General features: G+C 43.0%; 2 protein-coding genes across 2 annotated transcripts in view; both read left to right on the forward strand.

The window, feature by feature from the left end:
- Nucleotides 1–234, forward strand: part of LOC310791945 (uncharacterized protein) — a 72124-nt gene extending 71890 nt beyond the window's left edge. The window contains exon 17 of the mRNA XM_083653625.1: nucleotides 1–234. This exon is cut by the window's left edge and continues 1364 nt beyond it. The gene's annotated coding sequence lies outside the window, so the exon portion shown is untranslated.
- Nucleotides 235–20479: 20245 nt separating this feature from the next.
- LOC310792269 (protein NLRC3-like) lies at nucleotides 20480–67190 on the forward strand (the record flags this gene model as incomplete). Its single annotated transcript, XM_083653991.1, has 13 exons — nucleotides 20480–20640; nucleotides 25961–26071; nucleotides 36831–36944; nucleotides 37597–37682; nucleotides 39064–39073; nucleotides 41457–41535; nucleotides 54417–54645; nucleotides 54970–56749; nucleotides 56863–57036; nucleotides 57265–57438; nucleotides 57534–57707; nucleotides 61699–61869; nucleotides 67124–67190. 13 exons carry the CDS (start codon nucleotides 20480–20482, stop codon nucleotides 67188–67190), a joined length of 3330 nt encoding a protein of 1109 aa, XP_083510117.1.
- Nucleotides 67191–140000: the final 72810 nt, after the last annotated feature.

Consider the following 140000-nt stretch of genomic DNA (forward strand, 5'->3'; position numbering starts at 1 on the left):
GTAAACAATTTGCCATGACAATTTGCAGGGATGCAATCTCAGGAGTGAACACAGTATATCTGCAGCCACATTCAGACACTGTTTCACAAAGTCACCACATGAAAAAGCTGTCCACCCTTTGCAATCAGTGCAGATATCTGATAACTTGCCCGAGTTGCATTCTGGATTAAAAAAAATCAGGACCAAAAAAAAGAAAAAAAAAAAAAAAAAAAAAAGTTTGCGCTGTGAGGGGGGGCCCGTGAGGGGGGCATGCCCAGGGGCCCGTGAAGTCATAATCCGTCTATGATTCTAATAGATAAAGGAGTGATGATGATAATACAGTACAGGCTTTAAAGTTCTTAGTTTGAGCTGCAGTGTTCTAAGCAGAGCAGATGTTATTAAATGATTAGATTATAGTATTTAAGTCTGTCCATTTTATTTGTAAGAGCTGGAATAGAAGACAAATCTAATCTTTTTAAGTCAGATGTGACAGACTGTCCTGACATCCCACATGTTCCCAGGTGACTCTGTAGAGTATTTATTTTTCTGACACCTTTTGACTTTCCCTCCCTACATTTAAACACAAATATCTACTCTCTAGGGCCTACTCAACTTTTCAAAGCAGGCTCGTTACTTCAGTTTTAGAGCACAACAGACAAAAACATGTAACGTTTGTTTGTTTGTCTCACTCACTCTGTCTCGCGCTCTCCCAGCTTTCCCGCTAGTGCCCAAAACATCCGCGTGCGTCCCCGTTCTGTATCAAGCCAAAGAGGGTGGAAGGAAAGAGTGTGTTGCACAGAGCTGTGATGCATTATTAGAAACAGCCACTAGAGGCGCCGCCGCCACCTTGGCCCCTAAAATAACAGCAGCAGCACAATGCATTTTGACCGGGAAGGATCATTTAAAGTTGAAAAATAAGCTATATTATGGAATTTGTATGCGGTGGTTTTTAGCCTACTGGTTGCTGTTTTTACCATAGACAGCCAAGCAGGTTTCACTAGTTTCCTTAGGGGCCAAAATGGCAGAGGCTGCTGCTGCGTGCTGATGTCATGTTCTTTGGTTAAGCTATAACCAACGTGAACAACACCACTTCCTGTTATGACTTTCAAAGTAAAACACATTTTACGTTTGATTGAATTATATAAACTGCCAAAGTGAAAATAATGTAGGTTTAAAGTGACAGGCTAAACCTGTAACATGTCACATCATCATCATCAACGATGCAATGTAATGAGGGAGACGGAGTAGATGTTATTTTAAGGATTTATTTTAAATTATCGTCTAATTGAACTTTTTTGTGGACAATTATATCAGACACAAATTATTAATCAAAGTAAAGTTTTTTTATAGGCCTACATCCAGTGTTGGGGAACTAAATAGTTTAACTACATTTTGCAGTAGCTTGCTGGTAGTTCAACTATATTTGCATAGTGAGTCAGTCAAATAGCCTAATTAAACTACTTTTTGGTCATTTTTGTGTAGTTTAACTACTCAAACTACCAACTATAAATTTTGGGCAATAAAATGAAAGGAATGTATAGCCTATACATTTATTTTATTTTACCATTACTGATGAACCAGAACCCCCTTTGACAGGACTGCCCCTTTTTCTTTCGTCCTGATCGCTTTGAAGGCACCTAGACCGTGAAGTCAGCCAGGATCCTAACGTTACTGTATTTCTTGACAAGATACACACCCCGAGCCTACACTGCCTCTGATTGGCTTGCCCTGAGATTCTTACCCTAACCTTAACTGATCCTAGTCAAGTCTTTATTGTTTGTCTGATAAAACAAAACCCAGAAGAACCCACATTTGTTTACAACAACAAAAACATAACTTTGGATGTATTGGGTGTCAACTATTGCAATAGTTGAATTGAGAGGCACATTTTTGCTGGAATTATGCTTTTTTGTACGTTGTTATATTTTATTACATATAGCACACATGTAGGCTACATTGTCAATTTAATGATGTTGTTTTTTTACAAAGTAGTTTGAACTACTTTATAGCTTGTAGTTTGTTAAACTACATTTCTGCCAGGGTAGCTTTGCTGTAGTTTCAACTATGTCCATGGTGAAGTAGTTGGTAGCTTCCTAAGCTATGCTTTCAAAGTAGCTTCCCCAACACTGCTTACATCTTCACATGTGTTTGGAGGGGATATTCAAATAGTCTCAGAATTATATTAATATGATGACTACCTGTTCACGTAGCCGAGCTTTGCAGAAACAGCTTGTCAAAATACTTCTTACTTTTATACTTTGAGTAGGCTACATTTCAGAGCCTGTAGGTTACTTTCTTTTTGTACTTGAGTAAACAAGTTGAATCAGTACTTTTTTTACACACAAGTAACTGTACTTCTACTTAAGGAATGTGTGTACTTTTCCATCGCTGGCTATTTGTATTGTTGCTGTGTTGTTTCTCTTCACTGCATGGGTCTTAATGAAGCCAGCAAAACGTCTTGACTGTCGTGTAATCGTTGTTAATATGTTGATTTTGTTCCTTTGTAACTTTGTTAAGAAAAGTGAACCACAAATGTACCGCACATTGTTTTCCTCCACAGTATCTGACATGCTGGTTTAACAAATTGATTACGTGACTACTGTTAATGCATAGAAAGATTGAACCAGTGTCTTTTAGCAGGTAATAATAGCATGTGATGTGTAGCCAAAGTGAATGTTTGTAGATTAAAAAAACACAGGATAATAAGATGTAAATATCCCTTGTGCAAGCACTTACTAGAGAGTCTTTTGATAGTATCTGCAACACTGAAGTGGCTAATGATGGAATTTGACACAGAGGGGCGAGGGTTAAAAGAGTCATTGGAGTCATCAGGTGGTAACCCCCCTTCACCGGCGTTTCGACGACAAAACCACTACACCTCTAGAGGGCTCGTCGGCAACACCTGGCGTCCCAGGTGTGCCCTCCTCTGCTTTCAACCCTCCCCTCTGTGTCGTCTCCCACAGTTTATCAGCAGCACCGGGCAACAGCTTCCGTGCCAACTCCAACTCCTCCATGACAGTGGTATTGATGCACTGCAAACTTTGGTTTACATCCCGTTGCTGTGCTTCACTCGACTGATTTGACCTTGCCTTCGCAGATGTATGATAGTCAGAAGGGTATAGTCAACGCGAGGCCTCTGTCCCTCCTCCCTCCAACATGGAAGCCTGTGGGCAACAGCCTCCGCGCCCGAGTCAGACTCCTGCATGACACCATTCTCCCTCAAACACCGAAGCTTGTGGCCCGCCGCTGCGATTCCTGTGGTGCTCTCTTGCACTGTGCTCGTGTTGCTCATAGTCGTTTCCGGTCCAAAGTCTATTACCGCGATATCAGCCGATGAGTCCTCTTCCGCCCCCACTCTCGCAGACTCCGGGGGTATTCTCTTATATTTACTTTTCGTAGCTAAAGCGGGTGTTTCCAACGTGCTGAAAAGCCTGGGAAACTACAGCCATGGGAAGCTAACCCATGCCTGTCCCGGTGGGGTCTGTTCCCTCCTGTCAGCTGTCTCTCCATGCCGCCACAAGGACTTTCCCCTGTCGTCAGCTGACCTTTCTCAGCAGTCACTGGACAAATCCAGAACATCAACATATAAAGATCAATAAAGTTTTTCATTCCAAGAATCAATCAAGTATTTCTTCTATATTAATTCCAGGAAGTGTACTGCTTGAAAAAAATTGAAATAAATGACATAACTGAGACAGGTGTGTAGAGTAAAAAGCCTACAGAGGTGGGTAAACTATCCAACGTGAGTATCCACCTTGTTGTGATCACCCCATTGAGTTATACAGTTTATGTGAAAATAGCTGAGTAAACTGCATCATTTCAAAGTGGTGGGTAAACTACTTGTGTTTACCATCTATTATGCCCCATGGCCCGTATTGACAAAGCATTTTATCTTACCACTAGGGGGACTCCTAAATATCACTAAAAGTTCCTAGCTTTCCTCTAACCTATTCACAAAGCTGCTGAGAGCAACTTTGACTAAGGATCGAGGAGAACTCTTAAGCTAACAGAAAGGGCGGGGTTGACCGTGTTGATATGGATGATGTCATGATTCATGAAACTGTCATTGGCGGTCTTGGACTGTCTTGGATCTCTGTCAGTGAAGTCATATAAATACTGTAGGAGGCAATAAGGTTATATAGTTAACTTAAACTAATACCTAAAACTAGGGGGGGGGATAGTTAACTGACATCAAAACAAAAACTAGACATTAGAAAAACTAACTGAAATGATACTGTGTACGTATAAACAAACTAAAATTAAAATATGCTGTTTCAGTTTTAGTTAATTTTGTCAAATTTGTCAAAAAACAAGCATGAGGCATTGGTGCATATGTTTATTGAGACAGTGATGTCTACATGACTGAGAGTCAACTGCCTTCACAAAGTGTGTTTGTTGTAATAGCCAACTTTTTAAATCTCAGGCTATTGGGATCACAGGAAGCAGCCTGCACCAAGCCAGCATAGTCTCTGTCCACCTGCTGCAGGACATCATTTGATCCTTGGTGGATTAATAGAAGGCTGTCTATGACTTCCTTCATAGTCTCTGTCCAAGACATACAGAAGCCCTCCTGCCTTGATGGACTTTGTATGAGTGGCAGGTGGAGAGGCTGTGACGGGCAGTCCAGGTGTCACTGGCAGATCTGAAAACAAGCATAAATCACAAATAATAAAGATTAAATATGACTATCCAGCATAAGTAACATTACAGAGCATAAGTAACATTACAGAGTGAGGTGAATACCCCAGTGGTTCCCAACCTGGAAGTCGCAACCCCCACTAGGGGTCACCAGAGCTCCCCAGTGGGTCACAAACCCTCTTGATTTTAAGTTTTTAAGTCTTTATTTTTTCACGTCTCAGCATTTAAATCATTTCCGTGCATCTGCAGCAGCTCGGACAATAACTCGAATCCATCTGTGTGTGTGTGTGCGTGTGTGTGTGTGTGTGTGTGTGTGTGTGTGTGTGTGTGTGTGAGAGAGAGAGAGAGAGAGAGAGTGTGAGTGAGTGAGTGAGTGAGTGAGTGAGTGAGAGGGAGGTTTGGAAGTGTTTGTGTGTGTGAGAGAGAGAGAGAGAGAGAGAGAGAGAGAGAGAGAGAGCGAGAGAATGAATGAGAACGATGAAAGGTGACATAAATCACACCTGACATCCCATCATTGTCTCCAGAAATACAGGCTCAGAACTGTCATTAAAAGCTGCTGGACTATAAATGTATGTATGACAGTGACATTTAGAGACAATCACTATACAGACAGAATGGACTGCATTCATATGGTAAATGGACTGCATATAGCGCTTTTATCCAAAGCGCTTTACAATGTGCCTACATTCACCCATTCACACACCGAATGCGGCAAGCTGCCACGCAGGGTGCTGGCACAACCATCGGGAGCAATTTGGGGTTCAGGGTCTTGCCCAAGGACACTTCGACATGCGGACTGGAGGAGCCGGGGATCGAACCACCAACCTTCTGATTAGTGGACGACCCGCTCTACCTCCTGAGCCACAGAGTCGCCCCATGACCAAACTGTAAGGGGAAAATTGTCTGATACTTCCTGCAGGTACTCTTATGTGGTGGGTGGGGGCTGGTGGGCGTCGCCAGTGATATACAATGGTAATATATGGGACCTCTAAGAAAAAGGTTGGGAACCACTGTGCATATTTAATACAGTAAGCAATATTGCATAGGACCCAATAATGCAATCATTTCCTGACATTGTTCTATTGGGTTACAGCACATGTGTAGAAACTCAGGGACATGCAACTACATTCTACATTCAAACTAACCAATCCTAGCACAAGACACACACCCTATGCTGCCTCTGATTGGCATGCCCTGAGATTCTTACCCTAACTTTAACCAATCCTAGCACTTGAATGCTACGCAGGGTGGGTCTTGCCATGAAAATAGGTAGTGACTGCGTGATCCATAAACACGACCACATGTGACAGCGTCACCATGGACAAACCTCCCAATGACTCATCACCATGGCCATATTTAAGTAAGTACATGACATTGAGATTTTTGCTGTCATGTGACTTTTTTGTAGGCTATTCTTATATTTTATTGTCAATTTAATGCTTTTTTTTTTACAAAGTAGTTTGAACTAATAGCTTCCTAAGCTATGCTTTCCAAGTAGCTTCCCCAACACTGCCCATGACATCATCTCCGTGACATCACAATTGCTCGAGTGACATCACTGATGACATCATCCCCAATGACATCACAATTGCACTGTGCGTAAGTGATTTGTGGGATAACATGGTGCCATGTGAAGTGTTGCCAGTAACTAACGCTTTGAAACAAATTGTTACGAAGGCATCAGAAGTTTGGTTGCTACAAAGTTGCCACTGCCACAATGGCTAAGTTATCATCGTCTTCTGGTGGTCTGTCCAGCTCAGCATGTGCACAGTATGTTCAGGAGGTGGTGTCACATAACTGTGTGCTGATATTCTCCAAGACCACCTGCCCTTATTGTCAAATGGTCAAGAGTGTGTTCAATGAGATGGGTGTGTAACGGCGTTGTGTAGGTGGTACTTGCAGCAACCCATGTTAAGGGCTTGTCCAGGGGTGGGATACGAACCGCGGACCTTCGGCTTGGGAGTCCGACATGTTTTTGTTTTTTTTGTATTTATATTTATTGAAGCACATGTACACACATTACATTGTTTTTTCACCATGTGTCAACCCAGCATGTGATTGCTGTTTCTATTTTACAGATACCAATCAATAGTTAAAAAAAAAACATTGACATTGAAAACTAGCAAAGTGATATTTTCTGAAACAAAAACAAATTGCTTATGTATCTGGGGATAATTTGACATGATAGCCACACATACATTCTTGCGCATAAAGGATTGAGTGTCATGATGCTTTTATTTTATTTTTTTATACACATACCGTACACCCCAAAGCAAAGACTAAACAAGAAAAAACAAAAAACAAAAATACTAAAAGAACCCAAGTAAATGAGGGGAAAAGAAAAAGTGCATTGGGGGGGAGAAGGACTGAGGGGGGTGGAAGAGAGGATCCTGGGGTGACAATACTTAAAATAAGGCGTACTAGTCTCTATTAGAGGCGCCCTGCAGGTGTTGAATGAGAGGCTGCCATATTAAATCAAACCTATCTGTCTGGTCCAACCTGAGATATCTGATCCTTTCCACTTCCAGAGTGTTTACGAGGTCAGCGAGCCACATTTTTACATTGGGAAACTCTTTCCCTTCCAAAGTCTTAGTATACATTTCTTAGCAGACATAAGACAAAAATTAAGAAAATGTTGATGGGCTGGGAAAATGTTGATGGGAGTCCGACATGTTAACCGCAACACCAAGAGAGCTAGCTCCCTTGGCGGAGCTGATTAACATGCCTTTATACTGGGGAGTGAGTTTAACCAATCCACTCGCTACCACTCGGGACTCACGAGGAATCCGCGCTGATTCACCTCGGTTACAGGTGCAACCTATACAGTGATTGAACTGGATGAGCACAACGATGGGAGGAGACTGCAAGAGGCCTTAGCTCAGATGACTGGTGGCAGAACAGTGCCAAGAGTCTTCATCAAGGGGAAATGCACCGGGGGGCGGCTCTGACACCAAGCAGCTCCACCAGCAGGGCAAGCTGCTGCCCCTAATCCAACAGTGCGCCCCCCCTGCTGTGCGGGTGCGGGCTCCAAGGGGAGCTCGTTCCACCATTGCGGTGCCAGGGACAAGAAGAGTCGTGATCGGGATGAGCAACTTTTGAGGCCCCGTAGCGAAGGAGGGGCGAGGCGACCTGCACTGGTGGAGGAGCGGAGGGAGCGCTGAGGTTTGGAACCTGACCATAGATTGTAGGTACAGAGGCGCTGTCTGGTGGACTGCCCTGTTGGCCAGAACCAGTGTCTTGAATTTGATGCGTGCTGAGATGGGGGAAGCCAGTGAAGGTGCTAGAAGAGGGGAGTGACATGAGAGAATTTGGGTTGGTTAAACACCAGACGGGCTGCAGCGTTCTGAATGAGCTGAAGTGAGCTGATGTCAGAGGCAGGAAGGCCGGCCAGAAGCACGTTAATACATAAATCACTGATGATGTCACTGTTTAATCAATGATGTCACACAGTGTCTGTCACTGAACACTAATGCACAGACTGAGCCATTATGAAATGTCACACTTTGTTGTAATACCAATACATGGTGGGAGCATCTAGTGTGCAGAGTGTAATTTGCTATTTTCGGTTACACTTTAGTCCTGCACCTAGTTTCAATGCTTGGATGTTTGTTTTTTTACTTTTACAATGTTAATATCGGTTATTGGTATTGTGAAGATTTTTCATATTGAGGAAACAACGTGGTAAATCAAAATAAAACGAAGTGGTAATTTGTGGGCTTTTCCAAATGTTTTGGAAATAAAGAAAGACACTTGATTTTATACAGATCATATCGTCATCAGTAAATATGGGTTATCGGCCATAACAGCGATGCGGTTATCGGTATCGGCCAAAATATTCATATCGGTGCATCATACATACCACATACATACATACATACATATCCATATGTATGCATGTATGTATGTATGTAAGTACAAAGCTGAGACATTTTACTCAATAAAAATAAAAATAAAACAAATCTGTCAGCTCAGCACAGCTTGGCCTTAATTAGATTTTAAAATAACCATCCTAGCTAGTTCCACTTATGGCCACTAGAGGGAGACATACATGGTACTGTAGGTCCTGACTCCTGATACACTGCACACTTTCATTCATCTACTTAATATTGAAATTGTCAAATGAATATGTTTACATATAGGCTAACATCTTTTTCTATTATTATTTATTTTGCCTTTCTTTGCTGATTACTAGTCAAGTCAAGTCAAGTTTATTTGTATAGCACATTTCATACACAGAGGCAATTCAAAGTGCTTCACATAAAACGGTTGACAGGAAAATAAAAGAAAAGAAGAGAGTAAGATGGACATTTAAAAGCATCACAACAAAACTTTAAAAAAAAGAGTATAAAAAGTGCATTAGAATAAACGAAAAGAAGAAATAAAATGGACATTTAACAAAACTTAAAAAAAGAGTATAAAAAGTGCAATAAGCAACAGGCGCAGCAGTTGCAGAAAGAGGACTCATTGGGTTTGCATAGTAGCTGTCAGCAGTTAACACGTTCACTGCCAATGACGTATTAATCCGTCAAAAAAAATCCAACCGTTCACTGCCAACGACGTATTAATACGTCAAAAAAATGATTATTCTTTTTTGGACCGTGGGATGTGCATCTAACCCTTTTACATCTCTTATATAAGTATTGGACGTGTACAACGTGTACAACCCATTCCACCGACCCACTAAGTGGCGACAAGGAAGGAGGAAGGCAAGCAAAAAGCAGTGTGACGAAGCCATTCTCATGAAAATGGATTGGCGAAAACGCTTTCGTTTTCGCGCTGATTGCTGGCAGTGCGGGATTGCAAATTTGCATAATAGATTACGGATGGAACACACTTTGAAACACGCAGCATAAATATGACCAGAATCGCAAAAGCTTCATCAAAGCTCTCAACCAAAACTCCAAGAAGCGAGCGAGTCCAACCAGACTTCCTCAAAGAGCGGCCGCGCAGACAGGCACAGCCGCACAGCAGCAGCAAAGCAGTGAGACTGGTGACAAGCTTGTGACACGGCCGCTGCAGCCAAGAAGAACGCCCACGGAGGGAGGAGTTGGAAGCAGAGGGGAGTTTCCTGCTGTTATGGAGGAAATTACTGTTCAAAACTATTGTTTAGGTCTTACTGATGCCAAAAATGAATGGTTAAAGTGACTGTTCTATCGAATTTCACAAAAAGCCGTTTATCTCTGAATAATTTTTCTGACGCTGAAACCATGCTCTATTCAACTGCTAATGCTTACATAACTACTAACTCTACAAACTAACTCTTTTAGACAGAGAAAGCACACATTCTATTAGTTCTTTTGAGATATTGTGTGTTCACAAAATCTTAGCAGAAAAGAATCCTTGGGTCTTGAAAGATGAGCCAGAATCCTCAAAAAAACCCTCTGGCAGAACCTACCTACAGTAAAAAAAAAATGGCTGGCAGTGAATGTGTTAAAAGCGACGGTAAACATAAAAGTCTTTAGTCTATTTTTAAAAGTAAGTAAGGTTGGGCAGATCTGAGGTCTTCAGGCAATTTGTTCCAGCTAGCAGAAGCATAGTGGGTAAATGCAGCCTTCCCGTGATTTGATTTGATCCTAGGGACAGTTAATAAGCTGGACCCTGTTGACCTAAGAGTTCTAGACGGTTCGTATCGTGGGAGCAATTCAGCTATGTATTTTGGGCCTAGGCCATTAAGTGATTTATAGACTAATAACAGTATTTTAAAATCTATTCTCTGACACACTGGCAACCAGTGTAAGGACTTAAGAACTGGAGTGATATGATCAGATTTCTTAGTCTTCGTTAGAACTCTAGCAGCAGCATTCTGAATGAGTTGAAGTTGCCTAAGTTCTTTTTTTGGAGAGACCAGAAAAAAGGCTATTGCAGTAGTCTAACTAACCTACTATAAATGAAGGCGTGAATTAGTTTTTCTAGATCCTGTCTGGACATGTATCCCCTAATTCTTGCTATATTTTTAAGATGATAAAAAGCAGATTTTCTAATTGACTTAATGTGGGAGTTAAAGTTGAGATCGGAATCAATAATAACTCCAAGATTTTTGACTTGGTCCTTAGGCTTCAGGGATAGAGACTCAAGGCGTACAGTGATTTTAAGCCTTTGTTCTTTGGGGCCAAACACGATCACCTCAGTTTTGTCTTTGTTTAGCTGTAGGAAATTCTGGCACATCCAGTTATTTATTTGATCAATGCACTGGCACAATGATTCTATGGGGGCATAGTCAGCTGAGGAAAGAGTTATATACAACTGAGTGTCGTCTGCATAGTTATGATAGGCTACTTTGTTTTTTTGCATAATTAGGCCTAGAGGGAGCATATAAGGCTGGGTTCACACCGACGACCCAAGCCTTGCCTATGCCTTGCCTTTACCCACGCTTTTTAATAGGCGTCCGTTTTAGTCAACAAGGCTGTGTACACCGGCCGCCTGAGCGTGAACCCTGCGTGTACCCACGCCTTGCCTGTGCCTTGTCGATTTTATCGAATAGGCGTGAGTTCTATTTTGAAGCCGACAAGGCGCGTGCAGGCAGGCTTCTTCTGTCAAGCCATGAAAGAAAAACGCACAATATCCGTCGGAAATTGCAAAGTCAACTGAATTTCAAAATAAAATGGAGTTACTACAACATGTTGAGCAGAGAGACAGAGAGATTGACGGGTGGCTATCACGTGGGGCTTTCTCCCCGTCGGCAAACAAATCTTCATGAGAGAGAATAGCGACCGAAGAAGCAAGATGGACAATGTTGTTGTGCCAGGCTGCCAGCACATATTCTTGCAAGATCACCTCTCTAAAATGTCCGACTATAGTCAGACCTGGTTATACATATCCAGCATCAATAGAACATTAAATATATCCGATTTATTTTACCTAGAGGCTACCCATGACAATTCTGGACAACACGTGAAAAAATACAGTCGGGAGAGAGGAGAGGCGCTTGTGACTCGGCTCCAGGTTCGGCGTGCAAAAGGCGTGCGGTGTGATCGCAAAAGCGTGTACAGGTTCACGCCCAGCTCGGCGTAGGCGTGGGTTGAGGCAAGGCAAGGCGTAGGTTGTCTGTGTGAACGAAGCGTAAAGGTTGAAGAGAACGGGCCCCATAATGGTTGTAGTAACAACAATGGTTGTTACTACAGTACTTTAATCTCATAGCTCATATCATATCACATATATCATCATATAATAAGCATTAAGGCTCACAAATGAGTTTTCATTCCAAGATATTATATACATATGTATTTCATAACTCATTATTCCACTCTTTAAAATGTTACTTTATATATTTCTTAGCTTGTATGGTTGTATTATTTTTTAACTGCATTTTAGAATGTATGTACAGGGGGGGGGGGGAAATGCAGAGGACATTATTTCACTGGCCACCGTCAGCATGAGTGTGTGTTGTGGCCGCATGCATGTGTTGTAGTGTTCGTGTGACAATAAAGACGGGCTTCCGTCTGAAATCGTGTTTATGTCTGTATGTTACTGACTAATCATTGTGTTGTGCATTTTCTTTGTCATTTTTATCAATGTGTTTTGTTCTCAGGTCTCTTGAAAAAGAGAGATCTCCATTTCAGTGAGAATACCTGATTGATAAACAGAGATGGGAAGTAACTAAGTACAAATACTTTGTTACTGTACTTAAGTAGGATTGTGAGGTATCTGTACTTTACTGAGTATTTATTTTTCGGACAACTTTTTTCTTTTAATCCCTACATTTTAACAGATATTTCTGTACTTTTTACTCCTTACATTTTCAAAACAGGCTAGTTACTTTTGTTTTAATACAGGACAGACAAAAACAATGTAAGGTTGTTTGTCTGTCTCTCTCTTGTCGCACATCCAAAACAAGACATGGAGTCTAAATCAGATGTGACCGATGATGTCGCAAATAAATCAAAGATGATGTCAATCGAGCAATTGTGATGTCTTCAGTGAGTGATGTCCTCAGTGATGTCACTTGAGCAATAGATACAGTCTGTCTGTGTGGGAACGCCCACAAAATGTTACTATGGCCAGCGCACGGGTAGGGTAAAAAAAAAACATATCTCAATGGGCTGACTCACCAAAGGACAGTGCTGCGGCTCTACACTACAGGATTGGCGATTCTAGAGCAGGTACATACATGTCTGTTCAGATGTGTGTTTACTGCGGTGGTTGAATCCTTAATCGTGTCTGCCTGGGCTGCACTAGTAGCTAAATGCTAACTATGCTGAATGGGGAGAACGGGGGGATTTACCCCACCCTGGCCACGCCCCCAGCCAGCTACCCCAGAGACCTGGACAAACTGAGCAGCCTGCTGCAGGAAGACCGCTTCAGAAAGTGGATCAATGAGGACGAGCACTGTTCGTTTAGTGTGAGCGGGTGATTGGGTTGAGTGGGTGGTGGATGGATGGACCCCTCTGGAGCTCGCAGCCTGGAGAGGTCATGCTGCCTGTGTGGACTACCTGATCACCCAGAGCCCAGGCAGGTAGAGCTAACTGGTGATGTAGACTACATGCCTCTCTACTGGGCCGTGTTCAACGGTCACCTGGACTGTGTCCGGATCCTCCTGGAAGCCGGGGCCGACCCCAAAAGAAGCATACATGGCATATACACCCTGGTCTGCTGGGCTGCCTGGCATGGAAGGCTGGACATACTGCAGGAACTCATCAGGTTCTGTGCTGCTGTTCCTGTTGACATAGACAGCGATCACACCCTCAAGAGGTCTCCTCTCTACATCAGTGCTGAACACAACCACCTGGACTCAGTAGCGGCTGGTGCATTTTTGTCCAGGGAGGGATACACCAAATATAGGCCTGGACAATGGGGTTGAAATCAATATTATAATCATAAGGATTATTCTCAATATCAATATCATATGTTTCACGTATGCAAAATCAGTGTTCATCTCATTGAACTGAATGGTGATGTCAAACAAACCTTATATTTTCAAATAGTATTCCTGCCATACCTCATTTGATCAGTTTTTAAGTAACATTTGCTTGTCATCATCAATTTAGACAGCAGAAATGTCACTATTAAAATAACTTCATATCATCACGATGATTCTACTGAAAGACAACAAACAATAATAGGCTATTGAATTATCATCCACTCCAGCCCTAAATCAAGCAAGTAGTAACGGACGTTAGCCTACTAGTACCTTCTGAATCATATGGGCAACAGATTAGTAGGCATATCAATCACGGAGCAGATTACAGAAATATACACAGTAACCTGGTCAGCAGCCCTCTGATCTCTACATCAAACTTCCCTTTAGCATCCATATTTACTTGAAAAGCACATGGCATAAACACTTTGGAAGAAGGACTTCCCACAGCATGTGAATGAGTTACATTACATTACCTATGAGGAAAGCACGTTCGTGCATGCAAATAGAGAGTCCGTCAAGAATGCATTGCCGTCGCTCTACCTGGCCCCACCTCCACCTGGTCTCTAGATACCAGCGCCCAGAATCCCTTTGTTTTGAGAGCGAACAGCGCATGTGCAATTTACACAGATCCTGGCTTAGCACTGGTGGAAGCAGGAAGTGCCCGGACGGCGTCCATGGCAGAAAGTAGTTGACCCAAAACAGTACACATGTAGATCATTATGAATCTACATTGCAGATTATATACTCACTATCTAATATTCACCTCGCTCATAAAAAATATATATAGGATATATATATAGGCCTATATATACATTTTATTTCCCCCTGCTTCATGTGGGTATAGGTGGGGCGGCGCCCTGGCGCCCTCTAGTGGCCGGCCGCCACTGCCTGGACTGCTTCCGCCTGTTGCTCCAGGCCGCTGGCATTCTGACCCGTGACGTGGCTTCTCCCCTGCTGGAGGTGTTGCTGGGGTGCAGTGCCACATGTAGTTCTCAACGTAAGTTCAAGCCAGGAAGACTATAATATCTTTTACACTTCCTTAATTCACTTTATATCTCCACTCTTCAATCTACTCACAAGATCATAATAAGCTGTCAATTTCCGGGTTTCAATGAACAATCAGCTGGTTGCCGCCCAGTCTTTGTTAACCAATAGCATAGTGTCACATCACTGCTCTCATCACCTCTCACCCCACACACCTCCAGTGTAAGCCAATCACATTGCTCCTCAACCCTGTCGTAAGCCAATTGCTTGGAGACGGGTTCCTTAAATATGCTTTTTTTTCTGTCTCATTCAGCCTCTCAAACACCGCTGCTGTCAGGATCGCACCCTCCTCCTCCCCTTCTCCTCCCGGTCATCGCAGATCTATCCGATTTCAGTCGGAAGATCTCATCATGATGAGTCTCAGAAGGAAGATCACCAGCACCACCAGTATCTAGACACTGCAGGGGATATATCTGGATGCTGATCTGGGCTGATGCAGCTCTCTCAAGATCTCCCTGCGGTGTCTAACTGCCACAGACTAATAACAATACTTTATTCTCATCATTCTTTCTGTAGTAAATTATTCACTTTATTGTAATAAATATCACTTTATTCATCCTTTGGTCTCTAGTCTCTCCTGATTGAAATGGCCTTCGGCTCTTTTTGCCTCTTCCTGCACTGTATATTATTTTCCTTACTGTACAAGTTGTCATTATTGTGTTTTTATCTGGTTTCTGTGCAAATAAACACAACTCACTTTGTGACTGTACTCACCACGTGATGAAATAATAATCCAAATTTATGTTAAACATATTTATTTATTATTTTCGTAGTAAATCCACACACCGAGACCTAAACAAAGAATAACCGAACTAACAGGAGTATAACCGAAGTTACTTCCTTGTTTGCCATGTGACACATGCGCTGTGTGCACTCATCAGTAGGCTACAGCGCATGTGCACTGCACACAGTGCATGTGCTGTACTGATGACTGCTGCTTAATAAGCGGTTAATGCTTACTATCTCAACCTTAGGCTTAGTTAAGCTAACCCTAACTTAACCTTAGGCTAACCCTAACTTAACCCCTGGGACAAATGACCCTGTCGTCCACTGTCGACACCCCTGGGTTAGGATGCACTCTACATGTCGCTACACACTTGCAGTTGTAAATAAGCGACACATTTAGGCACAATCTGAAGGTAGGCGCTGCTGCTGTGTGTTTCAACGGAAGGCTGACATTTGATTCACTTAAGCAGGGCTGGCCAAACTACAGCCTGCAGGACAACTGCACTTCATTGCCCACTTTTAAGTGGCCAGTCATGAATTTTGGAGGGGAAAACATGCGCATGCACGCACCTGTGTGTGTATGTGTGTGTGTGTGTGTGTGTGCGTGTGCGTGTGCCTGTGTGTGTGTGTGTGTGTGTGTGTGTGTGTGTGTGTGTGTGTGTGTGTGTGTGTGTGTGTGTGTGTACTTTGTGGCTAGCGTATACAGTACTAGGGCCCTTCGAATGTGCTTCCACTGGAGCTTGTTGTGACTGCCTTACACCACTGGTCTGCATCCATGTCTCTCCTCTCTCTGTCTACATCTCTCTTTCCCTCCCTCTCTCTGTCTGTATCTATCTATCTATCTATCTATGTATCTCTCTCTCTCTCTGTCTGTATGCCTCTCTCTCTCTCTCCCCCCTCTCTCTCTCTCTCTCTCTCTCTCTCTCTCTCTCTCTCTCTCTCTCATTGTTCCTGGTCACACATGGTCTATTGTTCTCGGCCGGTGTGATCTGAACGCATCTGAACCCTGACAACTTGGCTCTTCCACAACAACAACATCATCAACATGTATTCAAAACACATCATGTTGCAGAGGAACATTATGCTCATATCAGTGTTGGGGAAGAGTTTTGAGCTCAACTTTTTGGCTATGACAAAGATGGCATTTTCATCCCTTTAGTGTTTTAGTGTTATTTTTAATCACTGCTTTTTCATCTGGATTCAGCCTCCTTTGACCCACCTTCTCTTGTTGTGTCCATCCTGCTGACTGCTGTGATGCAACACAGACACACACACTGCAGGCTGCATTCAAATGCTCTTGTCTGGTTTAGTTAGGTGTTGGAGTACTTGAGACCGGTCTCAAGACCACATTTTGATGGTCTCGGTCTCGTCTCTGACTCGCCCTCCATCGGTCTCGGTCTTGTCTCGGTCTTGGGCAAGCTGGACTCGGGATTTCAAGACCAGCCGAGACCACAACTGCAGTGACATCATTCCTTGCCTGTGTGTATATATATATATATATATTTTACTGTGATTGGGTGTAAAAATCCCTCCTTCAATCGCAACCAATAACCTTGCAGTTTGAAAGTTTTAAACGCTGTAGCCACTCCCCTTCACATTCATGCACAAAGGAAGACAACACAGGTCAACAAGGTGGCTAGAGACAAACCACAAAGGGGGCGGAGTCATAGGTCATAAGGTGTTTTCATTCTGTCCACTGTGTTGATCCTTTCTGAAGGTCAGTGATATGAAAGTGTTTCAGATCAAAGGATTACATTCTGTTACTGAGTATATACTGTACAGCCATTTATATTTTATGATAGTTCCTAAATACATGTAATGATTTATTTTGTTGTTAGCAGAGCAATAGTCTAAAGGTTAAATGGTCGCGTATAAATGCTCTTGAAAATGGTCTCGCATTTGTCTGGTCTTGGTCTTGGTCTCGGTCTCGCCCGCCCTCGGTCTTGGTCTTGTCTCGGTCTCGGGTTAGGTGGTCTCGACTCTAACGCTAAGGAAGGTTCCTAACTGGGGGAAATTACATGGAAGTACCTATTCCCCTTATGTTGCCACGCCCACTTTTTCTCTTCCTTGTCAGACGCAATTGTATTTCTTCTTCCGGTTCAGCGTGCCGGCTAGACGGTTGCATTGTGAACATCGATAAACTGGAAACTATGAATGAAGTTTGGAAACATTGAGCAGCTACACTGCAGCGAGTGTGGCCAACTTTAGTTACATGCTCATAGCGTTACTGCTGCGAGGAGCCGATGGCGTAACACATATTTAATATTCAGGGAACACTCCTCCACTTATGTACATATTGTATATTTGATTTAACTTGATTTGATTGCAGCTGCAATGTTGTGTTTGTCTTTTTGTTATCTTCCTACTTCTTTATCTCTGTATATTGACCAGACCGCTACGCTGCATACATGTACAGACACTAAGACACATTCCTCGTATGTCACTTGCGTACTGTGGCAATAAAAGTGATTGTGATTGTGATTCTGGAAAGCGTAGATAGGACCTTTGAGGAGAACAGTCTCTCTCACACACACACACACACACACACACACACACACACACACACACACACACACACACACACACACACACACACACACAATCATCTGAGACCTGTCTGTTAACTGTCTCTGGTAACTGGAGTAACCGAGTCATGGTTAACTGACCCAGTGCTATAAAGCAGAAAACCCTGACCTTCTCTTGCTCTTCCTCTCTCAGTATCTTTTGTATCGTACTGAAGTGTTTGCATCATCTTTCCTCCACAGCTCTGCTTCCTCTCACCATCATCTCCCCCTCTTCTTCCTCTGATCTCATCTCCTCACCTAAATGTTCTCCTCTCCTTTCCTCCCCTCTTCTGTGTCTCCTCTCACACAGACTGTATAAATCACAGCCAGGTGTTTGAGGTGCAGGTTTAGTACACTAGGCTATGTAAACTACGTGCTCAATACGCCACTGAGCGTTGCTTGGTTGTGGAGATGGAGGTTTGATTGCGTTTAGCAAGCTTACCTGTTTGTGTGTGTGTGTGTGTGTGTGTGTGTGTGTGTGTGTGTGTGTGTGTGTTTGTGTGTGTGTGTGTGTCAGAGCCGCCCCCCTCTCCGTGTGCGCGCACGTGTGTGCGTGCTTCACCGGCTTTGAGCTACTCTCTTTCCATTCACTCTCGACCTCGCTCGACCACTGAACCACACGCTCTCTCTCTCATTGACTGGCTTGTGGAGCTGGAGGGAGGGGCCTATATGCTTAGAATTGAGGTAAAGCGCACAACTCCTTGTATGAACAACAGACCGGGTGCCTGGATAATAGATAACAATAAAAGAGGAGAGCCGGCACTCACGGTAGGCTAATTTGAACAAAGCCTTTTATTGGGCAGATAAAAATAGAACGTTTCGGCGTAAAGCCTTTGTCAACCAGGTTGACAAAGGCTTTACGCCGAAACGTCCAGCAATAATAATCAAATCAGCCTAACGTGAGTCTCCTCTTTTATTGGGGCCTATATGCTACATCCTCTCATGCTAGGCACCGTGACGTCACCCATTGGTTTGGTTTGTGGCATGAGGGTCGGTTTAGGCATGAGGAGTGACGATTGGTTGGGGTAAATATCAGGGTAAGCCAATCAGAGGCAGAGTGGGGCATTCAGAGGCAGAGGAGGACGGGGCTAGTATTTAAATTGAGTGGGATTCATAATAAGCAGCAGCGCCGCCTACTATTGGTCTGTGATGTGATCGGCAAGCTGCACGATTAGTGGACAGGCGACCTGTCAATCACGCCCCAAAACATAGTCTGTTGTATTGTCTATTTGTGTTTCTACAACAGCATGAGTGAATACTGGATTCTGATTGGCTAGCAACAGTAGTAAATAGGCCAACAATCTACAGTTCGGCTCCAACCGCAGTATCACTCCGCTCCCTGATGCTGACTCCGCTCCCTGTGCTGACTCCGCCCACTGTTAGCCTGTCAGTCTGCAAATCTCTAACAAGGAAATGGCCGATCTCTAACAAGGAAATGTCCGATTTCGTAGTAACGTTTGATTTACTGGGTGGATTGAGTTTTGAGCAGTGGTTAGATGAAGATGAAGGTGAAGTGAACAAAGAACGACATGGTGAAATTGGGGAGAGAGAACTGGCTGAGCTTGAGTTGTCACGAGTTCGGACTAGCGGGAGGTCGGACTAGCTGGAGGTCGGACTAGCGCCCGGACCCCGAACCTGGGACTGTCAAACAAACAAACGCCCTCTGCCGTCACCAGATATCAACACACCACCACCAAAACGGGCTGCTTTAGATAACTGTTTAAATAACTGTACTTTTACAGGCAATGTATCAATAACTGTGAATCCCGTTAAGGAATAGGTTAGTTGTTTTTTGGCTCAAAGGCAACTAAATGTTTAGTGCAATCATTGATCTTGTGTATGGAACTATATTCTGTGGCGGAAGGATAAATGTATTCTGAAACCAGTAATGATTGTAAATAAATGAATTGGATGTTACAATTGTGTATTTTTTATATTATTTGGTAGCTGTTGTAGAAAACAAATTTACCACTCGAGGTCGGGATTGTGGCCACATTTACCACTGGTACAGGGTTTATAGCACTCGGCTTCGCCTCGTGCCACAACCCTGTACCAGTGGTAAATGTGGCCACAACCCCCTCCCTCTCGTGGTAAATTTGTTAACTAATTGGGAGCATAATTGACCAAATGAACATCATGGTGTATTGAAGAAGACTTGAAACTAGTGATTCAGACCATCAACTCATTAGCAAATCAAGTGAGCAGTAGGGTCGTTTTCCCCATAGACTTCTATACAATCTGACTTCTGTTTGCAGGCATGAACAGGTGAGTTATCTAACCTCAACTGGCCATTCAAGGAACTGACGTTTTTGGTATTTCCACATTGGCTTCATTTTTCAGACCTGCAGGTCGCATAATCTCTGTGTTATCTATAAATATCATGTGAGCACATGGAGACTGTGTGTGTGTGTGTGTGTGTGTGTGTGTGTGTGTGTGTGTGTGTGTGTGTGTGTGTGTGTGTGTGTGTGTGTGTGTGTGTGTGTGTGTGTGTGTGTGTGTGTGTGTGTGTGTGTGTGTGTGTGTGTGTGTGTGTTTCTTCCTGGGCTTCAGGAGAAAAGAGTCTGGGAAACTGGACTCACAGGACAAGGGCTTTGGGGTCTGGTCTGATTGGCCAGACCTCAATGACCTTTGCAACCGGTCCGGAGTCCAGCTGAAATGGACAAAAATCACCATGCAGACTGAAGTCCCTGTCTCCGATGAACTGGTCACAGACCCCTGTGTAGCTGTTGAGGCCACCATCACCACACAACAGGGAGAAACCAGCAGACTGACCACAGAGTCAGCTAGGAGAGTCCTGATTAATGCAAAGCAGGCTGAGGTCAGGCAGCACTGGTGTGGACTTAGACTGCAGGGGAAACTAGCGTGTCTATTGCTGACCATTCAGTCTCACACTCAGTTTTTAAGAACGCTGCAGTTGGTGAGGACATTTTAAAGTTTGCCATCAAAGCGAGACTGCAAGTGCTACCCACGAAATATAATCTGTCTACCTGGTACCCCCACACTCACAATCCATTTTGTTTGAACCATCCAGATTCACAGCACCATCTAGAATCCACAGCACACATAACGAATGGATGTCATGCCCGTATTGTAAATATTGTGTCTGATGCAGTCCATAACATCATGCCTGCTAGTGCAGTACTGTATAAGCACAGTAGAGTGGTACCAGAGTGGTTTGGGTCTGCCTGTGATGTCTTTGCTAATATCCCCAATACACCCGACGCTGTTTTTGTTGACACCAGCCATAAGCAGGTGCTGATGCTAGAGGTAGGCTGTGTCTTTGACCTGTACATGGACCAGGCATTCCAAGACAAATATATAAAATACCAACCACTACTCGAGACCATCACGACCCTAGGTTATACCTGTAGATACAGTGTGCTTATATTTGGAAGCCTGGGACATGTACAAAAATGCACCATGAGAGGCCTGCAGCTTGCTGGCCTGACAAGGGCAAGAGCCAAACAAACTGTCAAATATTGCTCTGTCTCAGCAATTATTGGCAGTCTAGCAGTGTGGAGAAGGAGGTGCTATGTGTATCCATAAGTACTCAGTATTAATTGACCCTGATATATTTGTTTCCCTGCTTATGAAATGTAATTTGTGGAACCAAATAAAGTATTTAAAATGTGTGTGTGCGCGCGGGTGTGAATCTATTTCTCGTGATACTGAACATAATTTCCCCTCTACGTTAGGAGGACTGGGTGGCCCTGACCCTGGCCCAGAGAAGAAAGAGAGAGAGAGAGAGAGAGAGAGAGAGAGAGAGAGAGAGAGAGAGAGAGAGAGAGAGAGAGAGATCCAGTTGTATGTCATTTTAAGGGGGAATTGGACCTGGCTGTATGTGAACAGCATGAATCAGTGAATCAGTGAATTTTAATAACTGGAAGAATGAATAACTACTAACCAGAGGAGTGAATATTAATCACCCCCCCCCCCCGCAACCACAACCTAACCGTTAAGTGCCTGTGATTGCACAACACCTGCCAGCTACAACCATTTATTACAACATGAGAGAAGAGCATGTGAATACTATATTGGAATATTACAAATAATTTTTTCATTTTATAATTCATCTCAGAACTCCACAAAATCTATCAGACAACCAACAGGTTAATGATTATGGCTCTCAAAAAAGTTGCCCGCATTTTGGCGAAAGGCGCGGGAGCTAAATTTGTTTATGAACCTTCATAGATGACAAATCCACTGAGAAACGAACCTTTGCTCTAGTCTACACGGTCACGGAAGCACCGGAAATCACCCAACTATAAGGTTGCCCTTACATTTTCATCTAAGTATCCCTTAGGAAAAAAATATAGTTGCATAAATCACCTTAGGATATTGTAAGAGAAACCCCTTAGATCTCTCTGAGCATTTGCCCTTATCTATTTAAGCATTCCCTTATGTGTTATAGAATGTCCTTAAAACAGCAAACTTGTGTTGAGTTTGGGCCTTCTGTTTCCATGACAACGGAGTTATTGTGGCCTGAAAATGCAAAAAAGTGAAACCAGGTTCCAGAGTGGAATTCTGTGATAACGCTCCCCATAATTGGTAGGCTATTCACCTTAGGTAGCCCCGCCCACTTGACCCAGTTTTGTTATGACTTCCTGTTCAAAACACCATCTGTTTTACCTGCTCACTGTACTGTACTGTCGCAGGAAGTGTAAACACTATAGGAAGTAACTGGCTGACCCTGTGTTGGAACATAAGGTGAATAGCATTGGTTCACAAACTGTGGTCTGGTCTGCGGGGCTCCACCTGGTGGTCCACCTATCTTAATTCAAAGTGCAGGTCTATTTTATCCAGATTTTATGAATTTGTAATGGTTGTCTAATATGAATTTAATAGCAAAACCTTTATAGACTTTTTTTTTTTTTTTTTTTTACTTGGAACTCTTCAAAACAATCCTAATTCAAATACAGTTTGACAATACAAACAGTACAATACAAAACAGTACAAGTTTCCTCCAGAAATGCATAATTTTAATTGGTAAAGTGTTTGGAACAAAAGCCCAAACAACAACTTTCAGATTAAAGAAACAACAACAACAACAACAACAACAAAACAAGACTAGACTCTAGTGTGTTTTTGTTTTTTTCAAACTAGCAGGATGACAGTGGATGAGTTAACATGCACAGAGTTGTTTTTGTGTGGAGTGAGGGCACCCTCTGTTGGATTGTAGCCTACTTGCTTGTGTGGAAGTTGAATGGCTGGTTTCTCTCTCTCTGCCTGCTCTCTGTCTCTGCCCCTCCCACTCTCTCTCTCTCCCTCTCCCACTCGCTCTCTCCCACTCGCTCTCCCCCTCCCCTCTCTCCCTCCCAATTCAATTCAATTCAATTCAAAGGGCTTTATTGGCATGATAAGGTGCATCTTATATTGCCAAAGCATACTTAGCACTTACATCCATTAACACTTAGCAATTACAAAGAATCAAAAACAGAAAACAAGACATTTTGTTACCCAGTAACATAAATCACAAAATCTGAAGATATTCAAAGAGGAAGATTGAAGATCCCCTCCCCCTTCCTCTCTCTTTGCCCCTCCCCCTTCCTTCCTCTCTCAGAAGAGTTTCACTTCAACATATCAGTGTGACGCAGAACATTTGCAGCATGAAAAGGTATTGTTTTATTGTACAGTAACAATGTGTTCTGTCATATTGTACAGTAATGATGTACTCTGTTATTGTACGGTAACATTGTATGATATTTTATTATTGTAGAATAATATTGTATTGTGTTTTATTCTAGGGTTAGGTGAGGGTGACTAGACTGAGGCCTAGTTTACACGACAACGCTCCCTGCATAAACTTGCAGGCAAACTTTTGTTGGCTTTGGGCCTTCTGTTTACATGACAATAGAGTTATTGGTCAGTTATAGGATGGCACGGTGGCTCAGTGGTTAGCACTGTTGCCTCCCAGCAAGAAGGCCCCGGGTTCAAACCCTGGTCCATCCCAGGTTCTTTCTGTGTGGAGTTTGCATGTTAAAGCAGGCTGCTTTTTACTTCACTGAAGAAGACATGTAAAATGTCATCATAAAAACTAGGCGTAGGCTACTTGCTGTTTTCTCTGCCACAGACATGAGACAACATTGATACAAGTTATGCTGTTTCTTCAGGTCAAGACATCTATTTATCAACATCATAGTTTATCTTTTGATCTTTATGTCTTGTTTTAGATTTTAGATTCATTCACTATGATTGACGTTAGGGCATTTGTATATTTTTATTGTTTCTTAATTTGCCTCTGAGCGCCCCCTGGTAGTAATTTGGAGCTGTATGAAGTCAAGTTTCAAACACCACACATTTTGAAACCACTATTAGGCCATGTTTAGACGACGGACTCTGCATAAAACGACAATCTGTTGTGTTCTTGCCTTTGATTTCACGTTTATACACAGTGTTACTGATAATGATTCACGTGCAGACGGCAGACTGGAACCACAAATGTCATCACCAGTGTAACCAGGGTTACTCATTACAAAAGAAACATATTATGTAATATATTACTTTTAACAGTAACTCAGTAATATAACTGATTACTAATAGGATTTCAGTAATATTATACCAGTTACTTTGTCAAGTAACTCAAGTTACAAATTGAGTTACATTTTATTAAATCAAAGCACATATTTCAAAAAGATACAATCATTTCCTAAACAAACTGTGTTTTTATGCAAATAACCACTATAGATGACAAAAACAAAGGAAAAGAATAACATTTAGAATTTTGGATTGTTTACACTGACGTCAAGGCGGCTGAAATTATTTTTCGGGATGTTCCGGGGCGGCGATGTCATTCTCTTGCTGCTGTTGTTTTGGTAAAAGTACTGTAATAAGTAACGAGTTACTCTACACAGAAAGTAATAATGTAAAGTAACTTATTACTTTCAAATGAAAGTAACTAGTAATATGTAGTATATTACATTTTGAAAGTAACTTGCCCTACACTGGTCATCACCAACCAACTCCAAGCAGGGTCAAGTCAGTCAGTATAAAACTGAAACTTCCTGTTACAACCTTCACAATAATGAAGCGCTACTTAAAGAACTACTTCAACACATTTTTACTTGGACTTCACTAAAGCATTCATACATACATCTAGTCCTAAAACGTAAAAGGTGTACTGCACTGAAACACCATTTCAATTAAACATCATTCTTTTAAGGTAAATTCTGCTAGAACACTGCCATTGTTTTTAAAACATGAAATCTGGTTGTCCAATTAAAAACAACTTGTGGTTGTTGTTGTTGTTGTTGTTGTTGTTGTTGTTGTTGTTGTTGTTGTTGTTGTTGTTGTTGTTGTTGTTGTTGTTGTTGTTGTTGTTGTTGTTGTTGTTGTTGTTGTTGTTGCTGTTGTTGTTGTTGTTGTCGTCGTCGTCGTCATCATCATCACTGTCATTGTTTCTGGTTATCCACTTTCTGCTGTGGCTTAGTGTTGGGAACCAAACCAAATTAGAACCAAATCCAATACCGGTAAAAAAAAAAAAAAAAGATGAATTTCAGTTCTACTTCTATCGGTTCCTAAACACATTTCAGGTGCACTTTTGATTTATAGTCTGCCAGTAAAAAGGAGTCTGCCCGGCTGCTGTGGCTGTTTGCCAGTTGAATGTATATGCATGTCTTCCTGTCTCCTAAAGCTACACGCTAGTGCTCTTTCTGGACTGTAAAACTTACTGTGATTCACTTCCATAGATGACTTCCATCACCAGCATGTCCCTTGACAGTATTGAATCATATAATAACAGCAACCAAAAACATATGTTCCATAAACTCTATGAAGTCAATTGAGAATAATGAATGACTTGGCTTGTGTTGAGGTTCTTAAAAGTAAACGTTTATCTGTGAAATCAGCATGTGACCTGTTTTGACCCCGTCCCTCAAAGAATCACAATCGCCAATCATCAATAATTGGAATCGATAGGCAGAATCTGAATCATTAAAATCCAAAGGATACCCAACCCTGCTGTGTCTGTCTGTCCTGCCTCCTCTCTGTGTACCATGGTTTTATTTTATTTTTAATTATTTATTTTTATTATTCTTATTATTAATATTATTCTTATTATTATTATTGTTGTTATTATTGTTGTTGTCATCATTGTCATTGTCTCTGGTTGTCCACTTGCTGTATCTGTCTGACTTGCCTCCTCTCTGTGTACCAGGGTCCAGCAGGAGAGTCCAGGCTCTCCTCAGCCCAACTCTAAGTCCACGAGGCGTAAGCGCACAGAGCATGGCTCTACTGATGTTACACACCAGCCTTCTTCTGGAAAGCGGTAGGTTCTTCTCACTATTACAATCTGTCTGTTGTCTGAGTCATTGCATAGCCTCCCTCAGTGTGTCATCCAGGTCCTTTCCAGATATTACCACAATGTGTAGTGTGAACGAGCAGAATTGTGTTCGGCCACAGCTATGCCATTTTACCTGAATCTTTCAGGAAGTGTAAAGAGCACCCTGTGAGTGACCTAACGGCTAACAGAGTCAGATTTCTGAATTCGGTAATTAGGGACGACTAAATGAGCAAAAATGGCAAATTAGTGGCCAAAATGACTCAACACAAGTACAGTCCCATGGATAGCTCCAGAGTGGAGGACCTCACAGGTGCTTCAGGATGGAGGAGCACACACACACACACACACACACACACACACACACACACACACACACACACACACACACACACACACACACACACACACACGTATGTATATATATATATATATATATATATATATATATATATATATATATATATATATATATTCTGTATGAGTCTAAAAGACTGCTCTACAAAACAACCTAAATCGATGTTTATTTGGATTATGTTAGCCAGAAACAAACGATTATTTGATTATCTATCTACTAATTCCAAGAATGTGTGTGTGTGTGTGTGTGTGTGTGTGTGTGTGTTTGTGTTTGTGTGTGTGTGTGTGTGTGTGTGTGTGTGTGTGTGTGTGTGTGTGTGTGTGTGTGTGTGTGTGTGTGTGTGTGTGTGTCTGTGTGACTAATTATGATATGTATAAAACTGTGTTTCCAGAGATCATGACAGGCAGAGAGCAGAGTCACCCAGCTGTCTGTCTATGAAGAGTGACCGCTCTAAAGACAGACCTCCATACTTCAGTAATGAACCTGGACCTTCAGACACAAAGTAAGAGGACTGGTTATACTGGAATGAGGAAATGTTATTTGATAATGTATTGAAAACTACGGAGTCCAGAGGGCTGTACCACGAAGCAAGATTAGTGGCTTAGCGAGGTAACTTCAGGTTTAACCCTAGGTTTGCCGTACCATGACGCTAGTTAACTTCTTACCGAGATAGATCACCATAGCAACTTATGCTCTACGGCTAACCTGCTTTGTAGCAGGTTAAGTTCAGAGGATAAGATCAAAACCCATGAAAGACCCACCTGCTTACCAATCAGCTCTCTGGAAACAGCGAGTCGCCATTCATATGGTCCCGATATGAAAAATACATTGCATTCAAATGAAAAGAAAAAAGGAAAAAGAAAAAGAAAACATGGCTCCTGTTGAATTAATCGAGGACTGATTAGCCTTGCACACGATTTCAGACGGCAGCCAGTCTTTATTGTCACACGAACACACTACAACACATGCATGCGCCACTACACACACTCATGCTGACGGTGGCCGGTGAAATATGTCCTCTGCATTCAAGGGCGCGCTGGGTGCGGTGGGTGCTGCAGCACCCCCTGGTGGCAAGAGATGGAATATATATATATATTTTTTTTTTACAGTGCACCTGAACGCAACATGCAAAATACCCGCTGAATAAGTGTCCAAATGTTCATGTAATTCTGGCCAATACTCCACTTCTGTTATAACATTTCAGTCTGGAAGATATCATCTTTATGACTAAAAGGCTAAATGAATAGCTTAGAAAATGAATAGCCCCGGGGCCCATGGTACTATTAATCCGGCCCTGGATCTATGGGAGGAATAGCAGGTAGGCTATCAATGTCCCTGATTCCTGAGGGTAAATTGAGTAATGCTGCAGAGAAGAGGAGAAGACACTGAATAATGACATCACAACAGTATAATCCTAATGTTAATTTAAAATTAAATATTCCTCTAAATATGGCTAAAAGTCCAAAAAACGTCAGATTTTCGGCGGTGCTGCGCTTACGGGCAGCACCAAGAGTCCCTTCCTTACAGCACCCCCTACCTAAAAGTACTTCCAGTGCCACTGTCTGCGTTTGACCCATCCAGGCTTGTCCTTTCCTCCAGGGGGCAGGCCGGAAGCAGTGGTCGCTATTTCTTTCCAGCGCCCGGGGACCTTCATTGGACCATCATTGGACCAACTTCAGATGTTGTCGTCACTGGTCGGATGACGATCTTCTGCATGTTTTTAGTGGGGGGTTATGTACGGAGGAACCCCCTGGGGGGTACGGGGAGAACATGCAAATTCCACACAGAAAGGCCCTTTCGACGAGATAGCCCACCTGGGCAGTAGGCACTGAAGATATGGGGGGGTCACAACTCCAGCGCCCACAGCGTCCCAGGTGGGAATCGAACCCAGGACCTTCGAGCTATGAGGCAACAGCGCTTACCACTGCACCACCATACCCCCTTGCACTTGTTGCAGGGTACATTTAACTGAAGCCCTACTTACCACTTTGGAATATGTTTTTACATATTAATTTCTGTGCTCTCAAGTAGGCTAGATACATTGTTTGAGCCCGCCGATCGATTGCAGCTGAATGGTGAGTGGAGAAATATCACTAAACCGGCATAAAAAGGTTACATAAACGTCTCCAAAGCGCACGGTGCCGTGTGCGCAACGGAGCTGAGGCTGACGTTGGGTTGGACATGGTCATACATGCCAGAATAGCCTACGCAATTTAATATGGGATCGCCTACACACAGATTATTCATATCTAGGCTATTCCTGCATTTTGCACCTGCAACTGTGTTGCTTTTGGCCTGTATGATGTGATTGAACTTAATATTATTTCCAGCATAGTCATTGTATGAAATATGGAGATATGCGACTCTGCTGCCAATAGCCAAAAAATTGCCTATTTTGTGGTCACATACTACTGTATGTGACCACAAAATAGGCAATTTTTTATAAATGAAATCTATGCCCGCACGTACCATGTCAATTCAGTTCAGCAGCCTTTCTAAATTTTATTATCATTATTTTTTTATTGATAGCCTATTAGCCTATAATAATTATTCCATCAGTGCAACCAAACACATCATGAGATCATTATTATTCATTGATCCTAAATGGTCTAAAAACGCCTATGGATTTTGGAAATAGACATGCAGGTTATATTGAGTTTATTGAGAGGGTGAATTGAGCTGCTGTAGATAGCCTACGTGGAGGCAGAAACCACTCTTCAAAGAAGTTACTGATACTATACTAATAATATCCAACGCGGTTTTTGATTCTGACATACATAGTAAAGCTTCACGATTTGCGCTTTGAATGAATGACGAAATAGGCCTGGTGCTGTAGAAGCTGCATGGAGCAGTCCATATTGCATTGGGATTGGCTAGTTGTTAAAAACCACACCTCTTTTGTGGGCACGAGCTCCTGTGCACGGGCATTTTCATGTGCACGCGCTCTCAACTTGATTAGAAAAACCTGGATCCACTTAACGAGTTGATAACTACATTCGTGGTATGACTTAACTAGAATCCAGCTAGATGGCAATTATCTGGTTTAGCGCTTAGCTTCCCAAGGAAAGCCAGTAATGTAATGCAGGAGCCACTGCTGCTGCCGCTGGTGCTGAGGTTATTCTCACCATTTTCCCCTCCCCTATTTCTGGAGACTGTAGCTAAACATGAATGATAATAATAACAGAAGACAGCAGCATAACACATATTTAGTCAGTTTATTCTTTCTAGTTTTTGTCATGTTTCTCCTCCCACCTCTCATTTGGGTAAGTGGTCCTTGGAAATGCTGCTTCTCTACCTCCCAACTCCCCTGTGAGAATCTAACCAGTGTGCATAAATCTCCATCCAGCAACACCTGTCACCTCAGTGAAAGTTCCTATATACCTACAGTATATATTAGTGACACCATGGCAACACATTTGGTGGCCTTATTACACTTAGCCTACAACTCTGGAAATGGTTCCTACAGACTGCTTCAAATGGTTCTTTATAGAATAGAATAGAATAACCTTCTGACGGATCCGATCGTCACACTATCACATCACATGCAATGTTGTCTGTCTTGACTAGAACTAATGATGATACTGTATATGTATCCAAATTTTGTGTTTCCAGAGGTCAGTACGACAGGCAGAGAGCAGAGTCACCCAGCTGTCTGTCTATGAAGAGTGACTGGTCTAAAGACAGACCTCCATACTTCAGTAATGAACCTGGACCTTCAGACACAAAGTAAGAGGACTGGTTATACTGGAAACCTACCTGATGGAATATCATTCAATGAGATTGTATTCATGAAAGCAAGCTAGTAGTAAAGATATTAAAGTCACTGGAAAGAGAAAAATAACTCCTCACTGCTCTACAAAACAACCTAAATGGATGTTTATTTGGATTATGTTAGCCAGAAACAAACGATTATTTAATTATCTATCTACTAATTCCAAGAATGTGTGTGTGCGTGTGTGTGTGTGTGTGTGTGTGTGTGTGTGTGTGTGTGTGTGTGTGTGTGTGTGTGTGCCTGTGTCTGTGTGACTAATGATGATATGTATAAAACTGTGTTTCCAGAGATCATGACAGGCAGAGAGCAGAGTCACCCAGCTGTCTGTCTATGAAGAGTGACGGCTCTAAAGACAGACCTCCATACTTCAGTAATGAACCTGGACCTTCAGACACAAAGTAAGAGGACTGGTTATACTGGAATGAGGAAATGTTATTTGATAATGTATTGAAAACTACGGAGTCCAGAGCCAGAGGGCTGTACCACGAAGCAAGATTAGTGGCTTAGCGAGGTAACTTCAGGTTTAACCCTAGGTTTGCCGTACCACAACGCTAGTTAACTTCTTACCGAGATAGATCACCATAGCAACCTGCTTTGTAGCAGGTTAAGTTCAGAGGATAAGATCAAAACCCATGAAAGACCCACCTGCTTACCAATCAGCTCTCTGGAAACAGCGAGTCACCATTCGTATGGTCCCCATATGATAAATACATTGTATTCAAATGAAAAAGAAAAAGAAAAAAGAGAAAAAAAAGGCTCCTGTTGAATTAATCAAGGACCAAAGCCTTGCACTTTGTTGCAGGCTACATTTAAATTAAGCCCTACTTACCACTTTGGAATATGTTTTTATATATTCATTTTTGTGCTCTCAAGTAGCCTAGATACGTTGTTTGACCCCGCCGATCGATTGCAGCTGAATGGTGAGTGGAGAAATATCACTAAACCGGCATAAAAAGGTTACATAAACGTCTCCAAAGCGCACGGTGCCGTGTGCGCAACGGAGCTGAGGCTGACGTTGGGTTGGAAATGGTCATACATGCTAGAATAGCCTACTACATCTAAGCAATTTAATATGGGATTGCCTGCACACAGATTATTCATATCTAGGCTACTCCTGCATTTTGCAGCTGCAACTATGTTGCTTTTGGCCTGTATGATGTGATTGAACTTCATATTTCCAGCATCAGTGTATGAAATATGGAGATATGCGACTCTGCTGCCAATAGCCTACGTGACCACAAAATAGGCTATTTTTATAAATGAAATCTATGCCCGCACGTACCGTGTCGATTCAGTTCAGCACCCTTTTTTAATTTTATTATCTTTTTTTTTTAATTGATAGCCTATAGGAATTATTCAATCAGTGCGACTAAACACATCATGAGATCATTATTATTCATTGAGCCTAAATGGTCTATACATACGGATTTTGGACTTAGATAGATTACACATTGCTTCCACTCGCAAAGAAGACATGCCGGTTTTATTGAGTTTATTGAGAGGGTGAATTGAGCTGCTGTAGATACGTGGAGGCAGAAACCGCTCTTCAAATAAATGACTGATGTGAATAAAAGTGGTAACTTTAGACAGTCATTCGGGAACAGACTAATAATATCCAATGCGGATTTTGATTCTGACATAGTAGTAAAGCTTCACGATTTGCGTTTTGAATGAATGAGGAAATAGGCGTCTGGCGCTGTAAAAGCTATGGCTCTGAGCTGGAGCAGTCCATATTGCATTGTGATTGGCTAGTTGTTAAAAACCACGTCTCTTTTACGGGCACGAGCTCCTGTGCACGCGCTCTCAACTTGATTAGAAAAACCTGGTTCCACTTAACGAGTGGCGATCTACGTTCGTAGTACGAGTTAACTACAATCGAGCTCCGTGGCAATTATCTGGTTTAGCCAAACCAGATCAAGGGACAGATCCTGGTTCTTCTTATACAACATTCGTGGTACAGCCTACTGCTTTGCCCCTTTTGGAACTGCTAACATAGCTTACGCTACTACGCAGTCCCTTGTTAGTACACCGCCAATGTAGCCACCACAGGTCGCTCCGTCTGCTAAATTTTGGCACTTTTGTAGTTTTTTGCAACTCCAAAAGTTACAAAAACTACAAAAGTGCCACTTCCGGCCGCCAGGGGCCGGAAGTGATAGCGAGCGCTATGGTTGCTATCGCGCACCACCCATGACAGCAGCGCAGAAGAAGACGAGTGTTTCTCGCCGATTCATTTTGAAGAAATGAGACCCGGGTTTCAGTGAGGGATTAAACATGTTTATTAGTGGCGCTATTGTTTCTACATCATGCGCCGAGGTTCACACAACCCTTTTCGCTCCGTAAGTACATTTGAAATTTCATTTGCGAAACTTTATCGAGTAGTTTGAAAAATTTAGCAGACGGAGCGACCTGTGGTGGCTACATTGGCGGTGTACTAACAAGGGACTGCGTAGTAGCGTAAGCTATGTTAGCAGTTCCGAAAGCGGCAAACCTACTGCTTAGCTTCCCAATGAAAGCCAGTAATGTAATGCAGGAGCCACTGGTGCTGAGGTTATTCTCACCCTTTTCCCTCCCCTATTTCTTCACACTGTAGTAGCTAAACATGAATGATGATGATAATAATATAATAATAATAATAATAATAATAATAATAATAATAATAATAATAATAATAATAATAATAATAATAATAATAAATCAAAAAATAACAATAAATAATAATTAATAATAATAATACTATGGACAAAAGCTGACCGCAGCATAACACATATTTACCCAGTTTATTTTTTCTAGTTGTTGTCATGTCACCCCCCCCCCCCCCCTCTCTCATTTGGGTAAGTGGTCCTTGGAGATGCTGCTTCTCTACCTCCCAACTCCCCTGTGTACAGTGATAATCTAACCAGTGTGCATAAATCTCCATCCAGCAACACCTGTCACCTGAGTGAAAGTTCCTATATACCTACAGTATATATTAGTGACACCATGGTAACACATTTGTTGGCCTCATGACACTTAGGTCGCTTTCACATATAAGCTGTTTGGTCCCCTTTAACCGCGCCAGAGTTCGTTTCCTCGGATAGTGCGCTTCGTTTGGGGTGGTGTGAAAGCGCAAACGAACTCTGTTGCGGAACAAACAAGCAAACTCTGGTCCGTTTGAAAATGTGGGTCTCCGTTCGTTTGCAAGTGAACTCTAGCACGGTTTGTTTGTGGTGTGAAAGCAAACCGAACCAAACACAAGAGCAAATATAGGAAAGGCAGTGCATCATGAGTAGAAAGCGGTCTGTTATACAGACAGTCCAGCTTGCTGTGTTTCACAGAGAGCTGGCTCTCGGATTCGATCCCCGATTCCCATGTGAATATGGATGACTTCTCTCTACAGCGGATGGACAGAGACCCCAAACGGAGTGGCAAGTCAAAAGGTGGGGGCGTCTGTCTGTACACTAACAACCGGTGGTGTCACCCCGAACATGTCACCATAAAGGAGAGGATCTGTGACCCGAACATCGAGCTGCTCGCGGCGAGTTGCCGTCCATATCATCTCCCGCGGGAGCTCAGCCACGTTATCGTTTTGGTGGTATATATTCCCCCTTCTGCAAATGCGAAGCTGGCTGCGGAGACAATATCTCGGGTCACTCACGACCTGCTGCGCGTCTCGCCAGACGCGTTAGTGATCGTGAATGGAGATTTTAATAATTGTACATTATCTGCCACTCTGCCGTCATTCAGGCAGTTCGTAAAGTGCCCCACACGAGGGGACCGAACTCTCGATCTGTTCTACAGTAACGTTAAGAGGAGCTACGTGGTGAAATCGCTTCCACCGCTTGGAAAATCTGACCACAACCTGCTATCAGTGACTTCGTGCTATACTCCTGTCATTCAGAGGCAGCCTATTAAGTCCAAAACTGTGCGTGTGTGGTCAGAAGATGCTTGTGACAAACTACAAGGAAGCTTTGAATGTACAGACTGGTCCATATTTCTTGATGATGATGAACTCGACCTAAACTGTAAAGCTGATAGAGTCACAGATTATATTAATTTCTGTGTTGACGATGCCATCCCCTGTAAAACAGTTAAAATCTTCCCTAATGACAAACCCTGGATGTCTAGGGAGGTGAAAGCAGCTATTAATCAAAAGAGGAGAGCGTTTTACAGTGGTGATGTTAACTTGATTAAAACTGCTCAGAAGGATTTGAAAGCCAAGATAAAACAGGCAAAACTCAGGTATAAAGACAGGGTTGAAAGACAGATGTCTAACACCAATAGCAGGGGCCTTTGGAAAGGCATGAAAACAATCACGGATTGGACTAATGACTCCAGTTCGTTGGGATCTGGTATTGATGTTAACCAGGCAAACAAATACTTTGCTAGATTTGATAATCAAGACTTCTCTGCCGAGCATGAGAGTATCCTCTCTTCTCTGGCTCAGCCTAGTCCTGAGGACAGCTGTCCCCCTATTGTTATCTGTTTAGATGAGGTTCGTCGTGAGTTAAAACGCATAAAGGTGAACAAGGGCCCTGGGCCTGATGGTGTTTTCCCACGCACCCTCAAGGTCTGTGCTGACCAGCTGTGCTATGTATTTTATTCTCTTTTTTCTTACTCCTTGTCTTCATCTTCTATTCTTACATTATGGTTAAAATCATGTATTGTCCCTATTCCCAAAAAGAATAGGGTGTGTACTAGCCTCACTGACTTGAGACCTATTGCCTTGACATGTCACATAATGAAGTGTTTCGAGAGGGTTGTGCTGGGCCATCTCAAGGAGCAGGTTGCACCTTATTTAGACCCCTTCCAGTTTGCTTACAGGAAACGTGTAGGTGTTGACGACGCACTAATTCTTATGATGCACAAAATCTATAGCCATCTTGAATCACCTGCTAGTTCTGTCAGGATGATGTTCTTTGATTTTTCTAGTGCATTCAACACGATCCAGCCACACATACTAGCAAACAAACTGACACAGTTCAAACTTAATAATAATACGATCATCTGGTGCTTTAAGTACCTTGTACCCAGACCCCAGTTTGTTAAACTGGATGATACAGTTTCTAATGTGATCTGGACCAAAACTGGAGTCCCCCAGGGAACAGTATTAGCTCCTTTTTTCTTTACTCTCTATACTGCAGATTGCAGACACAGTGAGTCCTCCTGTCATATGCAGAAATTTTCTGATGACACTGTTCTTATTGGTCTCATTAACAAAGGTGACGACCTTGCCTATAAAAAGGAGATTGACACCTTCACTCAGTGGTGTGACACCAGGTTCTTGGAGCTTAATGTTGATAAGACCAAAGAGTTAGCTATTAACTTTAGTAGGAGGATAGTGAGTGTCTCGCCTGTCACTATTAAGGAGCAGGAGGTAGAAATAGTCCAGTCTTATAAATATCTTGGTGTTTACCTAGACAGTAAACTTGACTGGAAGAAAAACTCTGATTCTGTGCTTAAAAAAGCACAGTCACGTCTTTTCCACCTAAGAAAGCTTAGATCCTTTGACATCAGCAGGTCACTCCTAAATGTATTTTACCAGGGTATTCTTGCTAGTGTCCTCTTTTACGCTGTGCTCTGCTGGGGGGGCAGCATCACGGCTATAGACAAAAGCAGGATAAATAAAACCATCAAGAAGGCTGGATCAGTGGTTGGCCTTCCTCTTGATTCCCTGGAGACTACTATTGCCAGGCGAATAAGGACTAAACTAAATTCCATTCTCTCTTGTGTAGACCATCCCCTCTATAATATATTCCACGCTCTGCGAAGTTCGTTTAGCAACAGACTTCGTATGCCTCCTTGCTCTACTGAGCGATTTAGAAAGTCCTTTGTGCCTGCTGCGGTTAAATTCTTTAACGAGCACTGTTAGTTCTGTTCATGAGGCTTCTTACTTTGTCATTTGTGTGTGTAACCTTGTATTGTATGTTTTTGCTATTTGTTTGTGTTAATTAATTCGCTCTGGTGGCAAAACATGTTTCCCCTCGGGGATTAAGTAAATAAACCATACCATACCATACCAAGGAAGCAAAACACTGCGGCGCGCACACGGGTCGGTGCTCACCGCTGCCTCGCTCGTCTCATCTCATCTGCAGAATGATGTTGGACCCAACAGCTCGCTGCCTCGTCATCTGCTGCTCATATTGGACGCATTCTTGTCAAATATTTATTTGATAGTAACACCAAAGTAAAACCAGAAATCCCAAGATTGCATAAAGGTTGTTTCTCTATGTCACTTGTGTTGTTCAGTCAGCCCTCAGCAGGCAAAGCGGCAGAAGAGGAGAGATGTCCCCTCTATATTCTGTCCAATAGACGAGTGACTGTGTCGACCACGTGACATTGTTCAGAAAGTTTGGTGCGCTTGGCAAATTGCATGTGTGAAAGCGAACCGGACCAAATGAAAAATATAATGTTGCAACTTCACCCCCCCGAATCGAATCGCACCGAGTCCACCAGCTTATATGTGAAAGCGACCTGAAATGGCTCCTACAGCCTGCTTCAAATGGTTCTTTATAGAATAGAATAGAATAGAATAGAATAACCTTCTGACGGATCCGATCGTCACACTATCACATCACATGCAATGTTGTCTGTCTTGACTAGAACTAATGATGATATGTATCAAACATTTGTGTTTCCAGAGGTCAGTACCACAGGCAGAGTGCAGAGTCACCCAGCTGTCTGTCTATGAAGAGTGACTGGTCTAAAGACACACCTCCATACTTCAATAATGAACCTGGACCTTCAGACACAAAGTAAGAGGACTGGTGATACTGGAAACCTACCTAATGGAATATCATTCAATGAGATTGTATTTATAAAAGCAAGCTGTAAAGATATCAAATAAAGTCCCTGGAAAGAGAAAAATAACTCCTCACTGCTCTACAAAACAACCAAAATGGATGTTTATTTGGATTATGTTAGCCAGAAACAAACGATTATTTCATTCATATCTATCTACTAATTTCAAGAATCTGTATGTGTGTTTGTGTAAGGTAAAAGATAAAGTCCCACTGATTGTCACACACCTGAGAAATTTGTTCTCCGCATTTGACCCATCCCCTGGGGGAGCGGTGAGCGGCAGCAGTGCCGCGCTCGGGAATCATATGGTGATCTAACCCCCCAATTCCAGCTTTGATGCTGAGTGCCAAGCAGGGAGGCAATGGGTCCCATTGTTATAGTCTTTGGTATGACTTGGCCGGGGATCGAGCTCACAACCTCCCAGTCTCAGGGCGGACACTCAAACCACAAGGCCTGTGTGTGTGTGTGTGTGTGTGTGTGTGTGTGTGTGTGTGTGTGTGTGTGTGTGTGTGTGTGTGTGTGTGTGTGTGTGTGTGTGTGTGTGTGTGCTTGCGTATGCGTGTGCGTGTGCGTGTAATGATGATATGTGTAAAATTGTGTTTCCAGAGGTCAGTACCACAGGCAGAGAGCAGAGTCACCCAGCTGCCTGACTATGAAGAGTGACTGGTCTCAAGACACACCTCCATACTTCAGTAATGAACCTGGACCTTCAGACACAAAGTAAGAGGACTGGTTATACTGGAATGAGGAAATGTTATTTGATAACGTACTGAAACCTATGGAGGCCAGGAGGGGCCATAGGGAGAGAAAACTGTTTTATGAAGGCCAAGATCTAGAACAACATGAGATGTGGGTCAGACCTGCCCTCAGTTTGGCTGAATTCATGCACACAGAAGACATTTTGTTCCCTCAATTTACTGTTTTTCATTCCTACTAATTCTAAACTGAGGGAGGGGGTCAGAGGAATGAAGGAGGATGTGACACATACCATGTCCAGTAGATCAGATTCCTTTTTGCATATGGATGCTTTGGGAATTGTCCTGCTGGTATGAAGGCAATGATGTTTGACAAGCCGGATGTTGGGGGAGGGATGGCGTTGGTGGTAGTTCTCCTTCCTTCCAGGATAATTGTCAGTTGCTGGAGGACCTGGTTGTGCCTCCAGGTATAACGGCCTTGGGACAGACTTGTTTTGCAGCCAGTGAGGATGTGCCTTTAGTCAGTGTTGGGCAGTAGCTTGCTACAAGTAGCGAAGCTACTTTGCTTTCAGTAGCTTGGTGGGAGCTTCACTACTTTTGAACCAAGTAGCTTTTTCAGTAGCTAAGCTATTTAGAGACCCAAGTAGCTTGTAACTTCCCGCAAAAGCTACAAGCTACTCGCCAGAGAAAATCCATGAGCAAAGCACGCAGTGGAGATTTGTGCTGCGGTTTGGATTAAACAGGAGGAGACATTGCATATGTCAAGTGTGCCTGTGTAGCCAATAAAGCACTTCGTTCCATTATGATGATGAGTTTCATCCTTGCTTTTTAGCATCCTTGCCTCTCTTGCAGCAAGACCCGGCACTACTCTGCCTCTGATTGGGTTGGGTTTAGGCAATGAAGACTGACGATTGGTTAAGGGGAGGGCAAAATATGTCATGTGCTGGCGAAGTCACATCAGCAACGAACTTTGAAAGATGGCAGAGCCAGAGGGAGCCACTGGCAGTGATGAAGAAGACATTCAGGTTTTGTCTGTTTTTGAATATTGTGCCAGTGAGAGTTTCAGTGTGTTTTATAATATAATAAAGCTTTGATGTAGCAAGCTGCTTTTGCCATGTTGCTCGTAGCTTAGCTTGCTACATTTCTCTGGGGATAGCTTCAATGTCGTTTAGCTATATTTAATCGAGAGTAACTGATAGCTTAGCTTACTACATTTTCCAAGTAGCTTGCCAATCACTGGCCTTAGTGTCGCTTGAGTTTGGCCGTGGGGACATGATGGATCTTCTCCAAACCACAGGTTTAGGTTCTTGGGAGTACGAAGTGCATCGTAGGTGGTTCTGATTATGAAGCGAAGTCTGCCTCCTTCTGTATCCCAAAGTTCCCTTCAGGCAAGTTTTCTATGCTCCACTAGTCCTGCTCGGCCTGTGAGACCGCCATTGCGCATCACTCTGCCTGTCTACTCTTGCTGCCGGTGTGAGTTCCAGATCTACTCGCCCTGCCAGATATGTTTGGGGTCCTGCGACTACAGATGACATCACAGCTTCACGCATTGTGATTGGCTGTACGTCGGGCACGTGGGCTTAACTTAACATGCCCAAAATGTCCGACAGCTTTAGATTGGCTAACAGCTAAGCTACTGATGTTATCAAACATTTGGGCATAAGCCATTAAAAATATGAATCATACAAACATTGCATGATCAGGATTCAAGTGTACAGGACCATTTCCCATGAACACGAGCCTTAATCTTTTTAAATAAATGTTGGGAGAGCTTAAAAATACACTTTATCGTAGGAATGTATGCTAATAACACATATCTACTATCTTGTAACTGCATGAAACATTGTGTATACACTTTCAGCTAGCAATTGCTAGCAGTTGGTTCCTTGCTAACGTTACCTATAGCAACTAAAACAGTCCATTGGGGTCAAGCTAACATTCTCTAATGTTATCAATGTTATAAATGTATCTAACATGATCAATGTTAGATCATCAGGTTGCGTGCTAATGCGGATAAATATCTAGCTAACGTCACTGTTTGGCCGCTGCAGCCAATCATAATGCGTGAAGATATGGTGTCACCTGTAGTCACTGGACCCCGAGCACTTCCGGTAGGGCGAGTAGATCTGGTACTCACACCGGACCTCGGCTACCACCCCCTCGGATACCACCCCACAGGCGCGGACTGCATAATCGGGCACGTCGGGCAAATGCCCGGTGGCCTGGCCTGGCCTGGCCTGAAAAAAAAAAAAAAAAAAAAAAATTGGTGCCCGCAGTCAGGCCACTCACTGAACAGCAGGCCAGGCGCCGCCTACTGGTTTACTAGTGGTTTTATTACTTTATTCAGGGTTAAAGTGGGTGCATCTCATTGTAAAATTGGACTCGGCCCAAATTGGGCTTCAAACGGCCCAAATCTGGCTTCAAATGACCCAAATTGGGCTTCAAACGGCCCAAATCTGGCTTCAAACGGCCCAAATTGGGCTTCAAACGGCCCAAATCTTTCGCCGCCGCCCTTCGGACGCCGGCACGCACGTCGGCCCATATCGGCCTGGCCTGCTTGGTATCTAATGCCCGGCCTGAATTATGATCCCAGTCCGCCCCTGCCACCCCACCATGTTTATAGTTTGCTCACACACAATTCAATCACGGTTCCTGAAATAAATTATTTGGAGATACTGTTTTGACAAAAAAAATAACCCATCTTTAATATTCACTTGAACCACACGCATTCCCAGATGTCTTTACTTTACTTTACTTTACTTCACTGTATTTGTTTATTTGAATGGGACAATGCCAAATTAATTAACACATTGGACATGAAGCAGATACAGTTACATGGTAAAAGTGTAAAAAGTGCCGGATTTAGCACAGGCTAGTTTCCATCCGTAGTCTCCAAACATAAAAACAAAGAAATATAAAACAGAGTAAGATCTACATAGGTAATAGAATACACACAAAAATACATAGGTGACAGGATACACTCAAAAATACAGAGAGCCTAGAACATATTATAAGTGTTTACATGTCTGGTTGGATTTCAACCATTCTTTGAGTTTACTTCTAAAAGTGGCAAGGGTCGGGCTTTCTCTTAGAGAGACTGGGACACTGTTCCACGTTTGGCTGCCTTTTATAGACAGGATGTTTTGACCAAACGTGGTCAGTCTACGTTGGACCTCACAGTCACCTCTGGTGTCTGACGTGGTGCCAAGTCCAGTAGTTATAATTGTTGCGCTGCACCGGAGGTTTGCACATAGTTGTGTCACATGTCCGGGTAATTGACTAGTAACTGTAACTGTAACATTTGAATCCTGTGCTGTGAATGAGCAAATTCAAATAAAGTATTTAATGTGTGTGTGTGTGTGTGTGTGTGTGTGTGTGTGTGTGTGTGTGTGTGTGTGTGTGTGTGTGTGTGTGTGCGTGCACGTGCTAACATCCCCAATACACCTGATGATGTCTTTGTTGACAACGACCACATGGAGGTCCTGATTCTAGAAGTGGCCTGTGTTTTTGATTTGTACATGGACCAGGCTTTCCAAGACAAATATTCCAAGTACCAATCATTGGTGGAAATGATAAGCTTTGGGTACTTTGGTAAACTGTGTGTGTGTGTGTGTGTGTGTGTGTGTGTGTGTGTGTGTGTGTGTGTGTGTGTGTGTGTGTGTGTGTGTGTGTGTGTGCGCGTGTGTGTGTGTGTGTGTGTGTGTGTGTGTGATAATATAACTTATTATGACCCTTGACCTAATATCTGATGTCCCATCCCTCCCCCCACAGAGTTGACCAGGAGATGTCAGAGGTTCCCAGTGGGCAGTCTGACCAGGAGCATCAAACAGACCTGGACTCCATATTTATGGTGTGTAAATTAAAGCTGCATTTAGTGATGTTTTTGTGTTAAAATATGTCTAAAACAGCTATATATTCCCTTAGGAAACACTATTCTATGGTATCTGGTGTATGACATTAACACCACAGAGCCTTCACTAGAATGAGCTCTGAAAGATTTTGGGGTCGGTGACAGATTTTATCCAATCAGAAGGCAGAACTCCACAAGAGGCAGTCCTGGCTGTGTTCATGAATGTGCATACTGCTCACAGAGCAGTAAAATGGCGTCCCACAGGCACTCCCGTCTACACAACAAAAGCGTCCAAGAAAACTGGCTTAATTGCTTCTGGACAGGTAAGTTACGCTATAATTTTATTCTGAAGTACTGTTAGTTGTACGGATAATTTTTAGCATCAGCATGGTGGGTTGGTGGTGTTTTTTTTAGCGATAGCTAATGTCAGGTCCGGGGCTAGCAACATTAGCTTGCTAGCTCAGTAGCTAGAGAGACAGAGACGAGAAGAGAAGCAGAGACGTTTATACAGTAGTAACGTTCTGTGCTCCATTAGCAGAAAGCGAACTAAGTAGTTCTATTAGTCTTGTCTCAAGACTGAGCCTGAATGAAGGCTGAGTTGAGACTCTATCGATGCTATGCTAGGTAATTTGGCAAGTGGAGTGATTGAGAGATGAAACGTTAGAAAATAACCATGTTCAACTACACTTTCCCAGTTACTGTATGAGAGAGACCACAACATACGCCACAGAGGAAAAAAGCCCTCCCGATGAAACAGCTCTTGGATGTAAGGTTTGTACCAAGTTATTATTTTGACATTGGCTAACATTAGCAAATCACCAGTAAACAGATCAAAATCCAGATTATGTTCAGATTATGTTATGATTATTATGTTGGCAATGTCTGTGTTTGATGGTGGTCTTACTCACAATTGTTTGTCATGTTGCTGGTAAGAAACTATATTGTACGTGAAACTTGTCACTCCACTTCATAGCCCATGTTTCATAGTGAATTGCCCACTTCTATAGATTACAGTTTCGATCATCTTTCATCAGGCCATCATCAATAAATAAATACATTTAAAAAAGGGTAACAAAGGTAAAAAAGGATAACACACATGTGCCACAAGACCTCCTTAGTGGTCTTTGCTTTTCCTGCTGTTTTTTGTTGTAGTTAAAACCCCCCATAACCGAAAATAATAATTACTGTTTTTGTTGTTGCTGCATGTGATGCACTTCAACTAATGACTGGTCTCTTAATGTCTTCCACAGCAGCAAGACTGACGTCTGGACCCCAGGCCCCAGCAGAATACATTTATATTGTGCAGCCTTTATTAAATGTTTTTTTTTTTTTTTTTGGATCTTTAAAATACAGCATTCTAATAATGACAACTGTGTTATTCATGTATCATAAGAACCAAAATCAGAATGGGGTGAATGCTTTCTGCCATTTTAGTGAGTCCTATTCTAATAACTTATAAGTTGCCATTAGAGAACTTATTGGCTTTGCTCTAGACATGTTTGCAAAAATTGTTGTAATAGCTTGGTTAGCCAGTGGCCTTCATCTACTTGTCTCCTATTTCATGGCTAGCCCAGCTGCAAGCTATGCTACTTGTGGCCAGCTATCGATCTAAGTTAGCCATTAGGACACAATTTTATTAGCAAACACCATCATCATACTAAAGTTACCATGCGGGTGTAACGTATCGTCTCTGATTTAATTTCAGTAGGTGGCTGGAAAGTGGCAAGGTTGATATTGTACTTACATTGCTGTTGTGTTTACAGTTTAGTCCGATGCAGACCGCTGCCATATTGGATAAGCAGCCAGGCAGCTTGCCTGTGCGCATTCCCGTGGGCGATGTAGGGAGGGGAGGAGGGACTCGTCGAAACAAAACCTAATGAATACAGCTGAACCGAGGCTGCTGAATGGACCTTTAACAACACCTTTTACTTCACCAATGAGTGAAATGCAAAACATACAGGGCTCTATCGTTGCATCGGCCTATGAACTTCGTCCAACGCCAGACGCAGCCCAGAGTAGTGGGCGTGGACCAGCACACTCGATATTTTTGGTATCGGCGCTACAGGCGGCCTAAGCATTATAACCACGCCTTTTAAGTGTAAAATTATGCACAATTTGGTCATTGGAGAAGTGCAGTAAACGAATCACAAGCGTCCCTTTTAAGCTCCAATTCCACGGAGCGATCCAGTAAAGCCAGAAAAGCCAAGCGCTCTGCTCCCCCCCTCCCTTTCATCCCGTTTGTCTGTCTCCATATATAGGCTATTATTCCATATTATTATGCTTCTCAAACCAATCTAACTGCAGTTTAAATACTGCAAGCATGTAAATACGCTACACCAGGGGTGCCCAATACGTCGATCGCGATCGACCGGTCGATCGCGAAGGTAGTGTGGTCGATCGCATGGCATTGAGGGGATTTTTTTTTTTTTTTTTTTTTTACTGTTTTTCCACTGTTTCCACTGTTTTTCCACTGTTTCCACTGTTTTTCCACTGTTTTTCCACTGTTTCCACTGTTTTTCCACTGTTTTTCCACTGTTCCACTGTTTTCCACTGTATACTCGGTGTGTATATATATATAAATAAATATGTTTGGTAGATCACTTTGACTTGGTCATTTTAAAAGTAGCTCCCAAGCTGAAAAAGTGTGGGCACCCCTGCGCTACACTATAGCAAGATCAAAGTGAAAAGAATGTTCTAAACACACAGCCCCGGCTACAGCCCACTACAGTATAGGGGGCGTTGGAATTCCAGGAGGGGGCGGCGACAACGTAACGCACTATTCCCAGCTTGAAAAACATGAGCAGACCAGTTGCCTTATCTAGGCATCAAGTCAGCCGTTTTACTCGCGATTACAGACCCGTTAACACATTAAGTGCCATAGACGACCTAACTCGTCTTACATAATCCAGCGCTTGAGTGCCAAGGACGAGCTAACTCGTCTTACATAAACATTTTTTTTTTTTGACGGTGGGACATCAATCAACCCCTTTTACATCTTCGAGATAACTATTGGAGCAAGAGAATGTGTGTAATCTATTTTACCGACCACTAAGTGGCGACAGAGACAGAGAGAAGCCACAGCCACGGGACCCGTGGACCAAAAGCAGCCGCCTCCCGCGGAAATGGCTTGGCGATTTTACAGTCAGAAAAGAAGGAGCCTCATTCTCATACTGTAGGCGGGGACGCTTCGCGCTGCTGCGGTGGGGGTTTCCAGAAATGGACTGTGTGTCAGCATAAAGCCTAGAGTCGCACGGGGCTTAATCGGGGCTCTCAAACCCAAGAGACAGTGAGACCTATCCACACTCGCTGCCAGGGAGAGAGGCTGCTCTAACTCGCTGCTCAAACTCCCAGCAGCACAGACGGAGGGAGGAGCCCGGAGACACACACACAGAACGGACAGAGATCCCCTCCCCCCAGAGCCGCGGAGCAACGCGCGAACACACACACACACACACACACACACACACACACACACACACACACAATACAGTATACAGACTCGCCCAAAGGCAGCCACAATCACAGGCAGGTGACTGTTCTGCTGAGTTTCACAAAACTGCGATTATCTCAGCTTGCTGTCTCATACGCTAAAACCATGCTGTACTCAACGGCTAATATCTACATAACTACTAACTCTGCAAACTAACTCTTTTAGACAGAGAAAGCACACATTCTATTAGTTATTTTTAGATGATTGGTGTTCACGAAGTCTTAACAGAAAACAGATCCTCGGCTGTTGTAAAATGAGCCAGAATCCTCAAAAAAAAACCTGGCACAACTTACCCACAGGATTGAAAAAATGGCTGGCACTCAATGTGTTAATAGAGACGTGTAATTGTCCCTTTTATGCCAATATAACGCTCTTCCAAAGAGCCTCTCCTCTTTGAGATCATTACAGACAAGTAGACAAACACTGCCACCAAGTGCCAGCTTTACAACAATAGGCCGTATAGTTAATAGACAAACTATAAACACACTAACACAGCCTGACAGCCACCAAGTATGTGCCTGCTTTAACGCTCCTTTTCAACAATTACAGACAGTATAGACGCTACTGACACGCCCGCGGGAACATAGCCTAATTATGTTGTCCCACCTGGCTGCGTGGAGAGACCCGGCCGGCCGCTCAGAGTGCAGGCTGCCCCGTTGCTGTCCATGGTGCTGACAGTAGGCTATAGACAAGCTACAGACACAGCCACAAAGACATGCCTGCTTACCAATATTTAAATGAAATCCATTCATAACAACAATAGCAGCGTGTGTACCAGCAGCGCAAACATCAAACAACAATGCAATAAATAGAATAACCAGCCTCTTACCTGTAGTAGTCTGTCTAGAAGAGCTGCAGTCTTCTCGAGGAGGAGTGAAACCTCCTCAGCAACAACTCTTTCCATTCTTCTTTGAATTTTCTACTGAGGTCATTCTCAAAAGCCAGCTGGATCAGATGGGCTTTCCGTGAATGCAACATGCTGCGTCTGTGATCAGAAAAGACCTTCTTCAGCATGGAAAAAGAGTTTTCACACATCGCAGTTGATGCTCCAAATGTCAGTGCGTGTTTGAACGCTGTCATCACCAACGGCATAGCAGCACTGAAAACGCTGGCATGTTTTGAAACAAGTTGGGCCAATGTTTTTGTTGTTTTATTTTATTTTTTCTCCCTTCCTCTCTCTGTTCTTCTGTTTTTCCTGTTATTGTTTGTTTTACTTGGCATACTATACCACGCAGATTGTAGTAATGATTCAGTACACATTGTACCAAATAACACATCATGGCTAATGTAGCTAATACAGGGAGTGGTGGCGGGCAGGTAGCAAGGATTATATCCTTGAATGTTGGTGGATTTAATGCAACAGTAAAACGTGCAAGGATCTTCAACCACATTCAAAAGCTAAAAGCAGATATCATGCTCCTTCAGGAAACACATTTAATTGACACAGACCAACAGAGGCTAAGTAGACCTTGGATAGGACATATTTTCCACTCAAAATTTAATGTAAAAACAAGAGGTGCAGCTATACTAATTAGGAAGAATGTACATTTTATACCAGGTGATGTTCTCACAGATGTGAACGGATGTTACGTCATTGTTTCGGGAATGTTGTATCAGAAACCAGTCACTCTCGTGTCGGTATATGCTCCCAATTGGGACGACCATAATTTTATGAGTAAGTTGTTATCATCTCTCCCCAATCTTAACTCTCGTATACTAATCATGGGTGGAGACATGAACTGTGTTATTGACCCCCTACTTGATAAGTCTAGCAACAGGATAGTAGCGCCCTCTAGAATGTCACAGACCCTTTCTGCCTTCATGGAACAATACGGATACATCGACCCCTGGAGATTCTCACATCCCAATACAAAACAGTACTCTTTTTTTCTCGCATGTGCATCGGACGTATTCACGTATTGACTACTTCCTTATTGATAAAGCTCTCATCCCTTCAATTGTTTCCACACAATACTCACCAATAGCTGTGTCAGACCATGCTACTGTAATCATCAATCTCCGTTTTGACCTTAAACCAAAGGATTTCAGACCTTGGCGTTTGGACCCTCTATTGTTATCTGATGCAGATTTCTGTAAGCATATTTCTGAGGCAATAGATTTTTTTATGGAGACTAACAGAGTGGAAAACCCTCCCCCTTCTCTCCTATGGGAAACCTTAAAAGCATTTATCAGAGGTAAAATCATCTCATACACCTCTTATGCTAATAAGTGTCGTAGGATGCGTCAAAAAGAGCTGGAGGAATCTATTGCCAGTGTAGACAGTCGATATGCAACTAACCAAACACCTGATTTGTATAAAGAAAGGCTGAAACTTCAGACAGAACTCGATCTTCTAACAACAAGGGAGGCTGAGCAGCTTCTGCTCCGTTCCAGAGGAACCTTGTATGAGTATGGGGACAAAGCTAGTCGCCTCCTCGCCCATCAATTGAAGGCCAAGACCGCTTCAAATCAAATCACTCAGATCCGTGATAACACAGGTGTTCTTACTTCCGACCCTAGCGAAATTAATAATGCTTTTATGACTTTCTATTCACAACTCTATACATCAGAGTCCTCCAATGATGACGCCCAGATGTCTGGTTTTTTCTCTCAGCTAGACATGCCCAAGATTTCGGACGAGAACCGAGAATCACTGGACAGTCCCCTACAACTTTCTGAAATTACTGAAGCAATTAAATTAATGCATAATGGAAAATCCCCAGGGCCAGATGGATTCCCGTCAGAATTTTATAAAAAGTTCTCTGAGAAGTTGGCTCCGTTACTGTTAGAGGTTTTTTCACAGTCATACGAGCAGGGTTCATTGCCAATGACTCTCACACAGGCTTCTATTTCCCTAATCCTTAAGAAAGACAAGGATCCTTCTAATTGCTCTTCTTATCGTCCAATATCACTTTTACCTGTTGATGTGAAAATCCTAGCAAAGGCATTTGCACGTCGATTGGAATCCATTATGCCCTCGTTCATTTCGGAGGATCAAACAGGGTTCATCAGACAACGACACTCATTCACTAACATTCGGAGGCTTCTTGGCATCACTCATACTCCGCCCTCCTCTGATGCAGAGTGCGTTGTGTCTCTCGATGCTGAGAAGGCCTTTGACAGGGTGGAGTGGGCCTATCTATTCTCCTCATTGAAACAATTTGGTTTTGGGGATAATTTCATTTCTTGGATTCGATTACTCTATACTTCTCCTCAGGCATCAGTGTGTACAAACACCAACCGCTCTAAGCTCTTCCCCCTCGCTCGTGGGACGCGCCAAGGGTGCCCGCTCTCCCCGCTCTTATTTGCCATCGCCATTGAGCCACTGTCGATAGCATTGAAAACTGAGAAACGATTCTTGGGCATCCGGAGATGGGGAACGGAACACAAAGTCTCATTGTACGCAGATGATTTACTTCTATATGTGCATAACCCTTCGTCTAGTATTCCTCACATTCTGTCAATCTTAAGTTCCTTTGGCAAATTCTCTGGGTATAAAATGAATATTCAAAAGAGCGAATGCTTTCCAATTAATCAACCAGCATTGGAAATATCGCCATTGTTAATTCCATTTCGGCTCTCTAAATCAGGGTTTAAATATTTGGGCGTCATCATTACACGGTCTATTCAGTCATTACGCGAACAAAACTTTACGGCCTTAACAACAAAAATTAAATCAGACTTACAAAGGTGGAGTCACTTACCTCTTTCCTTAGCGGGGAGGGTACAAACTGTTAAAATGAATATACTGCCGAGGTATTTATACTTTTTCCAATGTATCCCAATATTCTTACCCAGATCCTTTTTCAAATCAATTGATTCTATTATTACCTCATTCATATAGGCGGGTAAGAATCCGAGAGTCGGTAGAGTCTCTCTACAACGGAGTAAACCATCTGGTGGTCTTGGCCTCCCTAATCTCTTGAGTTACTATTGGGCTGCGAACATGCACAAACTTATGCTTTGGTTCACCTCTCCGCAGAGCACTTGGTGTCAGCTTGAGGCTGACTCGTGTATCTCGTCCTCACCACAGGCTCTGGCATGCAGTATCTTACCCTTCTCTCCCCCGCGCTATACTGCCAACCCCATCGTAATTGCCACCTTGAAGATTTGGGCACAGATAAGGCGACACTTCAAATGGTCCACCCTTCCGCGAACAACACCGATCTGTAATAATCACCTTTTCTTACCTGCTGGGATGGACTCTAGGTTCCGATCCCTAGCTAGAAACGGCTTGTGGTGTCTGGAGAACCTATATGAGGATGGGTCATTCGTCAGTTTTGATCAATTGCGTGTCACTTTCGATCTAAATAATTCTGATCTCTTTCGATACTTTCAATTAAGACACTTTGCAAGATCTCATTCTCCTGACTTCCCTCAAATTCCACCTATCACTGGTACAGATTTTATACTCCAAGCAGGTGCCTTGACAAGGGGCCATGTTTCTTACCTTTACGATCTTCTGTTACCAGCAAATGAATCTAAAATGGAGAAAATTAAAGCAGATTGGGAGAACGAGCTACAGGTCATCCTCTCGGATGAATTCTGGGGCGAAGCTTTAGAGGCTGTCAACTCATCCTCTTCCTGTGCTCGGCTCAGTCTCATTCAGTTTAAGGTACTTCACAGAGCTCACTATAGTAAATCTAGGCTGTCTAAGATATATCCAGATACAGTGGAGGATAAGTGTAGTAGATGCTCACTTTCTCCATGCGATTTAACACATATGTTTTGGTCATGCCCCAGGTTAGTTAGCTATTGGGAGTCATTTTTTAACACAGTATCTGAAATAACACAGTCTCAGTTTGCACCATCCCCTCACATAGCCCTTTTTGGAAGAACATCAGAGGGACACATTACCACGAATATTCAAACTAACGTAATTGCCTTTACCTCCCTAATTGCACGCAGAAGGATTCTCCTGTTGTGGAAGTCCTCTCTACCCCCATCGTCTAAATCCTGGATAAGTGACGTCATGTCATTTTTAAAATTGGAAAAAATAAAGTTCTCCATAAGAGGATCTGTTGAACGATTTTACTCCTATTGGCAACCATTAATTAATTATTTTGACCAGCTACCTGCCAGTGAGGTTTCGTAGTAGTGGTGTCCTACGGGTCTCCGTGCGATGTGGGAGTACCTTGCTGCCTGTCCGTCACCGGTCCTCACCAGGCCTCAACCAGTCTCTATAGGTGTAGGAAACTGTGAACAGCACTATTGAGAACATTGGTAATGTTTTGTTTTTGTTCTGTTCTGTTCTGTTTTGTTTTGTTTGTTGTTGTTTGTTTTGATAATGTTATTATTATTGCTTTTGTCGTTGTTGTTTTTTGTTTTCTGTTTATATATTATTTTGTTTTCTTGTCTTCTGAAATTCTAAACATGCCACCGCACTATTGAACCTGAGGGGCTAGGGCGGGAGGGTTGAGGGAAAAAAGAAAAAAATGTATGAGACACAATGTATGTTAACATGTATGTCGATATCGCTGGTCTCTAATAAATAAATATATAAAAAAAAAAAAGTTGGGCCAATGTTCCTTTCTCCTTGTCCTGATACCGAGTTTGCACAAAATGACGTGCAACAGTGAACTGTGACTCAACCATGGCTGTCTTTGTTAAATCAAGTAGTGGTTTCACTTTCTCGGGGTCGAGGAAATTCTCGCTGCCGGGGTCCAACGCATCCAAAGCTGTCATGTACTTGCCATTCCGCTCGCTGAAACGTGCAGCCATTTCACTGAGAATAGAGTCAATAATCCCAAAAAACAGCCGCTTGCACTCCTGTTCAATGTTCACTTCGCGCTGACCAATACTCTCATCCACCACGTAGTCTCTAAGAGACCTGCTGGCTTGGCGCAGACGTTTTGAAGGAGCAGGGCCAGCATCGTCATCTGCTGCACTGTCAGTCCATAACTTTGCAAATTCAGCATCTGATCGTAGATTTTCGACACAAGAAGATGCAGTTTTAATTAGCCCTACTGCAGTGCAGAGATCCATCAGTCCCAACACTTTGTGCATCACACAGGCAAGGAACTTGAAGCTGCGTTCTGTGATGGCCTTGTGAAGACCAACAGCTTCAATTTTCACATCAGCACTTGTTCTTGCGGTTCCGATTTCTTTCAGGAAATCCACAAGCGTTGTGTGTGATTTCAGCACCACTGACACTGTGTCAAGGTGTCCAGTCCACCGCTGATCTAGTAGTCTTTTAAGCTTCTCTCCTTTATACTGTGCAGCTACAGTGGGCTTTTTCAGACATTTATAAAGTGAATTACACACATCAAAGAAATCCCCAACTGCGCTCTCTGATGAAATGGCATGCACGACCACAAGATGTAATTGATGGTTAAAACAGTGTATGTAGGGAACTTCTCTCTTCAGCTTGTTTTGTACAAGTTTTTGCATCCCTCCTTCTCTTCCAGACATGACGCTGGCCCCGTCATAACATTGACTTAGTATTTTGTTTGTGTCGAGACCAACGTTTGACAGCTCTTCAAGCACCACGTTAGTAAAAAACGCTCCAATTTCCCTAAAGCACTTTATTTTTAATTTACTACCTTTATTGTCGGTTGTCAGTACTTCTCCTGAAATTGCACTATTTGTGGGCTAGATGCAATCGTCATTTCGTTTCTGCCGTACCTTGTGTATTGCTTTAATGACAATAAAGCTGAACTTGAACTTGAAGTGACAGTGCATCACACTTGTCAGTGGTCTGCATGGACACCAGCCTCTCTTGCACTTTGCAGCTCTCGTCTACATAACGAATAACTATAGAGACGTTCTCCTTGCCTGTCGGGTCCTTGGTTCCATCCACCTTAATTGTGAACCATGACTCTCCAACATCTTTAACAATTTGCTCTGTCACGATCGTACTCATCAGTTCAATGATCGTATTTTGAATATCATGTGATGTGTATGTAGCGTTCCTGGGGATTGTACTGAAAGCCTGTGCTAGCTCCTGGTTTTGTTTCAGCGTGTAATCAAATAGTGACAGAAACAGTCCACTGCCCGCTTCACCTCTGCTATCAAGTGCATCAATACTCCCTCTCAATGGCAGCTCATTTGACACAAGGAATTCTAGTATGTCTACAATTGCAGACACATAGAGGAGGTTTCGAGCAAGCTGATCAGAGTTAACCATGGTTGAAATCTCCCTGTCTGTGTTGCATCGCAGTTGCTTCTCTTTCCAAAGAGACATGCATGTTTGGTGCTCTTTACTGTTAGCATGTCTGCTAAATCCTTTGGCTTTATCATTAGCATGCTTCCAGTTGCTAAAACCTGTTTTTGTGAAAACCGAATCTTCAGTCCCCCCAAATTTCCTGCATGGAAAACAAAAAGCAGAATCTGCTTGCACTGAATATTCTAGCCACTCCCTCTCCTTATACCAATTAATCAAAAATGATCGTTTACAGTCATTTATTAAATTGTTTCTGTGGGAACTGCTTGAGGCGAACTTGTGCTGGCTCGTCATTGCCCAGGTCGGACAGGTCCTGTGGTGTTGGTGCTGGGTGCTCCTTGTGGCTGGTGGTCTGCGACACTGTGGCGGCGGCCAGGTGCGGGGTGCGTCCTGGCGGGGTTTGACTGCGTGGCCGTGCTGCTGGTACTGGGGCCGGGACCGGGTGTAGCAGCAGACTCCTCTCTGCCCACCGTGCCCGGCACCGGGGCGGGCGCCGCCGGTGTGGTCGCCGGTGTAAAGCTGCTGCAGCTGCCTCCAGGCTGCTCGCCAGCCTCGCCAGGGTCGCCTTCTTCCTCAAACTCACTGTCACGGGGACAGTGGGGAGGGTTCTTCTTTAACCATTTTCTAATGTCCATGGCGGCGAAATAGCTAAAAAAGTGCGGATATGGTTCTCTTCTCTAGTGGGTCTCCAGTAGCCTAGCCTAATCAACTACAACAAGAGGCGGTTTTCCCGAGGCCGGATCCAACATATAATGTCCTGCCCTACTCTGCCTCTGATTGGCTTACCCTGATATTTTACCCTAACCTAACCAATCGCTGTAATCCTCATGCTACATGGCTCTGCCTCATGCGTACACAACCAATTATCGCTCCCCATGAGCCTAAAAACCCAAACCAATCCCAGGTGGCGAAAGAAAATCTACCTTTGCCATCCTGAGAAAACCTTCGCCATCCTGGGAAAACAAACAAAACAAACAAAAAAGAGTAAACGGACCACGTTTTGACTGAGGGGGCGGGTAGTCTGGGTGAGGGGGCGACGCCCCCTCACGCCCCCTCGTGACGCCGGTTCTGTAAACACATTGGCTAGAAAAAAATAGCCTATCCCTATGTCATGATGAGATTAGATTGGTGAAAGTTTGTCCAGAATGATATTGTTTTCTCTCCCCTGCTGCACAGGTAGGATGATGCACATAAATATAGCCTACATTATGTAAAGTCATTGCAAAAATGTGTTTTTATTGTAAAACTAAATGTGAATTAGGGCCAATTTATTGGAGCGGACATCACAGTATAGGACATGACAGTAGAACCGTGTTACGCTGTCACTTATCTAAATCACGTTAAATCTGCGAGGGATATATATAGCCCTAGGATGACATATATGTTTCACATAGGGCTGTGTTTTGATTTCGCGATTTTATTTTGTCCAATATTGAAATGTTCTACAATTGCATGTTGTGTGTTAACATTACACATTATTTCTATCTATCGTTCTATCTATTTAGGCTAATTTGCATGCTATTCATTATCGAAATGTATTAGCCCAATGCATGCTGGGAGATTTCACATTTGTGGCTTTGGTCGGGAAGCCAGGCAGTGAACATTTGTTTGGGCAGAATGATCTCGTTTTCTCTCGCCTTTTCTTCTCCCCCACTGCACAGGTAGGATGATGCAACAGCCTCTGAATGTCACGGGCTCAAAACTGTCATGTTAGAAAAAACTGTCATGTTGTTATACTACGTACGGTATAACAACTTTTTTTTTCCATCGGACTTTGTGCCTGTCTGAGCGCACGAGAGAGGGAGTGAGAGAGAGAGAGAGAGGGTGACAAACTGTGAGATCAGCAGAGGAGAAGCTGTGCGTGGAATATCCGCGGCGCACTGAATAAGGCCTGGTTTTCAAAAGCGCAAAGCGCTAAATTAACGCCAGGGGGGAAGATATCGTTAGGCCAGTATTTAAGGCCGAAACGCCCATTCTGGCACTGCGCCATGCCTGTTTGGCCTAAAGCGCATTTCGGGGCCTAAAGCCATGTTGCTATCTTCCCGAGGCAGGCGCAAGGCAGGTTTTTTCGCGTTTAAGGCCAGTTTTTGCGCCTAAGGCCTGTAGGAGAATGGGGCCCACAGTCCCCACGTTAGAGTTTTTAGACCAACAGGATGATGGACGATTGTTTTGATCTTGTGTTCCACAAGTTTATTATGAAAGTTTGATTTTTATCTTATTCTGTTTCAGCTTCTTGAGGAGAACATCGTCACCTTTGTGAAGAACGAGCTAAAGACATTCCAGAGGGCTCTGTGTGCAGATTCCCCAGAATGCTTAGAGAGTCAGAGGGAGGATGAAGAGGTGATGGACGGTGAGGGGGAAGAGCAGAGGAGGAGCAGCAGAGAGGCTTTTCTAGACATCACACTGCTCTTCCTGAGGAGAATGAAGCAGGAGGAGCTGGCTGACTCTCTGCAGAGCAGTAAGACACTTTGAACATGTTTGACTTTCATTCTGCAGCTGTAAATACAGACATGTCTAAAACAAGATTGGAACATCTCTGAGCACAATCACCCATGAATAATCTGGTGCACATGATAATAGAAACATGAAAGAAGAGAAAACAACACCACAACAGTTGCCTTTCACTTCGAGCAAGAAACACGTCGATATTGTGCATTGAGCTCCACACACAACCATTGAGCTGAATAGATGCCGTGAGCTGCAGTTTTATAAACATTTACCAGGAAATCATCACATTTACTGTAACATTCACTCATTGATGTCATTTTGTTATTTCATTCAGAAACTCCTGCTGGCATTTGCCAACGTAAACACAAATCTAACCTGAAGGAGAGGTTTCAGTGTTTGTTTGAAGGCATTGCAAAAGCAGGAAACCCAACAGTTCTGAACCAGATCTACACAGAGCATTACCTCACAGAGGGAGGGAGTGGAGAGGTCAATGATGAACATGAGGTCAGACAGATTGAAACAGCATTCAGGAAACCAGCAAGACCAGAAGCACCAATCAAATGTGAAGATGTCTTTAGAGATAAACCATTCAAAACAATGATGACAAAGGGAGTGGCTGGCGTTGGGAAAACAGTCTTAACACAGAAGTTCACTCTGGACTGGGCTGAAGACCAAGCCAACCAAGATATACAGTTCATATTTCCATTCACTTTCCGAGAGCTGAATCTGCTGAAAGAGAAAAGGCTCAGCTTGGTGGAACTTCTTCATCACTTCTTTCCTGAGACCAAAGAAGCAGGAATCTGCAGGTTTGACAAGATCCACATTGTGCTCATCTTTGATGGTCTGGATGAGTGTCGACTTCCTCTAGACTTCCAGAATAACAAGATCCTGACTGATGTCACAGAGTCAACCTCAGTGGACGTGCTGCTCACAAACCTCATCAAGGGGAGACTGCTTCCCTTTGCTCGCATCTGGATGACCACACGACCTGCAGCAGCCAATCAGATCCCTCCTGAGTGTGTTGACATGGTGACAGAGTTGAGAGGCTTCACGGACCAACAGAAGGATGAGTACTTCAGGAAGAGATTCAGAGATGAAGAGCAGGCAAGCAGAATCATCTCCCACATCAAGACTTCACGAAGCCTCCACATCATGTGCCACATCCCTGTCTTCTGCTGGATCACTGCTACAGTTCTGGACCATGTGTTGAGAACAGATGAAAGAGGAAACCTGCCCAAGACTCTGACTGAGATGTACATCCACTTCCTGGTGGTTCAGTCCAAACAAGGGAATGTCAAGTATCGTGGGAGAGCTGCTACAGATCCACTCTGGAATACAGAGACCATAAACATTATTGTCTCTCTGGGAAAACTGGCTTTTGAGCAGCTGGAGAAGGGCAACCTGATCTTCTATGAAGCCGACCTGACAGAGTGTGGCATTGATATCACAGCAGCCTCAGTGTACTCAGGAGTGTTCACACAGGTGTTTAAAGAGGAGCCTGGGCTTTACCAGGACAAGATGTTCTGCTTTATCCATTTGAGCGTTCAGGAGTTTCTGGCTGCTGTTCATGTGTTTCTGTTATTCATCAGCTCTGGTGACAATTTACTGAATGAAAAACAGTTAACGCCCCCACCTGTCCGGATATTGAGTGATGCATCTGATCTAAAACCTTTCTACCAGAATGCTGTTGACAAGGCCTTAATAAGTCCTAATGGACACATGGACTTGTTCCTCCGTTTCCTCCTGGGACTTTCACTGGAGAACAATCAGACTCTCCTGCAAATGCAGCCAAGAAGTAGCTCACAGACCAATCAAGAAATAGTCCAGTACATCAAGGAGAAAATCAGAGATAATCCATCTCCAGAGAGAAGCATCAATCTGTTCCACTGTCTGAATGAGCTGAATGACCATTCTCTAGTGCAGGAGATCCAACAGTACCTGAGATCAGGAAGTTTATCTACAGCCAGACTCTCCCCTGCTCAGTGGTCAGCTCTGGTCTTCATCTTACTGTCATCAGAAGAAGAATTCAATGTGTTTGACCTGAAGAAATACTCTGCTTCAGAGGAGGCTCTTCTGAGGCTGCTGCCAGTGGTCAAAACCTCCAATAAATCTGTGTAAGTGCCTGGATAACTGGATAGAAATAGTGAAAATGATATTTTATACAAAAGAGCACTACTTCCAATGTTATTGTTTGTTTTGTTTGTTACTGTATTCTTTTCTCCTTCAGGCTGAGTTGTTGTCAGTTGTCAAATAGAAGCTGTGAAGCTCTGGCCTCAGTTCTCAGCTCCCGATCCTCTAGTCTGAGAGAGCTGGACCTGAGTAACAACATCCTGGAAGATTCAGGAGTGAAGCTGCTCTCTGCTGGACTGCAGAGTCGACACTGTAGACTGGAGACTCTCAGGTAAGATCAGAGTATGATGGTGTGTGTAACAATATATTGTCACTAGAACATTGCATGCTGGTTTATTTGTGGTAAGACATGTGCGATATAAACCTGCATTATACCAAGTATTATGTTTTATTATTTATTTTCTACTTGCTTCCTTTAATGATATTAGAAGGGTTGGAAGAGTTAGTCATCCATGTTTGACCTCTGACACAACAAATTAATAAACATCTATTTTGTCAGGTTGGATCAAAACAAGCTGACAGAGAAATGCTGTCAGGAGTTGTTATCAGTTCTTAGCTCCCAGTCTTCTACTCTGAGAGAGCTGGACCTGAGTAACAACAACATGCAGGATTCAGGAGTGAAGCTGCTCTCTGCTGGACTGGGGAGTCCACACTGTAGACTGGAGACTCTCAGGTAAGATCAGAGTATGATGGTTTTTGTAACAATATATTGTCACTACAGTCATACATGTTTAACCCCAACAAATGAATAAACATCTATTTTGTCAGGTTGGATCAAAACAAGCTGACAGAGAAATGCTGTCAGGAGTTGTCATCAGTTCTTAGCTCCAGATCATCTTGTCTGAGAGAGCTGAACCTGAGTAACAACGATGTGCAGGATTCAGGAGTGAAGCTGCTCTCTGCGGGACTGGGCAGTCCACAATGTAGACTGGAGATTCTCAGGTTAGTATTACTGATAGTGTTAAAGAGATTACAGTTTATATTCTGGCTTATAAGCACAATAATGTCAGTAAAGTGAGTGGAGAATGAGAAAGATCTGCAAGTGTCCAGGCCCTTATGGCTCATACAGACTACAAGATCTTCGTTGAGTCGTCCGTCTCTGTTCCTTTCACACTATACAACTGTCTGTCTTGTAATCAGGAGTCTTTGGGCTCTATCGTCGCAATGGCGGTAATTTTCTATTAGCACCAGTTTTGCGCTGGAATAGCGATGTGCAAAGCCCTAATTGCGCACGTCGGCCCGCTGTGCTTCGCGTTATCTCGGTGCAAACCTCCATAGGGGTTTATGCCCAAAACAGTATTCACACGTGTGAGCTCATGTCCAGTCCACTTCCCTTAAAAGCCAGTCATGTCTGTGACACAGCTTCTTTCGCTGACTGCACGGGCAATGCCCAAACCTGCGCACATATCCGCTGAAGTACTTGTTGTGAGGAATGAGGAAATGCCATTTCCTGATTTAACAGTGCTTGTCCCTCATCTAGCAAAGCCTTCTGCAGGCTCACCGGAATGAGACAATAAAATGTCCCCCCACCGACATGATTGCAAGTTCTTGGTAAACGACACGATAACATCATATGTAATGTACATAAGTGTACCACAAGCCACCTAGTGTTTTGGACGTGTACCGTAGCCAACGCGCAGAGTTACGTTCGAGTATGCACAGTCTCGCTGTCGCTGCTAGTCGGTGGCAAGGCTCCGCTGGGCGGGGGTCTTGAAAACTCCACTTTTGAAAAACTTTCCACTTCCGCTCACCTCCAGCGAGCAGAAACCCGCACAGAGTATAAAAGCTCCACAAGATTCCGTGTCTCTCATTTCCATGCGGCCGAGCCAAACGTCAAGCATATTCCCAGATTTAGTCTCGTAACTCTTTTCGCTCTCAAACTGTTGACAAAACCTCTGAACTCCACCCCTGCCTCCGTCTTGAGGCAGGCAGGCATGAGGAAATGCGCGGAAAGTAGACACGGTAAACCAGAACCTAACGTCACCATTTATTTCTGACTTTGTTTTCTTCCGACTTTGTCTGACGTAAATAGATCAATAAAATATATTTGAATTATCCCTAGGCTGCAAACTTATTTAAACTATGCAGATCGAAGTGGTTTCTGACAAGACTGTTAGCGTTAGTGAGAGGCTGTGTACCCCTGAGACGGTGCCTCTAAGTCGGCGTGGGAGCGTGCTCGAGGTCACTGCTGAAGGAGCCGCCTGGACGTATGTGCATGTGGCTATGTGCTCCGGAAGGCGAGCGGCTGTGCGAGGCCCGGAGAAAGTGCCTCGAAGTCGGAATGATAAGCCTGTAACACCATTTGAGCTTATTTAGGTAAGATATTAATAATGTAATGACACATCCAGCGAGTAACTGACCATAATGAAAATGGACTGCATTTATATAGCGCTTTTATCCAAAGCGCTTTACAATGTGCCTACATTCACCTTCACACACTGAAGGTGGCAAGCTGCCACGCAGGGTGCTGGCACAGCCATCGGGAGCAATTTGGGGTTCAGTGTCTTGCCCAAGGACACTTCGACATGTGGACTGGATGAGCCGGGGATTGAACCACCAACCTTCTGATTACTGAACGACCCACTCTACCTCCTGAGCCACAGCCGCCCAATGAAGACAATGTACCAACTTTGACGACGTGGTGTTCAGTTATTTTAACACGTTCACTGCCAATGACGTGTTTTTACGTCAAACAAAATCCAACGGTTCACTGCCAATGACGTGTTTTAACGTCATTTTTTTTTTGGACGGTGGGACGTTGATCTAACCCTTTTACGTCTCCTATACCAGAATTGGAGGTATTGAATGTGTATAATCTATTTTACTGACCCACTGAGTGGCGACATGTCTCTCCACAGTAGAAAGAGGCGAGCCAAAACTGGAGGGAAAAGCGCGAGGAAGCCGTTCTCATACTGTAAAATAGATGGCGAAAACGCTTTCACTTTAGCGCTGACGCACAGCGGTGGCAACGGTGGGGGGTTCCAAGAATAGACTGGGTGCACACTTTGAAACACGCACCATAAATAAGCCCAGAATCGCAAGAGCTTCATCAGAGCTCTCAACCGGACGCCAAGAAACGAGCGAAACCCATCCAGCGAGCCCCATCCAGACTGCCAGGCAGCAGCCAGGCCGCAGCAACTCGTTTGTCACAGACCCGCTGCAGAGCCAAGGAGGGCGGAGGAGAACGCCCACGGAGGGAGGTGTTGGAAGCAGAGGGGGGTTTCCTGCTGTTATGGAGGAAATTACTGTTCAAAACTATTGTTTAGATGTCTGACGTCTTACTGATGCCAAAAATGAATGGTTAAAGTGACTGTTCTATCGAATTTCACAAAAAGCTATTTATCTCAGCTTAAATTTTCAGACGCTGAAACCATGCTGTATTCAAGTGCTAATGCCTACATAACTACTAACTCTACAAACTAACTCTTTTAGACAGAGAAAGCACACATTCTATTAGTTCTTTTGAGATATTTTGTGTTCACAAAATCTTAGCAGAAAAGAATCCTCGGGTCTTGAAAGATGAGCCAGAATCCTCAAAAAAACCCTCTGGCAGAAGCTACCTACAGTAAAAAAAAAAATGACTGGCAGTGAATGTGTTAAGTGTTTTTGAGTTTGGTAAATATATAATTTTTAAGTTTTTTTAAGTGATGACGATAAATGAGAGCCACAGCTAAAACAGACAGTCGCTGTACAACTTTTCACCTTATCCACAGCAGGTCTATCGCAATTCAGTCACAGCAAAGATAGATAGACTTACTAAATAAATAAATACATAAATACATAAGCTTTTGTGCATTTCGTGAGATGAGGAAGTTTATTACTCTATAATCTATATACTCTTTATTTCCTATTTATTTAGTATTTAATTTATCATCTAAAATATTTAGTTTATAGCCAAATATATTTTCCAAAGGCCAACATCGGCTGTGTCTCATTTAAATAAGCAGAGCTTTGTAAATCCCAAAAATCAAGATCCATTGAAGAACCATACAGTACATGTAATTATTCCCCGAAATGTTTTTTTTTATACGTAACTATTACACAGTTCAATCCTTTTTGTTGGTGTTACTGTTAATTGGTCCATCACTGGACTGTTCATCACTGGACTGTTCAAACCATAAACTTTAATTAACTGCCGATAAAATAAATACATAAAAATCATAATTGACAGAAGGGATCAACAAGAAAAATCTTTGGATTAGGGACATCTGAATGAGAGAAATCCTCATAGAATAGATATTCACTCAGCCGAGCATCAGCCCATCACCAGATCATTCAGGCACGTTATAGCACAGATGACATGCGTGAATTGTTTGCTCAAAGGCAGATGGCTGAGGGGGAACTATACTGCACATGCTATTATAATTACTATTTACTATATTTACTATTTTCCAAATCTCTAAATGGATGAAAAAAATATGTTGTATTTGAGCAGTTTATAGTAGCCTAATTTAACCTCTGGAATATTGTTTTGTCCCTGGAATATTATTTTCTCTCTCTCTCTCTCTCTCTCTCTCTCGCTCTCTCTCATTCTCTCTCTTGTTCTCTCTCTCTATCTCTCTGTGATATTAACAAGTAGTAATTTGGCTCCATTAATTTGGTAAAAATAAAACAAAACCCTTGTGAGAACGGGAGGGCAGGAGAGAAGAGGGAGCAGAACAAACGCTATACTGAGGCTGGGTGATACGATTGAAATACATATCACAATAGCCACGGGTCAGTCAATATGGTTCATGGAAGCAAAGTCACATTTAGTAATCCAATTACCATATCATATATGTACTTATCTGTGTGTGTGTGTGTGTGTGTGTGTGTGTGTGTGTGTGTGTGTGTGTGTGTGTGTGTGTGTGTGTGTGTGTGTGTGTGTGTGTGTGTGTGTGTGTGTGTGTGTGTCTGTGTCTGTGTCTGTGCCTGTGTGTCTGTGTCTGTGTAGGCTGTCAGGCTGTCTGCTCACAGAGGAAGGCTGTGCTTCTCTGGCCTCAGCTCTGAGCTCCAACCCCTCCCATCTGAGAGAGCTGGACCTCAGCTACAATCACCCAGGAGCCTCAGGAGAGGTGCTCTCTGCTAGACTGGAGGATCCACACTGGAGACTGGACTCTCTCAGGTATGGACAGGCAAAATCTGCTAGAAGGCTTAGAGTCACACACATTTTCTCTGTCACACTGAGAAGAGGAGGAATATTAAAGACATAAAACAACAAAAATAGACACCTACACAGAGCTTTGTGTATTACTAAGATGTACTACAATAAAAAATAACATTATAAAGGTAAGCCATTGTTGAGAAAAAATCCATTCAATGATCCTTGCCAAGAAAGTTTGTTTTCTGTTGTTCTTCTTGCTGAGTGAAAAGCCATGGCTAACGTTAAAGGGATACGCCAACATCTTCACTTCACTGTGCGTGCATTAGAAAGCATTTTCACTCCTCAGTCCTCACTGCTAACGTTAATTAGATAGCACTACAATGGCAGTCTATGGTACCGCCATTCAGTCTCCCAAAATACACATTCTAACAGCGCCAGAAACACTCACATGTACATGTTGTGAAACGGTCATTTTCGAAGTAAATCTATTCACCTTATGCAGCCCCGCCCACTTGACCCATTGTATCGCGACTTCCTGTTCAAAAGGCCGGCTGTTTTACCTGCTCAAACTAGTCTGACTCACCTGGTCAAACCTAGTTTAACTCACATTATGTGTCACAGGAAGTGCAAATACAATCGGAACCTCCGATTGTATTTACACTTCCTGTTAGTCTCTAAAGCCTTCTGAATAAGGTGAATAGGGAGAAGAAATAGCAAGAGGGTTCCCTCCAACGAAAATTCGTTCCTCGTTTAACTGAGGCACATGTGTGCACATCAGTGGCGGCTGGAGAGATTGGAAACAGGGGAGGTAGCTTAAAAAAAATGTGGGTGTTTTTTTCTTCTCTTTTGCCCAAAACGCCCAAATCTCATTTTAAATTAGGATTAGGATTAGACTGTTGTGATGTCATTATTCAGTTTTAACCAGTGTTGGGCACTGATTACTAAAAAAGTAATGTATTACATATTACTCATTACTATTTTCAAAAGTAATATTATTACTTTACTTATTACTCCATGCCAAAAGTAATTTGTTAGATACTCGTTATATTACTTTTCCGTTACATTCCACACAAATGGCAATAGGCCTTTTTCACTGCAGCGATTTTGTGTCTAAAAGGCAGGAGGTAACACAGGTGCACGAAGATGTTAATTAGGGTTTCCAACTTCCAGTCCATTTAGGTGTTCCAGTGCTGGAGCCCTAATTAGTTAGTTGGTTGCACCTGTGTATACTCTGTCTTCTAGACACAAATGGCCGTTGTGAAAAAGGCCCATGGCGTTTTTCTCATCAAAATGCAGACTTTGCGGTGCGAATGTGTTAGTCTATTATGTGCCGTTCCATTTAAACTAATCGCTTTGCCAGAGCACAGCTTCCTACAGAGATGCTTGATGAAGAGCACACCTGGCTCAAAGTGATGACTGACAAGATGCAATCAGCTTCTGTTTTATAGAATGCAGTATGCACTGCCAATGCAAACTCAATACGTATAGGCTACATCTTTGCTTAACAAGTTTGTGTCACAAATAACATTAGCTCTGCAACATTAACATTAACCTGACAATAATAACAGCAATGTTTGATGTCCACCAGCTTGTGAGTTTTTACGTTATCTCTGTATTTTAACAGTTTTCCGGTTTCTGTTGTGCTGTCCTCTCGTCTCGTAACGTTAATGTTAGGAAGTTTGAGCTCGTGTTTTTCACAGTGGAAAGAGTGTTAGTAGCCTACCTGTCCTGGACACCTTTCTTCCCGACAAAAACAAAGTCATGGGAATATATCCAGCCACGGATTTTCCTCCTTGGCTCAGCAGGCAGAGAGGGTGCTCTGAATGTGCTCTGCGGTGACGTCACCTTGTTTTGGGAGCGTTAAAGCCATGCTGCTTGTGATCAGTGAATGCCGACTGCGTGTCATTTTGCAGCGCAGCGGCATCACAGAATGGACTCAACAAAAGATGTAATGACTAACGAGTTGTTTTATCTTGAAGTAACTGTAATATTACTTATATTCTATAGTAATTCGTTACACTACTCGTTACTTGGAAAAAGTAATATTATTACACTAACGAGTAACTAGTAACTCGTTACTTCCCAACACTGGTTTTAACCATCAATAATTGTTCCTTTTCTCATTATTTCATTTCTCAGAGTAAATACTGTATATTTATTTCGAGATTTTTGTCAATTATTTGTGCTGTTATAGTTATAATTAGCCTAGTTACTCACTTCTACACTATCTTCGATTGTGTTACTTATGGATGGCATGGAATTATAGTGAAAATAGATTATCCCCCCTTTTTGCTGGGGACCCCACTTTGAAAACCACTGGCTTAGGCTAGAACTGATGCGAGAAGGTTTCAGGATTTATCTCTATGCATTAGGCTGTGATTACTATTTATATAAATCTATTTATTCACATAGATTCATGATATATTATGGTATACAGCCTATACCTGTGACATCAATGTTTTGATTAATCTGCGCCAGTACCGAAAATGTAGCCTATTACTGCATGACTGATCCTATGATGTCATTGTAATCACACTCAGGTGTGCTTTCACAAGACAGGTGTTGTCCATTCAATCAGCCCACCTGTCTTTATAATGGCTGTCTTGCACTGTTTGTATGATACTTGACAAAGTCTATGGCCGAAACTGTTGTCAAATAGCGTTAAATTACACTTTATTGCATCTGGAACGAGAGTGTGCCTTGCAACTATCAACATACTCGTTTAGTTACATAAAATAGTATTTTACCTGGGCACTTCACACAGACTACCCGAAGTAAAGACACCGGAGCACTCTTTTCCGTCTGCACGTTTTAATAGAAGGGGCTGACTGACGTTTCGACAGACAAGTCTGTCTTCCTCAGAGTCAAGCAGAACACTGAACAATGGGAGGTTTATATACCCTCCTCCACAGTGATGTCATTAGCAGCCATTTTGAATAATAATAATAGGAAAAAACAATGACACAAATATGACATCAAACAATTTACAAATGGGCATATGAATGTGGGGGAAAAAATGTATACATATATCACTGTTTTCCCAAGGACGATAGGCTATATCGAAGGGGGAAAAAACCACAAATCAACATATACCCATCACTATTTACTAGGGGTGTCACAATATATCGTCCCACGAAATTTCGCGATAGTAAAACGTCACGATATGTATCGTTGAGATGAAATCTCATATCGCAAAAAAATTGAAGTTCAATGTGTGGAAAGTAGTTCAGTTGAACAAGTCTCTGAAGAGACACATGAGAAGTTATACAGGAGAGAAACCATTCAATTGAGTTTCTGGCAAAACTGTTTACTTGACAGGAAAAACTGAAGATGCATAAAAAATAGATTAAGAAAAGTCTTGTTGTTTGAGTTTGAAGAAAAACTGAAGATGCATAATGAGAATTTATACTGCTGAGAAACCTTTTAGTTCAAAGTAAATCTAAGTGACGGTGTAACTCATTCAATTGCAAGATAAGCCTCATCTCCAATCTCATGTTTTTTCTAGTTGTTATTGTAATAACAATTTCCCACAACAGCATGTTTTGTATTTGTGCATTTCAAATAAAATACTACTTTTCCAGTCATATATTGTCATTATTCAAGTTTAAAAAAATATTGTTAAAATCGTATCGTATCGTATCGTTATCGTGAACCCAGTATCGTGATACGTATCGTATCGTGAACTGAGTGTATCGTGACACCCCTACTATTTACAGTATTTACATGTTCTAAATAAAGACTTCCACTAAGAGTCAAAAGGAGTGTCATTGTTTTTTCCTATTATTATTATTCAAAATGGCTGCTAATGACATCACTGTGGAGGAGGGTATATAAACCTCCCATTGTTCAGTGTTCTGCTTGACTCTGAGGAAGACAGACTTGTCTGTCGAAACGTCAGTCAGCCCCTTCTATTAAAACGTGCAGACGGAAAAGAGTGCTCCGGTGTCTTTACTTCGGGTAGTCTGTGTGAAGTGCCCAGGTAAAATACTATTTTATGCATATTGTCCTCCTCTGTTGAGCACCAGGACCCTTTTTATTCCAAACCTGGCTGAAGCGCGCTGGACTCTATTACTACTGTAACTCGTTTAGTTACATTCCAATTCATCAACTTTGGAGCGTAATTTACCCCCCCCTTCCCGACATGCTAGGTTAACATGCTTCATCCCAATCGATTCCTTATTTCTTCTACTTTCATATGGTATAAAGATCACCACTCACGCTTTAAAAATGAGCTCGCTGTCAGCCATCGATTTACAGGCCAAATTCAGTTTAAAAAATGTGGGAATTCAAGGTTGCAGGTTTTATTATAAAAGAATTACAGCATGAAACATCAATACGACAAAAATAGCGCTCCTCGGTGAACCATTTCCACGCCGAATTTAATAGAAGGCCCGGATAACTTGAAATCAATTGACTTACTTGCATATCCATGCCGTCTGTAGTGGAACCGCTGCAGCCGAGACGTTGCAAATATTCCAGTTTTCTGACATTGCAAATCTCCCAGTATTGCGCCGTAGCAAGGCTCCCGCAACTCGAAACTCGTTTTGGGTCGTAATCCAATGCAACGACTGTCTGGCTTGTGAACACTTACTGATTGATAAAAAGTAAATAAAAATAAGGGGGAAATATAATATGCTGCTACTGTCATCAGTAAATGTCGTAAATCATTCCTGTCAGGTCATCACATGGGTCATCAAAGTGGATTTCACTTCCTACTTGATTCAGCGTGAGAGACCAGTGGACGATACAATGTCAATCTTAGCAATCTATCGAATAAACAACCAATTTGGTTGAATAAATTAATTGATTGGTATTGATTGGTAAGGGTGGGTCCCTGTCCAGCTCAATCTGATTGGTTGAAAAACACATCACTCTCACATCCTTCTCTGTGAATTGCAAGTGTTTTTCAACCAATCATATTTTGCATTAGATAAATTAGTAAATAAATAAAGTAAATAAACGCCCACAGGGGTAATGTTTTTTTATATACCCCTGCAGGCTGGCTGGGGCTAGACTCCTGTCTGCATGGAGCTCTCCTTTCCATCAGTGCCATACAGGTCACTGTTATTGAAGCATTTTAAGAATATAATGGATGAAAAAATGAGCGTCTGCACATCAGAAAAAACACATTTGATTGATATTTTATTATAAAAAATATGAAAAATGGGGGGGGGGGGGAAATAAAATATATATTATATAAAATCCTCAATCGAATAGAGGAGGACCATCCTCCTATGCCTCACTGGAAAAAACCTCCTCTGGTGCACATGCTCAGCCAGTCACTCATCCAGAAGCGGAGCGCCCACAGTCTGGCTGCCTCTGTTGAGGTGAGCTCAGGCTGAGGACAACCCTGGGAGAAGGAAATCGATTTTCTTTAAATGCGTGTTTCACAAATCTGATCGTGGCAGTTCTTTGTATGTACATCAAACACATTAAGCTCATGTTTTTGTATCTGTTGGGGAGCTATTTCCAACAAATTTTACAAGATTGATGGGGCTGGGGAACTGTTTGTCCGTGCTGGCCATCCTGGCTGCAGACACAGTAGGGGTTGAACATGCAGAGACTGCAACATTTACACTGGATACACTGCATAGGGCAGGTATCCTGCTAGTTATAATTAAGATGTGTTAAAAGAAAATGATTAAAATTCCTTCAGAGTGGATAAAGATCTTTAACAATTTTAAAAGAAGGTATTTGAAAAAAGGATAAAGAAGTTTTAAAATCTTGAAGAATATAGGATAAAGATGTCTAACATTTTTTGAACTCGTTGTTATGCCAGACCATAGGCGAAGTTTGAACTTTAGGGTTGAGGGAGCAGAAAAAATCTAGAGGAAAATTAATAATTAGGATAGCAGCAGGTACATTTATCCTGACTAATATCCCCAATGAGAGCAGTTTCCAAGGCCAGTCTCGTTAGAGCATTCTGTGCACAGAATGACAAGACGATTCTCCTATAGGTCAATTCTGTGACGTGTGTGAGCTGAATAAGCACATGCCCTTCCTACTAGGCATAATACTCCCAAGTGATGGTGTAACATTACGTTAGACTACATGGGCTGCTGTGGACACCACAGCAGCCCAGGCTGCAGTAGGCTAGTAGGCTACTGTTTATAGTTTCTGGAGTCCGCATGGACTCGGACTGGAGGAGACGTGGAGAGAGAGGATCGAGAGAGAGAGAGAGAGAGAGAGAGAGAGAGAGACAGAGGGGAGCAAAGTAACATTAAGTAGCCTGCAGATCTGACAAGCGTGTAGCCTAACCAAATGAGAAAGTTGTTAAAAGGAGAGACCTACCGGTATGAGTGCTTGAGCACTGAGCAGCAGTGTAGCGTACGTTTAAATGTACAGCATGGTAATTGCCTGTCATGGGTGCGCATGCGAGATGCCCGTGCAGGCGGTTGCATCACCACAGTAATGGAATTTAGACCAGCTGCAGCTAGAACTTTGGTGTAGTTCAGTGTGATTTCCCACATATTCAGTATGATTCGGTATGACGTATTGAAATTATTTCTTATCACTCTGTCATCTTGGTCACCCCCCCCCCCCCCCCCCCACCGCAGCGCATTGTCCTGTCTTAAATGCAAGGTAAAATGCAAATGAAGTAGTCACATGATCAAATGATCAAATGTTTCATTCTCTCTTTAACGTTTCCATCATCAAAGCGATTCTGCTCATCTGACTGAATTTATTCCTCCAGAGTGGACCATGATGCAGTGCAATGGTTGAAACCAGGTCTGAGGAAATGTAAGTATGAATTTAGTTTGATTCATGAAAACAAAGTAACACATTATACTAACAAAAATACTGAAAGAGTGCAGATCTCCACCAGGTGCCGCTATGCCTAACCATAACCTAACCTGACGATCCTCAAATGGCTCATTTCCACCACATATAAGAGCACAGTACAGCTCTACTCTACCTGGCCTTACTCGGCTCTATTTGATATAGACTGTTTTCATAGCAAGTTTACTCGCCTCCGCCCACACCTGGTCGTCATAGCGACCGCATATCTGCCCTCCGCCCATAGCCCAAGTAGGCTAACATATAACGTTAAAATTAAATCCATACACATAACTTATAAACTGGTTATGAAATACTGTTGCCTCTAAATGACCGACATGGGCAAATGTGACCATCGTCCAGGAGAATGGATATCAATTTGTTGTTATTTAGATGCATGCGCTGCGCGGGGGACGGAGGTTACACTACGACGAGAAGGGAAGCCACTACCCCGGTGGCCACTCACCAGGCAAGACCGCGGCTTCGCTAAACCCCCACCTCCGGCCTAGCGGAGCCGACCTAGCATATAACTAAAAGGGCTTCCCGAGCAGCGGACTTTTTCTCCCTCAAAACAATTGACCTACCGCTAAGCCACGCCCCGAACGCAGACGAGCCAATCACAACGCGTGCAGCTCTACAATACACTCGGACATTCTCAGCTTAGAGCTCCATAGAGAAGCACTAGAAAACACGAGTTTCCTCTGGTTTTATACATGTATAAGTTGAAAAAATGGTCAAACGATGTGCATGGGGGTAAATGCAACATTACGAGGTATCCTGGGAGGCCAGGCAATTGATAATATTAAACTAGTAAACGTAGATCCACTCACATCCACAATGCTACTGTTTTGGACATTAAATCTGTAATCGTGGTGACAGCGAGATGACGAGTCTTCTCCCTCATTTGGCTTCCAGGATCCAAAAGGTATCGTAAAATCATCATGGTATTCAGAAAGTATATGTATATACAGAAAGTATATATATATAAAATGCTGAATTATGCGAGTTTCCAGTCATTACGTTATGCGCGTGGAGTTGGTGAAGAGGTAGAGAGGAGAGGCTGGCCAGCGAGACTAAGAGGAGGCACATTGATTGATATGATTAAAACATCACCAGACACCAGTCAAACCCTAAAACGAGGGAATTAATCACGTTCTCCAAATAAATGTGATGTAGTCTAAAGAGAAAAGATCCAGGAGGAAAACATGATGTTAAAAGCTGGAAGCTATGCCTCTGCTGATCTGCTACACCCATGCGTCCGTGTCGTTGTCTCGCTGTGAAAAACATCAACATTATTTAACGTTTCTTGATTATACAGAGGTACATGAAATAGATTACCAGGCACCGCTCTTCAATTCGGCATATAGGCTATATAATCCACGGAGAGGTTACTCTAAGTGTATGTCAATTCTGGATGTGAGTTGTCTGTTATCCCCGCCTGCTGTCTTCCTCCGTTAAAACGTTTGATTAAAGATTCACTAAAGCCGTTTCCAGGAATGCACGTATCGCATTTCTTTTTATCGATAGCTTTAAATGTTGTAGGCTACTGCCATGGCATAGTGAAGTACTTTCTGATGGCTTCTAGACAATATCAGGGCTCAAAAAGTTGTGAAGAGCGTCTTGGGATATAACTTTAACAGTGACGGCTTCCATTCTACTCAGCCACACTAAGGTCGCTTTCACATATAAGCTGGTGGACTCGGTGCGATTTGGGGGGGTGAAGTTGCAACATTTTTGCAATTTTCATTTGGTCTGGTTCGCTTTCACACAGCAATTTGTCAAGCGCACAAAACTTTCTGAACAATGTCACGCGGTCGAACACTCACTCGTCTATTGGACAGAATAGAGAAGGGAAATCTCTCCTCTCTTCAGCAGGCTTCTTGCCTGGCTGAGGGTTGACTGAACAACACAAGTGAATCCGCAAAACACAAAACATGGAGCAACACCACCTGCGATATTGGGATTTCTGGTTTTACTTTGGTGTTACTATCAAATACATATTTGACAAGAATGTGCCCAATATGAGCAGCAGATGAGGCAGCAAGCTGTTGAGATGTTCTGCAGATGAGACGAGTAGCCTACGTACCGAAGGAGATACTGTAGGCAAGCTAGCTGTTGAGAAACGATGTGTTGTTATGATGACGTACGTCAGGACGTGCAGGTACTGTACACGTGTGCACGCCGCAGTGTTTGTTTTTGCTCCCTTCTACCGTCTTCTACTCATGATGCACTGCATGAGTGCATCAGATGCACTGGCGCTCTTGTGTTTAGTCTGGTTTGCTGTCACACAACAAACGAACCGCGCCAGGGTTCACTTGGAAGCGAACCGAGACCCACGTTTACAAGCGGACCAGAGTTTGTTTGTTTGTTCCGCCCCAGAGTTCGTTTGCGCTTTCACACCACCCCAAACGAAGCAGACTATCCGAGGAAACGAACTCTGGCGCTGTGAAAGCGGACTAATCAGCTTATATGTGAAAGCGACCTAATACCAGTGGTGAAAATGGGCCAAAACTGCGGACTCCGGTCCGGATCCGGACACAGAAGGGATCCTATCTGGACCCAGCCATATAACCTAGAAATAATTGAGAATTATTAAATTTTCACAGAGCGTTTCTATTTTAAACTGTAGGCTACCGCTTTATAGCCATTATGGTACTTGTTTATCAGCACAGGACACTCGCTGACCAATGCATGCGTCATCACACGTGATTCTACTCAGCCAATCAAATGTGTGAGTGGGGGCTGCCTATCTGCACTGTGAGTGACACACACACACACACACACACACACACACACACACAGGGGGAGAGATGAGGATGAGGCTGCAGTCAGACAATATGTGAGCCAGAGAGGAGTTATGTCACATGGTGTGCTCTAAAAAGGGAGGAGTTATTTCACATGGTGTACTCTAAAAAGGGAGGAGTTATGTCACATGGTGTGCTCTAAAAAGAGAGGAATTATGTCACATGGTGTGCTCTAAAAGAGAGGAGTTATGTCACATGGTGTGCTCTAAAAAGAGGAGTTATGTCACATGGTGTGCTCTAAAAAGAGAGGAGTTATTTCACATGGTGTGCTCTAAAAGAGAGAAGTTATTTCACATGGTGTGCTCTAAAAAGAGGAGTTATGTCACATGGTGTGCTCAAAAAATTGGAGTTATTTCACATGGTGTGCTCTAAAAGAGAGGAGTTATGTCACATGGTGTGCTCTAAAAAGAGAGGAGTTATTTCACATGGTGTGCTCTAAAAGAGAGGAGTTATGTCACATGGTGTGCTCTAAAAAGAGAGGAGTTATGTCACATGGTGTGCTCTAAAAGAGAGGAGTTATGTCACATGGTGTGCTCTAAAAAGAGAGGAGTCATTTCACATCGTGTGCTCTAAAAAGAGAGTTATGTCACATGGTGGGCTCTAAACAGAGAGTTATGTCACATGGTGTGATCTAAAAAGAGAGTTATGTCACATGGTGTGCTCTAAAAAGAGAGGAGTTATGTCACATGGTGTGCTCTAAAAAGAGGAGTTATTTCACATGGTGTGCTCTAAAAAGAGGAGTTATGTCACATGGTGTGATCTAAAAAGAGAGGAGTCATTTCACATCGTGTGCTCTAAAAAGAGAGGAGTTATGTCACATGGTGTGCTCTAAAAAGAGGATTTATGTCACATGGTGTGCTCTAAAAAGAGGAGTTATGTCACATGGTGTGATCTAAAAAGAGGATTTATGTCACATGGTGTGCTCTAAAAAGAGGAGTTATGTCACATGGTGTGATCTAAAAAGAGAGGAGTTATGTCACATGGTGGGCTCTAAAAAGAGGATTTATGTCACATGTTGTGCTCTAAAAAGAGAGGAGTTATGTCACATGCTGTGCTCTACAAAGAGAGGAGTTATTTCACATGGTGTGCTCTAAAAAGAGAGCAGTTATGTCACATGGTGTGCTCTAAAAAGAGAGGAGTTATGTCACATGGTGTGCTCTAAAAAGAGAGGAGTTATGTCATATGGTGTGCTCTAAAAAGAGGAGTTATTTCACATGCTGTGCTCTAAAAAGAGGAGTTATTTCACATGGTGTGCTCTAAAAAGAGAGGAGTTATGTCACATGGTGTGCTCTAAAAAGAGGAGTTATTTTACATGGTGGGCTCTAAAAAGAGGATTTATGTCACATGTTGTGATCTAAAAAGAGAGGAGTTATGTCACATGGTGGGCTCTAAAAAGAGGATTTATGTCACATGTTGTGCTCTAAAAAGAGAGGAGTTATGTCACATGGTGTGCTCTACAAAGAGAGGAGTTATTTCACATGGTGTGCTCTAAAAAGAGAGCAGTTATGTCACATGGTGTGCTCTAAAAAGAGAGGAGTTATGTCACATGGTGTGCTCTAAAAAGAGAGGAGTTATGTCATATGGTGTGCTCTAAAAAGAGGAGTTATTTCACATGCTGTGCTCTAAAAAGAGGAGTTATTTCACATGGTGTGCTCTAAAAAGAGAGGAGTTATGTCACATGGTGTGCTCTAAAAAGAGAGGAGTTATGTCACATGGTGGGCTCTAAAAAGAGGATTTATGTCACATGTTGTGCTCTAAAAAGAGGATTTATGTCACATGTTGTGATCTAAAAAGAGAGGAGTTATGTCACATGGTGGGCTCTAAAAAGAGGATTTATGTCACATGTTGTGCTCTAAAAAGAGAGGAGTTATGTCACATGGTGTGCTCTACAAAGAGAGGAGTTATTTCACATGGTGTGCTCTAAAAAGAGAGCAGTTATGTCACATGGTGTGCTCTAAAAAGAGAGGAGTTATGTCACATGGTGTGCTCTAAAAAGAGAGGAGTTATGTCATATGGTGTGCTCTACAAAGAGAGGAGTTATTTCACATGGTGTGCTCTAAAAAGAGAGCAGTTATGTCACATGGTGTGCTCTAAAAAGAGAGGAGTTATGTCACATGGTGTGCTCTAAAAAGAGAGCAGTTATGTCATATGGTGTGCTCTAAAAAGAGGAGTTATTTCACATGCTGTGCTCTAAAAAGAGGAGTTATTTCACATGGTGTGCTCTAAAAAGAGAGGAGTTATGTCACATGGTGTGCTCTAAAAAGAGAGGAGTTATGTCACATGGTGGGCTCTAAAAAGAGGAGTTATGTCACATGGTGTGCTCTAAAAAGAGGAGTTATTTCACATGGTGTGCTCTAAAAAGAGGAGTTATTTCACATGGTGTGATCTAAAAAGAGAGGAGTTATGTCACATGGTGTGCTCTAAAAAGAGGAGTTATTTTACATGGTGTGCTCTAAAAAGAGAGAAGTTATGTCACATGGTGTGCTCTATAAAGAGAGGAGTTATGTCACATGGTGTGCTCTAAAAAGAGAGGAGTTATGTCACATGGTGTGCTCTAAAAAGAGAGGAGTTATTTCACATGGTGTGCTCTAAAAAGAGAGGAGTTATGTCACATGGTGTGCTCTAAAAAGAGAGGAGTTATGTCACATGGTGTGCTCTAAAAAGAGGAGTTATGTCACATGGTGTGCTCTAAAAAGAGGAGTTATTTCACATGGTGTGCTCTAAAAAGAGGAGTTATTTCACATGGTGTGATCTAAAAAGGGAGGAGTTATGTCACATGGTGTGCTCTAAAAAGAGAGGAATTATGTCACATGGTGTGCTCTAAAAGAGAGGAGTTATGTCACATGGTGTGCTCTAAAAAGAGGAGTTATGTCACATGGTGTGCTCTAAAAAGAGAGGAGTTATTTCACATGGTGTGCTCTAAAAGAGAAGTTATTTCACATGGTGTGCTCTAAAAAGAGGAGTTATGTCACATGGTGTGCTCAAAAAATTGGAGTTATTTCACATGGTGTGCTCTAAAAGAGAGGAGTTATGTCACATGGTGTGCTCTAAAAAGAGAGGAGTTATTTCACATGGTGTGCTCTAAAAGAGAGGAGTTATGTCACATGGTGTGCTCTAAAAAGAGAGGAGTTATGTCACATGGTGTGCTCTAAAAGAGAGGAGTTATGTCACATGGTGTGCTCTAAAAAGAGAGGAGTCATTTCACATCGTGTGCTCTAAAAAGAGAGTTATGTCACATGGTGGGCTCTAAACAGAGAGTTATGTCACATGGTGTGATCTAAAAAGAGAGTTATGTCACATGGTGTGCTCTAAAAAGAGAGGAGTTATGTCACATGGTGTGATCTAAAAAGAGAGGAGTTATGTCACATGGTGTGCTCTAAAAAGAGGAGTTATTTCACATGGTGTGCTCTAAAAAGAGGAGTTATGTCACATGGTGTGATCTAAAAAGAGAGGAGTCATTTCACATCGTGTGCTCTAAAAAGAGAGGAGTTATGTCACATGGTGTGCTCTAAAAAGAGGATTTATGTCACATGGTGTGCTCTAAAAAGAGGAGTTATGTCACATGGTGTGATCTAAAAAGAGGATTTATGTCACATGGTGTGCTCTAAAAAGAGGAGTTATGTCACATGGTGTGATCTAAAAAGAGAGGAGTTATGTCACATGGTGGGCTCTAAAAAGAGGATTTATGTCACATGTTGTGCTCTAAAAAGAGAGGAGTTATGTCACATGGTGTGCTCTACAAAGAGAGGAGTTATTTCACATGGTGTGCTCTAAAAAGAGAGCAGTTATGTCACATGGTGTGCTCTAAAAAGAGAGGAGTTATGTCACATGGTGTGCTCTAAAAAGAGAGGAGTTATGTCATATGGTGTGCTCTAAAAAGAGGAGTTATTTCACATGCTGTGCTCTAAAAAGAGGAGTTATTTCACATGGTGTGCTCTAAAAAGAGAGGAGTTATGTCACATGGTGTGCTCTAAAAAGAGGAGTTATTTTACATGGTGTGCTCTAAAAAGAGAGAAGTTATGTCACATGGTGTGCTCTATAAAGAGAGGAGTTATGTCACATGGTGTGCTCTAAAAAGAGAGGAGTTATGTCACATGGTGTGCTCTAAAAAGAGAGGAGTTATTTCACATGGTGTGATCTAAAAAGAGAGGAGTTATGTCACATGGTGTGCTCTAAAAAGAGGAGTTATTTTACATGGTGTGCTCTAAAAAGAGAGAAGTTATGTCACATGGTGTGCTCTATAAAGAGAGGAGTTATGTCACATGGTGTGCTCTAAAAAGAGAGGAGTTATGTCACATGGTGTGCTCTAAAAAAAAAGGAGTTATTTCACATGGTGTGCTCTAAAAAGAGAGGAGTTATGTCACATGGTGTGCTCTAAAAAGAGAGGAGTTATGTCACATGGTGTGCTCTAAAAAGAGGAGTTATGTCACATGGTGTGCTCTAAAAAGAGGAGTTATTTCACATGGTGTGCTCTAAAAAGAGGAGTTATTTCACATGGTGTGATCTAAAAAGAGAGGAGTTATGTCACATGGTGTGCTCTAAAAAGAGAGGAGTTATTTCACATGGTGTGCTCTAAAAGAGAGGAGTTATGTCACATGGTGTGCTCTAAAAAGAGAGGAGTTATGTCACATGGTGTGCTCTAAAAGAGAGGAGTTATGTCACATGGTGTGCTCTAAAAAGAGAGGAGTCATTTCACATCGTGTGCTCTAAAAAGAGAGTTATGTCACATGGTGGGCTCTAAACAGAGAGTTATGTCACATGGTGTGATCTAAAAAGAGAGTTATGTCACATGGTGTGCTCTTAAAAGAGAGGAGTTATGTCACATGGTGTGATCTAAAAAGAGAGGAGTTATGTCACATGGTGTGCTCTACAAAAAGGAGTTATGTCACATGGTGTGATCTAAAAAGAGAGGAGTTATGTCACATGGTGGGCTCTAAAAAGAGGAGTTATGTCACATGGTGTGCTCTAAAAAGAGGAGTTATTTCACATGGTGTGCTCTAAAAGAGAGGAGTTATGTCACATGGTGTGCTCTAAAAGAGAGGAGTTATGTCACATGGTGTGCTCTAAAAAGAGAGGAGTTATGTCACATGGTGTGCTCTAAAAGAGAGGAGTTATGTCACATGGTGTGCTCTAAAAAGAGAGGAGTCATTTCACATCGTGTGCTCTAAAAAGAGAGTTATGTCACATGGTGGGCTCTAAACAGAGAGTTATGTCACATGGTGTGATCTAAAAAGAGAGTTATGTCACATGGTGTGCTCTAAAAAGAGAGGAGTTATGTCACATGGTGTGATCTAAAAAGAGAGGAGTTATGTCACATGGTGGGCTCTAAAAAGAGGAGTTATGTCACATGTTGTGCTCTAAAAAGAGAGGAGTTATGTCACATGGCATGCTCTAAAAAGAGGAGTTATGTCACATGGTGTGCTCTAAAAATTGAAATTATTTCACATGGTGTGCTCTAAAAGAGAGGAGTTATGTCACATGGTGTGCTCTAAAAAGAGAGGAGTTATTTCACATGGTGTGCTCTAAAAGAGAGGAGTTATGTCACATGGTGTGCTCTAAAAAGAGAGGAGTTATGTCACATGGTGTGCTCTAAAAGAGAGGAGTTATGTCACATGGTGTGCTCTAAAAAGAGAGGAGTCATTTCACATTGTGTGCTCTAAAAAGAGAGTTATGTCACATGGTGGGCTCTAAACAGAGAGTTATGTCACATGGTGTGATCTAAAAAGAGAGTTATGTCACATGGTGTGCTCTAAAAAGAGAGGAGTTATGTCACATGGTGTGCTCTAAAAAGAGAGGAATTATGTCACATGGTGTGCTCTAAAAGAGAGGAGTTATGTCACATGGTGTGCTCTAAAAAGAGAGTCATTTCACATTGTGTGCTCTAAAAAGAGAGTTATGTCACATGGTGGGCTCTAAACAGAGAGTTATGTCACATGGTGTGATCTAAAAAGAGAGTTATGTCACATGGTGTGCTCTAAAAAGAGAGGAGTTATGTCACATGGTGTGCTCTAAAAAGAGAGGAGTTATGTCACATGGTGTGATCTAAAAAGAGGAGTTATGTCACATGGTGTGATCTAAAAAGAGAGGAGTTATGTCACATGGTGTGCTCTAAAAAGAGGAGTTATGTCACATGGTGTGATCTAAAAAGAGAGGAGTTATGTCACATGGTGGGCTCTAAAAAGAGGAGTTATTTCACATGGTGTGCTCTAAAAGAGAGGAGTTATGTCACATGGTGTGCTCTAAAAAGAGAGGAGTTATTTCACATGGTGTGCTCTAAAAGAGAGGAGTTATGTCACATGGTGTGCTCTAAAAAGAGAGGAGTTATGTCACATGGTGTGCTCTAAAAGAGAGGAGTTATGTCACATGGTGTGCTCTAAAAAGAGAGGAGTCATTTCACATCGTGTGCTCTAAAAAGAGAGTTATGTCACATGGTGGGCTCTAAACAGAGAGTTATGTCACATGGTGTGATCTAAAAAGAGAGTTATGTCACATGGTGTGCTCTTAAAAGAGAGGAGTTATGTCACATGGTGTGATCTAAAAAGAGAGGAGTTATGTCACATGGTGTGCTCTACAAAAAGGAGTTATGTCACATGGTGTGATCTAAAAAGAGAGGAGTTATGTCACATGGTGGGCTCTAAAAAGAGGAGTTATGTCACATGGTGTGCTCTAAAAAGAGGAGTTATTTCACATGGTGTGCTCTAAAAGAGAGGAGTTATGTCACATGGTGTGCTCTAAAAGAGAGGAGTTATGTCACATGGTGTGCTCTAAAAAGAGAGGAGTTATGTCACATGGTGTGCTCTAAAAGAGAGGAGTTATGTCACATGGTGTGATCTAAAAAGAGAGGAGTTATGTCACATGGTGTGATCTAAAAAGAGAGGAGTTATTTCACATGGTGTGCTCTAAAAAGAGGAGTTATGTCACATGGTGTGCTCTAAAAAGAGAGGAGTTATGTCACATGGTGTGATCTAAAAAGAGAGGAGTTATGTCACATGGTGGGCTCTAAAAAGAGGAGTTATGTCACATGTTGTGCTCTAAAAAGAGAGGAGTTATGTCACATGGTGTGCTCTACAAAGAGAGGAGTTATTTCACATGGTGTGCTCTAAAAAGAGAGCAGTTATGTCACATGGTGTGCTCTAAAAAGAGAGGAGTTATGTCACATGGTGTGCTCTAAAAAGAGAGGAGTTATGTCATATGGTGTGCTCTAAAAAGAGGAGTTATTTCACATGCTGTGCTCTAAAAAGAGGAGTTATTTCACATGGTGTGCTCTAAAAAGAGAGGAGTTATGTCACATGGTGTGCTCTAAAAAGAGGAGTTATTTTACATGGTGTGCTCTAAAAAGAGAGAAGTTATGTCACATGGTGTGCTCTATAAAGAGAGGAGTTATTTCACATGGTGTGCTCTAAAAGAGAGGAGTTATGTCACATGGTGTGCTCTAAAAAGAGAGGAGTTATGTCACATGGTGTGCTCTAAAAAGAGAGGAGTCATTTCACATCGTGTGCTCTAAAAAGAGAGTTATGTCACATGGTGGGCTCTAAACAGAGAGTTATGTCACATGGTGTGATCTAAAAAGAGAGTTATGTCACATGGTGTGCTCTAAAAAGAGAGGAGTTATGTCACATGGTGTGCTCTAAAAAGAGGAGTTATGTCACATGGTGTGATCTAAAAAGAGAGGAGTTATGTCACATGGTGTGCTCTAAAAAGAGGAGTTATTTCACATGGTGTGCTCTAAAAAGAGAGGAGTCATTTCACATCGTGTGCTCTAAAAAGAGAGTTATGTCACATGGTGGGCTCTAAACAGAGAGTTATGTCACATGGTGTGCTCTAAAAGAGAGGAGTTATGTCACATGGTGTGCTCTAAAAAGAGAGGAGTTATGTCACATGGTGTGCTCTAAAAAGAGAGTTATGTCACATGGTGTGCTCTAAAAAGAGGAGTTATGTCACATGGTGTGCTCTAAAAATTTAAATTATTTCACATGGTGTGCTCTAAAAGAGAGGAGTTATGTCACATGGTGTGCTCTAAAAAGAGAGGAGTTATTTCACATGGTGTGCTCTAAAAGAGAGGAGTTATGTCACATGGTGTGCTCTAAAAAGAGAGGAGTTATGTCACATGGTGTGCTCTAAAAGAGAGGAGTTATGTCACATGGTGTGCTCTAAAAAGAGAGGAGTCATTTCACATTGTGTGCTCTAAAAAGAGAGTTATGTCACATGGTGGGCTCTAAACAGAGAGTTATGTCACATGGTGTGATCTAAAAAGAGAGTTATGTCACATGGTGTGCTCTAAAAAGAGAGGAGTTATGTCACATGGTGTGCTCTAAAAAGAGAGGAATTATGTCACATGGTGTGCTCTAAAAGAGAGGAGTTATGTCACATGGTGTGCTCTAAAAAGAGAGTCATTTCACATTGTGTGCTCTAAAAAGAGAGTTATGTCACATGGTGGGCTCTAAACAGAGAGTTATGTCACATGGTGTGATCTAAAAAGAGAGTTATGTCACATGGTGTGCTCTAAAAAGAGAGGAGTTATGTCACATGGTGTGCTCTAAAAAGAGAGGAGTTATGTCACATGGTGTGATCTAAAAAGAGGAGTTATGTCACATGGTGTGATCTAAAAAGAGAGGAGTTATGTCACATGGTGTGCTCTAAAAAGAGGAGTTATGTCACATGGTGTGATCTAAAAAGAGAGGAGTTATGTCACATGGTGGGCTCTAAAAAGAGGAGTTATTTCACATGGTGTGCTCTAAAAGAGAGGAGTTATGTCACATGGTGTGCTCTAAAAAGAGAGGAGTTATTTCACATGGTGTGCTCTAAAAGAGAGGAGTTATGTCACATGGTGTGCTCTAAAAAGAGAGGAGTTATGTCACATGGTGTGCTCTAAAAGAGAGGAGTTATGTCACATGGTGTGCTCTAAAAAGAGAGGAGTCATTTCACATCGTGTGCTCTAAAAAGAGAGTTATGTCACATGGTGGGCTCTAAACAGAGAGTTATGTCACATGGTGTGATCTAAAAAGAGAGTTATGTCACATGGTGTGCTCTTAAAAGAGAGGAGTTATGTCACATGGTGTGATCTAAAAAGAGAGGAGTTATGTCACATGGTGTGCTCTACAAAAAGGAGTTATGTCACATGGTGTGATCTAAAAAGAGAGGAGTTATGTCACATGGTGGGCTCTAAAAAGAGGAGTTATGTCACATGGTGTGCTCTAAAAAGAGGAGTTATTTCACATGGTGTGCTCTAAAAGAGAGGAGTTATGTCACATGGTGTGCTCTAAAAGAGAGGAGTTATGTCACATGGTGTGCTCTAAAAAGAGAGGAGTTATGTCACATGGTGTGCTCTAAAAGAGAGGAGTTATGTCACATGGTGTGATCTAAAAAGAGAGGAGTTATGTCACATGGTGTGATCTAAAAAGAGAGGAGTTATTTCACATGGTGTGCTCTAAAAAGAGGAGTTATGTCACATGGTGTGCTCTAAAAAGAGAGGAGTTATGTCACATGGTGTGATCTAAAAAGAGAGGAGTTATGTCACATGGTGGGCTCTAAAAAGAGGAGTTATGTCACATGTTGTGCTCTAAAAAGAGAGGAGTTATGTCACATGGTGTGCTCTACAAAGAGAGGAGTTATTTCACATGGTGTGCTCTAAAAAGAGAGCAGTTATGTCACATGGTGTGCTCTAAAAAGAGAGGAGTTATGTCACATGGTGTGCTCTAAAAAGAGAGGAGTTATGTCATATGGTGTGCTCTAAAAAGAGGAGTTATTTCACATGCTGTGCTCTAAAAAGAGGAGTTATTTCACATGGTGTGCTCTAAAAAGAGAGGAGTTATGTCACATGGTGTGCTCTAAAAAGAGGAGTTATTTTACATGGTGTGCTCTAAAAAGAGAGAAGTTATGTCACATGGTGTGCTCTATAAAGAGAGGAGTTATTTCACATGGTGTGCTCTAAAAGAGAGGAGTTATGTCACATGGTGTGCTCTAAAAAGAGAGGAGTTATGTCACATGGTGTGCTCTAAAAAGAGAGGAGTCATTTCACATCGTGTGCTCTAAAAAGAGAGTTATGTCACATGGTGGGCTCTAAACAGAGAGTTATGTCACATGGTGTGATCTAAAAAGAGAGTTATGTCACATGGTGTGCTCTAAAAAGAGAGGAGTTATGTCACATGGTGTGCTCTAAAAAGAGGAGTTATGTCACATGGTGTGATCTAAAAAGAGAGGAGTTATGTCACATGGTGTGCTCTAAAAAGAGGAGTTATTTCACATGGTGTGCTCTAAAAAGAGAGGAGTCATTTCACATCGTGTGCTCTAAAAAGAGAGTTATGTCACATGGTGGGCTCTAAACAGAGAGTTATGTCACATGGTGTGCTCTAAAAGAGAGGAGTTATGTCACATGGTGTGCTCTAAAAAGAGAGGAGTTATGTCACATGGTGTGCTCTAAAAAGAGAGTTATGTCACATGGTGTGCTCTAAAAAGAGAGGAGTTATGTCACATGGTGTGATCTAAAAAGAGAGGAGTTATGTCACATGGTGTGCTCTAAAAAGAGGAGTTATGTCACATGGTGTGATCTAAAAAGAGAGGAGTTATGTCACATGGTGGGCTCTAAACAGAGAGTTATTTCACATGGTGTGCTCTAAAAGAGAGGAGTTATGTCACATGGTGTGCTCTAAAAAGAGAGGAGTTATGTCACATGGTGTGCTCTAAAAAGAGAGTTATGTCACATGGTGTGCTCTAAAAAGAGAGGAGTTATGTCACATGGTGTGATCTAAAAAGAGAGGAGTTATGTCACATGGTGTGCTCTAAAAAGAGGAGTTATGTCACATGGTGTGATCTAAAAAGAGAGGAGTTATGTCACATGGTGGGCTCTAAAAAGAGGAGTTATGTCACATGGTGTGATCTAAAAAGAGAGGAGTTATGTCACATGGTGTGATCTAAAAAGAGGAGTTATGTCACATGGTGTGCTCTAAAAAGAGAGGAGTTATGTCACATGGTGTGATCTACAAAGAGAGGAGTTATTTCACATGGTGTGCTCTAAAAAGAGAGCAGTTATGTCACATGGTGTGCTCTAAAAAGAGAGGAGTTATGTCACATGGTGGGCTCTAAAAAGAGGAGTTATTTCACATGGTGTGCTCTAAAAGAGAGGAGTTATGTCACATGGTGTGCTCTAAAAAGAGAGGAGTTATTTCACATGGTGTGCTCTAAAAGAGAGGAGTTATGTCACATGGTGTGCTCTAAAAAGAGAGGAGTTATGTCACATGGTGTGCTCTAAAAGAGAGGAGTTATGTCACATGGTGTGCTCTAAAAAGAGGAGTTATGTCACATGGTGTGATCTAAAAAGAGAGGAGTTATGTCACATGGTGGGCTCTAAAAAGAGGAGTTATGTCACATGGTGTGATCTAAAAAGAGAGGAGTTATGTCACATGGTGTGCTCTAAAAAGAGGAGTTATGTCACATGGTGTGATCTAAAAAGAGAGGAGTTATGTCACATGTTGTGCTCTAAAAAGAGAGGAGTTATGTCACATGGTGTGCTCTACAAAGAGAGGAGTTATTTCACATGGTGTGCTCTAAAAAGAGAGCAGTTATGTCACATGGTGTGCTCTAAAAAGAGAGGAGTCATTTCACATCGTGTGCTCTAAAAAGAGAGTTATGTCACATGGTGGGCTCTAAACAGAGAGTTATGTCACATGGTGTGATCTAAAAAGAGAGTTATGTCACATGGTGTGCTCTAAAAAGAGAGGAGTTATGTCACATGGTGTGCTCTAAAAAGAGGAGTTATGTCACATGGTGTGATCTAAAAAGAGAGGAGTTATGTCACATGGTGTGCTCTAAAAAGAGGAGTTATTTCACATGGTGTGCTCTAAAAAGAGAGGAGTCATTTCACATCGTGTGCTCTAAAAAGAGAGTTATGTCACATGGTGGGCTCTAAACAGAGAGTTATGTCACATGGTGTGCTCTAAAAGAGAGGAGTTATGTCACATGGTGTGCTCTAAAAAGAGAGGAGTTATGTCACATGGTGTGCTCTAAAAAGAGAGTTATGTCACATGGTGTGCTCTAAAAAGAGAGGAGTTATGTCACATGGTGTGATCTAAAAAGAGAGGAGTTATGTCACATGGTGTGCTCTAAAAAGAGGAGTTATGTCACATGGTGTGATCTAAAAAGAGAGGAGTTATGTCACATGGTGGGCTCTAAACAGAGAGTTATTTCACATGGTGTGCTCTAAAAGAGAGGAGTTATGTCACATGGTGTGCTCTAAAAAGAGAGGAGTTATGTCACATGGTGTGCTCTAAAAAGAGAGTTATGTCACATGGTGTGCTCTAAAAAGAGAGGAGTTATGTCACATGGTGTGATCTAAAAAGAGAGGAGTTATGTCACATGGTGTGCTCTAAAAAGAGGAGTTATGTCACATGGTGTGATCTAAAAAGAGAGGAGTTATGTCACATGGTGGGCTCTAAAAAGAGGAGTTATGTCACATGGTGTGATCTAAAAAGAGAGGAGTTATGTCACATGGTGTGATCTAAAAAGAGGAGTTATGTCACATGGTGTGCTCTAAAAAGAGAGGAGTTATGTCACATGGTGTGATCTACAAAGAGAGGAGTTATTTCACATGGTGTGCTCTAAAAAGAGAGCAGTTATGTCACATGGTGTGCTCTAAAAAGAGAGGAGTTATGTCACATGGTGGGCTCTAAAAAGAGGAGTTATTTCACATGGTGTGCTCTAAAAGAGAGGAGTTATGTCACATGGTGTGCTCTAAAAAGAGAGGAGTTATTTCACATGGTGTGCTCTAAAAGAGAGGAGTTATGTCACATGGTGTGCTCTAAAAAGAGAGGAGTTATGTCACATGGTGTGCTCTAAAAGAGAGGAGTTATGTCACATGGTGTGCTCTAAAAAGAGGAGTTATGTCACATGGTGTGATCTAAAAAGAGAGGAGTTATGTCACATGGTGGGCTCTAAAAAGAGGAGTTATGTCACATGGTGTGATCTAAAAAGAGAGGAGTTATGTCACATGGTGTGCTCTAAAAAGAGGAGTTATGTCACATGGTGTGATCTAAAAAGAGAGGAGTTATGTCACATGTTGTGCTCTAAAAAGAGAGGAGTTATGTCACATGGTGTGCTCTACAAAGAGAGGAGTTATTTCACATGGTGTGCTCTAAAAAGAGAGCAGTTATGTCACATGGTGTGCTCTAAAAAGAGAGGAGTTATGTCACATGGTGTGCTCTAAAAAGAGAGGAGTTATGTCATATGGTGTGCTCTAAAAAGAGGAGTTATTTCACATGATGTGCTCTAAAAAGAGGAGTTATTTCACATGGTGTGCTCTAAAAAGAGAGGAGTTATGTCACATGGTGTGCTCTAAAAAGAGGAGTTATTTTACATGGTGTGCTCTAAAAAGAGAGAAGTTATGTCACATGGTGTGCTCTATAAAGAGAGGAGTTATTTCACATGGTGTGCTCTAAAAGAGAGGAGTTATGTCACATGGTGTGCTCTAAAAAGAGAGGAGTTATGTCACATGGTGTGCTCTAAAAGAGAGGAGTTATGTCACATGGTGTGCTCTAAAAAGAGAGGAGTCATTTCACATCGTGTGCTCTAAAAAGAGAGTTATGTCACATGGTGTGCTCTAAACAGAGAGTTATGTCACATGGTGTGATCTAAAAAGAGAGTTATGTCACATGGTGTGCTCTAAAAAGAGAGGAGTTATGTCACATGGTGGGCTCTAAAAAGAGAGGAGTTATGTCACATGGTGTGCTGTAAAAAGAGAGGAGTTATTTCACATGGTGTGCTCTAAAAAGAGAGGAGTTATGTCACATGGTGTGCTCTAAAAGAGAGGAGTTATGTCACATGGTGTGCTCTAAAAAGAGAGGAGTTATGTCACATGGTGTGCTCTAAAAAGAGAGGAGTTATGTCACATGGTGTGCTCTAAAAGAGAGGAGTTATTTCACATGGTGTGCTCTAAAAAGAGAGGAGTTATGTCACATGGTGTGCTCTAAAAGAGAGGAGTTATGTCACATGGTGTGCTCTAAAAAGAGGAGTTATGTCACATGGTGTGATCTAAAAAGAGAGGAGTTATGTCACATAGTGGGCTCTAAAAAGAGGAGTTATGTCACATGGTGTGATCTAAAAAGAGAGGAGTTATGTCACATGGTGTGCTCTAAAAAGAGGAGTTATGTCACATGGTGTGATCTAAAAAGAGAGGAGTTATGTCACATGTTGTGCTCTAAAAAGAGAGGAGTTATGTCACATGGTGTGCTCTACAAAGAGAGGAGTTATTTCACATGGTGTGCTCTAAAAAGAGAGCAGTTATGTCACATGGTGTGCTCTAAAAAGAGAGGAGTTATGTCACATGGTGTGCTCTAAAAAGAGAGGAGTTATGTCATATGGTGTGCTCTAAAAAGAGGAGTTATTTCACATGATGTGCTCTAAAAAGAGGAGGTATTTCACATGGTGTGCTCTAAAAAGAGAGGAGTTATGTCACATGGTGTGCTCTAAAAAGAGGAGTTATTTTACATGGTGTGCTCTAAAAAGAGAGAAGTTATGTCACATGGTGTGCTCTATAAAGAGAGGAGTTATGTCACATGGTGTGCTCTAAAAAGAGAGGAGTTATGTCACATGGTGTGATCTAAAAAGAGAGGAGTTATGTCACATGGTGGGCTCTAAAAAGAGGAGTTATGTCACATGTTGTGCTCTAAAAAGAGAGGAGTTATGTCACATGGCGTGCTCTAAAAAGAGGAGTTATGTCACATGGTGTGCTCTAAAAATTGAAATTATTTCACATGGTGTGCTCTAAAAGAGAGGAGTTATGTCACATGGTGTGCTCTAAAAAGAGAGGAGTTATTTCACATGGTGTGCTCTAAAAGAGAGGAGTTATGTCACATGGTGTGCTCTAAAAAGAGAGGAGTTATGTCACATGGTGTGCTCTAAAAGAGAGGAGTTATGTCACATGGTGTGCTCTAAAAAGAGAGGAGTCATTTCACATTGTGTGCTCTAAAAAGAGAGTTATGTCACATGGTGGGCTCTAAACAGAGAGTTATGTCACATGGTGTGATCTAAAAAGAGAGTTATGTCACATGGTGTGCTCTAAAAAGAGAGGAGTTATGTCACATGGTGTGCTCTAAAAAGAGAGGAATTATGTCACATGGTGTGCTCTAAAAGAGAGGAGTTATGTCACATGGTGTGCTCTAAAAAGAGAGGAGTCATTTCACATTGTGTGCTCTAAAAAGAGAGTTATGTCACATGGTGGGCTCTAAACAGAGAGTTATGTCACATGGTGTGATCTAAAAAGAGAGTTATGTCACATGGTGTGCTCTAAAAAGAGAGGAGTTATGTCACATGGTGTGCTCTAAAAAGAGAGGAGTTATGTCACATGGTGTGATCTAAAAAGAGGAGTTATGTCACATGGTGTGATCTAAAAAGAGAGGAGTTATGTCACATGGTGTGCTCTAAAAAGAGGAGTTATGTCACATGGTGTGATCTAAAAAGAGAGGAGTTATGTCACATGGTGGGCTCTAAAAAGAGGAGTTATTTCACATGGTGTGCTCTAAAAGAGAGGAGTTATGTCACATGGTGTGCTCTAAAAAGAGAGGAGTTATTTCACATGGTGTGCTCTAAAAGAGAGGAGTTATGTCACATGGTGTGCTCTAAAAAGAGAGGAGTTATGTCACATGGTGTGCTCTAAAAGAGAGGAGTTATGTCACATGGTGTGCTCTAAAAAGAGAGGAGTCATTTCACATCGTGTGCTCTAAAAAGAGAGTTATGTCACATGGTGGGCTCTAAACAGAGACTTATGTCACATGGTGTGATCTAAAAAGAGAGTTATGTAACATGGTGTGCTCTAAAAAGAGAGGAGTTATGTCACATGGTGTGATCTAAAAAGAGAGGAGTTATGTCACATGGTGTGATCTAAAAAGAGAGGAGTTATTTCACATGGTGTGCTCTAAAAAGAGGAGTTATGTCACATGGTGTGCTCTAAAAAGAGAGGAGTTATGTCACATGGTGTGATCTAAAAAGAGAGGAGTTATGTCACATGGTGGGCTCTAAAAAGAGGAGTTATGTCACATGTTGTGCTCTAAAAAGAGAGGAGTTATGTCACATGGTGTGCTCTACAAAGAGAGGAGTTATTTCACATGGTGTGCTCTAAAAAGAGAGCAGTTATGTCACATGGTGTGCTCTAAAAAGAGAGGAGTTATGTCACATGGTGTGCTCTAAAAAGAGGAGTTATGTCACATGGTGTGCTCAAAAAATTGGAGTTATTTCACATGGTGTGCTCTAAAAGAGAGGAGTTATGTCACATGGTGTGCTCTAAAAAGAGAGGAGTTATTTCACATGGTGTGCTCTAAAAGAGAGGAGTTATGTCACATGGTGTGCTCTAAAAAGAGAGGAGTTATGTCACATGGTGTGCTCTAAAAGAGAGGAGTTATGTCACATGGTGTGCTCTAAAAAGAGAGGAGTCATTTCACATCGTGTGCTCTAAAAAGAGAGTTATGTCACATGGTGGGCTCTAAACAGAGAGTTATGTCACATGGTGTGATCTAAAAAGAGAGTTATGTCACATGGTGTGCTCTAAAAAGAGAGGAGTTATGTCACATGGTGTGATCTAAAAAGAGAGGAGTTATGTCACATGGTGTGCTCTAAAAAGAGGAGTTATTTCACATGGTGTGCTCTAAAAAGAGGAGTTATGTCACATGGTGTGATCTAAAAAGAGAGGAGTCATTTCACATCGTGTGCTCTAAAAAGAGAGGAGTTATGTCACATGGTGTGCTCTAAAAAGAGGATTTATGTCACATGGTGTGCTCTAAAAAGAGGAGTTATGTCACATGGTGTGATCTAAAAAGAGGATTTATGTCACATGGTGTGCTCTAAAAAGAGGAGTTATGTCACATGGTGTGATCTAAAAAGAGAGGAGTTATGTCACATGGTGGGCTCTAAAAAGAGGATTTATGTCACATGTTGTGCTCTAAAAAGAGAGGAGTTATGTCACATGGTGTGCTCTACAAAGAGAGGAGTTATTTCACATGGTGTGCTCTAAAAAGAGAGCAGTTATGTCACATGGTGTGCTCTAAAAAGAGAGGAGTTATGTCACATGGTGTGCTCTAAAAGAGAGGAGTTATTTCACATGGTGTGCTCTAAAAAGAGAGGAGTTATGTCACATGGTGTGCTCTAAAAGAGAGGAGTTATGTCACATGGTGTGCTCTAAAAAGAGGAGTTATGTCACATGGTGTGATCTAAAAAGAGAGGAGTTATGTCACATAGTGGGCTCTAAAAAGAGGAGTTATGTCACATGGTGTGATCTAAAAAGAGAGGAGTTATGTCACATGGTGTGCTCTAAAAAGAGGAGTTATGTCACATGGTGTGATCTAAAAAGAGAGGAGTTATGTCACATGTTGTGCTCTAAAAAGAGAGGAGTTATGTCACATGGTGTGCTCTACAAAGAGAGGAGTTATTTCACATGGTGTGCTCTAAAAAGAGAGCAGTTATGTCACATGGTGTGCTCTAAAAAGAGAGGAGTTATGTCACATGGTGTGCTCTAAAAAGAGAGGAGTTATGTCATATGGTGTGCTCTAAAAAGAGGAGTTATTTCACATGATGTGCTCTAAAAAGAGGAGTTATTTCACATGGTGTGCTCTAAAAAGAGAGGAGTTATGTCACATGGTGTGCTCTAAAAAGAGGAGTTATTTTACATGGTGTGCTCTAAAAAGAGAGAAGTTATGTCACATGGTGTGCTCTATAAAGAGAGGAGTTATGTCACATGGTGTGCTCTAAAAAGAGAGGAGTTATGTCACATGGTGTGATCTAAAAAGAGAGGAGTTATGTCACATGGTGGGCTCTAAAAAGAGGAGTTATGTCACATGTTGTGCTCTAAAAAGAGAGGAGTTATGTCACATGGCGTGCTCTAAAAAGAGGAGTTATGTCACATGGTGTGCTCTAAAAATTGAAATTATTTCACATGGTGTGCTCTAAAAGAGAGGAGTTATGTCACATGGTGTGCTCTAAAAAGAGAGGAGTTATTTCACATGGTGTGCTCTAAAAGAGAGGAGTTATGTCACATGGTGTGCTCTAAAAAGAGAGGAGTTATGTCACATGGTGTGCTCTAAAAGAGAGGAGTTATGTCACATGGTGTGCTCTAAAAAGAGAGGAGTCATTTCACATTGTGTGCTCTAAAAAGAGAGTTATGTCACATGGTGGGCTCTAAACAGAGAGTTATGTCACATGGTGTGATCTAAAAAGAGAGTTATGTCACATGGTGTGCTCTAAAAAGAGAGGAGTTATGTCACATGGTGTGCTCTAAAAAGAGAGGAATTATGTCACATGGTGTGCTCTAAAAGAGAGGAGTTATGTCACATGGTGTGCTCTAAAAAGAGAGGAGTCATTTCACATTGTGTGCTCTAAAAAGAGAGTTATGTCACATGGTGGGCTCTAAACAGAGAGTTATGTCACATGGTGTGATCTAAAAAGAGAGTTATGTCACATGGTGTGCTCTAAAAAGAGAGGAGTTATGTCACATGGTGTGCTCTAAAAAGAGAGGAGTTATGTCACATGGTGTGATCTAAAAAGAGGAGTTATGTCACATGGTGTGATCTAAAAAGAGAGGAGTTATGTCACATGGTGTGCTCTAAAAAGAGGAGTTATGTCACATGGTGTGATCTAAAAAGAGAGGAGTTATGTCACATGGTGGGCTCTAAAAAGAGGAGTTATTTCACATGGTGTGCTCTAAAAGAGAGGAGTTATGTCACATGGTGTGCTCTAAAAAGAGAGGAGTTATTTCACATGGTGTGCTCTAAAAGAGAGGAGTTATGTCACATGGTGTGCTCTAAAAAGAGAGGAGTTATGTCACATGGTGTGCTCTAAAAGAGAGGAGTTATGTCACATGGTGTGCTCTAAAAAGAGAGGAGTCATTTCACATCGTGTGCTCTAAAAAGAGAGTTATGTCACATGGTGGGCTCTAAACAGAGACTTATGTCACATGGTGTGATCTAAAAAGAGAGTTATGTAACATGGTGTGCTCTAAAAAGAGAGGAGTTATGTCACATGGTGTGATCTAAAAAGAGAGGAGTTATGTCACATGGTGTGATCTAAAAAGAGAGGAGTTATTTCACATGGTGTGCTCTAAAAAGAGGAGTTATGTCACATGGTGTGCTCTAAAAAGAGAGGAGTTATGTCACATGGTGTGATCTAAAAAGAGAGGAGTTATGTCACATGGTGGGCTCTAAAAAGAGGAGTTATGTCACATGTTGTGCTCTAAAAAGAGAGGAGTTATGTCACATGGTGTGCTCTACAAAGAGAGGAGTTATTTCACATGGTGTGCTCTAAAAAGAGAGCAGTTATGTCACATGGTGTGCTCTAAAAAGAGAGGAGTTATGTCACATGGTGTGCTCTAAAAAGAGGAGTTATGTCACATGGTGTGCTCAAAAAATTGGAGTTATTTCACATGGTGTGCTCTAAAAGAGAGGAGTTATGTCACATGGTGTGCTCTAAAAAGAGAGGAGTTATTTCACATGGTGTGCTCTAAAAGAGAGGAGTTATGTCACATGGTGTGCTCTAAAAAGAGAGGAGTTATGTCACATGGTGTGCTCTAAAAGAGAGGAGTTATGTCACATGGTGTGCTCTAAAAAGAGAGGAGTCATTTCACATCGTGTGCTCTAAAAAGAGAGTTATGTCACATGGTGGGCTCTAAACAGAGAGTTATGTCACATGGTGTGATCTAAAAAGAGAGTTATGTCACATGGTGTGCTCTAAAAAGAGAGGAGTTATGTCACATGGTGTGATCTAAAAAGAGAGGAGTTATGTCACATGGTGTGCTCTAAAAAGAGGAGTTATTTCACATGGTGTGCTCTAAAAAGAGGAGTTATGTCACATGGTGTGATCTAAAAAGAGAGGAGTCATTTCACATCGTGTGCTCTAAAAAGAGAGGAGTTATGTCACATGGTGTGCTCTAAAAAGAGGATTTATGTCACATGGTGTGCTCTAAAAAGAGGAGTTATGTCACATGGTGTGATCTAAAAAGAGGATTTATGTCACATGGTGTGCTCTAAAAAGAGGAGTTATGTCACATGGTGTGATCTAAAAAGAGAGGAGTTATGTCACATGGTGGGCTCTAAAAAGAGGATTTATGTCACATGTTGTGCTCTAAAAAGAGAGGAGTTATGTCACATGGTGTGCTCTACAAAGAGAGGAGTTATTTCACATGGTGTGCTCTAAAAAGAGAGCAGTTATGTCACATGGTGTGCTCTAAAAAGAGAGGAGTTATGTCACATGGTGTGCTCTAAAAAGAGAGGAGTTATGTCATATGGTGTGCTCTAAAAAGAGGAGTTATTTCACATGCTGTGCTCTAAAAAGAGGAGTTATTTCACATGGTGTGCTCTAAAAAGAGAGGAGTTATGTCACATGGTGTGCTCTAAAAAGAGGAGTTATTTTACATGGTGTGCTCTAAAAAGAGAGAAGTTATGTCACATGGTGTGCTCTATAAAGAGAGGAGTTATGTCACATGGTGTGCTCTAAAAAGAGAGGAGTTATGTCACATGGTGTGCTCTAAAAAGAGAGGAGTTATTTCACATGGTGTGATCTAAAAAGAGAGGAGTTATGTCACATGGTGTGCTCTAAAAAGAGGAGTTATTTTACATGGTGTGCTCTAAAAAGAGAGAAGTTATGTCACATGGTGTGCTCTATAAAGAGAGGAGTTATGTCACATGGTGTGCTCTAAAAAGAGAGGAGTTATGTCACATGGTGTGCTCTAAAAAAAAAGGAGTTATTTCACATGGTGTGCTCTAAAAAGAGAGGAGTTATGTCACATGGTGTGCTCTAAAAAGAGAGGAGTTATGTCACATGGTGTGCTCTAAAAAGAGGAGTTATGTCACATGGTGTGCTCTAAAAAGAGGAGTTATTTCACATGGTGTGCTCTAAAAAGAGGAGTTATTTCACATGGTGTGATCTAAAAAGAGAGGAGTTATGTCACATGGTGTGCTCTAAAAAGAGAGGAGTTATTTCACATGGTGTGCTCTAAAAGAGAGGAGTTATGTCACATGGTGTGCTCTAAAAAGAGAGGAGTTATGTCACATGGTGTGCTCTAAAAGAGAGGAGTTATGTCACATGGTGTGCTCTAAAAAGAGAGGAGTCATTTCACATCGTGTGCTCTAAAAAGAGAGTTATGTCACATGGTGGGCTCTAAACAGAGAGTTATGTCACATGGTGTGATCTAAAAAGAGAGTTATGTCACATGGTGTGCTCTTAAAAGAGAGGAGTTATGTCACATGGTGTGATCTAAAAAGAGAGGAGTTATGTCACATGGTGTGCTCTACAAAAAGGAGTTATGTCACATGGTGTGATCTAAAAAGAGAGGAGTTATGTCACATGGTGGGCTCTAAAAAGAGGAGTTATGTCACATGGTGTGCTCTAAAAAGAGGAGTTATTTCACATGGTGTGCTCTAAAAGAGAGGAGTTATGTCACATGGTGTGCTCTAAAAGAGAGGAGTTATGTCACATGGTGTGCTCTAAAAAGAGAGGAGTTATGTCACATGGTGTGCTCTAAAAGAGAGGAGTTATGTCACATGGTGTGCTCTAAAAAGAGAGGAGTCATTTCACATCGTGTGCTCTAAAAAGAGAGTTATGTCACATGGTGGGCTCTAAACAGAGAGTTATGTCACATGGTGTGATCTAAAAAGAGAGTTATGTCACATGGTGTGCTCTAAAAAGAGAGGAGTTATGTCACATGGTGTGATCTAAAAAGAGAGGAGTTATGTCACATGGTGGGCTCTAAAAATAGGAGTTATGTCACATGTTGTGCTCTAAAAAGAGAGGAGTTATGTCACATGGCATGCTCTAAAAAGAGGAGTTATGTCACATGGTGTGCTCTAAAAATTGAAATTATTTCACATGGTGTGCTCTAAAAGAGAGGAGTTATGTCACATGGTGTGCTCTAAAAAGAGAGGAGTTATTTCACATGGTGTGCTCTAAAAGAGAGGAGTTATGTCACATGGTGTGCTCTAAAAAGAGAGGAGTTATGTCACATGGTGTGCTCTAAAAGAGAGGAGTTATGTCACATGGTGTGCTCTAAAAAGAGAGGAGTCATTTCACATTGTGTGCTCTAAAAAGAGAGTTATGTCACATGGTGGGCTCTAAACAGAGAGTTATGTCACATGGTGTGATCTAAAAAGAGAGTTATGTCACATGGTGTGCTCTAAAAAGAGAGGAGTTATGTCACATGGTGTGCTCTAAAAAGAGAGGAATTATGTCACATGGTGTGCTCTAAAAGAGAGGAGTTATGTCACATGGTGTGCTCTAAAAAGAGAGTCATTTCACATTGTGTGCTCTAAAAAGAGAGTTATGTCACATGGTGGGCTCTAAACAGAGAGTTATGTCACATGGTGTGATCTAAAAAGAGAGTTATGTCACATGGTGTGCTCTAAAAAGAGAGGAGTTATGTCACATGGTGTGCTCTAAAAAGAGAGGAGTTATGTCACATGGTGTGATCTAAAAAGAGGAGTTATGTCACATGGTGTGATCTAAAAAGAGAGGAGTTATGTCACATGGTGTGCTCTAAAAAGAGGAGTTATGTCACATGGTGTGATCTAAAAAGAGAGGAGTTATGTCACATGGTGGGCTCTAAAAAGAGGAGTTATTTCACATGGTGTGCTCTAAAAGAGAGGAGTTATGTCACATGGTGTGCTCTAAAAAGAGAGGAGTTATTTCACATGGTGTGCTCTAAAAGAGAGGAGTTATGTCACATGGTGTGCTCTAAAAAGAGAGGAGTTATGTCACATGGTGTGCTCTAAAAGAGAGGAGTTATGTCACATGGTGTGCTCTAAAAAGAGAGGAGTCATTTCACATCGTGTGCTCTAAAAAGAGAGTTATGTCACATGGTGGGCTCTAAACAGAGAGTTATGTCACATGGTGTGATCTAAAAAGAGAGTTATGTCACATGGTGTGCTCTTAAAAGAGAGGAGTTATGTCACATGGTGTGATCTAAAAAGAGAGGAGTTATGTCACATGGTGTGCTCTACAAAAAGGAGTTATGTCACATGGTGTGATCTAAAAAGAGAGGAGTTATGTCACATGGTGGGCTCTAAAAAGAGGAGTTATGTCACATGGTGTGCTCTAAAAAGAGGAGTTATTTCACATGGTGTGCTCTAAAAGAGAGGAGTTATGTCACATGGTGTGCTCTAAAAGAGAGGAGTTATGTCACATGGTGTGCTCTAAAAAGAGAGGAGTTATGTCACATGGTGTGCTCTAAAAGAGAGGAGTTATGTCACATGGTGTGATCTAAAAAGAGAGGAGTTATGTCACATGGTGTGATCTAAAAAGAGAGGAGTTATTTCACATGGTGTGCTCTAAAAAGAGGAGTTATGTCACATGGTGTGCTCTAAAAAGAGAGGAGTTATGTCACATGGTGTGATCTAAAAAGAGAGGAGTTATGTCACATGGTGGGCTCTAAAAAGAGGAGTTATGTCACATGTTGTGCTCTAAAAAGAGAGGAGTTATGTCACATGGTGTGCTCTACAAAGAGAGGAGTTATTTCACATGGTGTGCTCTAAAAAGAGAGCAGTTATGTCACATGGTGTGCTCTAAAAAGAGAGGAGTTATGTCACATGGTGTGCTCTAAAAAGAGAGGAGTTATGTCATATGGTGTGCTCTAAAAAGAGGAGTTATTTCACATGCTGTGCTCTAAAAAGAGGAGTTATTTCACATGGTGTGCTCTAAAAAGAGAGGAGTTATGTCACATGGTGTGCTCTAAAAAGAGGAGTTATTTTACATGGTGTGCTCTAAAAAGAGAGAAGTTATGTCACATGGTGTGCTCTATAAAGAGAGGAGTTATTTCACATGGTGTGCTCTAAAAGAGAGGAGTTATGTCACATGGTGTGCTCTAAAAAGAGAGGAGTTATGTCACATGGTGTGCTCTAAAAAGAGAGGAGTCATTTCACATCGTGTGCTCTAAAAAGAGAGTTATGTCACATGGTGGGCTCTAAACAGAGAGTTATGTCACATGGTGTGATCTAAAAAGAGAGTTATGTCACATGGTGTGCTCTAAAAAGAGAGGAGTTATGTCACATGGTGTGCTCTAAAAAGAGGAGTTATGTCACATGGTGTGATCTAAAAAGAGAGGAGTTATGTCACATGGTGTGCTCTAAAAAGAGGAGTTATTTCACATGGTGTGCTCTAAAAAGAGAGGAGTCATTTCACATCGTGTGCTCTAAAAAGAGAGTTATGTCACATGGTGGGCTCTAAACAGAGAGTTATGTCACATGGTGTGCTCTAAAAGAGAGGAGTTATGTCACATGGTGTGCTCTAAAAAGAGAGGAGTTATGTCACATGGTGTGCTCTAAAAAGAGAGTTATGTCACATGGTGTGCTCTAAAAAGAGAGGAGTTATGTCACATGGTGTGATCTAAAAAGAGAGGAGTTATGTCACATGGTGTGCTCTAAAAAGAGGAGTTATGTCACATGGTGTGATCTAAAAAGAGAGGAGTTATGTCACATGGTGGGCTCTAAACAGAGAGTTATTTCACATGGTGTGCTCTAAAAGAGAGGAGTTATGTCACATGGTGTGCTCTAAAAAGAGAGGAGTTATGTCACATGGTGTGCTCTAAAAAGAGAGTTATGTCACATGGTGTGCTCTAAAAAGAGAGGAGTTATGTCACATGGTGTGATCTAAAAAGAGAGGAGTTATGTCACATGGTGTGCTCTAAAAAGAGGAGTTATGTCACATGGTGTGATCTAAAAAGAGAGGAGTTATGTCACATGGTGGGCTCTAAAAAGAGGAGTTATGTCACATGGTGTGATCTAAAAAGAGAGGAGTTATGTCACATGGTGTGATCTAAAAAGAGGAGTTATGTCACATGGTGTGCTCTAAAAAGAGAGGAGTTATGTCACATGGTGTGATCTACAAAGAGAGGAGTTATTTCACATGGTGTGCTCTAAAAAGAGAGCAGTTATGTCACATGGTGTGCTCTAAAAAGAGAGGAGTTATGTCACATGGTGGGCTCTAAAAAGAGGAGTTATTTCACATGGTGTGCTCTAAAAGAGAGGAGTTATGTCACATGGTGTGCTCTAAAAAGAGAGGAGTTATTTCACATGGTGTGCTCTAAAAAGAGAGGAGTTATGTCACATGGTGTGCTCTAAAAGAGAGGAGTTATGTCACATGGTGTGCTCTAAAAAGAGGAGTTATGTCACATGGTGTGATCTAAAAAGAGAGGAGTTATGTCACATGGTGGGCTCTAAAAAGAGGAGTTATGTCACATGGTGTGATCTAAAAAGAGAGGAGTTATGTCACATGGTGTGCTCTAAAAAGAGGAGTTATGTCACATGGTGTGATCTAAAAAGAGAGGAGTTATGTCACATGTTGTGCTCTAAAAAGAGAGGAGTTATGTCACATGGTGTGCTCTACAAAGAGAGGAGTTATTTCACATGGTGTGCTCTAAAAAGAGAGCAGTTATGTCACATGGTGTGCTCTAAAAAGAGAGGAGTTATGTCACATGGTGTGCTCTAAAAAGAGAGGAGTTATGTCATATGGTGTGCTCTAAAAAGAGGAGTTATTTCACATGATGTGCTCTAAAAAGAGGAGTTATTTCACATGGTGTGCTCTAAAAAGAGAGGAGTTATGTCACATGGTGTGCTCTAAAAAGAGGAGTTATTTTACATGGTGTGCTCTAAAAAGAGAGAAGTTATGTCACATGGTGTGCTCTATAAAGAGAGGAGTTATTTCACATGGTGTGCTCTAAAAGAGAGGAGTTATGTCACATGGTGTGCTCTAAAAAGAGAGGAGTTATGTCACATGGTGTGCTCTAAAAGAGAGGAGTTATGTCACATGGTGTGCTCTAAAAAGAGAGGAGTCATTTCACATCGTGTGCTCTAAAAAGAGAGTTATGTCACATGGTGTGCTCTAAACAGAGAGTTATGTCACATGGTGTGATCTAAAAAGAGAGTTATGTCACATGGTGTGCTCTAAAAAGAGAGGAGTTATGTCACATGGTGGGCTCTAAAAAGAGAGGAGTTATGTCACATGGTGTGCTGTAAAAAGAGAGGAGTTATTTCACATGGTGTGCTCTAAAAAGAGAGGAGTTATGTCACATGGTGTGCTCTAAAAGAGAGGAGTTATGTCACATGGTGTGCTCTAAAAAGAGAGGAGTTATGTCACATGGTGTGCTCTAAAAAGAGAGGAGTTATGTCACATGGTGTGCTCTAAAAGAGAGGAGTTATTTCACATGGTGTGCTCTAAAAAGAGAGGAGTTATGTCACATGGTGTGCTCTAAAAGAGAGGAGTTATGTCACATGGTGTGCTCTAAAAAGAGGAGTTATGTCACATGGTGTGATCTAAAAAGAGAGGAGTTATGTCACATAGTGGGCTCTAAAAAGAGGAGTTATGTCACATGGTGTGATCTAAAAAGAGAGGAGTTATGTCACATGGTGTGCTCTAAAAAGAGGAGTTATGTCACATGGTGTGATCTAAAAAGAGAGGAGTTATGTCACATGTTGTGCTCTAAAAAGAGAGGAGTTATGTCACATGGTGTGCTCTACAAAGAGAGGAGTTATTTCACATGGTGTGCTCTAAAAAGAGAGCAGTTATGTCACATGGTGTGCTCTAAAAAGAGAGGAGTTATGTCACATGGTGTGCTCTAAAAAGAGAGGAGTTATGTCATATGGTGTGCTCTAAAAAGAGGAGTTATTTCACATGATGTGCTCTAAAAAGAGGAGTTATTTCACATGGTGTGCTCTAAAAAGAGAGGAGTTATGTCACATGGTGTGCTCTAAAAAGAGGAGTTATTTTACATGGTGTGCTCTAAAAAGAGAGAAGTTATGTCACATGGTGTGCTCTATAAAGAGAGGAGTTATGTCACATGGTGTGCTCTAAAAAGAGAGGAGTTATGTCACATGGTGTGATCTAAAAAGAGAGGAGTTATGTCACATGGTGGGCTCTAAAAAGAGGAGTTATGTCACATGTTGTGCTCTAAAAAGAGAGGAGTTATGTCACATGGCGTGCTCTAAAAAGAGGAGTTATGTCACATGGTGTGCTCTAAAAATTGAAATTATTTCACATGGTGTGCTCTAAAAGAGAGGAGTTATGTCACATGGTGTGCTCTAAAAAGAGAGGAGTTATTTCACATGGTGTGCTCTAAAAGAGAGGAGTTATGTCACATGGTGTGCTCTAAAAAGAGAGGAGTTATGTCACATGGTGTGCTCTAAAAGAGAGGAGTTATGTCACATGGTGTGCTCTAAAAAGAGAGGAGTCATTTCACATTGTGTGCTCTAAAAAGAGAGTTATGTCACATGGTGGGCTCTAAACAGAGAGTTATGTCACATGGTGTGATCTAAAAAGAGAGTTATGTCACATGGTGTGCTCTAAAAAGAGAGGAGTTATGTCACATGGTGTGCTCTAAAAAGAGAGGAATTATGTCACATGGTGTGCTCTAAAAGAGAGGAGTTATGTCACATGGTGTGCTCTAAAAAGAGAGGAGTCATTTCACATTGTGTGCTCTAAAAAGAGAGTTATGTCACATGGTGGGCTCTAAACAGAGAGTTATGTCACATGGTGTGATCTAAAAAGAGAGTTATGTCACATGGTGTGCTCTAAAAAGAGAGGAGTTATGTCACATGGTGTGCTCTAAAAAGAGAGGAGTTATGTCACATGGTGTGATCTAAAAAGAGGAGTTATGTCACATGGTGTGATCTAAAAAGAGAGGAGTTATGTCACATGGTGTGCTCTAAAAAGAGGAGTTATGTCACATGGTGTGATCTAAAAAGAGAGGAGTTATGTCACATGGTGGGCTCTAAAAAGAGGAGTTATTTCACATGGTGTGCTCTAAAAGAGAGGAGTTATGTCACATGGTGTGCTCTAAAAAGAGAGGAGTTATTTCACATGGTGTGCTCTAAAAGAGAGGAGTTATGTCACATGGTGTGCTCTAAAAAGAGAGGAGTTATGTCACATGGTGTGCTCTAAAAGAGAGGAGTTATGTCACATGGTGTGCTCTAAAAAGAGAGGAGTCATTTCACATCGTGTGCTCTAAAAAGAGAGTTATGTCACATGGTGGGCTCTAAACAGAGACTTATGTCACATGGTGTGATCTAAAAAGAGAGTTATGTAACATGGTGTGCTCTAAAAAGAGAGGAGTTATGTCACATGGTGTGATCTAAAAAGAGAGGAGTTATGTCACATGGTGTGATCTAAAAAGAGAGGAGTTATTTCACATGGTGTGCTCTAAAAAGAGGAGTTATGTCACATGGTGTGCTCTAAAAAGAGAGGAGTTATGTCACATGGTGTGATCTAAAAAGAGAGGAGTTATGTCACATGGTGGGCTCTAAAAAGAGGAGTTATGTCACATGTTGTGCTCTAAAAAGAGAGGAGTTATGTCACATGGTGTGCTCTACAAAGAGAGGAGTTATTTCACATGGTGTGCTCTAAAAAGAGAGCAGTTATGTCACATGGTGTGCTCTAAAAAGAGAGGAGTTATGTCACATGGTGTGCTCTAAAAAGAGAGGAGTTATGTCATATGGTGTGCTCTAAAAAGAGGAGTTATTTCACATGCTGTGCTCTAAAAAGAGGAGTTATTTCACATGGTGTGCTCTAAAAAGAGAGGAGTTATGTCACATGGTGTGCTCTAAAAAGAGGAGTTATTTTACATGGTGTGCTCTAAAAAGAGAGAAGTTATGTCACATGGTGTGCTCTATAAAGAGAGGAGTTATTTCACATGGTGTGCTCTAAAAGAGAGGAGTTATGTCACATGGTGTGCTCTAAAAAGAGAGGAGTTATGTCACATGGTGTGCTCTAAAAAGAGAGGAGTCATTTCACATCGTGTGCTCTAAAAAGAGAGTTATGTCACATGGTGGGCTCTAAACAGAGAGTTATGTCACATGGTGTGATCTAAAAAGAGAGTTATGTCACATGGTGTGCTCTAAAAAGAGAGGAGTTATGTCACATGGTGTGCTCTAAAAAGAGGAGTTATGTCACATGGTGTGATCTAAAAAGAGAGGAGTTATGTCACATGGTGTGCTCTAAAAAGAGGAGTTATTTCACATGGTGTGCTCTAAAAGAGAGGAGTTATGTCACATGGTGTGCTCTAAAAAGAGAGGAGTTATTTCACATGGTGTGCTCTAAAAGAGAGGAGTTATGTCACATGGTGTGCTCTAAAAAGAGAGGAGTTATGTCACATGGTGTGCTCTAAAAGAGAGGAGTTATGTCACATGGTGTGCTCTAAAAAGAGAGGAGTCATTTCACATCGTGTGCTCTAAAAAGAGAGTTATGTCACATGGTGGGCTCTAAACAGAGAGTTATGTCACATGGTGTGCTCTAAAAGAGAGGAGTTATGTCACATGGTGTGCTCTAAAAAGAGAGGAGTTATGTCACATGGTGTGCTCTAAAAAGAGAGTTATGTCACATGGTGTGCTCTAAAAAGAGAGGAGTTATGTCACATGGTGTGATCTAAAAAGAGAGGAGTTATGTCACATGGTGTGCTCTAAAAAGAGGAGTTATGTCACATGGTGTGATCTAAAAAGAGAGGAGTTATGTCACATGGTGGGCTCTAAACAGAGAGTTATTTCACATGGTGTGCTCTAAAAGAGAGGAGTTATGTCACATGGTGTGCTCTAAAAAGAGAGGAGTTATGTCACATGGTGTGCTCTAAAAAGAGAGTTATGTCACATGGTGTGCTCTAAAAAGAGAGGAGTTATGTCACATGGTGTGATCTAAAAAGAGAGGAGTTATGTCACATGGTGTGCTCTAAAAAGAGGAGTTATGTCACATGGTGTGATCTAAAAAGAGAGGAGTTATGTCACATGGTGGGCTCTAAAAAGAGGAGTTATGTCACATGGTGTGATCTAAAAAGAGAGGAGTTATGTCACATGGTGTGATCTAAAAAGAGGAGTTATGTCACATGGTGTGCTCTAAAAAGAGAGGAGTTATGTCACATGGTGTGATCTACAAAGAGAGGAGTTATTTCACATGGTGTGCTCTAAAAAGAGAGCAGTTATGTCACATGGTGTGCTCTAAAAAGAGAGGAGTTATGTCACATGGTGGGCTCTAAAAAGAGGAGTTATTTCACATGGTGTGCTCTAAAAGAGAGGAGTTATGTCACATGGTGTGCTCTAAAAAGAGAGGAGTTATTTCACATGGTGTGCTCTAAAAGAGAGGAGTTATGTCACATGGTGTGCTCTAAAAAGAGAGGAGTTATGTCACATGGTGTGCTCTAAAAGAGAGGAGTTATGTCACATGGTGTGCTCTAAAAAGAGGAGTTATGTCACATGGTGTGATCTAAAAAGAGAGGAGTTATGTCACATGGTGGGCTCTAAAAAGAGGAGTTATGTCACATGGTGTGATCTAAAAAGAGAGGAGTTATGTCACATGGTGTGCTCTAAAAAGAGGAGTTATGTCACATGGTGTGATCTAAAAAGAGAGGAGTTATGTCACATGTTGTGCTCTAAAAAGAGAGGAGTTATGTCACATGGTGTGCTCTACAAAGAGAGGAGTTATTTCACATGGTGTGCTCTAAAAAGAGAGCAGTTATGTCACATGGTGTGCTCTAAAAAGAGAGGAGTTATGTCACATGGTGTGCTCTAAAAAGAGAGGAGTTATGTCATATGGTGTGCTCTAAAAAGAGGAGTTATTTCACATGATGTGCTCTAAAAAGAGAAGTTATTTCACATGGTGTGCTCTAAAAAGAGAGGAGTTATGTCACATGGTGTGCTCTAAAAAGAGGAGTTATTTTACATGGTGTGCTCTAAAAAGAGAGAAGTTATGTCACATGGTGTGCTCTATAAAGAGAGGAGTTATTTCACATGGTGTGCTCTAAAAGAGAGGAGTTATGTCACATGGTGTGCTCTAAAAAGAGAGGAGTTATGTCACATGGTGTGCTCTAAAAGAGAGGAGTTATGTCACATGGTGTGCTCTAAAAAGAGAGGAGTCATTTCACATCGTGTGCTCTAAAAAGAGAGTTATGTCACATGGTGTGCTCTAAACAGAGAGTTATGTCACATGGTGTGATCTAAAAAGAGAGTTATGTCACATGGTGTGCTCTAAAAAGAGAGGAGTTATGTCACATGGTGGGCTCTAAAAAGAGAGGAGTTATGTCACATGGTGTGCTGTAAAAAGAGAGGAGTTATTTCACATGGTGTGCTCTAAAAAGAGAGGAGTTATGTCACATGGTGTGCTCTAAAAGAGAGGAGTTATGTCACATGGTGTGCTCTAAAAAGAGAGGAGTTATGTCACATGGTGTGCTCTAAAAAGAGAGGAGTTATGTCACATGGTGTGCTCTAAAAGAGAGGAGTTATTTCACATGGTGTGCTCTAAAAAGAGAGGAGTTATGTCACATGGTGTGCTCTAAAAGAGAGGAGTTATGTCACATGGTGTGCTCTAAAAAGAGGAGTTATGTCACATGGTGTGATCTAAAAAGAGAGGAGTTATGTCACATGGTGGGCTCTAAAAAGAGGAGTTATGTCACATGGTGTGATCTAAAAAGAGAGGAGTTATGTCACATGGTGTGCTCTAAAAAGAGGAGTTATGTCACATGGTGTGATCTAAAAAGAGAGGAGTTATGTCACATGTTGTGCTCTAAAAAGAGAGGAGTTATGTCACATGGTGTGCTCTACAAAGAGAGGAGTTATTTCACATGGTGTGCTCTAAAAAGAGAGCAGTTATGTCACATGGTGTGCTCTAAAAAGAGAGGAGTTATGTCACATGGTGTGCTCTAAAAAGAGAGGAGTTATGTCATATGGTGTGCTCTAAAAAGAGGAGTTATTTCACATGATGTGCTCTAAAAAGAGGAGTTATTTCACATGGTGTGCTCTAAAAAGAGAGGAGTTATGTCACATGGTGTGCTCTAAAAAGAGGAGTTATTTTACATGGTGTGCTCTAAAAAGAGAGAAGTTATGTCACATGGTGTGCTCTATAAAGAGAGGAGTTATTTCACATGGTGTGCTCTAAAAGAGAGGAGTTATGTCACATGGTGTGCTCTAAAAAGAGAGGAGTTATGTCACATGGTGTGCTCTAAAAGAGAGGAGTTATGTCACATGGTGTGCTCTAAAAAGAGAGGAGTCATTTCACATCGTGTGCTCTAAAAAGAGAGTTATGTCACATGGTGGGCTCTAAACAGAGAGTTATGTCACATGGTGTGATCTAAAAAGAGAGTTATGTCACATGGTGTGCTCTAAAAAGAGAGGAGTTATGTCACATGGTGGGCTCTAAAAAGAGAGGAGTTATGTCACATGGTGTGCTCTAAAAAGAGAGGAGTTATTTCACATGGTGTGCTCTAAAAAGAGAGGAGTTATTTCACATGGTGTGCTCTAAAAGAGAGGAGTTATGTCACATGGTGTGCTCTAAAAAGAGAGGAGTTATGTCACATGGTGTGCTCTAAAAAGAGAGGAGTTATGTCACATGGTGTGCTCTAAAAAGAGAGGAGTTATTTCACATGGTGTGCTCTAAAAGAGAGGAGTTATGTCACATGGTGTGCTCTAAAAAGAGAGGAGTTATGTCACATGGTGTGCTCTAAAAAGAGAGGAGTTATTTCACATGGTGTGCTCTAAAAGAGAGGAGTTATGTCACATGGTGTGCTCTAAAAAGAGGAGTTATGTCACATGGTGTCATCTAAAAAGAGAGGAGTTATATCACATGGTGTGATCTAAAAAGAGGAGTTATGTCACATGGTGTGATCTAAAAAGAGAGTTATGTCACATGGTGTGCTCTAAAAAGAGAGTTATGTCACATGGTGTGCTCTAAAAAGAGAGTTATGTCACATGGTGTGCTCTAAAAAGAGAGGAGTTATTTCACATGGTGTGCTCTAAAAGAGAGGAGTTATGTCACATGGTGTGCTCTAAAAAGAGAGGAGTTATGTCACATGGTGTGCTCTAAAAGAGAGGAGTTATGTCACATGGTGTGCTCTAAAAAGAGAGGAGTCATTTCACATCGTGTGCTCTAAAAAGAGAGTTATGTCACATGGTGGGCTCTAAACAGAGAGTTATGTCACATGGTGTGATCTAAAAAGAGAGTTATGTCACATGGTGTGCTCTAAAAAGAGAGGAGTTATGTCACATGGTGGGCTCTAAAAAGAGAGGAGTTATGTCACATGGTGTGCTCTAAAAAGAGAGGAGTTATTTCACATGGTGTGCTCTAAAAAGAGAGGAGTTATTTCACATGGTGTGCTCTAAAAGAGAGGAGTTATGTCACATGGTGTGCTCTAAAAAGAGAGGATTTATGTCACATGGTGTGCTCTAAAAAGAGAGGAGTTATGTCACATGGTGTGCTCTAAAAAGAGAGGAGTTATTTCACATGGTGTGCTCTAAAAGAGAGGAGTTATGTCACATGGTGTGCTCTAAAAAGAGAGGAGTTATGTCACATGGTGTGCTCTAAAAAGAGAGGAGTTATTTCACATGGTGTGCTCTAAAAGAGAGGAGTTATGTCACATGGTGTGCTCTAAAAAGAGGAGTTATGTCACATGGTGTGATCTAAAAAGAGAGGAGTTATATCACATGGTGTGATCTAAAAAGAGGAGTTATGTCACATGGTGTGATCTAAAAAGAGAGTTATGTCACATGGTGTGCTCTAAAAAGAGAGTTATGTCACATGGTGTGCTCTAAAAAGAGAGTTATGTCACATGGTGTGCTCTAAAAAGAGAGGAGTTATGTCACATGGTGTGATCTAAAAAGAGAGGAGTTATGTCACATCGTGTGCTCTAAACAGAGAGTTATGTCACATGGTGTGATCTAAAAAGAGAGTTATGTCACATGGTGTGCTCTAAAAAGAGAGTTATGTCACATGGTGTGCTCTAAAAAGAGAGGAGTTATGTCACATGGTGTGATCTAAAAAGAGAGGAGTTATGTCACATCGTGTGCTCTAAACAGAGAGTTATGTCACATGGTGTGATCTAAAAAGAGAGTTATGTCACATGGTGTGCTCTAAAAAGAGAGGAGTTATGTCACATGGTGTGATCTAAAAAGAGAGGAGTTATGTCACATGGTGTGCTCTAAAAAGAGAGGAGTTATGTCACATGGTGTGCTCTACAAAGAGAGGAGTTATGTCACATGGTGTGCTCTAAAAAGAGAGGAGTTATGTCACATGGTGTGCTCTAAAAAGAGAGGAGTTATGTCACATGGTGTGATCTAAAAAGAGAGTTATGTCACATGGTGTGATCTAAAAAGAGAGGAGTTATGTCACATCGTGTGCTCTAAACAGAGAGTTATGTCACATGGTGTGATCTAAAAAGAGAGTTATGTCACATGGTGTGCTCTAAAAAGAGAGGAGTTATGTCACATGGTGTGATCTAAAAAGAGAGGAGTTATGTCACATGGTGTGCTCTAAAAAGAGAGGAGTTATGTCACATGGTGTGCTCTACAAAGAGAGGAGTTATGTCACATGGTGTGCTCTAAAAAGAGAGGAGTTATGTCACATGGTGTGCTCTAAAAAGAGAGGAGTTATGTCACATGGTGTGATCTAAAAAGAGAGTTATGTCACATGGTGTGCTCTAAAAAGAGGAGTTATGTCACATGGTGTGATCTAAAAAGAGAGGAGTTATGTCACATCGTGGGCTCTAAAAAGAGGAGTTATGTCACATGGTGTGCGCTACAAAGAGAGGAGTTATTTCACATGGTGTGCTCTAAAAAGAGAGCAGTTATGTCACATGGTGTGCTCTAAAAAGAGAGGAGTTATGTCACATGGTGGGCTCTAAAAAGAGGAGTTATTTCACATGGTGTGCTCTAAAAGAGAGGAGTTATGTCACATGGTGTGCTCTAAAAAGAGAGGAGTTATTTCACATGGTGTGCTCTAAAAGAGAGGAGTTATGTCACATGGTGTGCTCTAAAAAGAGAGGAGTCATTTCACATCGTGTGCTCTAAAAAGAGAGTTATGTCACATGGTGGGCTCTAAACAGAGAGTTATGTCACATGGTGTGCTCTAAAAAGAGAGGAGTCATTTCACATCGTGTGCTCTAAAAAGAGAGTTATGTCACATGGTGGGCTCTAAACAGAGAGTTATGTCACATGGTGTGCTCTAAAAAGAGAGGAGTTATGTCACATGGTGTGATCTAAAAAGAGAGGAGTTATGTCACATGGTGTGCTCTAAAAAGAGGAGTTATGTCACATGGTGTGATCTAAAAAGAGAGGAGTTATGTCACATGGTGGGCTCTAAAAAGAGGAGTTATGTCACATGTTGTGCTCTAAAAAGAGAGGAGTTATGTCACATGGTGTGCTCTACAAAGAGAGGAGTTATTTCACATGGTGTGCTCTAAAAAGAGAGCAGTTATGTCACATGGTGTGCTCTAAAAAGAGAGGAGTTATGTCACATGGTGTGCTCTAAAAAGAGAGGAGTTATGTCATATGGTGTGCTCTAAAAAGAGGAGTTATTTCACATGCTGTGCTCTAAAAAGAGGAGTTATTTCACATGGTGTGCTCTAAAAAGAGAGGAGTTATGTCACATGGTGTGCTCTAAAAAGAGGAGTTATTTTACATGGTGTGCTCTAAAAAGAGAGAAGTTATGTCACATGGTGTGCTCTATAAAGAGAGGAGTTATTTCACATGGTGTGCTCTAAAAGAGAGGAGTTATGTCACATGGTGTGCTCTAAAAAGAGAGGAGTTATGTCACATGGTGTGCTCTAAAAGAGAGGGGTTATGTCACATGGTGTGCTCTAAAAAGAGAGGAGTCATTTCACATCGTGTGCTCTAAAAAGAGAGTTATGTCACATGGTGGGCTCTAAACAGAGAGTTATGTCACATGGTGTGATCTAAAAAGAGAGTTATGTCACATGGTGTGCTCTAAAAAGAGAGGAGTTATGTCACATGGTGTGCTCTAAAAAGAGAGGAGTTATGTCACATGGTGTGCTCTAAAAAGAGAGGAGTTATGTCACATGGTGTGCTCTAAAAAGAGAGGAGTTATGTCACATGGTGTGATCTAAAAAGAGAGGAGTTATGTCACATGGTGTGCTCTAAAAAGAGAGGAGTTATGTCACATGGTGTGATCTAAAAAGAGAGGAGTTATGTCACATGGTGTGCTCTAAAAAGAGAGTAGTTATGTCACATGGTGTGCTCTAAAAAGAGGAGTTATGTCACATGGTGTGATCTAAAAAGAGAGGAGTTATGTCACATGGTGGGCTCTAAAAAGAGGAGTTATTTCACATGGTGTGCTCTAAAAGAGAGGAGTTATGTCACATGGTGTGCTCTAAAAAGAGAGGAGTTATTTCACATGGTGTGCTCTAAAAGAGAGGAGTTATGTCACATGGTGTGCTCTAAAAAGAGAGGAGTTATGTCACATGGTGTGCTCTAAAAGAGAGGAGTTATGTCACATGGTGTGCTCTAAAAAGAGAGGAGTCATTTCACATCGTGTGCTCTAAAAAGAGAGTTATGTCACATGGTGGGCTCTAAACAGAGAGTTATGTCACATGGTGTGATCTAAAAAGAGAGTTATGTCACATGGTGTGCTCTAAAAAGAGAGGAGTTATGTCACATGGTGTGATCTAAAAAGAGAGGAGTTATGTCACATGGTGGGCTCTAAAAAGAGGAGTTATGTCACATGGTGTGCTCTACAAAGAGAGAAGTTATATCACATGGTGTGCTCTAAAAAGAGAGGAGTTATGTCACATGGTGTGATCTAAAAATAGAGGAGTTATTTCACATGGTGTGCTCTAAAAAGAGAGAAGTTATGTCACATGGTGTGCTCTAAAAAGAGAGGAGTTATGTCACATGGTGTGCTCTAAAAAGAGAGGAGTTATGTCACATGGTGTGCTCTAAAAAGAGAGGAGTTATGTCACATGGTGTGCTCTAAAAAGAGAGGAGTTATGTCACATGGTGTGATCTAAAAAGAGAGGAGTTATATCACATGGTGTGCTCTAAAAAGAGAGGAGTTATGTCACATGGTGTGCTCTAAAAAGAGAGGAGTTATGTCACATGGTGTGCTCTAAAAATAGAGGAGTTATATCACATGGTGTGCTCTAAAAAGAGAGGAGTTATGTCACATGGTGTGCTGTAAAAAGAGAGGAGTTATGTCACATGGTGTGCTCTAAAAAGAGAGGAGTTATGTCACATGGTGTGCTCTAAAAATAGAGGAGTTATATCACATGGTGTGCTCTAAAAAGAGAGGAGTTATGTCACATGGTGTGCTCTAAAAAGAGAGGAGTTATGTCACATGGTGTGCTCTAAAAAGAGAGGAGTTATGTCACATGGTGTGCTCTAAAAAGAGAGGAGTTATGTCACATGGTGTGCTCTAAAAAGAGAGGAGTTATTTCACATGGTGTGCTCTAAAAAGAGAGGAGTTATGTCACATGGTGTGCTCTAAAAAGAGAGGAGTTATGTCACATGGTGTGCTTTAAAAAGAGGAGTTATGTCACATGGTGTGCTCTAAAAAGAGAGGAGTTATGTCACATGGTGTGCTCTAAAAAGAGGAGTTATGTCACATGGTGTGCTCTAAAAAGAGAGGAGTTATGTCACATGGTGTGCTCTAAAAAGAGAGGAGTTATTTCACATGGTGTGCTCTAAAAAGAGAGGAGTTATGTCACATGGTGTGCTCTAAAAAGAGAGGAGTTATGTCACATGGTGTGCTTTAAAAAGAGGAGTTATGTCACATGGTGTGCTCTAAAAAGAGAGGAGTTATGTCACATGGTGTGCTCTAAAAAGAGGAGTTATGTCACATGGTGTGCTCTAAAAAGAGAGGAGTTATGTCACATGGTGTGCTCTAAAAAGAGAGGAGTTATGTCACATGGTGTGCTCTAAAAAGAGCACAGTACAGCAGACAGCGAAAACACTGTTTTTAATCAAGACTGCACAGACTCTTACATGTTGATTCTTCCCACAGAGGGCAGTTCAAAACCACCATGTCTCATTGTTAAGCGTGATGCGAATTTGAAGTGCCACTCCGAGACAAAGCCCACACACTCTTATAGAGCAACACTGCCGTAATGTTAAAAATACACTTGATATCGAAGTTGGCCGGCTGCAATCCTGAATGCAAGTTTTGGAGGAGATGATAAACTCACAGGGTGCAGCAGCTGCTCCACCTAAAGTAAGAGGAGAAGATAAACTCACAGGGTGCAGCAGCTGCTCCACCTAAAGTAAGATTTCACCCTGATGTCTCAATAACTGTAGCCGGATTTTCAGTGGAAAATGGAGAGAATATACGTGAAGAAGCCCAATCACTTCTTGTGGAAGGCCTCGGTATTCAGGCCGAAATTGGCGATGCGATTCGACTAGATGGGAGAGGAGGGCAGCCAGGGCTGGTGAACATTGTATGTGCATCTAGCAGAGCATGTGAGCAGAGCAGAGCGGTGATAATTACCGCTCCTCACTCCCGGAGCAACCCCGTCCACCCCCTCCAGCGCTCAAGGCCGCTCCCGGCCGCTCCGCTCCAGACCGCTCCCCGCTCCATACAGATTTCACCCGCTCGCACTCACCGCTTCGCTCCACTCAAAAGAAGAAATTGCTCACTACAAATAACATGAGCTCAGCAGAGTCGGCTGCATGTTCGTTTATCTTCCTTCTCGTCTTGCCGCAGCTGACAAGAAAATAGTGTGCGTGCACATGGCCACGCACCGATGCATTCTGTTTCGAACATGTTGTGATCGAAACTGGAGCGGTACTGAGCGGGTGATGGGTGCCGCTCCAACTTTCGCTCCGGTACCACTCTGGTCCCCGCTCACCGCTCAAGCCAAAATCCCCCCGCTCCGCTCCCCGCTCGCTCCACACTCCGCTCCACACCACTCACTTGCTCTGGCATCTAGAGAAGAAAATAATTGCATTCTCCGCCAAAAATACAAGCTGAAGAATCACCCTGGATATGGAAAAGTACGTTCTACTAAATCTCACACTGACCAGCTGATTGAAATGAACTTTAAAACACTGCTTTGAGAAATCCCAGCCGGGAAAGATTTATTTATTACGGGAAGTGACTGGCTCATAAAGGGCGGGACATATAGGCCTACTAGAGACGAGACGGGGCTGACAGGGCGGTTGCAGGAGCCAGCACGAGCGAAACGGGAGAGAGGACCGCAGCAAGCGCCGTGACGATCACAGGGGACCTGCTAAACGACATCCTGATAATGAGCCTTTTAAACTGGGAATATGCTTTTAGAGCTTTTATACTCTGTGCGGTTTCTGCTCGCGGAAGTGAGCGCGAGTCTTGAAAACTCCACTTTGTCCGCCCAGCCGCGGGGTGTGCACGGCCAGGCGAAAACCGTCCACACAGGAGCCTTGCGGAGGGGCGTGTCGGCTGATTTGACGTCACTTTTCCGCACGGACACTCGTGGTGCTCGCCAATGCGGGAAGCATAATTCCAGTTTAAGCTGTAATGAAGAGAAGGAAGCGAATGCATGAAGTTTTCCACACTCACACAGATAGGCTACATGAACATATTTCTTTTTTACATTGGAATATAAATGGATGGACACTAGTAAACTGTGACCTCAGAATATCCATTTTACAGTTATTAAATGCAGATATTGTTTCTTTAAATGAGACTCATCTTCAAGGGGAAAATGTTATTGAGTTGGATGGGTATGTATGGTTTGGTTTCAATAGGAAAATGCATATTAAAGCACCTATAGCATCATGAGGAGTAGGGATGTTAGTTAGATCCAGTTTATTTCAAGAATATACTGTAAGATTGAAATCATTGAAAAAGTTGATGGGATTATAAGCCTATTATTTCAACATAAGTTATCAGGATAAAGCTTTATCATGTTTTATTTCTACTTTCCACCTGAAAATTCCCCCTGGGGAATTAGATGCCTCAGCTTTTTTGTGCCAATTATTAAGTTTGATATATCAGTTTTCTGAAGTAGATGCCATTTATATTGGTGGAGATGTGAACGCTAGAATTGGAAATATGGGACATTGTATCCCTACTATTGATTCTATCCCCAGGCCAGTTGCAATTAATGATTATGTTAATAAACACAGAGAAGCGCTCCTAGAATTTCTAAGAGACTCTAGAATGTGTGTACTCAACAGTAGGATCGATCGACTAAATTATCATTTTACATCAGTGCTGAAATGGACGCGGAAAAGAAAGTGACGGTGACTTTTCCGTCATTTCCGCTTTCCTTTTCCACGTCCATTTAGGCTACTCACTAATAATGTTAAAACTGCATAGAAGACGTCAACTCGTCTCACAACAACAGTGGAAAATGACTGTAAAGTCGTGGTGCAAGTTATTTAGACTGTAAACAGTGGAGCACGGACACGGAAAAGGAAGTGACGGTGGCAGGAGAGGCGCGCTGTACAGGAAGCTGGGGAAAAAGGTGGGGCTGTCCCAGACTCTATTTTTCCAATAAAAATAGACTCTGGGTTCCCAGATTGATAGTAAACTGAGCTAAAGCATTACATATGACAGCTTCATGTGGCTTCATGAGCTGAAAGTCAGGTGCAATGAAATGAAAGAAGTGGACTTGGTCAGAAGACTTTGCTATGAGAAGTCCATTCAATGATTTGTTCTCTGTCTTTCTAATCAAATCATGACGTTAGGCCAGCAGCAAGCCAAGGAAGTGATAAAAGCTGTATCTCTCGACTGGCGCCACTCTGAGACGAAGCGCGCACACATACAAACGCACACGCCCGCGAGTGCACACACACACACACACACACACACACACACACCAGTAGGTGGTGCTATGTCGAATTAAAGCCCAAAGTCACTTTCGTGACACAAAATGTGACAGACAAACAGACACCGCCCACCCGTCCACCTAGGCAATTTTATTATTGGATAGAATAGGATGTCCAGAGTCACATGATATGTGGAACCAATGGTGAACTGACCGGCCTTCTGAAGGAGGGGGACATTTGCTACTGTAACACGTTGTTCGTTGCCTGGCAACCAAAGTAGCACTGAGTGGTTGTCTTGTGTTTAAACTCTTTGAGCAAACAGCAGAAACATGTGATCCACTGAGCAGCTGGTGGAGAGCCCCTATAGGAACATAGAGGCCCACAGCTCAAACCACCACGAGACATCGGCATGAGCTGTCTCAACAACACACACACACACACACACACACACACTCACGCAAATGCACGCACATGCACACACACACACACACACACACGCACACACACACGCACGTGCACACGCGCACACACACACACACACACACACACACACACACACACACACACACACAGGAGAGCTAGATGTTTGGGCAGCTCTTACAGTGTGACCTGTAGGCTGGGGCTAAAAGCATAGACCGTCTAAAAGATATGGACAGAGTCAGCATCACGTCATCCATTGGTTTTTGAAGCCTAGAGTATGGAGGTGTGGCCGTCGCCATCTTGGGGTTCTGAAAGCTTGCGTGAGACGGCTTGAGAACAGGGGGTTTCCCAGAGCTGCAGCTCCGCCTCCTATTGGCCCGTGATCGGCAAGCTGCACAATCACTGGACAGGTGACCTGTCAATCACACCCAAAACATTGTCTTTTATCGTCTATTTGACTCTAAACAGGTGAGTTATATAAAAATTCACCCTTCGTACAGTTGTCATGGAAGGTGAAATTAGCTATAGAGGCAGGCTGTAAACATGTTTAATCCTGTTGTAAAGACGGGCATTTTAACATGGGGCTCAACGGAAACAACTCTTTTGTAGCCAGCCTCAAGTGGCCATTCGAGGAACTACAGCTTTTATCACTTCCTTGGCTTGCTGCTGGCCTAAAGTCATCATGATTTGATTAGAAAGACAGAACGTTAGGGTTGTGCTACAACCCAGGTTTTACGAGTGAGAACGAGAGCTCTCACTAGTGCCTACTTCGCTGCGTACGCAGCATTATGGAAGACTGTCATTTTTGCTCCAAAAATTACTTTAAATTAAAACCTGACCACGCCCCTTTAGGTGACGTGGTGCCCCCCTGGGCTGACTGCTCGCCCCCGTGACTACGTCACGGCCAGTCACCCCAGGGGCCGCCACTCATTTCTTCCAGCCAGCTGAGATCCGACGCACCCAGAGACGCATCGACGCAGCAAGGCTGGGTAGTGAGAGCTCTCGTTCTCACTCGTAAAACCTGGGTTGTAGCACAACCCTAACGTTTTACTTCGTTTCGAACTCAAGCTCTCACTAGTGCCTCCATTCAACCGACCTTGCTGCCGGGAGCACCCCACAGGGCGACCCGAAAGGCACCGGTGAACCACGGCCATATGGCAACGTTTATGCCTAACCGTCTGACATATTAGAGTGGCAACGATACTACTTTCTTGCCACCGACAGCACCGCGTGCGCGAACTGCGCACCGGACACGTCGAGACTGTAGTACCTGACAAAAGTGTGATGAGAGGACCATGAGGCCGCGGCACACATGTCCTCCACCGACACACCGCGCAACAACGCAGAGGATGTCGCAACACCTCGCGTAGAAAGCGCCTTGATACCCTCCTGGGGCACCTTGCCCACGGCAGAGTATGCCAACGCGATCGCCTCCACTATCCAGTGTGATAAGCGATCCTTGGAAAGGGGTCCGCCCTGGACCCTTTGCCCAAAGCAAACCAACAGCTGATCTGTAATGCGTAAAGAACGCGTCCTGGCCACATAGGCCGAGAGCGCCCTTACGGGGCACAGCATGAGCAAACGTCTCTCCTCGCCCGTCTCTAACTGAACGGCGGGGGACAGAATGCTGATAAGTCTATGACCATAGACCTAAAGCTGGCATTAATAATCTTAGGTTGGTACGCCGGGTTAGGTCACAACGTAACCCTGCGCCCATCATTACCACACAGGCCTGCTGCACCGAGAGGGCAATCAGGTCACCAACTCTCTTTCCTGACGACAAGGCCAGCAGCAGCGCGGTCTTTAAAGACAGAACCCTTAAATCGGCGGAGTCCAAGGGCTCAAACGGATGACCCGTTAGCCCGTCCAGCACCGTAACCAGGTCCGATTTGGGGGAAAAAACGCACCGCGACGGCGGGCGCAGTTTACGCGCCCCCTTCATGAGGCGCAAGACCAAAGGGTACGCCCCCACGGGGCTCCCTTCAATTCCCCTATGGCAAGCAGAATCGCGGCTACGTACACCTTAAACGACTGCGGGGAATGACCCGCGTCAAACAGGCTCTGAAGGAAACAGAGAACTGGTCGCACACTGCAGTTCACTGGATCCACGCCCTTACTTGCTGCATAGTGCATCCCACATTATCAGGCAAGCCCTGGGCTAGCAACTGGTCCGGTTCTAGGAGCCAGACCGCTAGCTTCCACCTGCCTTGGGAGGGGTGGCACACCTCCCCCTCCACCTGGGATAGGAGATCGGCCCGTACCGGCAATGCCCAGGGCGGATCTTGCGCCAGGGAGACCAGGTCCGCAAACCATGTCTGCCTGTGCCAAACAGACTAAAACGAGCCGGAGGCGCTGTTCCCTCACCCTGTCCCACACCTGACGGATCAGGGGGGGTCGGGGGAAACGCATAGAGCCCCTCCCTCGGCCACGCGTGCGCTTTTAGCGCGTCATGACCTAACGGGGGCTGTCCTCCTGGATCGAGAACCACAGTGGGCAGTGTGTCGCGCGCCGCGATGCGAGAGATCGACGCAGGCGCGACCAACCCTGGCCCAAACCTGTTCCATCACCCGAGGGTGGAGGCACCACCCCGTATAACGGGGATTGCCTCGAGACAGCAGGCCGGTCGTAACTCCGCCGTCCCGGCAGATAGACCGCTGACACTAAAAGGAGACGGGGAAACACCCACAGGTGAATCCCCGCTATGGTTCAGCGCCCCCGACCGCACACCGCCCTGTTTGTTCAGGTGGGCGATCGCTGCCCTATTGTCCGAGCGAATCAGCACATGGTGCCCATGTGTGAGCCGCTGGAAGTGTTACCTCCGCAGGCCGGGGGGACTGCGGAGGCAACGTTCTCTTTCGAGTCTGGCCGCACGCGGACTTGTCCGGCAGTGCGGTCCCCAAGAGAGCTCCCAACCAACAATGGGCCCACGGCGCCATTGATGGTGGGCTTGTCCTGAGGCAGAGCCCGGCGAATCGCCTTCAGCTCTAGCACGTTTATGTGGCGAAGCTCCTGAGCCTCCCACCGGCCGTTCGCCGAAAAATGCCCGCAAATCGCACCCCCTCCCCAGAGGGAGGCGTCTGTGCGAATTACCATCCTGAGCGGGACAGGGCCCCACCGAGTACCTCTCGAGAGGTAACGGGGGTCCGCCCATATAGCCAGCCTGCCAGGCCTGACCTGTCAGAGGAACCCTGCGATGACGGTCCCCGGCCGAGTCCAGGCGAAGCCTGAGAACCCTATTTGGACCACGAGAGCATGTGTAGCCTCCCTAGCGGGAGCACATGCAGTGCTGAGGCCATCAGGCCCAACATTACTGTGCACTGATGCACTGACACCGAGGGCACAGACCTAACGTCCTTGGCTTGCTGTCCGAACCGTGCGCGCCTGTCGCTCTGGCGAAAGGCTCGCAGGAAGTATAGCTCGAGCCCCAGGAAGGTCGCCGCCTGCGCTGGGACGAGGCAACTCTTCTGCCAGTTCACCAAAAACCCTAAGGTTTGCCGGTGATCGGTCACCACCTTGGTATGTTCCGCGGCACAGACCCTCGAGTCGGCCGCTAAGAGAACGTCGTTGAGATATAGGGAGGCGCGGAGGGGAGCCACGGCTGCCTCCACGCACACCGTGAGGGTTCGCGGGCTCAAAGACATGCCGAATGGCAAGCCACAGAACTCGTAAGCCTTCCCCCGGAAGGAGAACCTCAGGTATTTCCTGTGTCTCCTGACCATGTGGACATGGAAGACCGCACCTTCCAGATCCCTGGAAGTAAGAAATCCCCCTGTCTCAACTTGAACAGGTGGGGAAGAGAGCATTCGGGATGGGACTTCCTCAGCGTCTTGTTGAGACGCCGAAGGTCCAATTTTGGACGCATGTAGCCGTCCATGGCCTCCTCCTCCACGGCCAGATCGGGGGTCCCGTCGAACGTGGGTGGGCAAACTGTAGCGCGTATCCCCTCTGGAGGGTGCGCCGTAATGGGGACGGGGGAACATAGATGCTCCCAGGCATCGAGCCTGTTGGACAAGATGGTCTCTTGTGGCCAACGGAGCGGAACCCGTTCCACCACTCGGATCATACTCTCTCCCTCAATGTCCCCATAGGAGACAGTGAACAGTCATCAAAAGCAGAGAGCATATGAACTGAATCAAGTCTCTCTGCCCGCTTCGCGCTCAGAAGAGAGTATCACCGTCTCATCATCGTGGATAGCGAGCCTGAACAATTTAGAAACACATTTCTCAAGTTAGAAACTATAGAAATGATCCCTGAATATAGTCATGAGCATATTGCTGGGCCCCGGGACCTTTCGATCCGGTGCCCTGATGGGGGGCGGGACGTGAGAGGCTACGCCCCCCCGCCGCATGGACAGTTCCGTAGAAGCTGTGCATGCTGGGGGAGAACTTCTTACGCAAGCTCCGCCTACTGACGCGCTGTTGTATCGAAGTAACCCCCCCCCCCCCCTGCCGTGCGCCTTTCGCAGGCTGGGGGGACTGCGGAGGTAACGTTCTCTCTCGAGACGCACGTGGACTTGTCCGACAGTGCGGCCCCCAGGCGAGCTCCCGACCAGCAATGAGCTGTTGGCGCCATTGATGGTGGGCTGTCCTAGGAGCCTCTAGCCGAGGCCAGGCCGTAGCCATGGACCAAGGCGAGCCTTGATGCTGGGTATGAGACCCTGGGCGAGCTCCCGACCGAACTCAGGCCTTGGGCACCGAGGACGGTGGGTCTAAAGCTACAAGCCGCAGGCTGGAACTAAGCCCAGCCTTGGTGAGCCAACCGGTGGGCTTGACCTGGGCGCCGCCAACCGAGGCCAGGCCGTGGCCATGGACCAAGGTGCGCCGTACCCCCAGCCAGGCTCCCTGCACTTGCAGGGGGCACCCCAACAAGGGAGTGCGACCCATGGAGAGCTCCCAACCACCCCGGGCCTTGGGCACCAAGGGCGGTGGGCTTGTCCTTAGAGCTACAAGCCAAAGGCTGGCACTGAGCCCAGACCTTGGCGAGCTGTAAGCCCTGCTGGACACGTAGCGCCAGCAAGGAGCAGTATGTCTATTGTAGCGGAGGTATCTCGCGCCCAATGCACTTACTAGCACACAGATACTAACTACACGGGTGCACGCCAGCTATCTGCAAAATGCTATCGTTCTGTGCTAAACAGTACTAATATTGCTATCTGCACCTATGCAAGGCAGGCTAGCTTTAACACTTCTTTGAGAGCGGCCTTGGCCAGCTCTCAAGAGCTTAGCTGCGGACCAGACCGAGGGTTCAAGGCGCCTGTGCAGCGTGCTCGTGCCCAAGGCCGAACACGCACTTAACGTGCCGATTCATACTCGGCCAAGTAGTTTTACACACGGCCCATCCCCTCCCTGACCTTCCCTGCTCAGTAGCAAGAGGAAGCAGGAAGCTAACCACTAATAGCAAGCTCCCGCAGGGCGCACCCTATTAGCGGGAGTACCGCTTAAGCAAGCTAGCAAAAAGCACATGCTAAACAGTAAGCAACCCGGAGGCTAGCGAACGTGCGCGTGCAATGGTAACGTAAGCGGCAATAGCCCATCCCGAAGGGGGGGCACCAATACCCACAACCTGTTAACCCGAGAGAACAGGCGTGGAAGCCACTAGCTAAGCTAGCATAAGCACTGAGAGACAAGCGTGCGCTAACACAAGCCTGCGCACAGGCCGGTGCAGCGCGTCTCTACCCTGAGTAACACAGGGAAGCAAGCGTGGCCGCGAGCATTAGGCCAGCGGCCCGCGAAGCTAGTCAATCTCAGAAGAAACTCCTCAGAGGGAGTTGCAATCTAGTAGATGCTAATTGCACGAGGCAAGCAAACACTTAGCAGACAAGCAAGCTGGCTAAGATGGCGTAAGTACTGAGAGAAGCGGCCCACACAAGGTGCGGGGCGAGCTCACCTAGCTAGGGAATCGCCCAGCTAAAATCTCAGACGCCAGTAAAAGCTACACTACATTCATGTAGGTCCCAGCAACGCCTGTTCAATTCATTGTGCGTAGCCTCACAGCTAATACAGCACCTAGCTGTTCCCCCCTCTCTGTGTCTAACAGGAAAACGGGGTTAACGTGCAAGCTAAGCCTGCACCGTAAGAGCTGGAGTACTACACATCGCTAGATACTGGCTGCACGGGGGCAAGCTAGCTAACTAGCTAATTCACTGAAGAGCATTACTACTCTCGCTTAAGGCGCGCCCTACAGAGGTAGCTGGCGCGAATACTTAGCACACAGACACTAACTGCACGTGTGCAAGTTAGCTTATCTGTGCTACAAGGTAGTCCAAGCTAGCTGCACTGAGCAAACTAGCTAACTATCTAACGCGCGTGCTCTAAAGCCGGCGTTCCTAAAGTACCTAGCAACAGAAGCAACCGCACGAATGCATCTAGCTATCTGTGACAACTGTGCTATTTAGCCTGTTGTTCTAGTGCTAACGGTACAAGCTATTCTGCATGTATGCAAACCTAGCTAGAGTTATGAGTGCAGACCTGAGTCATGCGCTCGAGCCTAACAACGTTAACCCAGCCGGGGAAACGTCAATACATGCACTGTACGGCGACAGTAATACATGCACAGCACTGCGCAGCGGCAGTATTATAAAACAACAGTTAGCAAGAAGATACTCTTAGCTTGGATGACTTGATCCGATGCCGCTGGTGAAGAGAACAGGAACGGGTCCCCGAATCCTGATTAATCTCGTCCACGCGAACCTCTCGAAGGTGGGCAAATGAACCGAAGCGAGTCTATTTGTCCAAGCTATGAAGAGCACTGCTAACTGCGGAGCTTAAGAAAACGACGTCCTCCTGCTGGCTGGAAGAAGCGAAGAGTGGCGGCCCCTGGGGTGACTGGCCGTGACGTAGTCACGGGGGCGAGCAGTCAGCCCAGGGGGGCACCACGTCACCTAAAGGGGCGTGGTCAGGTTTTAATTTAAAGTAATTTTTGGAGCAAAAATGACAGTCTTCCATAATGCTGCGTACGCAGCGAAGTAGGCACTAGTGAGAGCTTGAGTTCGAAACGAAGTAAAACAAATCATTGAATGGACAAAGTCTTCTGACCAAGTCCACTTCTTTCATTTCATTGCACCTTATTATTATTATTCCACCTGATTTAATCTCATTCCACCTGACTTTCAGCTCATGAAGCCACATGAAGCTGTCATATTGATGCTTTAGCTCAGTTTACTACATGATTCTTTCATCACATTATTCTGCTTCAGAGTTTTCCTTTGGATGGTCGACAATCATTAGGATAAGGTGTGTGGGTGTGTGTGTGTGTGTGTGTGTGTGTGTGTGTGTGTGTGTGTGTGTGTGTGTGTGTGTGTGTGTGTGTGTGTGTGTGTGTGTGTGTGCGTGTGCGTGCGTGTGTGTGCCTGTGTGTGCGTGTGTGTGTGTTTAAATCCCTGTTATCATTCGTCTCTTTTCATCATATTTTCATGCTCATTGCTCATGTAAGACACATCAGAGGTTTGTTGTCTTGTCTTGTAATTTATATCAATAAATGAATATAAAGTATTAACAAACAGTAAACTGTTGAATAATTAACAGTGACATCATTAATAAAATAATAAACACAGCAGGTGTATTAGATGAGAAGCTGCTGCTGTATTGAGTCTTGTTGTCTCACCAGATGCCTGTGAGCTCACACTGGAGCCAAACACAGCATACAGATACCTCCTCCTGTCTGAAGACAACAGAAAGGTGACGGGGGTGGAAGAGGAGCAGCCATATCCTGATCACCCAGAGAGATTTAACACCACGCCTCAGCTGCTGTGTAGAGATGGTCTCACTGATCGCTGCTACTGGGAGGTGGAGACGGAAGGAAGGGTTTCTATAGGAGTGACTTACAGAGGAATCAGCAGGAGAAGAGGGGGTTATGACTGTGTGCTTGGATATAATGAAAAGTCCTGGAGTCTGAGGTGCTCTTATGATCAGTACTCTGCCCAGCACAATAACAGAGGCACATTCATACCTCTCCCCTCCTCCTCTCACTCTAACAGAGTCGCAGTGTTTCTCGACTGGCCTGCTGGCTCTCTGTCCTTCTACACAGTTTCCTCTGACACACTGACTCACCTGTACACTTTCCAAACTTCATTTACTGAACCTCTATACCCTGGGTTTACGTTATATGACCCTGGTAACTCAGTGTCTCTGTGTCAGTTAGAGTGAGAGAGAAACACTTTAAACACAGCTGCTGAGATGATGCTTCACTCTGTACAGGATCACACACACAGCTCTCATATAATAATGTCAAGTAATCAATGCTGATACTGTATTCTAATAGATAAAGGAGTGATGATGATAATACAGTACAGGCTTTAAAGTCCTTAGTTTGAGCTGCAGTGTTCTAAGCAGAGCAGATTGTATTAAATGATTAGATTATATTATTTAAGTCTGTTCATTTTATTTGTAAGAGCTGGAATAGAAGACAAATCTAATCTTTTTAAGTCAGATATGACAGACTGTCCTGACATCCCACATGTTCCCAGGTGACTGTAGAGTATTTATTTTTCTGACACCTTTTGACTTTTCCTCCCTACATTTAAACACAAATATCTACTCTCTACTCACATTTTCAAACAGGCTCATTACTTCAGTTTTAAAGCACAACAGACAAAAACATGTAACATTTGTTTGTCTCACTCACTCTGTCTCGCGCTCTCCCAGCTTTCCCGCTAGTGCCCAGGGCCGTAGCTAGCTATGAGGACGGGGAGGTCCGGACCTCCCCTAATATTTCAGCCTGCCAAAAAAAAAAAAAAAAAAAAATTTTTTTTTTTTTTTTTTTTTTTTGCAGGCCAGGCCAGGCCACTCACTGAACAGCAGGCCAGGCGCCGCCTACTGGTTTACTAGTGGTTTTATTACTTTATTCAGGTTTAAAGTGGGTGCATCTCATTGTAAAATTGGACTTGGCCCATATTGGGCTTCAAATGGCCCAAATCAGGCTTCAAACGGCCCAAATCTGGCTTTAAACGACCCAAATAGGGCTTCAAACGGCCCAAATCTGGCTTCAAACGGCCCAAATTGGGCTTCAAACGGCCCAAATTGAGCTTCAAACGCCCCAAATGAGAGCTGAGCAGGTGGTGACATGAAAGAGAATATACTGAATAATGACATCACAACAGTATAATCCTAATGTTGATTTAAAATGATATATTACTCTAAATATGGCTTAAAAAGGGGAAAAAAAAAGCTGAATCCGCCTCCCCTTGCTGGACCTCCCCTATTTCGGAACCCTGGCTACGGCCCTGCTAGTGCCCAAAACATCCGCGTGCGTCCCCCTTCTGTATCAAGCCAAAGAGGGTGGAAGGAAAGAGTGTGTTGCACAGAGCTGTGATGCATTATTAGAAACAGCCACTAGAGGCGCCGCCGCCATCTTGGCCTCTAAAACAACAGCAGCAGCAGCACAATGCATTTTGACCGGGAAGGATCATTTAAAGTTGAAAAATAAGCTCTATGGAATTTGTAGGCGGGATGTTTTTAGCCTACTGGATGCTGTTTTTACCATAGACAGCCTGGCAGGTTTCACTAGTACCCTTAGGGGCCAAAATGGCGGAGGGTGCTGCTGCGTGTTGATGTCTTTGGTTAAGCTAACCAACGTGAACAACACCACTTCCTGTTATAACTTTCAAAGTAAAACACATTTGACGTTTGATTGAATTATATAAACTGCCAAAGTGAAAATAATGTATTTAAAGTGACAGGCTAAACCTGTAACATGTCACATCACATCAACGATGCAATGTAATGAGGGAGACGGAGTAGATGTTATTTTAAGGATTTATTTTTAAATTATCGCCTAATTGAACTTTTTTGTGGACAATTATATCAGACACAAATTATTAATCAAAGTAAAGTTTTTTTTATAGGCCTACATCCAGTGTTGGGGAACTAAATAGTTTAACTACATTTTGCAGTAGCTTGCTGGTAGTTCAACTACATTTATATTTGCGTAGTGAGTCAGTCAAATAGCCTAATTAAACTACTTTTTGGTCATTTTTGTGTAGTTTAACTACTCAAACTACCAACTATAAATTTGGGCAATAAAATGAAAGGAATGTATAGCCTATACCAGTAGTGTAGCCAGACTCGGCTCATTGGGTGTGCCACAGAAAGCCAGGGTGTGCCAGGGGGCGGACCATTTGGTAAAAAAATTGGGGTCTTTTCAAACCAGATTTAGAGGAATATTTGTGTGTTGTTTGCTCCTTTTCGCACTCATTATTAGCAGGTAGAAGCAGTCAATTAAATTGTATTTTTTGGCAACATGTAAAACCACTTTGTTTAGTATCTCAGAAAAGTCTCACCTACTTTTTCCAATGAGTGTTCTATTCGGGAAAGAACGCAAATTTGGTTGGCATGTTCGTGTGGACCCGTATATTATTAGAAATCTGAGACGCATGCAGATGCATGACTGAAAAGTCTCCTGGCTAACGTTAAATGCGAAGGGACACGCCGCCAACATCTTCACTGTGCGTGGCGTGCATTAGAAAGTGCGTTTCACAGTGATACATGGGGGCTGCTAGTACTGTTAACGCTAGTTAGATAGTACAGTAGTGTGGCAGTCTCTAATATGCTACCGCCGTTCATTCCCCCAAAAGCACACACAACAGCGCTAGAAACAATCACATACATGTTGTGACTTGTGTACTCACCATGCGATCATCAAATAATAATCCAAAGTACGCGAAACTGTCATTTTCAAAGTAAATCCATAGCGAGAGGAACCAGCAAGAGTGGTTCCAAGAGGGTTACCTCTCTGCAACGAAAATCACTTCCTTGTTTGCCTGAGACGCATGGGTACACATGCGTCTCAGGCAAACAAGGAAGTGATTTTCGTTGCAGATGGGAACGCTCTTTGCTACTTATTTTCTCTATGGATTTACTTGCAGGCGGACAGTTGGACACAGTGCATGACAGCGTTGACATGTGTTTTGCAGACAAAACAAAACACTTTTTTTTACCCCATTTTTTTGGGTGCGCCAGTGGCCTGTCTGGGTGGCATTTGCACACCCTAGCGCACCCGTGGCTACGCGCATGGCCTATACATTTATTTTATTTTATCATTACTGTTGAACCAGAACCCCCTTTGACAGGACTGCTCCTTTTTCTTTCGTCCTGATCGCTTTGAAGGCACCTAGACCGTGAAGTCAGCCAGGATCCTAATGTTACTGTATTTCTTGACAAGATACACACCCCGAGCCTACACTGTCTCTCATTGGCTTGCCCTGAGATTCTTACCCTATAGACGGTTTTAACTTGACAACAAAAACATTCTAAATTGAACCCCCGCTCACTTCCTGTTGCAGTGTTTGCTATGGACATAAAAGAAAAAAAAACATTCAAGTGCAGGACTGACCATTCTGTGAAAACCGTCTATACAGCTGAGCGGCGAAAACAAAAGTAACGATGGTCGAGTGAATATTTCTGCAGTTTGCCGAATGCTGAGAAAAAGGAAGTGCTGTGGGGTTGCGCTCTGGTGAAAACCGTCTATAACCTTAACTGATCCTATAGTCAGGTTCCCAATGTTCTGATTTCAACCTTCGTTCAAAATTTTTGGAGAGTTTGTAAACTATACATTTTTGGAAAGCTTAGAGTATGATGAAACCCAAAACCAATGTTGCCATTTTTTTCAAAGCCACTATGGTGGCCATCTTGGCCTTTCAAAATGGCGACCACCAAAATTAAACACCTGCACTGGAAATCCCTATATGACCCAGCAATGTAGTTTCCTATGAGCTTTTATGAATGGAATGTCATCTATAGGCCTAGTGGATGAAATTGAACTTGGTGGCTAAGAGTTGCATGTTGAGAAATTTTAGTAATTCGCATAATGAGCCAATTAATTGCCGAAAACTGGAAAATGGCTATAATTTTGCTTCCAGTTAAAGATGATCTAAGAGTCTAACTCCATGTTTGTTATGTGCAGGAATTCATCTATTACCATAGTGCAGTCATGCAACCTTTCCTAATTTTCAAAGTCTCTATGGTCGCCATCTTGGCCTTTCAAAATGGCGACAACCGAAATTAAACGCCTGCACTGGAAACCCCTATATGGCCCAGCAATGTTATTTCCTATTATCTTTTATGACTGAAATGTCATCTATAGGCCTAGTGGATGAAATTAAAAGTGGTTTCTAAAAGTTGCATCTTGAGCAATTTGAGTAATTAGCATAATGAGCTAATTAATCGCCAAATCGCTATAATTTTGCTTCAAGTTAACCTAGAAAGGCGATCTAAGAGTCCAAGTCCATGTTTGTCATGTCCAGAAATGCATCTATTACCATAGTGCAGACATGTAACATTTCCTAATTTGCATGATTTGCATAAGGTATGTAAAAATTAGGTCACAATTAGGAAATGGCTAGATCTTTCACTTTTAGTCATCTTAGAATGATGATCTTTCTTTGATATTGGGTCACCATATACTGATACGCTTGGACAACACTGCCACGGTGGCGTATATCAATCGCCAGGGCAGTGTCCGGTCACAGGCCTTGAACGAACTAGCGACGGACATCCACGAGTGGGCTCGTGTTCACCTGCTATCCCTGTCGGCGGCCCACATTCGGGGCCACCTCAACCTGGGCGCAGACTTGTTGTCGCGGGGCAACCTGCACAACTCTGAATGGGTTCTCCACCCACAGGTGGTGGAACAAATTTGGGCCAAGTTCGCTCGAGCCGGCATCGATCTCTTCGCATCGCGGCTCGCACACCATTGCCCCCAGTGGTTCTCTGTCCTCGGGGACGACCCACCGTTGGGCCACGATGCTGGCCGGGGAAGGCCCTCTACGCGTTCCCCCCAATCCCCCTGATCCCACAGGTGCTGGCCAGGGTGAGGCAGCAGGGCCTGAAGCTCATTCTGGTAGCCCCACATTGGCCGTTGCAGATCTGGTTCACGGACCTGATTGCTCTGGCGCAGGAGGCACGTCGAGTGGACTACTGTCGCAGGCGGGCGGGGAGATTCTGCACCCTTCCCCACACAAGTGGAAGTTGGCAGCTTGGTTCCTGAAGGGGAACGGTGAGCCCAGGGCCTACCGATGAACGTGGTACAGACCATACAGAGCGCTAGAGCTAGCTCCACTCGTGCACAGTATACTCACAAGTGGCGGTCCTTCGTGCGCTGGTGTGCTTCGCCCCCATACGAGGAGCGTCTTCCCTAAATGGGACTTGGTTACGGTGTTGGAGGGTCTCTCGGGACCTCCCTTCGAACCGATTGACACAATCAGTCTGAAACACCTTTCGCTGAAGACGGCATTGCTGCTAGCTTTGTCTTCCGGCAAGAGTTGGTGACTTGATTGCCCTGTCGGTGCAACAGTCATGCATGGTGTTCTCTGATGATGAGCGCAGGGTCACGCTTCGCCCCAACCCCGCTTACCAGCCCAAGAACATTAGGGCCAGGTTCAGGTCTATGACCATAGATCTGGTAGCGTTTAACCCTCCTTACTCGGATCCAATGGAGGAGAGGAGACTCCAGGCGCTTTGCCCCGTACGGGCGCTTCTAGCCTATGTGAATATGACGCGCACATTGCGCACTTCTAACCAGCTCTTGGTATGCCATGGAGCTCAGGCTTTAGGTAAGCCTCTGTCCAAGGAGCGCATGTCGCATTGGATAGTTGAGGCCATTACTCTGGCCTACACTGCCGTTGGGAAGATTCCACCGGAGGGCATTAAAGCTCACTCTATGCGGGGTGTTGCTTCACCTTGGGCGCTATTGCGCGGTGTATCGGTAGAGGACATGTGTGCTGCGGCATCATGGTCAACCCACGACACCTTCGTGAGGTATTATAGCTTGGACGTGGTAGGCACGACGTTCGCTCACACCGTCTTATCTTCTTCCCGTGTGCTATGCCATGACGGCCCTTTTTCGTCCGAAGGTCGCACCGCGGTGCTTCGTTGCAGCAAGGACGCTTGTAGGTAGCATTAGTGAGAGCTCAAGCTGAAGCGAAGTAAAACGTAGGGGTTGTGCAACAACCCAGGTTTTACGAGTGAAAGCGAGAGCTCTCACTATCCATCCTTGCTGTCCGGGTATATACTTGGCTCAATGTTGAATGCTTGGAGTGGGGTTCCCTGTCTGGTGGGCCACTACAAAATGGCTGACGGTCGCATCCAATCACAGACAGGGTTCGGCCAGGTGATGCCTTCAGGTGCGGCTGCGGTGTTCCACGTCATCGTCACATCACCTGGGTGGTTCGAAAGGTTAACTTTTATGGAATAAAAGGTAAGAGCATTCAAGTCTGTGCACTATGCGTGCTAAAGTACGGAAGCTTTCAGATGACTCCAGAGTAACGGAGGAACAACAGAAATGCTTGGCTAGGTTTGTGTGTGCTGCCTACTGCCCAAAAGGAATACACATAAGAAACATTCCAGAGCTGCATTGGCATATGTTCTGCAAGTATATGGCAGAGAGTTAAAGGCTACCACCTACAGAGGGCCTTGGAAAAGCACATTGATAGGGTACATGTGCAAGCTCATGTTTGGGGACAGGCAAGCGTTGAGCAGCAAGTACCGTTAAATCCTCTCAAAAATGGTTACTTCAAGGATGATAAAGGCCAGTTAAGACCAACTACCACTGATGTACTACCAGCTCCAGAGTCTATCATTGAAATGGTGAGATGCCGCTGCAAAGGAGATTGTTCAACACAAAGATGCTCCTGTAGGAAGAGAAACTTACAATGCACTGACCTTTGCCTTTGCAGTACACAATGTGAGAACGATGAGGACTCAAGATCTGAAAACCGGGATTCAGATGGCAGTGATGCTGAAGATCTTGAATGAGATGGGTTTTTAACTAACAGAAGTTAGTTATAATTGCAAATGATGAATTTCAATATGCCTTGACGTACAGAGATTTTTGTTACAATCCATTTGTTATGGATGCTTGAATTCAAATTATAAATATATTTACTTTATATTATATCCAATTGATTTTCCTTCCCTTTTTCCTTAAAGTGTTTTGAACATTTGTCGTTTTTAAAATCCAAAATAGAATTGACTAAAGCCAAAATATAGATGTCCATTTCAGCCTAATTATATAATTTATGCTAATTATGCTAATGAACAAAGGTTGCATGATTTAGTTATGGCAAGACATTAATTTCTAGACATCAAAACATAGACTTAGACTCTAAGATAATCGTTCTAAGAACAGAAGATTTCCTGATTGTTACCTTTTTTTTAATCAAATTTATACTAATTATGCTAATTAGGAAAGGTTGCATGACTGCACTATGGTAATAGATGAATTCCTGCACATAACAAACATGGAGTTAGACTCTTAGATCATCTTTCTAAGTTAACTAGAAGCAAAATTATAGCCATTTTCCAGTTTTCGGCAATTAATTGGCTCATTATGCGAATTACTAAAATTTCTCAACATGCAACTCTTAGCAACCAAGTTCAATTTCATCCACTAGGCCTATAGATGACATTCCATTCATAAAAGCTCGTAGGGAACTACATTGCTGGGTCATATAGGGATTTCCAGTGCAGGTGTTTAATTTTGGTGGTCGCCATTTTGAAAGGCCAAGATGGCCACCATAGTGACTTTGAAAAAAATGGCAACATTGGTTTTGGGTTTCGTCACACTCTAAACTTTCCAAAAATGTATAGTTTACAAACTCTCCAAAAATTTTGAACGAAAATACATAAGGACCTGGACTACTAGTCAAGTCTTTATTGTTTGATAAAACAAAACCCAGAAGAACCCACATTTGTTTACAACAACAAAAACATAACTTTGGATGCATTGGGTGTCAACTATTGCAATAGTTGAATTGAGAGGCACATTTTTGCTGGAATTATGCTTTTTTGTAGGTTGTTATATTTTATTGCATATAGCACACATGTAGGCTAGGCTACATTGTCAATTTAATGTTTTTTTTTTTTTACAAAGTAGTTTGAACTACTTTATAGCTTGTAGTTTCCTAAACTACATTTCTGCCAGGGTAGCTTTGCTGTAGTTTCAACTATGTCCATGGTGAAGTAATTGGTAGCTTCCCTAAGCTATGCTTTCAAAGTAGCTTCCCCAACACTGCCTTCAATTGTGTTTGGAGGGGATATTCAAATAGTCTCAGAATTATATTAATATGATGTGAGGTTCAGGTAGCCGAGCTTTGTAGAAACAGCTTGTCAAAATACTTCTTACTTTTATACTTTGAGTAGGCTACATTTCAGAGCATGTACTTTCTTTTTGGACTTGAGTAAACAAGTTGAATCAGTACTTCTACTTTTACCACTTTTTTTTGACACAAGTAACTGTACTTCTACTTAAGTAAAGAATGTGTGTACTTTTCCATCTCTGGCTATTTGTATTGTTGCTGTACTGTTTCTCTTCACTGCATGGGTCTTAATGGAGCCAGCACAATGTCTTGACTGTGGCGGAATAGTTGTTAATACTGTATGTTGATTTTGTTCCCGACACTTTGTAACTTTGTTAAGTGAACCACAAATGTAACGCACATTGTTTTCCTCCACAGTTATCTGACATGCTGGTTTAACAAATTGATTGAGTGGATGAAGTGACTACATATGCATAGAAAGATTGAACCAGTGTCTTTTAGCAGGTAATAATAGCATGTGATGTGTAGCCAAAGTGAATGCTTGTAAAGATCAATAAAGTTTTTCATTCCAAGAATCAATCAAGTATTTCTTCTATATTAATTCCAGGAAGTGTACTGCTTGAGAAAATGTGAAATAAATGACATTATAACTGAGACCGGTGTGTATCAGAATCAGAATCAGAATCAGAAAGACTTTAATGATCCCCGGGGGGAAATTGGGACAAGTTACAGTAGCTCGCTCACAGAACACACATAGCATAAATAAAATAAAAATAAAAATATAAATAAACCGTAGTAATGCAATATTAAGCAATAAGCAGAAAAACACAACATAGCATAGAATAACTAGTAATGCGATAGAAGCAAAAGCACAAAATAAGTAGAGTGTCTAAGTAGCAAAATACCAATACGTAGAGTAAGTATAGTATACATTCAGTGTCAATTAACATTATTGCCTGTGACATATTGCACATATTGCACGTGATTTATATTAAGTCGGCTTGCCCTATACATCACACGTGGCTCAGCCAGGCACAGTTAACCTATCAGCTGGCTCAGTCTCAGGGAGACTGAGCGTCTCCGAGGTGCTCTTTTAAGAGAGGCATTAAATAGACCAATGGCCACAGGCAGGAATGATTTCCTGTGCCTCTCCGTCTTGCATCTGGTGGAATCAGTCTCTCACTGAACGTGCTCCTGTGTTTGACTAGCACATCATGGAGTGGGTGCGAGTCATTGTTCATGATGGAGCGTAGCCTGGACAACGTTCTCTTCTCTGACCGCAGTGTAGAGGTAAATACACAGGTGGGTAAACTATCCAAGGTGAGTATCCGCCTTGTTTCCCCTCATTGAGTTATACATTTGATCTGAAAATAGGTGAGTAAACTGCATCATTTCAAAGTGGTGGGTAAATTACTTGTGTTTACCATCCATTATGCCCCTGGGCCCATATTGACAAAGTATTTTATCTTACCACTAGGGGGACTCCTAAATATCATTAAAAGTTCCTAGCTAAGAGTTTCCTCTAAACCTATTCACAAAGCTGCTGAGAGCACCTTTGACTAAGGAACAAGGAGAACTCTTAAGCTAAGAGAAAAGGCGGGGTTGACCCTGTTGATATGGATGATGTCATGCTTCATGAAACTGTGATTTGCGGCTGTAGCTCAGGAGGTAGAGCAGGTCGTCCACTAATCGCTTTGGATAAAAGAGGTCGGTGGTTCCATTCCCGGCTCCTCCAGTCTGCATGTCGAAGTGTCCTTGGGCAAGACACTGAACCCCAAATTGCTCCCGTTGGTGTGCCAGCAACCTGCGTGGTAGCCTGCCACCATCGGTGTGTGAATGGGTGAATGTACCTACTGAATGTAAAGCGCTTTGGATAAAGGCGCTATATAAATGCAGGCCATAGGCCAATACCATACCATATGCAATACCATAGGCCATTTGGCGGTCTTGGGCTGTCTTGGATTTCTGTCATCATAGAAATACTGTAGGAGGCAATAAGGTTATTATAGTTAACTTAAACTAACACCTAAAACTAGGTGTGGGGGAATCTTTTTTTAACTGACATCAAAACAAAAACTAGACATTAGAAAAAACTAACTGAAATTATATTGTGTACTTTAGTTTTAGTCTTTGTTAATTTGGTCAAATTTGTCAACAAAACAAGCATGAGGCATTGGTGCATATATGTTTATTGAGACTGTGATGTCTACATGACTGAGAGTCAACTGCCTTCACAAAGTGTGTTTGTAATAGCTCACTTTTTAAATCTCAGGCTATTGGGATCACAGGAAGCAGCCTGCATCAAGTCAGCATAGTCTCTGTCCACCTGCTGCAGGACATCATTTGATCCTTGGTGGATTAATAGGAGGCTGTCTATGACTTTCTTCATAGTCTCTGTCCACCTGGAATGGTCCAAGACCTACAGAAGTCCTCCTGCCTTGATGGACTTTGTACGAGTGGCAGGTGGAGAGGCTGTGACGGGCAGCAGGTGTCACTAGCAGATCTGAAAACAAGCAGAAATCATAAATAATAAAGATTAAATATGACTATATCTAGTATAAGTAACATTACAGAGCAGAAGTAACATTACAGAGTTAGGTGAATAGAGAGCCGCAGTAACGAGTCCGGAAATCATTGATGCTAACAGCCCTGGTTCTTCACAGTTTTCGCCTATGGGAGTTTTGAATGGGTTTTTGGCGCGATGCTTCTAATAATCACTCTGGGCAACGCTGGCTTAATCAAACGCGAACCAGTGTTTAGTAATATCATCTTCACACAGGAGGACCACTTTTACGAGTTTTGAAGCTTTTACTTGCCGTTAAAAGGACGGCTAGCTAGCAAACGGCTAAATAAGACTACACTTTTGAGTCGATGGGGATATATACGTCAATAACGTCACCACTTCAAAGGGCGAACACGGAAATTCACTTTCCCTCACCTGGTTCAGCCCCGTTCAGCCCGGGGGAATCAGTGCACACATCAACAACAGTCCAGGTTGAGTGCTGACGTGACGTGAAAGCCTATGCGACAGTGTGTAGTTCTGGATTAGCTTAGCTCGAGCATTTTACTTCTAGGGCTCGCATTTACGCTTCAAAACTCATGAAAGTGGTCCTCATGTGTGAAGATTATCCGACGGAACTCTGGTTCGCGTTTGATTAATCTTGCGTTGCCCAGAGACCTTATTTGAAGCATCGCGGCAAAAACCCATTCAAAAATCCCATAGACAGAAACAGTGTAGAACCAGGAAGTTCGGGACTTCCGCATTCTGCCTACAAAAATACGTCATCCCTGCGGCTCTCTATACCCCAGTGGTTCCCAACCTGGAAGTCGCAACCCCCACTAGGGGTCACCAGAGCTCCCCAGTGGGTCACAAACCCTCTTGATTTTAAGTTTTTAATTCTTTATTTTTTCACGTCTCAGCATTTAAATCATTTCCCTGCATCAGCAGCTGGGACAATAACTCGAATCCATCTGTGTGTGTGTGTGTGTGTGTGTGTGCGTGTGTGTGTGTGTGTGTGTGTGTGTGTGTGTGTGTGTGTGTGTGTGTGAGAGTGTGTGTGTGTGTGTGTGTGTGTGTGTGTGTGTGTGTGAGAGTGTGTGTGTGTGTGTGTGTGTGTGTGTGTGAGAGAGAGAGAGAGAGAGAGAGAGAGAGAATGAATGAATAAGAACGATGAAAGTTGACATAAATCACACCTGACATCCCATCATTGTCTCCAGAAATACAGGCTCAGAACTCTCATTAAAAGCTGTTGGACTATAAATGTATGTATGATAGTGACATTTAGAGACAATCACTATACAGAGAGAATGGACTGCATTTATATGGTAAATTGACTGCATATAGCGCTTTTATCCAAAGCGCTTTACAATGTGCCTACATTCACCCATTCACACACCGAATGCAGCAAGCTGCCACGCAGGGTGCTGGCACAACCATCGGGAGCAATTTGGGGTTCAGGGTCTTGCCCAAGGACACTTCGACATGCGGACTGGAGGAGCCGGGGATCGAACCACCAACCTTCTGATTAGTGGATGACCCGCTCTACCTCCTGAGCCACAGTCACCCCATGAACAAACTGTAAGGGGAAAATTGTCTGATACTTCCTGCAGGTACTCTTATGTGGTGGGTGGGGGCTGGTGGGCGTCGCCAATGATATACAATGGTAATATATGGGACCTCTAAGAAAAAGGTTGGGAACCACTGTGCATATTTAATACAGTAAGCAATATCGCATAGGAACCAATAATGCAATCATTTCATGTGTAGAAACTCAGGGACATAACTACATTCTACCTTCAAACTAACCAATCCTAGCACAAGACACACACCCTATGCTGCCTCTGATTGGCTTGCCCTGAGATTCTTATCCTAACTTTAATCAATCCTAGCGCTTGAATGCTACGCAGGGTGGGTCTTGCCATGAAAATAGGTAGTGACTGCATGATCCATAAACACGACCACATGTGACAGCTTTACCATGGACAAACCTCCCAATGACTCATCACCATGGCCATATTTAAGTAAGTACATGACATTGAGATTTTTGCTGTCATGTGACTTTTTTGTAGGCTATTCTTATATTTTATTGTCAATTTAATGCTTTTTTTTTACAAAGTAGTTTGAACTAATAGCTTCCTAAGCTATGCTTTCCAAGTAGCTTCCCCAACACTGCCCATGACATTATCTCCGTGACATCACAATTGCTCGAGTGACATCACTGATGACATCATCCCCAATGACATCACAATTGCACTGTGCGTAAGTGATTTGTGGGATAACATGGTGCCATGTGAAGTGTTGCCAGTAACTAACGCTTTGAAACAAATTGTTACGAAGGCATCAGAGGTTTGGTTGCTACAAAGTTGCCACTGCCACAATGGCTAAGTTATCATCGTCTTCTGGTGGTCTGTCCAGCTCAGCATGTGCACAGTATGTTCAGGAGGTGCTGTCACATAACTGTGTGCTGATATTCTCCAAGACCACCTGCCCTTATTGTCAAATGGTCAAGAGTGTGTTCAATGAGATGGGTGTGTAACGGCGTTGTGTAGGTGGTACTTGCAGCAACCCATGTTAAGGGCTTGTCCAGGGGTGGGATACGAACCGCGGACCTTCGGCTTGGGAGTCCGACATTTTTTATTTTTTTTTGTATTTATATTTATTCAAGCACATGTACACACATTACATTGTTTTTTCACCATGTGTCAACCCAGCATGTGATTGCTGTTTCTATTTTACAGATACCAATCAATAGTTTAAAAAAAAAACATTGACATTGAAAACTATAAAAAGTGATATTTTCTGAAACAAAAACAAATTGCTTATGTATCTGGGGATAATTTGACATGATAGCCACACATATATTCTTGCGCATAAAGGATTGAGTGTCATGATGCTTTTATTTTATTTTTTTATACACATACCGTACACCCCAAAGCAAAGACTAAACAAGAAAAAACAAAAAACAAAAATACTAAAAGAACCCAAGTAAATGAGGGGAAAAGAAAAAGTGCATTGGGGGGGAGAAGGACTGAGGGGGGTGGAAGAGAGGATCCTGGGGTGACAATACTTAAAATAAGGCATACTAGTCTCTATTAGAGGCGCCCTGCAGGTGTTGAATGAGAGGCTGCCATATTAAATCAAACCTATCTGTCTGGTCCAACCTGAGATATCTGATCCTTTCCACTTCCAGAGTGTTTACGAGGTCAGCGAGCCACATTTTTACATTGGGAAACTCTTTCCCTTCCAAAGTCTTAGTATACATTTCTTAGCAGACATAAGACAAAAATTAAGAAAATGTTGATGGGCTGGGAAAATGTTGATGGGAGTCCGACATGTTAACCGCAACACCAAGAGAGCTCTAGCTCCCTTGGCGGAGCTGATTAACATGCCTTTATACTGGGGAGTGAGTTTAACCAATCCACTCGCTACCACTCGGGACTCACGAGGAATCCGCGCTGATTCACCTCGGTTACAGGTGTCAGTGATTGAACTGGATGAGCACAACGATGGGAGGAGACTGCAAGAGGCCTTAGCTCAGATGACTGGTGGCAGAACAGTGCCAAGAGTCTTCATCAAGGGGAAATGCATCGGGGGGCGGCTCTGACACCAAGCAGCTCCACCAGCAGGGCAAGCTGCTGCCCCTAATCCAACAGTGCGCCCCCTGCTGTGCGGACGCAGGCTCCAAGGGAAGCTCGTTCCACCATCGAGGTGCCAGGGACGAGAAGAGTCGCGATCGGGATGAGCGACTTTTGAGCCCCCATAGCGGAGGAGGGGCGAGGCGTCCTGCACTGGTGGAGGAGCGGAGGGAGCGGTGAGGTTTGGAACCTGACCATAGATTGTAGGTACAGAGGCGCTGTCTGGTGCACTGCACTGTTGGCCAGAACCAGCGTCTTGAATTTAATGCGTGCCAAGATGGGAAGCCAGTGAAGGTCCCGGAAGAGAGGAGTGACATGAGAGAATTTGGGTTGGTTGAACACCAGACGGGCTGCAGCGTTCTGCATGAGCTGAAGCGAGCTGATGTCAGAGGCAGGAAGGCCGGCCAGAAGCACGTTAATACATAAATCACTGATGATGTCACTGTTTAATCAATGATGTCACACAGTGTCCGTCACTAATCACTAATACACAGACTGAGCCATTATGAAATGTCACACTTTGTTGTTGTAATACCAATAGGCCTACATGGTGGGAGCATCTAGTGTGCAGAGTGTAATTTGCTATTTTCAGTTACACTTTAGTCCTGCACCTAGTTTCAATGCTTGGATGTGCGTGCTTTTTTTTACCTTTACAATGTATCGGTATCGGCCAAAATTCCCATATCGGTGCATCATACATACATAGGCTACATACAGTACATACATATATACATATCCATGTATGTATGTATGTATGTATGTATGTATGTAAGTACAAAGCTGAGACATTTTAGTAAATAAAAATACAAATAAAACAAATCTGTCAGCTCAGCGCAGTTTGGCCTTAATTTCTTTCCTTAACAGAAATCAGATTTTAAAAGAAGCATCCTAGCTAGTTCCACTTATGGCCACTAGAGGGAGACATACATGGTACTGTAGGTCCTGACTCCTGATACACTGCACACTTTCATTCATCTACTTCTTTGCTGTTTACTACAGTACTTTAATCTCATATCATATCATATATCATCATATAATAAGCATATTAAGGCTCACAAATGAGTTTTCATTCCCAGATATGTTTTATATACATAATATGTAGGTATTTCATAACTCATTATTCCACTCTTTAAAATGTTACTTTATATATGTCTTAGCTTATATGGTTGTATTATTTTTAACTGCATTTTAGAATGTATGTCTGTATGTTACTGACTAATCATTGTGTTGTGCATTTTCTTTGTCATTTTTATCAATGTGTTTTGTTCTCAGGTCTCTTGAAAAAGAGAGATCTCCATTTCAGTGAGAATACCTGATTGATAAACAGAGATGGGAAGTAACTAAGTACAAATACTTTGTTACTGTACTTAAGGATTGTGAGGTATCTGTACTTTACTGAGTATTTATTTTTCTGACAACTTTTTACTTTTATTCCCTACATTTTAACAGATATTTCTGTACTTTCTACTCCTTACATTTTCAAAACAGACTAGTTACTTTTGTTTTAATACAGGACAGACAAAAATGATGTAAGGTTGTTTGTCTGTCTCTCTCTTGTCGCACATCCAAAACAAGACATGGAGTCTAAATCAGATGTGGCCGATGATGTCACAAATAAATCACAGATGTCACTCGAGCAATTGTGATGTCTTCAATGAGTGATGTCCTCAGTGATGTCACTTGAGCAATAGATACAGTTGGTCTGTGTGGGAACGGCCACAAAATGTTACTATGGCCGGCGTGCGGGTGGGGTAATAAAAAAAAACATATCTCAATGGGCTGACTCACCAAAGGACAGTGCTTCGGCTCTACACTACAGGATTGGGGATTCTAGAGCAGGTACATAGACGTCTGTTCAGATGTGCGTTTACTGCGGTGGTTAAATCCTCGATCGTGTCTGCCTAGGCTGGGCTAGCAGCTAAATGCTAACTATGCTGAATGGGGAGAACGGGGGGATTTACCCCACCCTGGCCACGCCCCCAGCCAGCTACCCCAGCGTTTATGACGAGACATTGACTCAACATATGCAATTGTGATGTCATCAGTGAGTGATGTCATCAGCCATATGCTACTATCATCTAAGTCATGTAATAATGTTATGATGTCATAATGTCATGTCATGATGTCAATGTCCAACCCACATTCAGTCCCTTCATAATACCTTCTGTCTTAGACACAGTGTACAAGTCTGTCACTGTACAGATCTTGAAGGAATGGCTGTTCGAGCAGGTCATGGCGACAGGCGGCTCCACGATGGGCAGGAAACCTGGACAAACTGAGCAGCCTGCTGCAGGAAGAGTGCTTCAGAAAGCGCATCAATGAGGACGAGTACTGTTCGTTTAGTGTGAGCGGGTGATTATGTTGAGTGCGTGGTGGATGGACCCTTCTGGAGCTCGCAGCCTGGAGGGGTCATGCTGCCTGTGTGTGGACTACCTGATCACCCAGAGCCCAGGCAGGTAGAGCTAACTGGTGATGTAGACTACATGCCTCTCTACTGGGCCGTGTTCAACGGTCACCTGGACTGTGTCCGGATCCTCCTGGAAGCCAGGGCCGACCCCAACAGAAGCATACATGGCTTATACACCCCGGTCTGCTGGGCTGCCTGGCATGGAAGGCTGGAGATACTGCAGGAACTCATCAGGTTCTGTGCTGCTGTTCCTGTTGACATAGACAGCGATCACACCCTCAAGAGGTCTCCTCTCTACATCAGTGCTGAACACAACCACATGGACTCAGTAGCGGCTGGTGCATTTTTGTCCAGGGAGGGCTATACCAAATATAGGCCTGGACAATGGGGTTGAAATCAATATTATAATCATAAGGATTATTCTCAATATCAATATCATATGTTTCACGTATGCAAAATCAGTGTTCATCTCATTGAACTGAATGGTGATGTCAAACAAACCTTATATTTTCAAATAATATTCCTGCCATACCTCATTTGATCAGTTTTTAAGTAACATTAAGCTTGTCATCATCAATTTAGACAGCAGAAATGTCACTATTAAAATAACTTCATATCATCACGATGATTCTACTGAAAGACAACAAACAATAATAGGCTATTGAATTATCATCCACTCCAGCCCTAAATCAAGCAAGTAGTAACGGACGTTAGCCTACTAGTACCTTCTGAATCATATGGGCAACAGATTAGTAGGCATATCAATCACGGAGCAGATTACAGAAATATACACAGTAACCTGGTCAGCAGCCCTCTGATCTCTACATCAAACTTCCCTTTAGCATCCATATTTACTTGAAAAGCACATGGCATAAACACTTTGGAAGAAGGACTTCCCACAGCATGTGAATGAGTTACATTACATTACCTATAAGGAAAGCACGTTCGTGCATGCAAATAGAGAGTCCGTCAAGAATGCATTGCCGTCACTCTACCTGGCCCCACCTCCACCTGGTCGCTAGATACCAGCGCCCAGAATCCCTTTGTTTTGAGAGCGAACAGCACATGTGCAATTTACACAGATCCTGGCTTAGCACTGGTGGAAGCAGGAAGTGCCCGGACGGCGTCCATGGCAGAAAGTAGTTGACCCAAAACAGTACACATGTAGATCATTATGAATCTACATATTTATTGCAGATTATATACTCACTATCTAATATTCACCTCGCTCATAAAAAAAAAAATAGGCTATATATATAGGCCTATATATACGTTTTATTTCCCCCTGCTTCATGTGGGTATAGGTGGGGCGGCGCCCTGGCGCCCTCTAGTGGCCGGCCGCCACTGCCTGGACTGCTTCTGCCTGTTGCTCCAGGCCGCTGGCATTCTGACCCGTGACGTGGCTTCTCGCCTGCTGGAGGAGGTGTTGCTGGGGTGCAGTGCCACACGGCCTTCGGCTCTTTTTGCCTCTTCCTGCACTGTATATTATTTTCCTTACTGTACAAGTTGTCATTATTGTGTTTTTATCTGGTTTCTGTGCAAATAAACACAACTCAGTTTGTGACTGTACTCACCACGTGATGAAATAATAATCCAAAGTTATGTTAAACATATTTATTTATTATTTTCGTAGTAAATCCACACACCGACACCTAAACAAAGAATAACCGAACTAACAGGAGTATAACCGAAGTTACTTCCTTGTTTGCCATGTGACACATGCGCTGTGTGCACTCATCAGTAGGCTACAGCGCATGTGCACTGCACACAGTGCATGTGCTGTACTGATGACTGCTGCTTAATAAGCGGTTAAAGCTTAGTAACTAAACCTTAGGCTTAGTTAAGCTAACCTTAACTTAACCCCTGGGACAAATGACCTTGTTGCCCGCCCACTGTCGACACCCCTGGGTTAGGAGGATGCACTCTACATGTCGCTACACACTTGTAGTTGTAAATAAGCGACACATTTAGGCACAATCTGAAGGTAGGCGCTGCTGCGGTGTGTTTCAACGGAAGGCTGACATCATTACTTCCTCAGTCAACTGGGGCAGCCTGAAAGTAGCCAATGAGTGACATCCTCCTAAGTGAAGGCCCGCCTTGACGAGCGGCCTGACAGATTGCCATTTCCAATTGAGTTTTGTCAGTGATAGCGCACGAAGTGAACATGCAATACACGGGAGGCAGAGTCCTGCGCGGGTCTGATTTTCAAGACCCGGTTCCGCCCGGCCCCGCGACGTGCAGTACCGACCCCGCTCCGCGAACCCGCACATATCATCAATCAGTACCGCAACCCACCCCGCCCCGCAGACATGAGACCCGTCCCCCGACCCGGAACCGCATATATATAATAACCGTTAATCTGCAGTGCAAACATTTTGTAGTGAACCAAACGAAACTGCCACCGTTTCACACGAGAGGCGAACAGCAGTCTTTCTGGCCGAGACTCGTCAGCTGATGTACGTTAATTAGCTTTTAGCAGCTGCTAGCTCACTAACCAGCTGGATAGCTCTGCTATCAGACACACAGACAGTTACAGCAAGCAAAGTGACTTACCAGCTATTTCCAATATGTCCGGTATAATCCATACTGCCTTTATGATTGCTGTTGGAGGAACGTAAATCCACGTTGGGATGAGACCTCTCCACTTTCACGCTATCCATCCATGACATGTTCTTGCCTGTTGCTATGAAAACAGCCAGTGTGTATGTTTGACTGGAAGCTAACGTTAGCCTACTATATTATCTGTCCGACTCGTATTGTCTCCAATCAATCACCTTGACCGCAGCTGAGTTTTGAATGTTTTGTGCAGTCCATATAGCGTCACACATTGCACAGTATGCGCATACTTGAAACGATGCCGGTTATGTAAACAAACTGCGAAAACGTGGACAGAAACTTTTCTCCTGTTCGAGTCAGACCAGCTGCCAGACACCCCCCCTGCCAGACACACCCCCTGCCTGCCAGACACACCCCCTGCCTCCATCTGAGTGTAACAGAAAAACACACAAGGCTCATACGTTGTCGTTGTTCCACCCGCCGCCCGTCCGCATTTATTAATTTTTACCCGCCGCCCGACCCACCAATTTACAGAAGTGTATTTTTTACCCGCCCCCCGC

Source organism: Poromitra crassiceps (assembly GCF_964638095.1).
Source record: "Poromitra crassiceps genome assembly, chromosome: 17".
Lineage (NCBI taxonomy): Eukaryota > Metazoa > Chordata > Actinopteri > Beryciformes > Melamphaidae > Poromitra > Poromitra crassiceps.